General features: G+C 41.4%; 1 protein-coding gene and 1 long non-coding RNA gene across 4 annotated transcripts; both read left to right on the plus strand.

Moving 5' to 3' along the window:
• The first annotated feature begins 25,200 nt into the window (after positions 1–25,200).
• LOC101468154 (vertebrate ancient opsin) lies at positions 25,201–117,740 on the plus strand. Of its 3 annotated transcripts, none has more exons than XR_013094034.1 (8): positions 25,201–26,115; positions 49,392–49,720; positions 95,149–95,382; positions 100,580–100,644; positions 104,568–104,644; positions 104,802–104,884; positions 104,968–105,084; positions 112,883–113,015. XR_013094034.1 is itself a non-coding variant. In XM_004567193.4 (4 exons), exons 1-4 carry the CDS (start codon positions 25,743–25,745, stop codon positions 113,162–113,164), a joined length of 1,218 nt encoding a protein of 405 aa, XP_004567250.1. In that variant the 5' UTR covers positions 25,201–25,742; the 3' UTR covers positions 113,165–117,740. The 3 variants fall into 3 exon arrangements, 1 of the variants encoding a protein (XP_004567250.1); XR_013094033.1 differs by having other exon boundaries at positions 104,802–104,860; XM_004567193.4 differs by lacking the exons at positions 100,580–100,644; positions 104,568–104,644; positions 104,802–104,884; positions 104,968–105,084 and having other exon boundaries at positions 112,883–117,740.
• Positions 117,741–139,829: 22,089 nt separating this feature from the next.
• On the plus strand, positions 139,830–140,527 carry LOC143413632 (uncharacterized). The gene is made up of 2 exons (XR_013094251.1): positions 139,830–140,276; positions 140,356–140,527. It is a non-coding gene; the product is annotated as an uncharacterized LOC143413632 (long non-coding RNA).
• The last annotated feature ends 3,652 nt before the right edge of the window (positions 140,528–144,179 follow it).

A 144,179-nucleotide genomic window follows, 5' to 3' on the forward strand; every position in this document is an offset into this window, starting at 1 on the left:
TCTTCCATCTCATTAGACATGCTGAACATGGCCCCGCCTGACTGACACAAACACACACGTGTTCAGGGACACACACACACACACACAGACACACAGACTTTTGTAAAACCACACACAACACCTCTGGAAAAATACTGACTGTTCAGCCACATTTTTTTTTATTGTAGAACAAGAATATAATTTTCTCATCTAGAGTCAGGTCCATCTTTTTCATTATAGACTTTTTAATCTCATCTCCAGTAATCACCCACCAGCAGCACTCCTGAGGAGGTGAACAATGCTGTCACTATGGAAACCTCTAAGACCTGTAGATGTGCTGCAGAGGTCGTATATACACAAAGCTGAAATTCATTTCAAATCTTCACGGAGCACCAACTTCCACAAAACTAAGGTTCTTTATTTTACTATGAGTAACAGTCTGATCTCTTCAAGTAAACTCTACTGTTATTGTGATTTGCACGTGCTACAAGGTCCAGCAGAGTAGTCTGTTTCACAGTGTGGGCTTTTTAATTTAAATATGGGAATGAAATTCAGTTTGTGTTTTTGCTTTCTGGATTTGTGTGTTTACCTTGTAGGACATATAAAATATAAACTGATGAGCCATAACAACACCAGGTGACAGATTAAGTTAATAACACGATCTTGCTAGAATATAGTGCTCTTTTAGAAAAGCTCAGGTGTTGGTTTGTATGTTAATTTGACAGTTTGACATCTAATGCCACTTCCACCTAAACACTGACCCTCCTCTCATGCAACTGGCACTCCTGATACTGTGTAGTCTCCTGCAGGAAAATGCAACTTGCTAAGCTTCAAAATCTACTCAGGAACAGACTGAGTAGGCTAAAGGGCTCAAGGCACTGACTTGGCCTCTAAACTCCCTAGATCCTAATCCGAATGCTCTACAACACTGTCACAGTTTGCCGAGGCAAACTGCGTGGAATGTGAGGAATGGACCCAGGTGCAGACACAACTCAAACATAACTGATGATGAACTGTTTATTAAAGCAGACAGAACAGTACAAAATAAAAGGGCGAAAACAACGCAAACTAAGCAATAACCTAAACTGGGTAAACTAGAAAGGAAACATGAAAAACTTTGGCAAGTAGAAAAACAAACAAACGCTAAACATGGCAATGATGATGATGAGGAGGAGGAGGAGGCGGCGGCGGCGGCTCTATGAAAACCTGAACGCAGGACATGGCATGGGAACAATGCAGACGATCCGACAAAGATTAAATGAAAAGGCACAGACTAAATACACACAGGAGGCTAATGAGAGAAGTGGGAACACATGGGGGAACAGCTGACACACATGAACATAATGACGTCACAGTGGAAGAGTAAAACTAAACACGATGAACACAGGAACACAAGACCTCTTCAAAATAAGACGCAGACATGACAACCTGAACTTGACAACGTAAGACACAGACATGAAACACATGAAGGGCAAGTGAGACTTAACAGGTGTGGAAGACACAAGGGGAATCTAATGACAAAGAACTATAACAACCTAGGCATGATAAAAATGAACTTAGAAAACCTGAAGGGCTTAAACATAAACCATAAACTAAAACTCAAAACGCTGGGTCAAAAGACCCAGGATCGTGACAAACACACCCAATTCATGGAGGCGCCACCCACCGCCCGCAGGACCTGAAGAATCCACCGCTGATTTCCTAGTGCTGCAGGACATGCCCATAGGCTGGACCCAATTTGGGAGGACACAGAACACATCATTATGCTGACAATTTAAATATTATGGCTGATTAGAGTATGTAGATCCAAATGCCCATTTCAGTCTAACAAATCGCATGGAAAACATTATAATATCTGTCACTTAAAAAGTATCAGTTTTCATGTTATAGTAAATCAGAACCAGAAGCACTTTTTGGGTCAGGACCAAGATCCAGTACATCCCTGCACTAATGCCTGCTCCTCGGGTGGGGACGGCTGGCTTCTGGTTGGTCCCAGTCCTTGTTGTCCTGGCCAGGTGGGGGTGACTGGTCTGCGGCCAGCCCTTCTTTTTCCAACCATTTCCTCACACAGTCTTTCACAGTCTCTGTAAGACTCAGTCTTTCTGGGATACTCTTTTGTTAATATTATTATTTCCCAGTCTTTTGATATCACTGTGTCTTTATGAGCACTTAATTTTCAAAAACAACTTCATATGTTAGTTTTAACATTTGATATGTTGTCATTGTACGGTTTTCAAAGTGTAAATGTAAAAAAAAGAAAAAAATTTAAATGATCTGCAGTCTTTTTGCCAAATGCTTGCTCACAGAGGACAGTCTCATAGTTCGAGATTCCTCTCTATTACTGTATTATCTTTACCTTAAATATATAAAGCATAAAAGCAAATATGTGAAGCAAGATGACTGTTAAAACTCAATTGAACTGAGCACTAATAGAAAAACTATGGCGGCCTTTTTTCAGAAATTACATAACCAGGGTCTGGTTAATAAGATAAAACACTTTTTTTTGTACCTCATTTTATTTGAGTTTTTAGAACCATCTACCGTTTTTAGTAAGACTTAGAAAACACTTTCATCATAATTGGTACGTGTCAAAATGAGATTATGTTTTTAAGAAAAATTGCTACGTTTTGTTAAATGCTTGTAGAGCCAAACAAAAGCAGGTTTGACAGCTTAAAAATAAATGAAGCACTTACATCTTCTGAATGAACACAGTATTTACACAGTCAATATAAAAAAAGACCCCATGGTCACAAAGTTTAGCCAGTTTCTCATCTCTTCAGAGTCTCTGTCCATTAGTCATCAGAGCTGTCAGCACTATATCCAGATACATAATGAACAAGAGGGCTGTTCTGTCACCTCTCCGTCACCTACTCCATCCGCTATCTCTTAATCAGGAGGGAACCTGTGGGGGTGTAATGTGGACATAAGTCTTTTTCTAAATCTGGGATGGAGGTTGACAGGGTAGGTCATCTTTCCCTTCCATCAAAGGAAGTCAACACACAGGAGGGACACGCACACATTTGGATTCACCGGGATCAGTGTCTTCTAGAAGAGCCAATATTTATGTAAATGTATAAATTTAACCATCTGCCACGACACAGATGATTGGATGAGTTAATTAAAGTTGCAGTGGTCTTCAATAAAACCCATTAAATGGCGAACACACTGCGCAGGGTCTCATTGACCAGTAGCAATAAAAAATGTCAACACTACGGAAGTCTCTCTTGTGAGGTTATCGCACTCCTCCTTGGCTGTCTAATTAATTCACTGGAGTGATATCTAACTCTATCAGAGGTTATGTCCCCACCTGTTTATCTAATGGGCTTCTTCTTCCTCATTTTCACGAGCTGTCTGTTATTCTTCACCCTATCCCTTTGTCTCCTTGTCTCCCTGAGGATTTGATTTAGATTTGCCTGCAGACCAGGTGGGAAATGACTTGTGTTGCTGCTCATATGTCTATAGTGACAGATTAGGCACAGGAATCACAAGCACCAAGCCAAGGATAAGAAGAAAGAAGGAAAGGAGACGGAGCAAAAGGTGAAGCAACAGGAAGCTAATGCGTGGAAAGAGGAGTACCAGTGGAATGTGAAAATTGAAAAACTGAAAGAGATGGCAACAAAGGCAAGTTGGGGAGGGGGGGTGACAAAAGGAGATGGCGAGAAAAGGAAAGAGATTCTAATTTATAGCTGTGGAGTCACGGATGAAGTAGCAAGGAGAAGACGAAAAGACAAGAAGAGGGAAAAGAAACAGAGGTGACGGGCAAAATGAGACGGTAACTAAAACAAGAATGTAAAGAATAACGCAAAGAACAAAGAGGCTGCATAGATGACACTGCTTAAGTTTGTTTCTTAAAGAAAACATGTCTGCTCTTTAATGCAACCTTTCTACAGTATCAATGTGTGAGTAACTGCTCGGCTTAAGGACCATAGTGAGCAGTCTACCAACAGTTCTCTGGCAGCATGAACCCTGCCTGAGCTACAAAATGACCTCCAGCAGGCCTCTGGTGTGAATGTGCCAGTGGGCCTCATGTTAGTGGGAACCGTGGAGCCCGATTGATATTTGCCATAAAATAGCAGAATTGGCAGGTTCATCACTGGTACCCTGTGCTTTTCACTGTTAAGAGCGGCTTCAACCCAAACACATGTGACAGACATGAAAGGATGAGGAGAAGCCGTGGACAACTTTACTCTGCCTGGAACAGCATTCAGCATGATCGGTTTGGTGGTATGTAGCATATCCATGGAGGGCTGGACAGACCTCTACAGGCTAGGCAACACCACCCTGACTACCATTGGGTGTCAGGATGAAATCCTTGAACCAATTGTCAGACATGATGCAGCTGCAATGGAGCCGAGATTCCGACGATCTCCTTCTCTTCCTCCACCACTGCTCTCTATCCTCCCTCCTTTCTACCTCGTCCTCTTCCTCCTAACCTCCAGCCTCATCTCCTGAACTGAAGTCAGGGCTCTAAAATACAGAAACTTGTACAAACATGATTATATATTCCCGATATTGTCTCAAATACTGTTGACTACTTGTCAGCAAATTAGACACGCAGGCCTCCGGTCTCCTGATAGCTGACAACAAGGCAACTGCTCACACTCAATACAGATTAAAAAACAGCAAGACATGTTTGTCTCACAGTCGCCACGATAGCTCGGATTATGCACTTGAATTGTGATAGGTAAGAAAACAGTTTTCAGTTGACTACTTTCTATACAAGTGAGATTGTACACACTCTACCTTTACTGTAACACCACAACAACTCATTTTAAAGGCAGTTAACAGCTAACATTAGCATGAGAATATTGTAGCCTGTCAAAAACTTGAGTTTAGTTTGTTTGCTAAGTATTGCTTTATCTACAACCTCTTGGACACGGCTACTATATATGGAAATACTCAGGACGTGACAGACTCATGTGGCCAGTTACAGATGTAAAACCATGACTAAAAAAAATCACTATTAGTTCATGTTATCAATGGTCCATTGCTCTATTCACTCATAATATAACCAAGACTGTTTAAGTTTATTACTTGGCAGCCCTGTTTTCACCTTCACGCTAACTAAAAACAACAAATGTCTAAACCACACATACAGTGGTGTGAAAAAGTGTTTGCCCCCTTCTTAATTTTATATTTTGTTATATTTAGGTTGTTATTTACAAACTGCATCTTGTGTTTACGTGTGTGTCAGTATAACTTTAAGTGAGATACCAGTTTGTAACATCTTGTTGTACATTTTCTATCACATCGTCATTAATCACACAAAGTCTTCATGTTCCAACAGGCCAAAGTTATCATCATCATTTGTCACAGCTGCATATGCAGCAACAGTAGAAAATATTATGCGGTTAATCATAAGTTTTAGGCATGGCAATATACACGTTACAAAGACACAAAATAAAAGTAAAAATATCCCAACTCCGATGAGTAGTCTTTTTAGCACCTGTAACCAGGAGCCAGTGTATAGCCAAGAAAACCAGTCACTTGTATCACTTACATAGTCCTGATTTTGAGCCTGCTGGATCTGTCTCCAAACATTCAGGGCGTCAGTCATATTTGATGAATGTGCGTCTTCTTTATGTAAATGCAGAATGTGTTGTTGAAGAGGACACAAAGTCCCCTTTCTCTGCTAGTATCATAGAGTAGTTCTTCCCTGAGAGTTAGTCCAGGAACATATATATTGTGGGGTATGTTGCCGTGCTGGGTAGATGGGAACAGACATAACAGTCTGTTTGCCGATTCTGCTTTTGTTCTGTCGTGGATATAACGGTACCAGGCATTATTCATCCACGGATGAATGTGGTCTTGCGTCATATCTCTTAGGTGAGAGTTGTCGTGTGTCCATCTTCTCTGGTTCAGCTGTTTCCGGCACCAACTGGGGTCCTGTAAAAGTGAGCGTCGTAGTCAAGGTAACCAAGAGGGTCCACCTTCCCATGGTTGCACACAGGTCCGTCACGCCTCGCACTTGGTTGCCCTAGAGTTGATCAGAGGCTGGAGGTTGAAGTGCGAGCTTACCCTACGGGGGCTCAATCAGCACTCCCCCCTCACCACTGAAACAACCAAGTGTGAGATTTCTCTATTGTGCTGTCTTGAGGGTGCCGGGGTTTCCTCGGACCTCGACCTCTTTGCAGTGGCTCTGATAAATCCAGGAGGATCTCTCCGCTATTTTGCAGGCAGTCGGAGTGGTCAGAAGCACTTGAAATGGCCTCTATCAACCCCCATCACCTCACTTCAGGCCTTTATCCTGCGGTAGGAATACTTATGACTCTTCTACTGTCCATCCTCTGCAGAAAAGCATCTCTGTGGAAAGGGTGCAGGGTTCAGTTATCTTACTGCTGTTGTGATCCCAGCAGCCTTCAGAGTGTCATCGTATGCACAGTATAGTGGCACAGCATTAGGTGTTGTTCATAGGAAACTGCTGTCATCACCACCATGGCTTCTGGTTCCTGGGCTTTCACAGAATCATGATGCCATCCTTAGATTCCCTCTGCGCTGTCGATGGAGCTTGGCACGCTCTCTCCATCCCTCAAGTTTTCATATTCCAACGCTGTGTGGGAAGTCTCCTCTTGATCTCCTGGAAGCTCAGTAGCACAGCTCTCTGTGTGATGTCCGCTGTGCTGAAGATGATCTCTGATCCTCCTGAAGCCTCTCTCCTGGCCTCAGCTCCCATCTTGTGGACGATCCTCTCAGCCACTCCTTCTCGTCATGGCACCTCACGACATCTACAAATTGAAAAAAAAAACAAAAAAACAAAACACTCCTCTCGCCACACGGCTTTTGCCATGTGTTAACTCCCCAATGAGACACGCACAAGAATGTTGCACAGTCTCAAAACATTAATCAGCAGTCACATGTTAAGCTTGTTTAACTCCCAGCTCCACCTGGAGCCTGTAAACAAATCTGTTAAATCAAACTTCACATTTGCAACGAACTATAGATCATGAGAGTGATAAAGTATTCAACATCACAGAGACAAGTATCATTGCAGTTTTATTCTAAACTCATTAAACTCCTATTTTTCCCCATAATTTATTCTAAATTATTTAACATCTCAACATCATTCCACATTGTAATCAGTGAACTTCACTTATAGGCCATCAAAGCCTCATCTGAACATGGATGCACCACTTGCATAGGTTTAATACCTGTAAATAAACGGTTAATCACACAAATTGCTGCAAAAATTATATAAAACAAAATTTAATGTTAATTCCAAAATTTAATGTTAATTCATTGTTTCATATTAATCCTGGATCCCTTCTCTTGACACATGGACACTCCCATGAGTCAACTCATCAGAATCAGATTCCTGTCTTAAAGAAAAAGGTTAGCTAGATCATATCCCAGGCAACATCAGGGCATCTCCTCCCCTGGAGCAGCACCACCCTGGACCTATAATCCTGCAATAAAAATGTTAGTGTGTTTTGCATAACACCTGGCTCTGCCAGGAGCCTGCATACACACCATCATGGCCTGGAAAGCAAAATCTGGAAATGAAATCAAACTTCACACCTATAAACAATTATATCATAAAAGTAATAAAGCATTCAGCACTAGCAAGACAAGTGTCATGTGCAGGTTTTCTCAAATCAGTAAACTACAATTATTACCATAATTTGCCTCAGACATGGATCATCCCATGTACTCAGTCAACAGTAATGTAATCAGTGACTTCTCGTAAGCAAAGTCACTCCACTCATATATTATTTATGGGCTCAAGAGTGGCCAGCAAATGAGCCCATATTAACTATTCCATAACACTGCATCTCTTATTTGTTTGTCTCATGTCACTTGTCCGCTTCTGCTGAATCTTGTACATGCAGTCTCAAAAAACAAACATTAGCAACACACACTGATTATCCTGGTGGGCAGGCGTCGGCCATCCACATTCCAGAGGTGCCATAAAAACACCATAAAGTTAGCCATCCCTAGCTGTAGAAAGAATGTCATTCACATATAAACCCAGAAATCCTATAGTTAAAAAAACCATTAACTAATCCTCTTATAAATCACATGATCAAACACATGAAAAACTGCAATGCTGTAGAAGAGAAAATGCAAATGTTAGCGCTTGCGCAGGCGTATTGCATACTTTGTCACCGTTACCTCTGTAAGCAACACAAGGTAGTGAATAACACCCCTGGTAGATGCACAGACACAGAAAATGGCATTTCAAAGGTTAAACCATTATGCAACCTCGAATGTTGCTGTCATCTTTCTGCTCCTGTAACAAAAAACACATAAATTCATCCACCCTTGTGTCCTGTCTAGGTGGGGGTTAACCTTGAGTCGTGGTCAAGTCCTGTCAGCTTTTACCAGTCAGTCAGTTTGTTTTTTATTTCCATTCATTCATTCATTCATTCATTCATTCATTCATTCATTCATTCTTTGCTGATAGTGGAACCCATCGTCGCATTTAGTTTCCACTCTCAGCAAAATGACGTCATTTAAAAAGAAAAAGAACTTTAGTTTGGATTACATCGCTGAATTCTTTTTAGGCCGGGACTTTCATTTAATATTGTCCCAAATAAGTAGCTTTCTCCTGAGCCCATTTCAATGTGGAGAAAACTCACTTGTAACAGCTTTCTCGACCGGTCGTATAGCACTTTTAATTTCTGACGTGCAGATCTGCTTAAAGAAAAGAAATAGACAAACAAAATCAGTGCCTGTTTAAAAATGAAAAATGAAAAATAACAGAGATTATCAAACCAAACTCTCAGTGCACTGTGAAAGTATCAAAATAAAAAGGGCTTGTTAAGTCATGACACAAACTCCTCATCAACTTCACAACAGGAGAAGAATCATCAGCTAGATTCACTCCAAACCAACCATCAGCTGCACAACACACAACATAACCCTAATGTCTTCTTTAACTTATGAATTTAATCACCAGGTCTGTGCTCTTCACTCATTTAGGCCACAGATCTATTTTATTCAATTTTCCTTTTTTCCCTTCATCATAAAACATGTGACATGCTGTCATGCACTTCACAAAAGAAGTTTGTTCTGACGTATTCAGAGTTGTGTATCTAAATACAGGATTCACTCACACGTCAAAACAGGAAACTCAGTGTTTTAGAGTCTCCACTCAACACACAACAAACTCCAACACATCTCATTCACTCGTGCTAGAATTCAGTCACCTTTCATTAATCTAAGAACGATCAGCTAATTTGCATATCAGCTATTAACCCACTAAGTTGACAGGACGACAGAAAAGCATGTTCAAAATAGTATCACAAAAGACAATTTCCCTCATACAGTAAATTACATGTGCTGCCTCAATCAAGCAGGAAGCTTCTCCCAATTTACCATATCAACAACTAAATTTATTGTCTGATCACTGGTTGGTCAAACCAGGATCTTTTTTCCCACAAAAGTTTAAACTGTTGTCCTGCAACCTAGAGAGTCAATTTTTTGCATTGGATAAATTCAGTATTTAATAACAAGTGTCTGCTAAATTGACACTATTTTAACACTGATGAAAGATAACAAGATAATTTTCATTACATGTGTGTTTGTGTTATTAGGCAGGTCTAATGCATGTCTGTGGAGCTGCATATCCAGCAGAGCATGTTCTTAAAACTGCCTTTCCTACACATTTCTCTACTATTATTTGATCATTTCTTAACTAATGTGCTATGAGTCCACTGGTCTTTGCATCACACTAGGTGACTTGGACAAGATGATAAACAGACTCACACGCTTAAGATGTTGTCTAATCTTCATGAGCTCTCTTGTGTTTGTGTTAGTAGGGTTAATGCATGTTCTTCTTGTGTGTGTGATTTTGTATATGATGTATATGTTTTTTATATTTGCATATATCCAGACTCCTTCTCAATTTTCCAACTTAAGCAGTCAGTTTTCTTTTCCCCAGGTTTGCTAACCCAAATTTTGATTTCCCACATTAAATAACAGCATTCCTCTGTGTTCTCACCTAGTCTTCTCACTCTGTTGTCCTCTCACTCTGTTGTCCTCTCACTCTTTTGTCCTCTCACTCTTTTGTCCTCTCCCACTTCAACAGTCCCGGCAGTTCTCCTTCAGCTTTGTCCCGTGTTCCACTGTCTCTTCTTGCCATTTTACTCCACAGGTGGCAAATGTCAAACTCCAACTGTTCAGTTCTCCTCAAACGTTTTCTTCACATGCACAGTGAAGTTTCAGCTTGTTGTAGACACAGTGCCATTCATCCGATCAGTCAGGATGATGGGTTTGCTTTTCTTCTCTGATGCTGTTTGTCCACATTGCTGCTGTTTGCTGGGACTCTTTGTTCAGGACTTACTGCTGTCTCTTTATCTGCCATGTTATTGCTCTTTGGAGCTGCATTCTTCAGGGAGGAGTGAGCACTTGCTTGTGAGGTTGAGAGACACATACACATTGCGCTGTAAATAAGTCAGCCAGAAACTTGGCCTGCATGTTTCCAATGATGTTAAACTATAACTTTCTTCCGACTGCTGCATGTGGAAAATTGATTCAGGTCTGCTTTTCACCTGAAAGTGACAAACTAAGACATTTTCATTATTATCATCACTGTTTAATCAACACACATCTCTCTCTCTCTCTGTTTTTGTGAACAGTCCTTTCTTAAAAGCAGAAAATAAGATTGTAGTTGTTCTTGGCTGATCAACACAAAACCTTTTTCCTATGATTTTTTTCATCTACAATATAAATTCTCTCTCTTTTTCACTCCTTTTTTTTTTTTTTTTTTTTAAATAGCTGGTGACCTGCAGAATCACCGCTCTCACAATCAGAGGCAATCACTTTTACACAGCACACAAAAACACTGTGACGTCAGACACATTCACACTCACTTTTTCATCTGCGTAAATAAATCACATGGCTGATGATATGTACCATGGTGATCCATAAATATGATCACCAGTTTATTTAACTATTTTTCAACCCAACAAAACAAATAAACAAAAACATGATGCTGATGCTATGAACACTCTACACACAAGTCAAGATGCAGGAAAACTGCTCACGGAAACGCTGCACACTCCAGTTATCACAGTTCTGTTTGTGTGAATTATCTGCTTTCATTATTAATACCAGTTTATAGGTTGTTATCCTTTTTATTATTAGTTTGAATGCATTAAAATTAAGTTGTAATTTAGCTTTTTGTTTATTTTACTTTATTCCTCTTGCATTTATATCTATTCAGTCGGGTCTGTTTCCAACCCTTTTTTAAACTACTTCAAACTACTGTGATCTCTAATTTTCACTGGGTGAGGGATTATTATGTTCTTCCTAGTCTGAACTGCTCTCTTCACCTGAGCTGCTATCCTATTCTGAGTTACTGTCTACTTTGTTTCTTCTACCTCTTGCTCTTCCACGATGCATTCCTCTCTCTTTCTTTTGGATTAGTCCTGCTCCGGCTTGCTGTTTTTCTAGACATTTCTCATCAGGTGTTAATTTTACTTGTTTATCACCCATTTTCAAAGATTTTGCTGGGCCGTCGCTGGCACGCTTGACTTCAGAGTGGTTTACTGATACGGTCTTCGACTTCACCCTAACGGTGAAGCGGTATCAGTTTTATGAGATGAAACTCAACCGTTCTCCTTTGTCACCAGCACGTGAGCCTCAGCAAAGAAAACAAAAATGGAAGTAGTTCAGCAGCGTATTGTGCTGTAAAATCAACTTACTTCCAGACACATACACACACATAGACATTTGCGCGCTAATTTGTCACGAGATAATTTCAGCTACCTCTAAAACTCAAGTCTAATTCAGCTCTTTCCGGCGAACCCAACCTATTTTAATTCCTCTGTCTCAACGTGTTTTCATTTGAATTTGTCACGAAGTAATTTCGGCTACCTCTAAAACCTAAGTCTAATTCAGCTCCTTTCGGCGAACCCAACCTAATTCATCACGTTTCTTTAAACCTTTGCGGCCGTCTTATATACCAAAATAGTGTTTCTCACCCCTGACGTCCCACTGGTGGTTCAGATCATTGGACTGAATCCCACCGCCGTGGACCAGATTATAACACCGGCCCAGACCCGAATTTAACGTCCTGGGGCTCTCTCCTCATCCAAGAGGGCTGTGCACAGGCTTCGGTGCTGGCTCCCCACGGCGTCAGGAATCAGTGCTGGATCTTGGAACAGAGTCACAGATAACAATTCTGATATTTTCTGATCCGGCTCGAAGGACCAAATCAATGTTAGGGAAAATATTCTAAAACACTTCTTCAGTAAAGACTCAGAGAAGAGAAACACACAGAGTTCTTGCTAGCAAGGGCAGCTCCCTACTGAGAGACTCGCACTAAGAAACTGCCCCGGTCTTTATTTATACTTCAGTGTGTGTGTGTGTGTGTGTGTGTGTGTGTGTGTGTGTGTGTGTGTGTGTGTGTGTGTGTGTGTCCTGCTGATCAAAGGGTCATAAAAGGCACATCCTTGGTCAGGAAGAGGGTAGACCTCCCCCACCCTAGATGGTTCACCCTAGATAACCCAGTGAAGAAGTCCAGCGGTTCATCTAGGCAAAAAGGCACTTAGACTAAAACAGACATAGCTATGTTAAAACAAGGTGCAACCTCTCATGCTCCCAGGACGTGGGGGTGCATTCCTGGAGTGCACACCAAGCCTGCAGCCTGTTAGAGATCACACATCCTGTCACTACACAATTAATTATATGCCTCTAAGCATACATGGTTAAATATTTCCTAATACAAATAACTACATGCAGTATTTTATCATATGCAAACTTATATCAGTAAAAGATTATACTGACTACTAAATACAATTTTCCATTGACAGTGTGTTATCTTTATCTAATATTCAAATTTGTGTGACGATCTGAAACATTTAAGTGTTACAAACATAGGAAGGGGGCAAACACTTTTTCACACCAGTATAGTTGTGGTCATATTTCGAAATCATTAGCTGTTTTCTGGCGTTCGCACTGTGGTGCTCTGTGCTTCTTGCTGTGCATTAGTTCATTAAAAACTTCCCCTTTTGTCAGACTTTGTTCCAAGACTGTGTGTGCCTTGTCTTTATCTGCTATTAATCTCAGCACTTAGTTGGTTTCACAACACCCCTGACAAATCACTTCATTTATTCACTGCCAAATAACAGAATACTATCTATAATTTCACACTCCTCAATAACTGTCACGAGCCCCCTCAGGTAAAATGATAAATAATTGCATCACATGTATAAATCACATATTTCTGCTTCCTCAGCTTGTTGCTCGAATGGCTGTTTGTGTCTACAAGTGCCAGCTGAGAAACAGGCCTCGCTGCACATTTTCTTTTTCATTTGCTCCTCTTCTCGTATCGCCAGTGACAAAGAATAATTGCTGTCAAATGAAATGATGATACATCAGGAGGGACATCACTCCCAAGGGAGCATAACTGAAACATGTGACTCTGCGTGCCAGAAAACACACAAAAACACACATCTCTGATGAGGTATCGAGGGTTGTGTAGCAATTTTATCGATTCATGGCTTCCATAACAGCAGCTTTTCATTTAAATGGGAAATGCGATTGTTTCATGCTGTTGGGATGCGCGCAGTGCTGACATAGCAGAGGAATGAAGCTTTCTCAGCTCCTGCTTACCTATGGGGGAAAAAGATCATATTACTGATCATATTTCTCTGGCTGTAACTCATCTGTGTCAGCGCTCTGCTGATTTTAAATTTGGCTAGATTCTCAGAAAATCTAGCATGTTATTGTATCTGCAGAGGCACAAGGATGTCTATATTTATAGAGACCAGTTGGGAACCTCTGGAGACAAATTTGTACTTTAATGTAATGGTATAACTTTATATAGTGTAAGTATAACATTATTACCTCCGCCAAGGAAGTCATGTAGTAGTGTTTGCGTGAGCGTGTATCATTCTGTCTGTAAACAAAATAGATTGAAAAGTTTGAAGGAATCCATTAACAATCCATTAAAATTTGACTTACATCCACCGAGGTCCTCAAGGTCAACTTCATGATTTATTGGTTGAAAATAAGCAAAAAGTCTCATAACAACTGATGTGTATTGTATGGAAAGTACTGTATTGTTTCAAATATCACGTCACATGTATAATGTCACATTTGACCTCTGACCTCTCCTTCAAGTTTAGCAAATTGAAGTGATATTAATGCTATCCAGTCTTTAAGTTATGACGTGTGAACCCTGCATCTGGGTTCAAGCTACTCTGCGTTTATCAAGGCTGTTGTGTTTTTAACATTTTTTAATGCTTTGTATTACCACTATTCATTTTAAAGCTCAGTTTTTAAAACCTTATGATGTAACTACAGCCCAGCCCGTGCAGCGGTATATGAATGACTAACCTCGTATTCTGGATGGATTATCTCAGTTGTTCTCCTGACTGAAGTTTGGTCCGTTTACAGCATCCTGCCATGCAATTGCATTTCTTGCTAACCATTGGAAACCCTCACGTTAACTTTTATTGAGTGGAAAAAGGTTAGCATTCATCCTCCAGCTTCATTGTGCTAACGTGTTTATAAATATCCCATTATGGTTTGCTTCCGAATATCGTGTCACATTTGACCTCTGACCTCCTTTTTGTATTTCATATTTGCCTTTCTCTCAAGTTGATCCCAAAATGAGTCATATCTTTAAACAAAGCATAGTCAAGAGAAAGAGACATCACAGCCACATAAATAAAAAAAATCATAAAAAAAAAGATAATTGTACTCAAAATTATGTCAATAATATAAATATAATTTCCTGTTTTCTTACTGAGCCACATACACTGAGATCTGGGCAGGCAGGCATCCAGAACCTTCTTGCTTTGAGGTGACAGGTAGCAAAAGATTCAAGTCTAAAGGTAAAATTAATATTCAGTCAAATTTCTTTTCAATTTGGAAGACAGACTGTGAAGTGACACATTAGAATCTCAAGGAATGACTCATAAATATGTACACTCATAGTGCACTTGCAGAGGTCACATATCTAGCCTTTGGGAAGGCATTCTTGTAGTCTACATATGCAGAGAGAGAAATGGGCTTTTACTGTACAACAATGGACATACTGACCGAGGAACAACCAGGCTTGGAAAACCTTTTGTCCTTAAGCAATAAAGCAAATGTCAAAGCAATATTCATGCAGGGTTATACAGCATGAACGGTGATAAATCACCTTTCAGACTTTTATGCCCTGGATTTCTGCAGCAATTAGCGAACTTCATAAGCTTAACTGTGAAAAAGTAAAGTGAAATGTTTGTGAAGTCTACATTTCACTTAACCATACATTTATCCATCTGGTTTCTATAAGAGAGCCACAGGGGACAGGTGCCATTACCTGCATGTTTTGAAAGCTTGTGTTTTTCTTCTTTATTTAACTTTGCGAAGTGCACAAATATATTTTTGCACATTATTATATGTTCTCCGACGTTTCCTCTCTTCATCTGTCCATCTTACACACAATTTGAATTATTGTGGTTCACTGCTTTTTTCTCCTCTGCAATCAATTGCAGTTTTCGTCTGATGTTTCTATATGAAATCAAATCTGAACCACTAGATTACATTAACAGGAGCTGTCACTTCATACATCTGTATTATTTCAGTGGCTGGTGTTAAATCAGACGGACTCATAATGTAATGACCTACTAACACATGATGACAGATATAATTTATCACATTCCTCCATCATTATTCAGTTGCCAGGAGAGATATTGGAAAAGTAATGGGTCTTTATCCTGTGTAGGGTTATCGGCTTGTTACATTTTCTAAAGAACACGGGTCACATGATCATTGCTGTTGCTTTTATAGCTCATATTTAAAATTCACATGCTTTCTTATGCAAAATCATTTAAAGCATATTGATAGTTTCCATTTTGCATATAACATTTTTCCCCCATCTGTGACAGGTGACCGTTCGGGGGTGTATCCTTCCTTATGGTACCCAGCTCTGGGTTAAGCTCCAGCCCAACCAAAACCAAACTGGATAGATGAATGGGGTAAGTAATGATTCACCTGATTACAAGAAGGTGCAGATGGTGGTGCCTTTTAATATAGTGACATTAGTGGTCATTACCTTATCATAATAAGCTAATATAGGTTAATGTTTTCTCATTCAATACTATTAACATATTATAAAGGAATAATTAATAATAATAATAATAATAATAATAATAATAATAATAATAATAATAATAATAATAATAATAATAATAATAATGGATTGGATTTATATAGAGCTTTTCAAGGCACCCAAAGCGCTTTACAATGCGCTTTGGGTGCACAATGCGAGAGAGTGAATTCTCTCTCGCATTCACTCACTGGTGGAGGCAGCTACGGTTGTAGCCACAGCTGCCCTGGGGCAGACTGACAGAAGCGAGGCTGCCATATCGCGCCATCGGCCCCTCTGGCCAACACCAGTAGGCGGCAGGGTGAAGTGTCTTGCCCAAGGACACAACGACCAGGACAGAGAGCCCGGAGATCGAACCGGCGACCTTCCGGTTACAGATACGCTTCCCAACCCCCTGAGCCACGGTCGCCCCCATTAAATCTACTATATGTCCCAAACACAATGTTATGTAATCTATTCTTAATATAAACAATAAATTAAATAGAAACAGGTAATTTTACATTCTGCTGCCCTGTTTTTTATATAGAAACTACCATGCAAAGCAGTTAAAAGCAGAGTACCCAGGGGGGGCACCTTTCAGCACCCTGGCCAGTGACTCCGAGAAGGCTGGGTGTCTTGAACTGTCATCCTGCTTCTAAGTGCAAAAGACAGCCTGGAGTCAATCCTCGACGTGAAGATACACGGAAACAGTCCTTTTGTCCACAGACAAAAACCTACAGGCACCAAACACAAGTGCACATTGAAGGCTTAAACCTGAGGGGTTGAACATTAGCTGTTAAGGTATTAAAGACATTATTATACACTCTCTCTCTTTTCATGGGTTCACATGCACTTGGAAATTTAAAATGTATTATTGTCAGTATTCTTCCAGCTTTTTGTCTTCACTGAAATGCTTGCTAGGCTGATTTGAGATCAGGCGATTCACTCTGTCTTTGCTAAATATTTCATTTGTTTAACTTCAGTAACTCCTGTGTTACAGTGTGTTTTGAGCACCTGTCCATCCCTGAGCTTGGTTCTGCTGGAGGCTTCTTCCTGTTGAAAGGGAGTTTTTCTTTCCCACTGTCTCCAAAGTGCTTGCCCATAGGATGTCATAATATTGTTGGGGTTTTCTCTGTTTTATTGTTGTAGGGTCTACCTTATGATATAAAGCCCCTTGAGGCACTATTGTTGTGATTTTGCCCTGTATAATTGACCCACTTTCATTAGAATACATGCATGTTCATGCATTCACTGCCTACACTATACTTTATAATTTGTGATTTCCTTTAAATTATGAGCGTTCCCAAGGCTTTTTGTACCTTTTCCACTCTTTCTGTTACAGATTGTCCAGAAAAAGGCTACAGAAGAGGTCAGCAGATTTAAAAAAAAAAAGTTTTTTGAAGTATAATTTGACCTGTTGATCCCACACTTTGTACTGTGTGGTAATTCCTTTGTATTTTTCCTGTAAAGTCTTGCTATTACATTAGACTAGCATTACAGCTACCTCCTGATGTGTGTTCTTTACTTGGCTGGATGTTGTGAAAGAGTATTTCTTTATCAATGAAGGCCTCATGCTATCGTACACATATGATGTCTTTCTTGGATGTCCTGAGCGTTTTATGTTACCAGTGTATTTTAATAGACGTGGTTTAAATTAGACATTTTGTTTCTTAATGCTGATAATTGATTCAACTAAAAGCTTAATATAAAGTATATATTTCAGACAGTAATGGTTAAAATAATAGCAAAGCATATCCACTACAAGTAATGAAAGGGGATGGTTTCTATTTTTATTTGTTTTTAATTTCATTTGCAGGTTTAAAATTCTGACAGCTGGGCTAAGCCCCTGACTGTGCTGCCGACTGAGAAAGGGAATCACGGTTTGACTCGTTTTCAGCTGATGAGCCACATCATCACCGAGTTGGAGGAAATCCTTCTCTGGAGCAGCAAATAAACCTTAAAAAAAACAAAAATGTCATCACTCTGACTTGTAGCTCCAGCGATTGTTAAGTAAAAGAGTCTTACTTGAATGCAGAAGCACAGAACTGACAAGCGGTCTTCAAACAACAGGTGAGCGATTGTGGTGAACGAAGGGTCCACGCTAAAAACAAGTGCTTTCCAGTTCCATGTTTTGTTCAAAAACAGCAGACTGTTATTATAGTAAGAGCATGTTCCTGGCTTTTATGAATAGTGGGGCCTTTGTTCTTTGGCTATAAATGGCACTGCAATTACCTCACAATACCCTATTCAGGGGCCTTCATGTTATAAGAAGGATTTTGACTAGAACTGTTATTTCTCTATTTAGCATGTTAAATGAGGTGATGCATCTACCACTTTGACAGTGTTCCCGTGAAAACCCCTAATGTTAAAGTGTTGTTACAAAAAGGTGGTTTTGCAGTCTAAGTCTGGTTTTGGAAGTAATCGCCTCCTAAATGAAACTCAAAATGCTGTCCTCACCTAACTGGTGGTTATACAAGTACTTATAGTTCTGGATCTTGAAAACTCGAAAACAGATTTTCTTAGCATTATAAGAGGTTTTGCTATAATTATCGGCGAAACAGGCACTTTTCATGCTTAGTGCTTTTAGCACAGCGCTGTCAGGCTGTACAGGAAAATGCATCATCTTCATCTGGCTCTGCTTGGTCTAAAAAAACAAGGTGTAGCTGACACAGATGTATAAAACGTGAAAAACATGCCTTTAACAATCAGTAGACCAACAGAAAGCGTGATCAGTTTCAGTTTTTCAGTTTTATTTGTCATATGCAAGTTAGCACAGGGTCAACATTGCAATGAAATGTGTTTGACGAGCAGCAGTCACTCAGCAGCATGATACAGTAGGAGAAAATATAATAAAATAAAAATAAAATAATAAAAAAAATAGAAAAATAGTAAGGAGCAAAATATTAGAGAGACATGGTAAAAGAGAAAAGATGACTAAATATATATGTATCTATAAATATAAATATATGTACACTAGTGATGTGCTGTCTCCTGAAACGCATTTGCATAGAAGCATAGTCACTACTGATCCTGGAGTTCTTGTAGCAATTCAGAAAGAGTTAGGCACAATACATATCTTTTAAAATGTCCTTGAAGACCCATATGCTATAGTGTTTGTGTTGATTCATGGTTTATAGTTATAATCTTGTTGTGTGTTTGGTTCATATGCCTCCTTCCTGTCCCTCTGTTGTCTGAGAGAGTGTTTTCTTGGTCCTTATTTCAGTTTTCTTTTATTTTTACAGTTTGTTCTTGCCTTCACCGCCTTTTGGTAGCATTTGCTTGCGTGAGTGTCATCATTCTGTTTGTATACATGATAGCTCGAAAGGTTTTGAATGAATTCTGATAAAAAATTTTGCAGGGATGTGGAGTAGAGTCATGTTTACAATCCATTAAAAAAATTGACAAGTGTGGTGTGTATTGTTAACATATAGAAAATATCATATAAAGACATCTAAATATCGCATTAAATTTTACCTTTTCACCTTTTTGACCCGAAAATGTGTTACATCTTTAAAGAAACTATTGCCAGGAGAAAGAAAATGAGCTGCCTAGTTAGTTAGAAATATGCTACAGTATAATATTATACATAGGGATGGGAAGTGATAAGAATTTTGCGATTTCGATTCCATTATTGACATCCCTTATCGATTTGATTCCTTATCGAGTCACCGCCATCTCCAAGAAGCATATCAAAGACATTACATTCATGCAGGTTAGTTGCATTGCTGTGTGGTCAAATGTTTGTACATGTTGGATGTGTTTCCCCTCTTTGCTGTGATCAGTGTTGCACTTGTTACTTTTCTTAATAGTAAGTAAAGTGAAGTACATGAATTAATTACTCCCAGGAGTATTCTACATTGTACTACTCATTATATTATTTTCACCCTCTCCATAAAATGACACATTGTCTCATAATTACCATTTAACAATATAAACCTACAGTCCCACACACCAACACAAATCCCTATCGTAAAGAGAACACATATATGATCTTTCTCTTAGTATTTAGGCATGAACACAAAGCAAAGCAGAAAACCAGCACAATGACACAAAGAAACTGATCGCCACTGTGATTCTGCTGTAGAAACATGAACAGGTAGGGTTGGACAATTACTCAGCTTTAACATCACTCCTGGTCTTAGCTAGCTTAGTGTTAGCATACTTGCAAACTGCCAAAGTTGTGTTAACAGCATACTGCAGTTGTTTCTGTTCTGAATGCTGTTTGCAGTGTACTATCGTGCAAAAAATACAAGTAATGTACATGTCCTCGCTGCAGACTGTGCCACTGTTTTCCGCCTCTGGCACTCAAACAGAAATCAGCTGATTGTAGTTCACCCGATAAACAGGATGGACAGCCAAGCAGAGGACCAAGTCCAAGGAATTGCAAGGAATACAGGTTCTCGAGTCCCATCCCTGATTATAAATACTAAGCCCATTTTATTTATGTACAGTTATTTATAAATCAGAACCTGTTATTCATTATCTACGCCAACGCAATGTTTGTGTGATCAGAGTAAAGACATGACTTTTTACTGCACTACAAACTTCTTAAAGTATGTTTAAAAGAACAAAGTAAAGAAAATAAATATATACGAAATACAATACTACTAAGTGAGCTGAGTTGGCAAAGGTTTGCAACCTTGGTGTCCTTGAAGTTTAATTGTGAGTTTGGATAAAAGTTCTTTATTTGTTTATCTATTCAGTTTCAGTTGTGTTTAAGCTGTTTGGTTAGACATAAGATCTTCACTCTTAAGGTGAAACTTAAGATTGTTTGGACTTATAATCTGGGGGAAACTATTTTTTCCCCTTAGAGTTATTGTCCCTGAGGCCCCTCTGTATATATTCTGCACTTTCTGTAAGCATAAATATGCACAAGTGTCTTTTAACAGTGACTTTGAGCCACTTTCAAGGTTTCTTTATGCCACATAAGATAAGATAAGATAAGATAGAACTTTATTAATCCCTCGGGTGGGTTCCTCTGGGAAATTCGACTTCCAAAAAAAGCACAGCAACGACCAAAGTTACAGTTACAGAACTGTTATATATATATACACACACACACACACACACACACACACATATATAAATACAGAGACAAATATAAATAAAATATACAAAGGGGATAAATAGAATAAATAGGAATAAAAAATAAAAATACAAGTGAATTGCACATTTCAAGTATTGAGTCTATTGCACTGTTGACTATTTACAAAAAGTATTGCACAAGGTATTGTACAGTGAGGTGAAGAGGCACTACAGCTTAGTTGTTCCCCCCTCCTTTGTCCTCCTGTTTCCCCTCCCTCTCCCCTCCAGAGAGGAGTTAAACAGTCTGATGGCGTGTGGGACAAAGGAGTTTTTAAGTCTGTTAGTTCTTGTCTTGGGGAGAAGCAACCTGTCACTGAACAGACTCTTCTGGTTGTTTATGGCCGTGTGCAGAGGATGCCCAGCATTGTTCTTTGTAAAGAGAGATGACAGCCATCAGGACTGTGTCACTTCAAAATATTTGCACCATCATAATTACTCCAGTACTACATTTTCCTTCTTATGACTGAAATGAATAAATGAGCATCCATTTAATTATGTGAGTGATTACCCTGCCAAATAAAAACAGAATAAAAGTGTTTTTACAGTCTGAACCCATTCTTACCTTACTAATCAGAAGGTTGGCGGTTCAATTCCTGTCTGCTCCAGTTTGCATGCCAAATATCCTTGGACAAGAGTCTAAGCCCAAGTAAGAATGTGTGTGAATGTTAGGTAGAAAGAGCGTAGAAAAAAGTGCTTATGTGACTGGGTGAATGAGGCAAGTTATTTAAAGTGCTTTGAATGCACAGATAGAGCAGAAAAGTGCTAAATAAGAACCAGTCCATTTACCATTTAATTTTGCTGGTGCTTTAAATGCGTTTAAAGGCAGGTTTAATGTCCCCGGTGAGCCAGCCAATAAAGGTATCTTTGCTCCGAAGTCTGATATTTTTTCTCTTTACATCAGAAAGTGAAATAAAACATTCTTATTGATTTCCACAGTGAATTAATGCACTCTGCCATGTGCAGGAATGTGTTTCACAATTAACTGATCATAGTTACCAAACAAAAACTGCAAACAAAGGTATGGGTGCCAGCAGTTCAGCAGTGAAGAGTCAACAATCTCACATGATATCAGTACATGAAATAATCGCTGAGACATGATAGTCATAATCAGTTTGGATTGGGTGTAACAGGCAAATGACTTGAAAAAGGAAATTCAAAATCAAACTGATAACCTTTTTGAAGCTTGGTATGAATATTATCTGAGCCAAACTGATTGAAATTTGGAACAAAAAACCCCTTCCACACCTTCCTTGTTAGGAGAGAAGCAGGCTTTCTTTTTTCACTGACATGTTTCAGAGCCGAGAGCAGGAAAAAATACTCCGGGTATTTGGAAAAGTCTGACGACTGAACTTTCGGCTCATAGAGATTACATGAACATGAGATGATTAATAATATTAATAAAAGTATCCACCACTGCAACCATATGTGTAAGTTCAACAGTGTGCTTTAAAGACACCATGATCATTGTTTGTAGAATTTTAAATGACCTCAGCACATAGTTATGGACAGCTGCAATGACATGCACTTGATTTGACACCTGCCAGTCTGCCACAAAATGCTGAGCCGCATCCTGAGTGCCTCTCACAATCTATTCTCAGACAATCCCCCCACCTCCCACCACCATCATATATTCTCCTCTGCTGTATCACGCCATGACAAGCTGTGTGTCAAGCACTTAAAGCACGGGTCTCAAGTAGGGGCTGTGGAGGGCCTGTGTATTACATTTGTGGACAATAAATTGATATGATCCACAGTATCAAGCCTCTTCTGAGCTTACCCTAAAGCCCGTGGTACATTAAGTTGCAGAGCAGCAGAGGCCATTCTCACAAGGTCAACATCAGAGGTGAGGGTAACAATGATGTAGGAGGAAGGAGGAAGCATGGGGAGGATGAAGGAAGCTGGGAATTTTGTAGATTTGTCATTTAATTAAAACCTCCTGTGTCCGCATGTCCAACCAGCTCAGCCCCTCACAGTTATATAGACAACAAGAAAAGGCAAACTTGGAGGAAGAGAAGCTATGATATATCCAGCAGAGCTGTACAAAGCTTGGCTTGGCTGCTGAACTCATGGCTGTTTTCTAACTCAACTTAAAGCTCAGATATTGGTGTAATTGCAGCTTTGGCCTGCTGAAAAGCACATGAGAGAATATCATCTCAATAAATGGGGTAATAACTCCAGAAATATTACTCATTTTAGTATATACTGTTATATTAAAGTGGAAATGACACAGCCGGCTGCCCAGATGTGTGAGTGCTTTTCATAAATAAATGTAAACCCTAGCAATTGAAAGCATAATGTGGGACAGGGCGAGCAGAACAGGGCGAGATTGTGAATTTGGGTCTGAACATACCACGGAGAAAGTGAACATGTCCTTTTCACCTAATAAAATACTTTCTGTTAATAAATGTAACAATTTACCCCTCTGAAATTGGGCTACAGTGACAGAACTGTGTGTCTCTTTGGGGGAACAGCAAGACAGATTTAATGTGACCAAACAGGTAACAGTCCATAACAAATCAACTAAATGTGATATTATCCATAAAGCACCATTCTGCTAGCACTTTTCCTCTGATTTACACATAAAACAGAATCTCTGAGACAACCTTCTGACCCCATTTGCACTTCATCGTCCTGGACATCTCCTCAGAGCACAGTCGCCAAATTGACCTAGAAACCCACCTAAATACCAACCGCCCAATCCCACTGCGATGACTAAATGAGGGTGGTATCACAGCAGAAACCCAAGTGTCTTGATTCAACTCAATTAGGCCTGCATATGGGGAAGATGTTGTCAGAGTAAATGTCACTGTACAGTTTTCACAGGTAATTACCTCGCTCCACTGTGACAAGGGGCCTATTTGGTGGAAAGTGTTAGAACACACTGGGAAGGTAAGACTAAGTTTCCCCATCTAATTCTGGAACTTTCCATTGCATGCAAAGTCAAGAGATGCAAAAGAGGGATATTTTTATCACACTGCTTTAGCACCAAATTGTTGCCCTCCCACTCGCATGCAGTCGATATTTGTCTGGCTACCAGGATTTGCTTTTAATCATCAGCTAATTGCTGACAATCGTTGAACTGGTGGTTTATTAATTATTTTTTTGTGTGTGTACTGTTTGTCTGTGTCTGCTGACATGACACATAAAGCTGCAACAACCAGAAGAGACTCAAAGTTATGTTATTGCTGATGCAAACTGATCTATTTGTTCACTCAGCTTTTTTTTATCTGCTTACTGTCGCTTCAACATAAAACTCCGTTTAAATCAAAGTGAAAGGCGACATGCTGTTCCTCGCACAAACGAAAAAAACAACAACTGCATTATCTGTCAGACATGCCACGCGCGTGTTTAGAGATAAGAGTTGAGAGGTTAGTTTAGCATGTGGAGGAAAGGTTGCGCTTGTTTGACTCAGAAGTGAGTCAAGGTTCAGCAGTGCACGGTGTGCTATCTGCACACAAATGCTACGACTCCTCTCTGCCTGCAGCGGAATATATGGACGCCAGGAGAGAAGATGCCTGACACTCATGTTTTAGCATTTCACTGCTCCTCGTTATTCCTGGCTGAAAATGCAATTCATGGAGTTTTACAGAGCTGGCAGATTGGAGGCGGGTGAGGCCCAGACATCTGTACATTGTGACTTCACACGCAGAGTTTCAACCTTCCGCTCAAACCCAGTGCTGCACGGTGACCTCGTTATAATCTAAAACAGCCCCAAAGTCGGCTGGAAATCTCCCCATTAACGCCGGAGTGATTATTCACCTGATTCATTTAGGGCGGCTCATTGCTTTTGTGCCTGATTTAGAAAGACTGCACAACATTTCCCACTGCGAGAGATGCTTTCTAAATAAAGACAGTGAAATGCTATAACTGGTGGTGATATATTAAAGAGCCGGGGGCTTCTACCTTTCTACTGCTACGGTATTGACTTCATTTACATGCATGCAGACTTGGACGCACCGTTGATTAGTGGAATTGGTTCAGCACCTCGGACAGCGCCGAGCATCGATACCTGCACTGAGGACGTCAGAGCAGAGGTGGGGCTGGGGTGGTGGTGGGGAAGAGCAGCTCCATAAACTTTATTGAGCGGGACTTTTCGTCGAGTCGCGCTCTGAGCAAGAGCGGGTTGGCGTTTCTCTTCGAGGAGCGCCATTATCGCCCGATTGGTCGATGCTGCTGGATGCCCAACGCCGCTCCTTCCACCCACACACCCTCCCAGTCACCGAACGTCAGCTACCGGAGAGCGGGCCACGGTGATTTAAACACGGACAGAGAGAGAAGGTGTTTGCGTGAGAGACAGGAGCGTCTCCGGAAAGAGTGCGAGTGCACACTGTAGACATCCACACGGTGGAGCAAAGCCTACAAACTTTATTCCTTTTCTTTCTTTCATTTCTTTTTTAAGATATATTCCTGTTTACGAACACTCCCCTCCCCCTGAACAAAGACAAAGTTTTGACATCCCCACCAAAAAAAGAGCAAAAACAACAACTATTTATCACCCCACTTGTCCGCTTGGCTCTACTTGACGTTTCTTTTTAAAGCAACAAGTGTTGTCGGCTACGGTACTTTTTCCACACAGGAGGAAAAAAAGAAATACCGATGATATATTAGCTACCGTGGTCACTCGGTGTGGCACCGCAGTGACACCAGGACTGCCATGATCGTGTCCAACGTGAGCCTGAGCGGCTGCGCGGATTTCAACAGCGCTCTGTGTGCCGGAGCCGGGGAAGGGCACCTGGGGGGCGGATCATACCGGACCGCTCTCACCCCGACTGGGAACCTGGTAGTGGCTGTGTGCCTGGGCTTTATCGGCACTTTCGGACTTATTAACAACCTGCTGGTGCTTGTTCTTTTCTGCCGCTACAAGATGCTGCGGTCGCCCATCAACCTGCTCCTGATGAACATTTCCATCAGCGACCTGCTGGTGTGCGTACTGGGGACTCCGTTCAGCTTCGCGGCCAGCACGCAAGGAAGGTGGCTCATAGGGGAACGGGGCTGCGTGTGGTACGGCTTCGCCAACTCGCTCTGTGGTGAGTACAAATGCGGGATCAGTTAGGTGGTGCTATAGGTTTCTGTACTGTATACAGGCTCTATATTCTTTATTTCACACGAGGTCGTGAGTGTTGCTGCGCGGAATGCGTGGATCCTCTCCAGAGCACTGCGCTTTGTAGACTGGATCGTGGTATGCTTTATTCGTACAGACGAAATGATGATTTTGAAAAAGAAAACGTAAAAATGTCCAACTGTCTCTCGTGCACTGAGTCATGTGTGAAGCCATATCAAACTTTCACAGAAAAGCTTAAAAATCTTCGGACTCCTAATGAATTAAATCTGGAGATAATGAGCAATGCTCGTGTGCCACTCTGGAGACAATAAGAGCCTGTTATTACAGCTGTTTGTTCGTTCTGCATGACTCGTCGCTGCTGGAACAAGGCATTTTGTTTATTGCAAGCTTTCTCTCGTTCGTTTCGTGCATTTTGGGTGGGATCATCCTGCAGTCTCCTACGTCATTAAGGTCTTTCATTAAGGTATCGCTTAAAGTGGAGGTTATCTTATTACGTTTTATTGTTTTAAAAAACAAACAAACAAGCAAATAAAAAACTCATTCTGCACGAGTCAACTGGTTCATGAATCCAATCCGTGATTCGAGTTGCACATCTCCTCTCATAATCCCGATGAAGCTTTCACATAAAGATGCGCAGGTTTGGTCCAGGTGCGGTACTGGTCATTATATCTGTGGATGTGGTCTGGATGGAGCTCCGTGACAGACCGTACCGTACCGGTCCCTTCTGCAGCTGTGTGCATCATTTTGACATTCTCCTTGTCATAAGACAGCTCCACGGTTTCACGAAAGTAATTTAGTCATTTAGAAATCGTTTGTTCGAATTCCATTATGAACTCTGCAGCATGTCACAGTACTGTCAGCTGGTGATTTTTGTGTGCAACCTGCTATTAAATGGCCGCTAAATGCTTATTACCGTTTAGTTGAGAGGCTGTACCTGAGGCGAATCAAACCTCCTCACTGTGCACTGTTCATTTAGCTGCTCCTGCAGGTCTGTAGCGGGCTGTGGCGACGCTGTCTGCCTCCATGGCAGGTACATCTGCAGCATTTGTTGCAGAATAAAACATTTCCAAGGGGGAAAGCTGTGTAATGAGAAAACGGGATGCTGCTATACCTTTGCTCAGCAGTGCTGACATAAATAAATTGGGTATAATGATGCACACAATAGAGAATAATGCTGGTACGCACTTGCTTGATACTGGGCCAGACTGGATTGCGGAATTAAAGTAGAGCGATCAGACCAGGTGTGCTCTATACCAGCAGCAAACAAGGAGTTTCAATTAGCATTAAACACAGACTTACATTAATTGTCCTCTAAGAGTTGTATTAATTAAAACCGTCAGTGCACACATCCGAGTCACTTGGATGAAGTTCTCTTTTTTGCAAGCCTTATTTCTGTATAAAAGATGAAAATGTTCTTCTGTCAGCAGGAGTCCTTGGCCCAGTGCCTGATTTAAAGTGTTTAATGAACAGAGTCACAGACACTGAAAGGCAGGATGTCCCATCTTGAATCTTTATCACTGCTGTATATTATACCAGTTCCCTCTTGCTTTTAAATCAGTTCATATTTTAGTTGCTTGACAGGTAACAAGTTGAAAAAGAAGAATTCCTAAAGTTCACTTTTCAGTTGAATCAAAACACACAAGTCACCTTTGGGAAGACTTAAAAAAACATTAGATGAAAACCTGAAAAACTTTGAGCTTTTCAGTTACAGAGACCACAAATTCTTTGTGCAGCTGCGAACGGACCGAGTGTTCATGCTGGATGTCTGCGGTCAGCGGTGGCAGCCTTTCACTGATGAAGTTTGCAAGGGCTGATAAATCTTTTCTAAAACTTCTCTCACTCACTTCAACACATCTAATCTTCTGATGTTTAAAGGCCTGCTTTAAGCTGAGAAATGGCCACTGGAGCCAAACATTAGGTCCTCTGATACCTGCTGCAACTAAAGATTTCGGGCGTTTGATCTTATCTCGAATAGGATTACAGCTTGTTAGCCACCTATGTGAGAGTCCAGTTGCTGTGAAGCAAAAATCCCTCCGAGATAAAAGTCTGATTTCTACTTGAGAAACATTTGTGTTACATAATTTCCCATCCTTACTTTATGGTCATTCTGTGGCCCTGAGGTCGTCACGCTTCTTTGTGGTCACTTTGTGCATTATGTGAGCACCGAAACCTTCCTATCCAGGCGACAAAGGAAGAGGCTAAACACGGAGCAAACAAGTCCAGCAGGGGTTTTAATCCCCTGCTTTTATCAGCTCTTTCACACCTTGATCTCTGGCTAACATTTACCCGCAGTGCACACTAACTAAATTGCATTTTACTTTCCACAAGAGCCTCGTGAATCTGTCAGCCTTTTAAATTCAAAACAGGCTCTCGACTGGTACACTCACTTCCTCTGGGATAAGTTCCAAAACTTTATTTCTGTCTTATCATGGTGCAAAAAAGGCAAACTTCCAATCATTTTACAGTATCTGAGCGAGCTTTGATCGCATCCACCGTCTCGCTAACTCGAGTGTTAGACCAAGATTAAGCACCATGTGAAAATATGTAACACTGACCTCCACAAAGAGCCAATTTATTAAACATCTGACAAAAAAACTGGGCTTCGACAAACTTAAATATTGTAGGGAGACAGTGTGTGTGTGTGAGGGAGAGAGAGAGAGAGAGAAATATCTCACAGACATCATTAGAGCCTCCACTGGTTATGGATGAGTAATTCCTCAATGGCCTCATAAAACCAGAATGAAAGAGTGAGGGAGGGCCAGAGAAAGGAAAAGTGAAATTGATTGTTTGGGTGAATTATGCCGGGTGCCGCTTTGACAAAGCGACAGTCTCTGTATTCGTCGAATCTCCGCGAAGCTTTTCTGAGTGATCGATGTTCCTTCAAATTAGAGGGCATCACTGTCAGTGACAGAAGACATTGTTAGCGTGGCGTTAGCACGTCGTATTCCTGTTCTCTCTTCACATCGATTTCTTCTTTCTGCTCACAGTCTTAGATGTTTGAATGACTGAACAATTGAAGATGTATTGCATTGACTTTTGTGCCAAGAGCACCCACTGAACACAATTTGTGGAGACGCATGCATGTGCATGTGTGTGTGTCTTTATCTGGACCTCCTCACCCACTGCCATCAGCCTCCTGGCATCCATTTAGCTGCTTCACCTCTTCTACCCGCCTCTTTGCATTTTCTTCTCTGTCTTGCTGAACTTTTAGTGTCTTCCATTATACTGAAGATGAACAGGACAGGATCTTTTTTTTTCTGTCTCTGACAGCTCGTCTATGTCTTCCTGCATGCCTCCTTCTTCAAGCAGGCTCTGCACACAGTCGCTGGATTAACCTTGCACTGCTGGGGGCCACTCACCACATATTGGAGTCAGATTGCTTTCCGCATACACTCACTCGCTGACCTGCGCACAGCAGCATCACCGAAATAGGCGGGCAAACTGATGAGCGTGCACGTGGGGGGAAAGGAAAATGCACGAATATGTGCATCATGTTGGTGCGCACAACTTTTGGCCTGAGTGATGTTAATTTGTCAGGACGCTACGCAGAATTCTCAGTAGGGAGAAAGAAAGCAGAACAATGCTGCCCTGCTGTAAAGGTCATAGCAAGCAAGCCGACTAATGAGGCACGGTAATAAATACTGAATTAAAGGTCTTGCATAAGAGAGACCCAAAAATATGTTTAGGACGTGATGTGTGTCTGGTGTTCAGCATTCATTAGTGTGAATGATCATGTCCGTATGCTCTGACTTCTTATCCAAAGCGGGGAAAATCGAATAAGAGGTACGCACGTTTGATGTCTCTTAGTAGACTCGGTGCGTATCGCGCTGGTTTCGCGGGATCTTCTGAATAAACACAGCTTTACTCAATCCTGTGTTTTTCATTCAAACTGTCTTTTCCTGGATATACGGTATCAAAGGAGTGATGCAGAAGCAGATGGTTTCTAACAGAAAAGCAAGACAGAAGAGGTGAGTGAATGTCACACAGGCAGGAGAACAAAGACTGTTCCTTTATACATATAAATATATATATATTTCAGATGTTATCACATCATAAGATGTTTCATTTTGGAATATTACATTCAGCTGATACATTTGATCCTGCCAGAGCAGTAAAAGATTGATGCAGGGTGATGTTTGATTTCAGATGCTATCAAAGTTATATCCAAAGATGTGTGGGTGTCTTTCATGATGATATTACATGGCCTCTAATAATGGATTTATTCATACAAAGAACCTTGCAAAGCAGAGACAGTGTTGTACTCATCGGGTAGGTGAAAGTTGTAGGGGATCTGCTGCTATAATCTAGTTTTCCCATTAAAAGCAATGAATTAAATCAACTACAACAGTTTCCATGAGCCTGAGACCAGAAGACTTCAGCAACATGATGCCAGTATTCAATTTTGGGTTAATTTTGAGCCGTGGAAGAGATTTGCTAATTAGTTTTTAGTAAATGTGAAGTTTGATTTATTGTGACAGTTCTTAAAAACTGCTTAAGGGATATTGGAGAAATTTATATTCAGCTGTTGTCTGGAAGATATACAATATGCACATGCTCACCAACCTGACCCGAGACTCATGACCACAGCCAATAAAGTATGTTGTTTAAGATGAAATGCTCTTCTCTTCAGCAGTATATTATTTTCCTCATGCTATTAGGGATGCATCAGTACTGTACTCTGGATCAGGTTACAGTTATACTTCAGTCAATGAGCTCGTCAATAGCTTCAATTCTAAAATGTTAAATGTAATGGACACTATTGCTCCCATTAAGGTGAAGGTTATCTCTGGAAGGAAGAAGTCTCCATGGAGAAACTCCACACCGGTGAAAAATGAAAAAAGAGAGCGTAGGAAAGCTGAGCGCAGATGGAGAAAAACAAACCTCCAGGTTCATTATGACATCTATAAAGAGAAACTTCACAATTCTAATTTACAACTGAGGAGTGCAAGGAGGTCCTACTTCTCTGACATCATCACCAAAAACAGTCATAATGCTCGAGTCTTATTTGCTACAGTTGACAGGCTAACAAACCCTCCTGTGTCAGTGGCAGCTGAACTTCATTCAACCATGGCCTGCAATGACTTTGCCAAATTCTTCAAAGACAAAATCCAAAAGATTAGACAAACAATTGGTACATCAACAGCAGATTCAGGATATGTACTGTGTCCACCAAAAAACAGTTTAAACACCATGAAACAGTTTCACCCTATGTGGGATACACCAGGCACAAATACACGCACACGCAGGTATGTACTGCCAACTTCCACATTTATTTGTCACTGTTAGTTTTGACAGCTGAATCAGTCGCACAGCCTGACAGCTCACGAGCCCAGCTGATCTCTCCTGGCCGCTCCTCCCCGTCTCACTATAAACACAGCGGAGGGAGACCATCATCAGTACATAAACACCATCAGCTGTTCTTACCGGCCTCGCGGCGCCGCCCTGTTGAGCCTTCTGCTCCACTCCTCCCCTGCAGCTGCGCCCGGGGCCACGCCTCCGCCACACACCCCCACCGCCCGTTCGAGGCCGGGGAGCCGTCCGGCCGAGCCAACTCCCCCTCCCGCGAGCGAGAGAGGAAATCGGCTTACTTACAACTGGGCTCGTCAGGCACTCTTCTTGGCTGCAGTGGTTATTATTATATTTACATGCTTCCAGCTCCCGTTTTTCCACGACGACAACTCGTACCTTTCCACTCGCCTTTTTCTCCCTCCTCGCGCTCACAGACACATAACGTGTATGGCAGTGCATTCTCCCTGCAACACGGACTATACTGCCCATGATGCTACATTCTTTAGAGCTATGCTTGTAGCATTCTGCCTGTTAGCTTAGCACAACAACGAAAAGGCGCTCTCTCACCCAGGAAACACACAGTCGCAGAGAGAGAGAGCGTCGCCCTGTAACCATGGCAACCGTAACGCTGCCGCCTGGAACGAAAGAACGTAGCTGTCAAACAAAACCCAAACAGTCCTGACCCGCGACAAAATGAAACAGGAAAGTACCGCAGTGTAATCCATTTATTTCAACAAAGTAACTGTATTCTGAATATCACCTTTTTAAACGGTAAATGTTTAAGCCGTGAGACCAGTTTTCCCGTGATTCACTCGCGTACGTCAGTTTGAAGAGGAAAAAGAACTCCACGGGACTCCGATGTGAAAAGATGTAACAAAAAATTTATTCCACAGTTTTTGCATCTTACAGGAGTGGTCAGGTTTAACTTGTCCTCAACAAAATAACCTACTACGGTAGGAAAACCGTGTGGCTCTGTTCTACCCTGCTGCCCCGTATAGCTTATGCCGTGTTAACCCCTTTTCTCTCTCTCTCCCCCCTCCCGCACCGCATGCACTAATTTGCATACATCCGTGATGCCCGGATTTTACTATAAACACGAGTCTTTAAGGCACATGTATTCATGGTACTACGTAACCTAGTTCCACCATAAACATGCATCTATTTCCTAAAATTATTAATTACACAAACAAGCTTAACAACAGCGAAATATAAATACTAAAACATATGAACTATCTTAACTTGGCTCCCACATACCGGCCCCTAATTGCGACCCTATTACACAATTACCAAATTACACTTGTGGAGCCAAGGTACACAAACGTCAGTCTCTGCAGTTGATTACTTCAGTCCGATTCCTGCAGAAGGCAAATCTTCGTAATGGGCCTGTCCAGTACACTCGTCTTGGTTTTGATCCTAACCTGCCGCACCATTCCTGCCTTGTCTGAGATAGCATGGATTACTTTCCCTGTAATCCAAGAGTTGCGCGGGGCTGTATCGTCAACAATAAGCACAATGTCTCCAACCAAAAAGTTGCGAGATGGACGGGTCCACCTTTGCCTCTCTTGAAGTTGTGGTAAATATTCCCTTGCCCATCGTTTCCAGAATATTTCCGACATGTATTGCACTTGCCTCCATCTTCTTCTTGCGTAGAGATCTTGCCTGTCGAACAGTCCGGGAGGAAGAGATGGTTTGTTCCTGAGCAGCAACAGGTGATTGGGAGTGAGTACTTCCAGATCATTTGGATCACTGGACGCTTTGGTTATTGGCCGACTGTTAATAATGGCCTCCGCCTCACACAGAAGTGTATGCAGGCTCTCTTCATCCAGTGTCTGGAGCCTCAAGGTAACATTTAGGATTTTCTTCACTGACTTGATCAATCTCTCCCAGACCCCTCCATGATGGGGTCCTGAGGGAGGGTTGAACATCCACTGAATGCCTTGTTGTTTTAGGTGGTCTTCAATTTTGGACACATTCCATTCAGCAATGGCTCTTTTAAGTTCACGCTCTGCACCAATGAAGTTAGTTCCATTGTCAGAACGAAGGGTCTTTATCTGGCCTCGTCTGGCTATGAAGCGACGGAGAGCATGGATGAAGGAATCTGTGTCCAGCGAGGCTGCCATCTCCAAGTGTATTGCACGAGTGGTTAGGCAGGTGAAAATGACTCCATACCTCTTCACCGTACTTCGACCACGTTTGATCTCGAACGGACCAAAGTAGTCCACTCCGCAGTTAGTAAATGGAGGGTCATCTGGCAGAACTCTGTCTCGGGGTAGGTCGGCCATTTGCTGCTGTCCTGCAACTCCATGCTCACGCCGACAGGCAATACACCTAGCGAGTATTTTTCGTACTGCAGAGTTGGCACCGGGTACCCAAAACTTTGTTCTCAACTTGGAGATAACATGATTGCGACCACTATGAGCCAAGTTCTCATGTATTTCTCTGAGGATAAGCTTCGTGACGTGAAGATCCTTGCTCAGGATTGCTGGCCGCTTAGCCTCCTCGGGTAGTGCTGCTCTGCTGAGTCGCCCTCCGACCCTAAGGATGCCTTGTTCAAGTACTGGACTCAGTTTGAAAAGACTACTAGTCCTCTTCACCCCCTGACCTTTAGAAAGTGCGCTGATCTCCTTAGGAAATGTCTTTCTCTGACAGTAGCGAATGATTGCTTCTTCAGCCTTCGCAAGGTTCTCTACCGTTAGCTTGTTGGTGTCCCCTTGAAACAGGCTGTCCTTGAAACCTTCCATATCCCTCTCGACTTCAGGTTGTGTTTTAACAGCACACAACTCCTTCCTTTTGCGACACAATTGCAGCAGAATGCTCTTGACTTTAAGCATCCATGCCACTGCCCTTTTAAGTTTAAACCAGGATGAGAAGTAGTGCAGGAACTCCAGCACTACATCTTCACATTCCTTGATTGTACTAGCACACACCAGGTTACCCTTTACCTCTGGGTCATCTGTAGTCAGGCCTTCAACTGGGTGCACCTCTTCTGGCCACTCTTCCATGGGTTTGGTGAGAAAGTCCGGCCCCTGTAACCATGTGTGGGACTGCATGAATCTCTCTGCTTGGAGCCCCCTTGATGCAAAGTCGGCAGGATTCAGTGAGGTGTTGATATACCTCCATTGCTCTGGACTGGAGCATTTCAAGATGGCATCCACACGGTTAGCAACAAAGGTACGGAATCTACTTGTTTGATTGCTGATATACTTGAGTACCGTGGTACTATCTGACCAAAATACAGATGGTTGGAGCGGAAGCTGCAATTCAGATGTCAGAACCCTGTCTATGCGTGCTGCCATGGTTGCTGCGGTAAGTTCCATGCGGGGAACTGTAATGGGCTTAAGTGGGGCCACTCTTGCCTTTCCCAACATGAATGCGCAGTGGACTTCGTTACGGCTGTTCCTCTGTAGCAAGTAGCTTACTGTACCGTAGCCCTCTTCACTGGCATCAGCAAAGTGTTGCAGCTGATTGTATACTGACTCTCCAAAGCCCACAGGTTTAAAACATCTTGGAACGCTTATGTTCCCTAGCTGGCGGAGCTGGGTCTTCCACTTGAGCCACTTGTGAGCTAGGTCTGCAGGTATGATGACATCCCAGCCAATCTTTCTCCTGCAAAGCTCTTGCAGAATCTTCTTTGCTTGAAGCGTGACTGGTGACAAGATACCCAGTGGGTCGTAGACAGAACTCACAGTGGACAGAAGGTTCCTCCGAGTAGGTGCCTTGTCTGGCATTACAATCTTGAACCTGAAGCTGTCAGATTGAATACACCATTGGACTCCCAGCGCTCTCTCAATGGGGAGTGTGTCCTGATCCAGATCGAGATCTTTAACCTCCGATGCCCTTTCTTCTTCTGGAATAGCAGACAGAACTGCTCTGCTATTGCTTATCCATTTTGTGAGCCTGAATCCACCCCTCTGACATACAGCTCTAAGAGTGTGGTATAACTGTATGGCTTCCTCTTCTGAGCTCACAGCCTTCAAACAGTCGTCCACATAGAAGTTGTGCAGGACTGTGTCAACCGCTTGGCTGTTGGCTGGATCTCGGTTGTCTTCAGCACATTTGCGCAGAGCAAAGCTGGCGCAGCTTGGTGACGAAGTTGCACCAAAAATGTGAACCACCATCTTGTACTCCACCATATTCTGAGTAATGTCACCAGATGTCCACCACAGGAACCGAAGAAGGTCAGAATCCTCATCAGGCACCTTTACTTGGTGGAACATTGCTTCCACATCTGCCATGATGACCACTTCCTCTTGTCTGAACCGGATAATTACCCCAAGAAGGGTACTGGTAAGATTTGGTCCTTGTAACAGCTGATCATTTAAGGTGGTGCCTTTGTACGATGCTCCACAGTCAAAGACCACTCGAAGCTTGTGTTTCTTGGGATGGTAAACTCCGTGGTGCGGTAGGTACCAAACCTTTCCATCGTCACGATCAAGGTCCTGTTCTGGCACTTTCACTGCGTAACCGTTGGTTATGACGTTACTCATGAAAGCCGAGTACTCTGCGTGGAATGAAGTATTCCTCTCCAACTTCCGCTTTAGGTGTAACGCACGTTGCTCAGCCACTTTGCGGTTGTTGGGCATCTTAATGCGCTTGTTCCGCAATGGCAGAGCGATGCTGTAGTGTCCGTCCACAATAGTAGCTGACTCTGACGCTATCTCCAGAAACTGCAAATCCTCTCTTGACATTTCCTGTTTCTCGTTTCTTTCACGCTCAGGGAAGTCACTTTTAAACTGCTGGTCCCAGAGTTCATCCAGTTTGCTAACTGATATTCGGTTTGCTGCAACCTGAATCAGTCCGCATGGTGCCTTTTGTGAACTGCTTCCTTGGAGGGGTTCGCTGATGGTCCAACCGAGCCTTGTCTTCACAGCATATGGACCGCCATTCTCGCTGGCTATAACTTGCCAAGGTTCAACAGCTTTAGGTGCATTAGCCCCGATTAGCAGTCCAATCTTTGCTTCAATCCTAGGTATAGACACCTGCTGAAGGTAGGTCCACCTGTTCACGTAGTCTTGAGAAGGAGCATTGTCGGCAGAAGCAGGAATGTCACTGTGACTGTACATTTCTGGCAACTCAAAGAAGTCATTGCTGTCTAAGCTGCTTATTTCCAACCCAGACACAATGTGGCTACTGACGACCTTTTCCTCTCCCATTGTTTTCAGCAAAATCTTTGTCTTTCTGCCAGACAAGTTAAGCTCATGCATTAACTCTTCAGTACAAAAGCAGGCAGTACTGCCAGGGTCCAGAAAAGCATAAGTGTGTGTCACCTTTTGTCCTCTTTTAGGTTTCACTTGTACTGGAACTATTGCCAAAATGTGCTCTGTTTTCTCTGCAGCGTGAGCAGGTGCTTCCATTTCAACAAATCCATTCACGATTGACTCTGTTTGGTCTTCTCTTTCTAATGATTCCACTTCAGAAGCTACCCTTTTGCTTGTAGCACTGGGCTTAGTCTTCATGTGTAACACTGTGGGGTGCGGTTGTGCACAAACCTGACAACTTGCCTTTTCTTGGCACGAACCACTCATGTGTCCCTGTTTAAGACAGCTGAAGCATAGTCCTTTAGTTCGCATGAAGTCAATCTTTTCCTTATGAAGTGACTTCTTCATCCTCTTGCACTGTTCCATGGTGTGCTCTTCACCACGACAGAAAAGACAGGGTTTGGAAAATGCACACACCTGCTTCCCGCTGACCTTGTTCCTTTCTATAGAGGGTATGTCCTGTGTAGTGGTGATAGTTGCAGCTGCAGTGAATCCTTTTCTGTTTCCACTTCTCCTTTGCAACCTCTCATCCACTTGCCCTCTAACTTGGACCTTTAATGTGCTGTCCTTTATATCACCGAACAATGGATGCAAAACTTCTTTGACCTGCTTATTGACAAACTCCACCAGATCTGCAAATGTGACTCTGCGTTTTGCCTTGTCTAAGACCCCACAAGCATATGTTCTCCACCTTTCTCTCAGCTTGTACGGAAGCTTGGAAACGATAGCACGCATGTTGGCCGTGTTATCCAACTCCTCCATGTACTCCACATCCATCATTGCATTACGACATCCAGTAAGATAGAGGCCGAAAGCATGCAGAGCCTCTCCATCATCTGACTTGATGGTTGGCCAGTTAAGAGCCTTGTGAATGTATGCCACTGATATCTTGTAGGCATTTCCAAAGTGCTCTTCCAACAGTCTCTTAGCCGTTTGATATCCATGTGTAGGTTCCATATGAAGACAACTCCGTATCAATTCTCGTGGTTGCCCACTTGTGTATTGTTCCATGTAGTACAATCGATCCTTGTCGCTCTCTGTTCTGTCCTCCACACCATGTTCAAAAGCTCGCATGAACAGCCGATACTCTAATGGGTCCCCTTTAAACACAGATATGTTCTGCGGGGGCAACGTAGCTAACTTCTGTTGCTTAGTTAGCGCTTCGACCACATCCTGTAGAGCACTTGGTGTCTGCGATGGCTGGGAGGTAACAGTGTGTGTTTGCTGTGCGTTTTGGAGAATGTTCTTCTTCTGCGCTTGTCTTTCTCGCGTGGGGGATGGGCTATTTGACTGCTGTGAAGTAAATAAATCTCCAACCTTATGCGATGCCACGTAGGAGTTCATTCCATCCCGAGTGGATACGCGACTGGATGCCTTGGATGCACGACTTTCGTATTCCGATAAGATCTTGATCTTTGCCTCATTTGCTGCAAGAGCTGTTTGTATTTCTAGCTCCTCCTTTTCAGCTTGGAGCTTAGCCTCCCTTTCCTCCAGCAAGCGTTTCTGTCTTAAAGACGATGCCTTAATCAATAAGGTAGCTCGCTCCACCTCTGCCTTCATGCGTGTGGACGACACCGATGACGAAGCGCAGGAGCCGCGTTCTGACAATGCCTTATCACTGCGTTTTGAGACAGATGCATTAGATATGCTGTCAGATGGATCCACATCTTCATTGCATTTTTCAGCCTCCACAGCGCGCATGGCCATCTTGTCAATCCAAGCCGAAGCTGTCTCAGCAAAAGCCTTAAAGGAATCAGCCTTAGGTTCAAACCAATTTTCCTGGTCTTTAGTTAAATCCTCCTCCGGCATTTGCTGGAGCACCTCTTTAACATTTGTGTTCAAACCACAAAACTCTCCAAACCGCTCATTAAAATCCTTCATTAACTGTGTTACTTCTGTTAGGCTGGTATCACATTCATTTTCCATCAGCTGGCGCACTTGTTTCACTGTGCCTGTTAATTTGGCTAGCTTGGCTTTCCGTAAATTGATAATACGTTGCAGCCTTTCCTCCATAGCTTTAGGTGTGATTTTCACCGCCCTAGCTTCCAATTCTGCTACTGTGTCTTCTTCTTCGTTGTTCATGCTATTAATTTCCCGAATAGCAACACCAAAATCCTTATTTTATCATCCAAAAATCATGCAGGTTGGCTACCACACAGTTCAGCATCCACCATGACTCAGCAATTTTTCCTCGTGAATTAGCTCCACTTACTCACGTTTGTTGTCGCTGCAGCAGCTCGGGTTTTTTCCTTCTTTAGTCGCGTCAATTACTCCACAACGAGCGGGTTTTCCTACAAAATGTTTAAGCCGTGAGACCAGTTTTCCCGTGATTCACTCGCGTACGTCAGTTTGAAGAGGAAAAAGAACTCCACGGGACTCCGATGTGAAAAGATGTAACAAAAAATTTATTCCACAGTTTTTGCATCTTACAGGAGTGGTCAGGTTTAACTTGTCCTCAACAAAATAACCTACTACGGTAGGAAAACCGTGTGGCTCTGTTCTACCCTGCTGCCCCGTATAGCTTATGCCGTGTTAACCCCTTTTCTCTCTCTCTCCCCCCTCCCGCACCGCATGCACTAATTTGCATACATCCGTGATGCCCGGATTTTACTATAAACACGAGTCTTTAAGGCACATGTATTCATGGTACTACGTAACCTAGTTCCACCATAAACATGCATCTATTTCCTAAAATTATTAATTACACAAACAAGCTTAACAACAGCGAAATATAAATACTAAAACATATGAACTATCTTAACTTGGCTCCCACAGTAACTGTAACGGAATACAGTTACTCATATTTTGTATTCTAAATACGTAACGGCGGTACATGTATTCCGTTACTCCCCAACACTGGCTGCGCAAACCCCGGCACAAAGCGACGATAGTAACCCGCCAACCCCAAGAACCGTCTCACCTCCTTTTTCGTCCTGGGGCGCGGGCAGGATGCGATAGCCGCCGTCTTCTCCACCTGAGGACGCACCTGCCCGCCCCCCAGGTGGTACCCCAGATACTGCACCTCCCTCCGTCCAACCGCGCACTTCCTCGGATTGGCCGTGAGCCCCGCCCCCCTCAGGGACTCCAGGACCGCGGCCACCCGCAGCACATGCTCCGCCCAGGTGTCGCTGTGGATGATCACGTCATCCAGGTAGGCGGCAGCATACGCCGCGTGCGGACGCAGCACCCGGTCCATGAGACGCTGGAAAGTGGCCGGGGCCCCGAACAGGCCGAACGGGAGTGTCACGAACTGGTACAAACCGTACGGAGTGGAGAAGGCCGTTTTCTCCCTGGCCTCGGCAGACAAGGGAATCTGCCAATAGCCCTTGGTTAAGTCCAGCGTCGTGAAAAAGCGGGCCGTGCCTAACCGGTCCAGGAGCTCGTCGACCCGAGGCATGGGGTAGGCATCAAAGCGTGACACTTCGTTCACCCTGCGATAGTCGACACAGAACCGTATAGACCCATCCTTCTTCGCCACCAGAACGATGGGGCTACACCAGGCGCTGTGCGACTCTTCTATTACTCCCATCCTCAGCATTTCCGCTAATTCCCTCTGCACGATTTTTCGCTTATGCTCCGGGAGCCTGTAGGGCCGTGAACGCACCGTCACGCCGGGCTGCGTCACGAAATGGTGCTCGATGAGGGACGTCCGGCCGGGCAGGGGGGGAGAACACGTCCGCAAAACGCTGTTGCAACGCGACAACATCCGCTCTCTGGGCCTGTGTGAGATGGTCATCACAAGGGAGGGAGGTGGGAATGATAGAATTTGGCACCTCAGGCCCCAACTCATCTCTCTCCTTCACCAGGCTCACCAGAGAAGCGGTTTCGACCTCTCGCCACTGTTTGAGGAGATTGAGGTGATAAATCTGCGCGGCTCCTCCCCTGTCCGACCGAGCGACCTCATAGTCCACGTCCCCGACTCGCCGTGTGACCACAAAGGGACCTTGTCACTTGGCGAGCAACTTCGAGCTGGAAGTAGGGAGTAACACAAGCACTTTATCTCCCGGTGAAAATTGCCTGAGCCTAGCCCCTCTGTCATACAGGCGTTGCTGACGCTGCTGAGCCTGGAGCAAATTCTCCCGTGACAACCTCCCCAAAGTGTGGAGTTTTGCTCTCAGGTCCAACACGTACTGAATCTCATTTTTGGCGGGGCTCGGACCGTCCTCCCAGCTTTCTTTAATCAGGTCGAGCACCCCACGTGGCCTCCTGCCGAACAGCAGTTCAAAGGGAGAAAATCCCGTGGAGGCCTGGGGCACCTCCCGCACTGCGAATAACAGAGGGTCTAGCCAGTGATCCCAATTGCGTTCATCCTCGTTAATGAACTTCCGAATCATGGACTTTAAGGTCTTATTCAGCCGCTCCACCAGCCCGTCAGTCTGAGGGTGGTAGACGCTGGTCCAAATAGATTTAATGCCCAGTAATTCGTACAGTTCCCGCAGTGTACGAGACATAAACGACGTGCCCTGGTCAGTCAGTATCTCTTTCGGGATTCCGACTCGGGAGATGACCTGAAACAGTGCCTGCACCACACTCTTAGCCGAGATGGTGCGCAGCGGAACTGCTTCCGGGTACCGCGTTGCGTAATCCACCAGGACTAACACAAAGCGGTAACCGCGTGCACTCCGGTGAAACGGCCCGATGAGGTCCATGCCGATGCGCTCAAACAAACGGGACCTCAATGAGGGGGAGAGGGCGCAGAGGCGCTCTCGGTATGGCCGGCTGGTTAACAAGCTGGCAGTCCGGGCAGGACGCGCACCAGCGGCGCACATCCGCTCGGATGCCTGGCCAATAAAATCGGGCCGTTATTCGCTCCAGAGTTTTCTCGTAGCCCATATGCCCTGCCATGGGGTTATAGTGGGCCGCCTGGAAAAGTGTTTCCCGGCGGCCCTGCGGCACCAACAACTGGGTGTGTGTTTCCTCAGTCTGAGTGTCACGACTCACTCGATATAATCGGTCATTTAATAAGACGAAACGCGGGTAGGTCTGCGCGGCCTCAGGGCGCACCACGTGACCATCAATAGCCATCACTTGGTCAAAGGCTGAGCGTAGGGTGCCGTCACGAGACTGCTCCAGTGGGAAATCACCCATGGGGGACACTTCCGGGGCCGGTGGGACGTCCCGTGAGGGACCCGCCGGCTCCTCCCCCCCGGAGTCGGTGTCGGACGACCCCGCGTCACCGCTGAATGCTGCGCACACGCTACACCCCGCTTCCGGTCGTGATCGCACCCCCGCGTACTGCCCCAGTAGCTGATGAAACCCCGGCCAATTGGTACCCAGAATCAGGGGGTGCGACAGGCGCGGGCTAACCGCCGCCGTTACCCTATGTGTATGGCCCTTGTATTTTAGCAGCAGCGGCACTATGAGGTACCGGTGCACATCACCATGAACACACCTCACCTCCACCCATTCTGCCTCCAATAATGCCCCGGGGCGAACCAAGCCTTGGTGCACGAGGGTCTGTGTGCAGCCCGTGTCCACCAACGCTTGGCGTATACCCCCTCGAGTCCTTACCGGAATACTGTATGTCCCTCCTGGACCGGGGGAGGGTGCTGGGGCGCCAACAACGCGGAACACCTGCCCCACTTCCATAAGCGGACACTCCCTCCTCAGGTGTCCCGGCTGCCCGCACTTCCAACACTCCGGCCCCGGCGTCTGTGCTGCCCTCCGTGGCTCGGGGGCGGCTCCACTCGGCTCGGTTCCCCTGGACGGCACCAATGCCGCGAAAGGGTTAGTGGGGCTCAGCGCCGGCGGCCGCTCTGCCTGCCCTGGTGCCGGCACACGGCGTCTCGGGGCCGGCACTGGGGCCTGTTTGTTCGGCCTCCGTCCGGCGTCCCCGGGCTCCCCTGCTCCAGCGGCAAGGTGGTCCTCCGCCAGCGTCACCGCTACCTCCAAGCTTGCGGGCCGGTGGCACCGGACCCATCTCGCCGTCTCCGCTGGCAATCCCTCCGTGAACTGCTCCAGCACCACCTTGTCCACCAGCTTCGTCTCGCCCTCCGATGCTCCCGGCTGCAGCCAGCGCACCGCCGCGTCGCGCAGCTGCCGGGCCCAGGCGAATGGTCGGTCCGTTGCAGCCAGCCGACAGGCCCGGAACCGCCGGCGATGGTCTTCGGCGGTGAGCCCCAGCCTGTCCACCACCGCCCGGCTCACATCCGGGAAGCTGCTCCTCGACGCCGGAGGCAGACTCAGGGCCGCTGTTTGTGCCTCCCCAGACAGCAGGGGGAGCAGCCGCAGAACCCACTCCTCCCGTGGCCATTGGCAAGCCTCCGCCATGGCACGGAAGGTCTCCAAAAAAACCTGTGGGTCGTCCCCGTCCCCCATCCGGGGCACCGCCACCGACAGTGGCGAGGGCTTCGGCGTGGCAGCGGCCCCGACCAGCCGCTCCAGAACTTGCGTCTGTCGGTCCGTTTGCTCCCACAGCGCGGCCAGGTGGGCACGCTGGTCGGCCGCCTGATCCCGGCTCATCGTCGCCATCTCCGCTAGCATCTGCGCCAAGAATTGCAGGGGCTGGGCGGGTGGCGCGGCCTGTGGGTCGGACATTCCCCCACCAGCACTTTCCTGGGTTTCGGCACCACTTGTGGGATACACCAGGCACAAATACACGCACACGCAGGTATGTACTGCCAACTTCCACATTTATTTGTCACTGTTAGTTTTGACAGCTGAATCAGTCGCACAGCCTGACAGCTCACGAGCCCAGCTGATCTCTCCTGGCCGCTCCTCCCCGTCTCACTATAAACACAGCGGAGGGAGACCATCATCAGTACATAAACACCATCAGCTGTTCTTACCGGCCTCGCGGCGCCGCCCTGTTGAGCCTTCTGCTCCACTCCTCCCCTGCAGCTGCGCCCGGGGCCACGCCTCCGCCACACCCTATTAACAGCAAAGACCTGGAGGACATCTTGGGTCAACTGAACTCCTCCTCTTGCTGTTTAGACGTCCTGCCAACAAGTCTTTTCAAAAAGGTCTCAAAGACTTTGGAGTCAGACCTGTTACAGATCATCAACCTTTCTTTAATGTCAGGTGTGTTTCCAGAACCACTAAAAACTGGTGTAATAAAACCTATACTGAAAAAGGACAATCTTGACAAGACACAAATGAACAACTACAGGCCGATCTCAAATCTCCCATTTTTAAGTAAGATCATTGAAAAAGCAGTTTCTCAACAGCTGAGTTACTTCTTAAAACAGAATAACTGCTATGATGCCTTCCAGTCAGGTTTTAGACAGAACCACAGCACTGAAACCGCTCTGACCAAAGTGTTCAATGACATATGTCTGAATACAGACAGTGGAAAAATGTCAGTCTTAGTTTTACTGGATCTCAGTGCAGCATTTGACACAGTTGACCACAACATATTACTCAAACGACTGGAGAACTGGGCAGGTCTTTCAGGAACTGTACTAAACTGGTTCAAAACATACTTAGAAAAAAGGAAATACTTTGTATCAATAGGTAACTTCACATCTGAGCAGACAAGTATCACATGTGGAGTTCCCCAAGGTTCCATCTTGGGACCCCTTCTGTTTAACATTTACATGCTCCCACTGGCACAGATTATAAAGAACAACAAAATAAACTATCACAGCTATGCAGATGACACACAAATATACATCACAATGTCACCAGGAGACCAAGGCCCTGTACAGGCTCTTGGTAAATGCATTGAGGAAATTAATGACTGGTTGTGCCACAATTTTCTCCAGCTAAACAAAAACAAAACTGAAGTAATAGTCTTTGGAGCCAAAGAAAAATGATTACAGGTCACCAGAGAACTTCAATATACCTAAAAACCACAAACCAGTAGTGGTGATGGATGCAGACCTAAACTTAGAAAAACACATTAAGACAATAACAAAATTATCTTACTATCATCTCAAGAATATTTCAAGGATAAAAGATCTGATGTCTCAACAGGACCTGGAAAAACTAGTCCATGCATTCATCTTTAGTAGGCTTGATTACTGTAACAGCATCTTTACAGGTCTACCTAAAAAATCAGTCAGACAACTGCAGTCATTCAGAACTCTGCTGCTCGAGTCCTCACTAAGACCAAAAAAGTGGACCACATCAGTCCAGCTCTGAGGTCTTTACACTGGCTGCCTGTTCGTCAGAGGATAGACTTTAAAGTTCTGATGCTGGTCTATAAAGCTCTGAATGGTTTAGGACCAAAATACATCAGTGACCTCCTGACCCAGTATGAACCTTCCAGATCCCTCAGGTCATCTGGATCCGGTTTTTTATCTGTTCCCAGAGTCAGAATCAGACACGGAGAAGCTGCATTCAGCTTTTATGCTCCATATATCTGGAACAAACTCCCGGAAAGCCTCAGATCAGCTGAAACACTCAGTTTATTTAAATCCAGGTTGAAGACTCCCCTATTCTCGGCTGCATTTGAATAAAACACCAAATCCACACGTTTAAGCTTAAATTTCAAAATGTACTCTTTCTTTTTCATTTTAAATCATGGTTTTTAATTTGTTTCTGTTTTTTAATGTCCCTGTAAAACACTTTGAATCACCTTGCTGTTGATTGTGCTATATAAAGAAACTTGCCTTGCCTTATACTGCTACATCAGGCTGCCAGCTCAGCTTTTAGTCCTGCCGCAGTCTCAGGTACATTCAAAACTAAAGACATTTCTTAAAGGTGACCCATTCTGCTGATTTACATTTTCATATTATTACTGTCAGACTCTATTGTATTTTAAACTTCACAGTTTAAAATTATTAATCTCATACTGGGTCTTTGTGAAGCACGTCAGCTCATCTAGTTTATTTTTTCGTTTCTCTCCCTTTAAGCCAACTTTTTTCTAATTGGCTATCCTTCACTAATAGAAGGTTTGAACAGCAGATGGGCGGGGCTGCTGTTCCTGAGATGACTGTATTCATCACACCCCCTATCTTTGGCATCATACAGAGAAAAGAACAGAATAAAACCATTTAAAGCAGAGTGCTTAAAGACATCTGAAGCCTGCACATATGCTGCACCAAACTCTAGCGATGGTTATCCAACCATTAACCATCCAAAACTGTAATGCTGTTTCGTTGTGGCTGTTCTTCTGTCATCTGTTCCCTTTATGTGGGGTTGCCACAGTGGATCATCTGCCTCCATCTCATCCTCTCCCTAGCATTTGTCTGTCACACCAACCTTCTGCACGTCCTCCTTCACTACATCTAAGAATCTTCTCTGAGGTCTTTCTCTTTTCCTGCCGCTTGGTAGCTCCATTTTCAACATCCTTTTGCCAATTTATCCACTCCCCCTCCTCTGCACATGTCCAAACCAGCTTAACGTTGCCTTTCTCCACACTGATCAAACTGAGCTCTCCCTGTGATGCACTCATTTCCAATCATGTCCATCATGGTCACTCATAATGAAAATATTAATATGATCGACTCTGCCACCCCCCGTCTTTTGTCAGTGCCACCATTTTCAAATCTCATATCACAGCAGGTCTCACTGCCATCTTGTAAACTTTCCTGACACTCTCGCCCACTCACTCCACCCTGCCTGCGCACTCTTATTCACCCCTCTTGTGCAATGTCTGTTTTCTTGGGTGGTTGATTCCATGTATTTTGCTGCCTTTGCTTGTTGCAGCTTCACTGTTACACCTGCTTCTCTCTCATTCTACTTTCCTCTTTTCTCCAGTGCATATCTCACAACTGAGAATACGCTTTTTTTTTTTTTAGCTGCATGGCCACCAGCTGGCAGAATTAAAAAGAAATTGCAATCTTGCTCAGTGAGAGTTTGTTTATTTGAAATAAACTCCTCTGCCGAAAATATGGAAGCCTTTACAATCACTATAATCACTATAATCACAAAAATTACATCTATTATATTGTTTCTCCTAAGCTGATGACTTGGTAGTCCGTGGTCCACAGCAGCAGAGAAAACACTATAACAGAATTTGATGTGCAAACAACAATAAAATGAACCACATGAGTTCAAAAAACTTTTGTATTATCAGATTCTGCTTAACTGAAGTATCTTCTTTGCACATTTCATGGTCACTAAAACACGAAGTTTCATCTTTTTTTCATTGCCTTAAATAACGAGAGATGTTTATTTTCTTATCAGCAGTGAGAAAATTATTTTTCTCACTGTCTTTAAAAATGTTTTGCACGTGATTATTACAAAAACACTCATCAGATATCACTATGATGTGTAATGCTTAAGATTTGGGAACTTTGCAGAGAATTCAGAAAATGCTTCCCTCTCATGTCACTGAATCATTCCTCACAGGAAAGGTCAAACATCTGAGGATGCCTGAGGAAAGACCGATTTAAACACATAATGGAGTAGAAAAGGAGTTTTTTGAAAGCGTTGCTACTGGATTACAGCAGATTTTACAGATCATACCCAGCTATAAACACGACCGCTTTAGATCTCAGCTGAAAAATGACAGTAGCCCGTCCACCTGCTGTGGGAGGACGGTGTTACCAGGCTTTCATGTCAAAACTCACAGAAAAAAAGGGGGAGAGAGAGTAACAGATTTGGCTTAAATTAAAAAAACAACTGGAATTTTTTTTTTAGGTTTGGTTCTTATGAGCCAGCCCAGATCAAACAGAAACATAAGTGGACTGTTGTAAAACTGTGTTGACTTTAGAATATTGCTGTAACAGAGCTCATAAAAGCCCTGAGCTAACAGTCTGTGCAGGACAAACCACATTGAGTTTAATATCTGGGGGTAAACAGACAAGCACAACACACTGTACCACAGAGACTGTGTAGTCAAGTCAATGTATTTGGATAAACAAGACAAAAATACTCAAGTTTTCAACTACAGAACTAAACTTTGTTTCTATTCTGCTGACTTAGTTTTCTCTACCTAACCTCATGCACAGTTTATTTTTTAAAATACAGTAAAATAACAATAATAATTAAAAGTGGTCATTAAGCATGGCCCAGTGAACAGGATGACAAGACTAAAATTATGTTGTGTATTGAACAGTTACATACATATATATGAAAATGGTTTCTGAGATTTCTGTCTTGTGCTGCACTGAGACGCCGTGGGTAGTGCCGCTGTTTATAATGTGCAGTGTGGGTTTGCTGCAGGCTCCAGACTATAAATATAAGATGATTTCTTTTGCTATAGTTTTCTACGCTATGATAAACTTTAAAGCTCACTTTAGCTGCACTTGTGATGCCAGGACGTCTTTGGGAGGCTTTATATCACAGTGACTGTGCATGTTTTTCTCACTAGAGAAGAAAAACATTTGGACAGGCGGTACATTTCAGTCTGTATTTTATGATCCCATTAAAGGTGAAATATTATATTCAAGCTTACAACAGGAGCACACTGAACAAGCAGTCTGTAGTCTTGCTGTATGTCTGTGCATGTGTCACACTTACGTTTCAGATCATGAAATATAATTTAATATTTGACAAATAGAAGATGAGTACGTACACTCGGAATACAGGAAATACCCTGCAGGAACGAGCAGGAAACAAACAAGCAGACTACACAGTACAACAAACAGAAGCAAACTGAAGATTTAAATACACAAGAGCTAATGAAGGAAAAGGAAAGAAGTCACTGCCGTCTATCAGTCTGGAAAGGGTTACAAAGCCATTTCTAAAATTTGGGACTCCATTGGACCACGGTCCACAAATGGAGAAAACTCAGAAAAGTACTGAACCTTCTGAACTTTCCCAGCCTACCAAAAGTACTCCAAGAGTGCATCGACGACTCATCCATGAGGCCACAAAAGAATCCAGAACAACATCTAAACTTCTGTAGGGCTCACTTCACTCAGTTAAGGCCAGAGTTCATGATTCAACAAAAAGAAAGAGACTGGGCAAAAATGGCATCCATGGAGAGTTTAAAGGAGAAAACCACTGTTGACCAAAAAGGACACAAAGGCTCGTCTCACATTTGCACAAACGTCTTGATGATCCCCAAAACTTTCTGGAAAATATTCTGTGGACTGGGGAGAAAAAAGTTGAACTTTCACCATCTGGTGTAAAACTAGCACAGCATTTCATTAAAAAAAAAAAACACCATCTGAAAAGTCAAGCATGGTGATGCTAGTGTGATGGTCTGGGGCTGCTTCTGGGTGACTTGCTCTAAATGATGGGACCATGAATTCTGCTCACTGCAAAGAAATTCCGGATGGAGAATATCCAGCCATCGGTTCATTTCCTGAAGCTCAAGAGCAGTTGGTTTATACAGCAGAGTAATGATCCGAAACACAGCAGCAAGTCCACCTTTGAATGTCTCAAAAAAAGAAAAAGAGAAAACAAAGAACAAAAGCAAAATGAAGGTTGTGAAGTGGCCTTGTCAAAATCCCAACTCAAGTCAGATTCAGATGCTTATGGATGACCTTAAACACGCTGTTAAAAAAAGTCTCCAGTGTGGCTGAACCGAAGAACAGTGGATCAAAATTCTTCCACAGCGATGTGGAAGACTCACTCCCAGTTATCACAAACTCTTGATTGCAGTTCTTGCTGCCGTGGGTGGCACAACCATTTACTAGATTACGTTTCACACAGGGTCGGGTAGGATTGGAAACTTTTTCCCTTACTAAACGAAATCCTAATTTAAAAACTGCATTATATATTTACTCTGGTTATCTTTCTTTAATTAACATCAAACTAACTAAAAAGACTTTAATGATCTGAATAGTAAGGGGGAAATACCATATGTGTCTGTACCACATGTGCATATAATGCCTACCTTTGTATTTCTGTGCTCTAGGCATTGTGTCCCTCATCTCTCTGGCTGTCCTCTCCTATGAGCGCTACAGCACTATGATGGCTCCCACTGAGGCGGACTCCTCCAACTACCGTAAAATCTCCCTTGGCATCATCATGTCCTGGGCGTACTCACTTATCTGGACCCTGCCGCCGCTCTTCGGCTGGAGCCACTACGGCCCAGAGGGACCTGGGACCACCTGCTCTGTTGATTGGACAGCCAAGACAGCAAATAACATCTCTTACATCATCTGTCTGTTTATATTCTGCCTCATCGTGCCCTTCCTGGTGATTGTGTTCTGCTACGGAAAGCTACTGTCCGCCATCAGACAGGTGAGTCAATATGGGGATGGAGGAGACTTTCAGTCACCTTGCAGGACTTGCAGAGGAGAGCCTGTCCTTTCTGTGTGGGAAAATCCCCTCAGATCAGCTGCAATACTCAGACAGCCTCGCTGGCACCTGCAAACATATCATGTTCTGAATCACATATGATTGGCTGACTTAAATAAGCAAGCTGTTGAACAGCTGGACCTAATAAAGTGGCTGGTGGGTGTATATCAGCTGAACATTTAGGCGAATGTTTTTCTAACATATGTCAGTGTTGTGCTTGCAGCTTATAGAGTGGTAACATTACTCATATGTGACTCAGCAGATGCTCTCAGTGTAAAGAGTGAAATTAAATCCTGTCTACACCTCAAGACACTCAATATTCTAGTAAATCAAACAGGCAATGTGAAAAAGCACAAAGCAAAAACAGAGATTCAAAGTCTTCCCAGCTTTACTTAGAACAGCAAAATCACAGGTCACTGATTCAGAATCATTTCCAGAGCTGCATATATGCACATCAGAACTACTTTAACAGTGAATGAAAAAGAAAGAAAAAATCTTTGAAAACCATACAGAACAGTGATTCAACCATTTCTGTTTTCTGGCAGTTAAAGCAATAGTTTTCAGTTTGAATAACTTTCCTCCAGTGATGTGAACCAGTGAACCAAAACCTAAAGCTGGTTTATATACTCATTTCTATAGCAGAGCTAATTATGGTTTGGAACCTCAAACTGGTGAAACGTTACACTGAAATGACCATCGGTAAGTGCGTGTCTGTCTTTGGGCCACAGGACAGCTGCACACACACCAAACGTACACACACACATCTTTTAGTTTCCGCCGTTATCTGAATCAGCCTAAAAGCACAGAGACTTTTAAAGTAATGGTCTCTACACGGGGTTTGTGTATCACATTATTTTGCTTGTCTTTCCAGCTAGTTTGAATTAGCATCCTGAGTAATGTTTTCAGTTGCTGGTAGCAATAAAGAGCCTAATTTACATAACGTGAATTTACATAAGTGCTTAACAACTGAAAATAAAGTGTACAATGCTGCGGTAGCCCGAGCATAACAGATTAGTTATTACTATAAAATGACTTTAGGTGAACAATGTCTTTGAATGATAGCACGATCCGCTTGTTCCTGTTTGTTTTTGCTTCGTTTTGTCTGTGCTGAAGAAAGTCTCTGGGCCTCAGTCTTCGTTATTCTATGGAGACAAGTTGAAATGTTGTCTGACATGCGACAGGTAATCCTGCTCTTTCTACGACTACATACACTCATACTTGTATTGATTAGTGTCCCTGACACTGACAGTTTCTTAATGAAATCACAAGTGGTGATTGTGGACTAAGTGTTTTTCAGGAAGAAACATGTCCTTCCATGCAACAGGCCACTTCTTCACACTGCCCTCCCTTCTATAGATAGTCAATATCACTTTGCTGTGAATTACACTGGACATGTCTTTGGTCACCACATTTACACAGTGACACATCGCGAAAAGATGCTTGTAGTGGACCTGCTGGTGTCACACTGACACACACTTGTTAAGTGAATAGACTGTATATAAAAGATGGCCTTGGCTTAACTGCTCTGCATTGGGTTACCTGGTAGCCATTAGAAATGGTAATAATAATCATCATCATCATCATCATCATCATCTTACTCTAATAGTTATAGTGTATATACACGTGTCTATTCCTATTATTCATTCTGCATTAAACCAAACAAATGATTAATAAATAGATGTATTTATTTTATATATTAATTATTTTCTTTGGTGTTTATTAATGTACAGTCATATAATGATGCTCGAAAGAATATTATAAATTAACATAAATGTCTTTCTTTTAATACATAAGTGAAGAACCACAGGTCTGACAAAAACCGCCCATAGGGTGTTTTTTTTGCAAGGAACACCACCACTACTACTAATAATAATAAAAAGAATGATAATACGTGTGAATGTGAGTGTGAATGGTTGCCTGTCTCTATGTGTTAGCCCTGCAACAGACTGGTGACCTGTCCAGGGTGTACTCTGCCTCTTGCCCCCCTCCTCCCTCGCGACCCTGACAAGGATAAGCAGAAGAGAAGAGAGGGGAAGAGAGAAGAGAATGGATGGATGAAGATAACAATGACAATGAAACTGTGACGCCCACAAGTGTATGGTCACAATTGTAATTTTGTTGTGAATTGTTTTTGATGTAAAAGACCTGATTTTATGGTGGTATTGCACTTTTCATTTAGCGTTATGGACAATGTAATTGCGTGGCATTGCCACAAGGGGGAGATAGTGGTGAGTGCGATAGGCTGTTGCAACGCGTCTCGGCCTCAGACGAGGAAGAGCCTGCAGACCGAACGCAACTGATGTCTCCTGTCTCTGCTTTTCTGTTAAAAAAACAGGTCAGTAGTTCAAGTTTGCTCACCACAATGTACATATAAAGGCAAGAAACCTTTTTCTGTCTTAGTTTAAAGACCGCAAATGTTGTGAGAGAGTGTGTTTTCACTGATTGAGAGAAAGCTAACTATACCGCCATTTGTAATGGCAGCCGCCATTTCACTCGTAGTCTAAATAGGCAGCTGGTCTTATTACCTGTTTTATTTTGTGACAAATGGAGCTCTTAGACACTTCGTTTATCCTGACATTATTGGAAGTTACAGTTGATTAGGACCTACCCAGTTCTTATGTGTCAAATGTAAATAGTCTGATGTATACTGTTTGTGGATGATTGTGAACTGTTTGTGAGCAAGGGAAGAATATTTTTGTTTATTGGTTACAAATGTAATATATTGTTTGAATCTGTTAAAGTATAAGAAAAGTATAAAGGTGACATAAGCGGGTTAATTGCAGTGTTAGTGGTGCTGCACAGAAATGTTTTGATGCTGAAATGCAGTAAAATTGGTTACAGATTTATTGTAAATAAGGACGTTCATATACAATGATTATTTTGTAAGTTTATTCTTGTGAGAGTGCAAGGTAACCAAAAGGGTTTGAGCAATGGACCTAATTGAATGTTTGTGTTGTTAAAAGCGAAATGTGTGTGTCTAAATGAAAAGAAAAGGACGTTGTTAAACTCTGTTAATAAATCAGACGAGGAAGAGCCTGCAGACCGAACGCAACTGATGTCTCCTGTCTCTGCTTTTCTGTTAAAAAAACAGTTTAAAAACAGACCCCATCGAAGGCCTGTAACATAATTTTGGTGGCCCGTACGGGGATCAGCATGCTACGTGGGTGACTGCTGATCCTTTAATCAACGAACCAGAGACAGCCATCACAGGGCAGGCGTGTTGGAACAGCAGACGTGCAACTGAGGCAGCAGCGGGACCTGTGTCGAGGAGGGGAACCCCTGCTGGAGAGGTGACGGGCTGCGTGTTTGAGCTGACTGCACTGTGAGGAGTTGCTAGCCAAAAGACACAGAATGGAGGACAGTGAAAGAAAAGAACTGGCTTGGCAGATCAGAAAGAGTCTTTATGCACTGACAGCAGAGGAACTCTTCCAGATTGCTACAAACATCACACCAGTACCTGATGTGGACCCCGCAAGTGTAAGACGTGGTGATGAGGAAAGTTGTTTTGATTATGTTTGTGCTTATCTACGCTGTAAGACATTGCTTGACTTAGAGGATCAGGGGTTTTCACACCTACTGCTGTTGAAAGATGCTATTATTCATCTCATTGATAGTCATGCCGCTGAAGTATCTCACCCTGTAGTCTCAGAGGAAAATGTTGTTACTCTCACAACACTTAAGCACCCGGAACAGAGTGATGTACTTACCTCAGCTATATTGCCTCTTGAGTCTGTTAATCCACAAATAACAGAGTATGAAATGCTAAAGGCTAACTACGAGGCACTTGGTAAAAAGTTAGCAGATTTACAAGTGACATCTGCAACACAAGACACACCCACCCCCACTATTACACAGTCACTCCAGCCTCGAGCTGAGAGCGTGACAAACAGCCGTTCCACCACAGACATGCGACAATCTAAGCCTGATCACATGGTTTCCCTAAGAGACCTGCCATTTTTGCAACGCAGAGAGTTTAAAGTACATGGTGGTCAGGTTGGGGACATTGCATCTGACATTAGCTACCATGGACTGTGTAAGCAGATTGAGGAGGGGCTCAAGGTGAAGCACACAGAGGGAGAGATCATTCAAGGTGTGCTCCGTATTATCAAGCCTGGACAGTTTAAGGACATGTTGATCAGTAAAGATGACTTGACCCTCATTGAACTCAAAAGCTTACTACGTTCACACCTGAGTGAGAAGAGTGGGAGTGAGTTATTTCAGGAATTGTTGAGCACTAAGCAACATGACCATGAAACTCCACAACAGTTCCTCTACAGGATGATTGGACTGAAGCAGAAAGTCATGTTTGCATCCAGGCAGGATAACATGGACGTTGCGTATGAGACACGTACGATCCAAAATGTATTTCTACGCACCATTCATCAAGGTCTTCTACCAAAATATAGTGACATTCGTAATGAACTCAAGCCACTACTATCAGACTACAGTGTGTCAGATGAAGCCTTGATAAGGCAAGTGAACAAAGTGTCAAGCGAAGAGAGTGAGCGACAGCGAAGACTGGGATATTCCACTCGACAAAAGGTAACACATGCTCATACTGCTCAACTTGAACCTGCCAAAGACACTGAAATGACTGACTGTAAATCTAAGAGTAAGAATAAAGTCATAGAAGAGCTGGCTGCGAAGGTGGAAACCCTGACCAAAGTGGTTGAGTCTCTCACAGCCAGTCAGGCTCGTGAACCCACTTGTCAGTGTGCACACCCAAAGCAGAAGCCCAGACAAACTGCAAAACAGTATGGCTGTCCCAAGTGTATTGAAAGTGGGGCTACTTCATGCACTCATTGTTTTATCTGTGGGGAGACAGGTCACAGGGCAGTGGGATGTCTCAAACGAAGCCAACCCAGAAGCTCTAGTTGGCCTCCTGCTGATACACACACGCCCAGAACCAGTGGACAGCCAGACCCAAAATCACGAGGTATGTGCTCAGAAGAGTTTGCTCATGTCAGAAGTAGTTGGGCGACCCTTCCAACAAAAAATGCAGACACAGGGGCAAGTGAGAGAGTGGCACAGCTTGTTGGAAAAAAATGTAAAATCAAGTGTTACATTCATAGCTTTGCAGTGGACTGTTTATTGGACACAGGTGCACAAGTGAGTCTCATTGATCGCCAGTGGGCAAAAACCTACCTCTCTGACCACAAACTCCGGCCACTGACAGAACTTATTGGAGATAAGGCTCTTAGTGTGCTTGGTGTTAATGGCCAGCCATTACCCTACGACGGCTGGGTGGGCGTGATGGTGAGTCTCCCAGAGAATAGTGACCCAAACTTGACTGTACAAGTCCCCTTTTTAGTAAGCAGTGTGCCCATGGACTGCCCCCTGATTGGTTTCAATGTAATTGAACAGCTGATACTGGGGCCAAATGCTAGTACAAACCTCATACCCACCATTGTGAGCCTCCTGCGCAGCGCGATGAACCTCCAGGATGACACAGCGATGGCACTGGTCAACTTCATCCAGACCAAGCTTACCAGTGATAACGTGGTCAGCCAGAGTGTCCTAAAAGTGGGCCTGTATGATGTAGTAATCCCGGCTGGTCAAGTTAAGTATGTTAAGTGTAAAGTCTCCTCTACAGTTGACATGTCCAACCCCCTCGTGCTCTTTGAACCAACTGAGAGCAACCCACAACTGCAACAGCTTGATATTGGCAACAGCCTCCTCACAGTTTGTGATGCCAGAGTCCCATATGTCAAAGTACCTATTGGCAACCACACTAAGCATGATGTGACCCTCACCGGCAGAGCAGCCCTTGGAACTATTGAACCAATAGCAGGAGTCGTACAAACTGACTTACCAAACCTCAATGAGCCCAAAGTGACTCAAGATGTCGACTCTGATGTATCTCAAATACCCCAGCAGTGCGGTGAAGATCAAGCAACACAGGAATGGGATCCACCTGTTGATGTTAGCCACCTGACTGAAGACCAACAATCTGTGGCCAAGAAAATGTTAAGGGAAGAGTCAGGGGCTTTTGCACGTGATGAGAATGACATGGGGTGCATTCCCAGCTTGGAAATGACAATAACACTCAAAGACACAACCCCAATTCAGAAATCGTACACCTCAATTCCAAAACCCCTCTATAAGGAGGTTAAAGAGTATATTGAGGACCTCTTGGCAAGAGGATGGATTGTAAAGTCTAGATCCCCTTACTCTGCGCCAATAGTTTGTGTGCGGAAAAAGGATGGCTCCCTAAGGCTCTGTATCGACTACCGTCTCCTGAACCAGCGCACAGTACCTGATCGCCACCCATTACCAAGAATCCAGGACCTCATTGACACCTTGGGAGGGTACAACTGGTTCTCCATTTTGGACCAGGGAAAAGCCTATCACCAGGGCTTTATAGCAGAAGGATCCCGCCATCTGACTGCATTCATCACCCCCTGGGGCCTTTATGAATGGGTGCGAATTCCCTTCGGTCTTACCAACGCACCTGCTGCATTCCAACGCAGTATGGAAGAAATGCTGGCTCCCCTTCGGGATGAGTGCTGCATTCCATACTTGGATGACATCTTGTGCTACGCCAAGACTTTTGAGGAACATGTGGAAGGGCTGAGGAAAGTCTTGAGAGCCCTGCAGAACTACGGAGTCAAACTCCGGCCGACAAAATGTGACCTATTTAAAAGAGAAGTGAGGTATGTTGGGCGCTTAGTGTCAGCTGAAGGAGTACGCATTGACCCAAAAGATCTCGAGGCAGTGTACGCCCTGAAAAAGGAGACACCTGCCACAGTGGGAGATGTGAGGAGGATTGCTGGGTTCCTGAGTTACTATCGCTCATATATCCAGGATTTCTCGAGAATAGCAAAACCCATCTATGAGCTTTTGCAACCCAAGAAAACCAAAGAGGAGCATCTTCTGGGGAAGGTTACAGGACAGAAGGGGAAAGGCGCACAGTTACCATCCAAAACACCAGTTGAGTGGGCAGAGAAGCACCAGGGTGCCCTGTGTAAGTTGATTGATATGTTGGTAAACCCCCCTGTACTTGCCTACCCGGATTTTGAGCTTCCCTTCGTCCTTCATACAGACGCATCTGATAAAGGACTTGGGGCCGTTCTCTACCAACATCAGAGTGGGAAGCTAAGAGTGATTGGATACGGCTCCCGAACACTGACACCGGCTGAAAAGAATTACAGACTCCACTCGGGCAAGCTTGAGTTTCTCGCCCTCAAGTGGGCTGTCTGCGAGAAGTTCAGGGATTACTTGTTCTATGCCCCGTATTTTACCATCTACACAGACAACAATCCCTTAACTTATGTCATGAGTACCGCCAAGTTGAATGCGGTTGGGTTCAGATGGGTGGGAGAGCTATCAGATTTCAGGTTTGATATAAGGTACAGACCTGGCAAAGTAAATGTTGACGCAGACACCCTGTCGAGGAGTCCCCTTGACATTGACAGATACGTCACTGAATGTACAAAAGAGCTCTCCAAAGAAGCTGTTGCCGCTACTTGGGAGGGATGTGGAGCAGGCAAGCATGGAGATGTCGCATGGATCGCTGCTCTGGTTTTAGCGCAAGGTGACCAGCTTGAACCAGTAATCCAAGAAATGGTCACGCCCATCAATTTGGATGAACTACAAAGGGCTCAAAGAGCAGATCCTGCGATAGGTGAGATCATGAAAATGAAAGACTCAGATCAAAAGCTGACAGATGACATGAGACGGAATGTGAGAGGTCCGGCAAGGAAAATGATGCATGAGTGGACAAAGCTGAGCTTAGAAGACGGAGTTCTGTATCGTAAGACTGCAGAAAAGCGCCAACTAGTCTTACCAGCTAGCTTCAAATCCCTGGTCCTAAAACATCTGCATGATGACATGGGGCATGTCGGGGTAGAAAGAGTTCTCAGCCTGGCGAGGCAACGGTTCTACTGGCCATACATGAGGCGAGACATCGAAGCCTATGTCACCCGGCAGTGTCCGTGCATCAAACAGAAGAAACCGGTGACACATGTCCGAGCTCCCATGTCCAGCATTACCACAAGCTCACCAATGGAATTGGTTTCAGTTGATTACCTCCACTTAGAGCCAAGCAGGGGCGGATATCAGTATATCCTAGTTGTGGTAGACCACTTTACTAGGTATGCCCAGGCCTATCCAACCCGCAACAAGAGTGGCAAAACTGCAGCTGAAAGGATTTTCAGTGATTATATCCCCAGGTTTGGCTACCCTTTAAGGCTGCACCATGATCAGGGGCGGGAGTTCGAGAACGAGCTTTTCCGGACTCTACAACAGTTGAGCAATGTGGGGCACTCTCGAACAACTCCGTACCACCCTCAGGGCAACCCAGCTGAACGCTTTAATCGTACCATCTTGCAGATGCTGAGGACCCTGAGTGAAGAAAAAAAAGAAAGATGGAGAGAATATCTCCCACAGATGGTTCATGCGTACAATTGCACTCGCCATGAAGCAACGGGTTACTCGCCATTCTTTCTGCTTTTTGGTCGACATCCACGAATGCCAGTAGACCTCCTGTTCAAGTTGGTTACTGATGGAGAGCCACAAACTGCAAGAGGTTATGCTGAGAAATGGAAAGAACGAATGACTGAGGCTTACAGGATTGCATCTGGAAACAGCCAAAAGTCAAGTGATCGTGGAAAGAAACACTATGACCGGCATTTGAAAGGAGTGGTACTCCAACCTGGAGACAGAGTACTAGTGCGGAACCTGACTGAGAGGGGTGGTCCTGGCAAGTTAAGGTCCTACTGGGAGAACACCATTTATGTGGTGAAGGAACGGATCAATGACAGCCCAGTGTACAGAGTGACCTCAGAGGCAAAGGGGAAGAAAGTGCGTGTTCTGCATCGCAATCTATTGCATCTTGTCAATGAGCTTCCTGTGGACTTGCCTGCTGTAGATAAGGGGGACGGGCCATCCGCCGTCAAGAAAAAGAAACCAAAACCAGCTCAAGGAGAGACAGAGTTTCAACCCCACTCTGACGCAAGCTCCGATGAGGATGAGAGTTCCATGTATTATGAGTTGAGGTATGATTTGAGAAGTGGGAACAAAGAGGATGCACTACATACCTGTAACCATACTGTTGGACCCCCAAGAGGAACAGCTGAGTTCAGCAGAGTGGTCAACTGTGGAGCACCTCAGCCAACAGAAGCAACAGATGAATTGAGGGAACAAGGAATGGAACAAGATGGTGGACACCAAAGCACTGAACTTGACAACGACATGGGAGAGGAGGAACATGAGAGGGTACAGGAATCAGGAGTCACTGAAGTGCCTTTCACAGTCGACGAAGGAGAAGTTGGACTGCCGCTTTCAGAAAGGGCACAGTATACACCTAACGTGGCCCCGCCGACTAATGAATCAGTTCTAAGAAGGTCTACTAGAGAACGACGGCCTGTTACACATTTCACATATGACACCCTTGGCCAGCCCTCTCTCCGGGTGCATCCATCAGTCAGTTGTGCTGAAGTGCACGAGTCACCAAACACAACACACTACACCATGCCACCATATCCCCTGTTACCTTACTTTCCCCTAGTGCCATATCGCATTCCAACATCTCACTGTGCACACCCAGGCACCTTCCCTGTATATTATAACTGCCCAATCTATACATGTTAGTACACAAGGAATGTGGGAAGGGGATGTGATTTGAGTTGTTTGAGTAATGAGTATAATGAGTTTTAAAGGGTAAGAGGTTAAATGTCAGGAGCCATTTTCTTTTTGTTGGGGAGTGTGTGACGCCCACAAGTGTATGGTCACAATTGTAATTTTGTTGTGAATTGTTTTTGATGTAAAAGACCTGATTTTATGGTGGTATTGCACTTTTCATTTAGCGTTATGGACAATGTAATTGCGTGGCATTGCCACAAGGGGGAGATAGTGGTGAGTGCGATAGGCTGTTGCAACGCGTCTCGGCCTCAGACGAGGAAGAGCCTGCAGACCGAACGCAACTGATGTCTCCTGTCTCTGCTTTTCTGTTAAAAAAACAGGTCAGTAGTTCAAGTTTGCTCACCACAATGTACATATAAAGGCAAGAAACCTTTTTCTGTCTTAGTTTAAAGACCGCAAATGTTGTGAGAGAGTGTGTTTTCACTGATTGAGAGAAAGCTAACTATACCGCCATTTGTAATGGCAGCCGCCATTTCACTCGTAGTCTAAATAGGCAGCTGGTCTTATTACCTGTTTTATTTTGTGACAAATGGAGCTCTTAGACACTTCGTTTATCCTGACATTATTGGAAGTTACAGTTGATTAGGACCTACCCAGTTCTTATGTGTCAAATGTAAATAGTCTGATGTATACTGTTTGTGGATGATTGTGAACTGTTTGTGAGCAAGGGAAGAATATTTTTGTTTATTGGTTACAAATGTAATATATTGTTTGAATCTGTTAAAGTATAAGAAAAGTATAAAGGTGACATAAGCGGGTTAATTGCAGTGTTAGTGGTGCTGCACAGAAATGTTTTGATGCTGAAATGCAGTAAAATTGGTTACAGATTTATTGTAAATAAGGACGTTCATATACAATGATTATTTTGTAAGTTTATTCTTGTGAGAGTGCAAGGTAACCAAAAGGGTTTGAGCAATGGACCTAATTGAATGTTTGTGTTGTTAAAAGCGAAATGTGTGTGTCTAAATGAAAAGAAAAGGACGTTGTTAAACTCTGTTAATAAATCAGACGAGGAAGAGCCTGCAGACCGAACGCAACTGATGTCTCCTGTCTCTGCTTTTCTGTTAAAAAAACAGTTTAAAAACAGACCCCATCGAAGGCCTGTAACAAAACCAAGAATGGCCACCAGGGGGCAACTCTTGCCCTTAGCACCATTGCACTAAGTTCATTGTAAAGTTTCTGTTTCCTTATTCTTTCTTATCATTTTCGGTTATAACACCAAGAATGAAATATGAAAATGCTTCACAAAATGAGTTTGTTCATCAGTTGGTGACATCACAGTGGCTATTTCCATCACATATTTTTTCAATATCCACTGATCAATGCCAGTCGGTTAAATCACTAAATGAAAGGAAATTTTACAAAATGAAACAAATCAGAATGAAAGCTGAACAAAACAAAGATCAAAACATAATACGCATGTAACTAAAATATGATCTCTGGCACCACCTTCTTGTGACACCAACCTCTTAACGTGGACTTTGCTCCTCTTTGAATCATTTTGCTATCATTGGTGCATCAAGGCTCACATTCCAAAGTCCATCCCACGCATAATTTGAAGAAGCCCGCAGCACCCTGGGATGGCAACATACTGAATTAGCCTACAAGCCCTGCTCTGTTGGGCAAGTTTCAACACAACAAGGAAATCTAAAATACTGTATGAAAATTTGGTCCTGATCACAGTAATGAATATTTAACAGCAGTTCCCTGCTGTGGGCGTGAGAAGGACAACAGATGATCCAAACTTTCTGTGTTTTCTGGGATTTGCTCCTTTTTCTCCCCTCGGCTGAGAACTGTGATGTGAGCCAACCGACGTTTGCTTTTCCACATTCTGTTCCACGCTGACTGAATCAAACAGTATGTGCAGAGACAGTGTGGAAGGCAGCGCTTCCTCCTCTCACTCCAGGAAAGCCAAACAAGTGTGTCTGCACGCGTGCACGCACGCACGCACACACACACACACACACACACACACACACACACACACACACACACACACACACACAGAAACAGAGAGAGCAAGACAGAACAGCAAGAACAGGTCCCTGAGCAATTTTGTGTGTGTGTGTGTGTGTGTGTGTGTGTGTGTGTGTGTGTGTGTGTGTGTGTGTGTGTGTGTATCCTGATAAATTCCAGTGTGAGACAGAGACACACTGGTCACCTAAGATGCATAACAATGAATCTAATGGCAACAACGTGGTAGTTTTCCTCTATTTTTATGACTTTGCAGAATAAAAAAAGCGTGCTTCTTTCCTTTTCAAGTGCACACAGTTCTTTGTATGAATGAAGAAGAGAAAGTAACAATATAAAGGTCCCTTTCTCAGTTTGTCTTTATCCCATTTCTCCTACTTTTCTTTCTTGCTCATATATCCATGTGCCAGCTGGAGCTTCTTTGTTTCTTTTCGTCACCCTCGTCTTTGGTGATCACATGTGCTTTCTTTATCTTTGCTTGTTTTAATGGCTGCTCTGAGTTCTTCTCCCACTGACGGTGCAATGTAAAACAAAGCTTCTCCCGTCACGGTCACTTGGGACAACTGTGACAGATAAAAGCAGCTAAGCCACTTGTTCAGCAAAAGCTAAAAGACCTGAACCTCCTCAATCTGATAATGTGGAGCTGGAGCAGTCAACGTGGAAAACATTGATTCAGCTTTGGGTTTAGTCCAGGTTGGTGTAAATCACCGGCTGTAGACAGGGAGATTTTTCCAGCTTATGACTGAAAGACTAATTTTATGTATTGCAATATAGATCACACAGATCGGTCTTTGAGGCTGCCGGTTTTAATAGTGTTTACTTTTATAAACCAAACTGTAAATGGGCTCAAATATGTAAAGACGGATCTGAGATTTCCCATTAAGAATGAGAATTTCTGTTTTTTACAAGGTTTAGAATTTATGTTCATAGCATCCACACTGAGGGGCAGACACTCAGAAGAAAGGAGCATTTTAGTGGGCTGATTGGCTTGCAGAAGGCAGGGAAGAAAACGATTGGACCAGAGTGATGATAACAGAATTTCGCTTGACAGCGTGGAAACGAGGAAGTGATGTAAAGAGCCTGCAGCAGCCCGAGCAACCAGGAATGCAGGGGTTGGATCAGTGAAGGCTAATACAAGATGTCCTAATCAAATTTACTCATAAGATTCACTATGAAAGAAATAAGGATTGTTTGAATTGTGAACCAGGCAAAGCTTCTCTAGTTGGAAATGAACACAACAGGCCCCAGTAAAAAGGAAACTAAACTTCAAGGTTTCCATCAAATCCTCTCAAAATTTTAAGAAAAAAAAATGAAAACGGGCAGGCAGCCAAATGGGTGCAGCCTGTCTCTACTTGTTTGATCATAGCTGGCAGTGTTGCCATCTTTTTTTATTTCTCCTGCTCTCTTCTTATAATGTGAAACGGCGGTCTTTATCACTGCAGGAAACAGATGCTGTCTGTCCTTTCTCGGGTACTTGAGTGATAGAACATTGATTTTTAAATTTTAGCTTCAATTCTATGAGGTTCTGCCTGGAATATGATTCTAAGTAGTTTATATGATTTTCTACTTAATGTGAATTTCTGTGTATTTAAATGGTAACATATTTGCAACAAATGGCTGATTTATCACAGTTAATTTTGTATTATCGCAAAGAGATTGCATGTAATTGGCTGACTGATCACATTCAGTCACAACCTGTTTTACTGCTGTTTCATCTGCATCGAGACACACTGAGGTAACTTTGAACACAGCAGCTGACTAAGTGGTCACAGACCTGCTCCCTGACTACAATGTTTCAAAGGCACCAAGACTGAAAGTTCATTGTCCATGGTTACAAGGATTATGGCATAACTGATTATATTAGATTAACCGATTATAATCTTGTAATCACTTGCCCTTGTATCCTCTTAAGTAAAGGGCTGCATATCACAGAGTTGTAACCAAGCAATGCTTCCCTTTTTTATTGTGTTACCAAACGGTCCACCCTTGGCTCCCATCAGCCATTATATTTCCCAGTCCAAAGACTTTCTGACTTTTTGCCTTCCACGACAGGTAAACAACGCCAGAAAGCAAGAACAGCAGTTTCAACAGAGACACGTGAATGAACTTTATCTATGACAAATAGTTAGGTTTTTAATAGAACACACACACACACACACACACACACACACACACACACACACACACACACACACACACACACACACACTAAGTGGTCTTTGGTTAGATAACCAGTTGTCTTCTCCCTTGTGTGAACATCTTTACCTTTGGTCTGAATTCATTATGTGTCCCTGTGGAAAAATACGTCTTAAGCTTTTTCTGGGCTGTATGGCACTGAGGTCACTTTGGAGATAGGCAAGGAAATGAAGATTTCAAGAGGAAGTGCAGGAGGAAGAGATGACGGAATAACAAGCAGTGCTGGTGGTGATTATGGTGGGGCGGCTCTCAGACTTTGACTACTGGGGTCCTAATTTTGTACTGGCCTACATCATGTAGTGACCTTGTGCGGATCGTGTGTTAATTCAATGGCCACGAGGAGAGTTTTTTCCCCGTACCTTAACCCAATTGGTAATTTTGTGACCTACTATTTCACAAAAACAGCCAGGCAGTGCACTACAGGGGAACGTCTGTGCAAATTAGCTGGTGAAGCTTCAATTGAGAAATTACACTCCACATCACACACAGCACTGGTATTGAGGGATCATGTGTATGTTGCACTAGTATAATGCATAAAAAGCTACAATGCAAACAGCATTTTTCATATTGTAAATAATAAAGTTGATCAACAGAGGGAAATGTTTTTATGTAGAATTCATATTTTGGCTCCCAACTTATCAAATGTCGGGTTTCTTTATTACTGTACATTAAATATATTTGGATATATTAGTCAGACAAAACTAGCTGCACCCTATTATTGTGAAGAGAATGGCAAAAGAGAAGCAGAGGGTTTCAGACAAGCTATATTGTCTTGTAATCACACTAGGCACAGTTATCTTACGAGGCCATGATTTGTCCCCACTCTCCTGCAGACCTGTGCTCTGCTGGGCTTAACCTTCTGGACCTGATTGGGCTTCACTTTATCTCCTTTGCTCCTCATAGTTTCACTCCATCACTTATCTCTCTGTCTTTTCTTTCTACCAAACCTAAAGGAGGATCTCAACTCCTTTTGGTCACTCTCTCACATAACACAGTTTTTTGGGGAAAAAAATAATACAGTGAAAGTCCTGTGAAAACCTATGTACACCCTGTGGTTAAACAGCTTTTTGAACCATATTTAGCAGCAATAACTTGCTTTCCATATGACTCTCTTAACAACATTGCTTCAGTCTATTGACATTTAATAACAGCTCTCTTAGGGTCCCATGTTTTCTTGTTCAGTCATTCTTTTGTAAATTTGCTGCTGCGCTTGGGATCATTGTCCTGTTGCATGACCCGGTTTGGACCAACCTTTATCTGCCAGGCAGACACCCTCACATTTGACTCTGTTGTAGTTTGGTATACAGAGGAATCCTTTGTTAACTCAATGACTGCAAGCTGCTCTGTGGCTGCAAAACAAGCCCAAATCATTAACCCTGCACCACCATGCCTGACACTTAGTATTAGGTGTTTGTGCTTTTATTTGTAGTTTGTCTGAGGATTGCATTTTCTGACCTTGGGGTGAATTTGCTTGGACTTCCACTCCTGGGAAGATTGTGGCATCGTATTAAAACACCTGAATGCTCCAGACCAGCAAACTGCTAAAACCTTTGCTATTTTATGCAGTCACATTTGCTGATGATCAGTTAATTAAGTGCATTTGATTAACAGCACTTAATTACCCTTAAACCTTAAATCCCGTGGAAGCAGTAGTAAGGGTGTACTTAGTTTCTCACAGACACAGACGACACAGATTCACGTTATTGGGACCCTTTTGTAAGTGGTGAATGCCAGTCTGTCACATTTCCTAGAGACTTATTAGTCATTTAGTCACACTGTTGAGATCATGTTGGAGTTCTGTGCTTGGTCAGCAAACACACCATATGTATACTTTAATCAGTGTTGGGACTAACGCGTTATTAAGTAACGTGTTACAGTAACTACGTTATTATTGTGGTAATGAGCACGGTAACTAGTTATTATGCCAAAATCAGGAACGCATTACTCATTACTGGGATTTAGATAGGCTCGTTATTCGTTACTTCGTGTGGTGGCCATCGCGGAGCTTCCACAGATTCAATAACATTAGCAAGTGGTGGAAGCCAGCAGGTGGATGAAGGAAAAGGGAGGCAAGAGGAGAGACCCGAAGCGGCCGCCGGTCCGAGAGTGTCAGGTGAACTGAACTTCAGGTAAGAAGTTATGACCTGCAGTCCATCTGGGTCAGACATAAACCAAGTTTAGGTGGAGTTTATTTTCGCTATGCTGACTTTTTCGTACTGCGTGCTAGCTAGCATGACGGAGTTTCTATACAGCTGGGTGGTGCTATGTTACTGATGTTGAACTTTATTTTGTTCATAAGGTTAAGAGTTGCCAACCCTCCCGTAAAAAACGGAATCGTCTCGTATTCAGAGAAAATATTACGGGTTTCCTATTGAGCTGAAAAGGAACATTTTGTCCCGGACTTCAGCTACAATGAAAAAGACACAAAGCTGGAGTTATTCTGTGTTTACGCCGCACAGCTGCCTCTTCTCCTCTCATTCTCTCCCCCCTCCCTCTCCTGTTTCTACTTCAATCATGAAACTGATCAGTGATCAGCTGATCGGCTTTTCTCTCTTGTTTGTTTATCGCCCACTTTGCGCCAGAAAGAGGAAACCAGCGGATGTCGCGGTAAACAACAGCAGCACGTTTAAGCTTGATCAGCTGTTGTTAGAATTTATTTAATATTAATTTCAAGTATCAGCTGATGTTTGCTGGAGCCACAGCTGTAAACCTGCTGGTCATGATATGGTTTGGTTATCTGGTGAGAGGGAAACATGAAGATGAAACCAGGAGATGTCCTTACTGAATCATCAGAGCTGAACAGGTGATAGAGAAACAGGTTTACCTTTTAGGTGACATGAATGAGTTGAAGGGAAGTTATGAACTGTTTCTGAGAGACAAATAACACCAGGATCCTTTTCTAAGTAGCTGACAGCTGGTAACTGTGCAGGGGCGGGTCTAGCAAAGTGTTGCCAGGGGTCCATGTAGGGCATTAAAAGGGAAAGGGGGGCACAAGGAAATACTTTCTTATTCTCATTTAAAATGTCTCACTCAAAAAATAATTATCTGAGTCTTACAACAAACAATTGATAGATTGATGCATATATACCATCAGAACAGTGTACATCACTGTCACAACAGTGTTTATTTTCATTCAAAGGCTTTATGATTTTTCCTATAATGGCGAGCCGGTCTCTAGTCAAAATGCCCGGGACGATTTTTTTGTCCCAGTCCAGCCCTGTATGCAGCTCATCTGCAGTCTGGTGTTACCTACATCTTCCTATTCAGAAAGAAGAATTTCCGAGTTCTGAGTACAATCGAAAGCACCACGACTGCAGTTTTTGTGTTGGATGTAAAAAGCAGGCTAGAATCATGGCAGCAGTCAATGACGGTCCAGGCGTGGGATTTCTCTCGTGGAAATATGCACATTATCTTTTCCTTTCTATTGGTAGGTGGCACAGTGCACTTGCGGCAAGTAAGCAAGCTAGAAGACTGGCAATCTTGCTGGGTATCCAGTTACGGAAGCAACACATTAACAAGAGAATTCTGAGTAAAACCAAAGTTACTTTCCCTAGTAACTAGGTACTCTGAAAGTAACGAGTAACTTGAAGTAACTGAGTTACTTTTGATAGAAGTAACTAGTAATGTAACTAAGTTACTAATTTAAAGTAACTTACCCAACACTGACTTTAATATACCAACACCACTAATGACTACTTTTTCTGTGTAAAGCAGGAAGATATAGGATCTTATATGCATGTTGCTGTATGTTGTGAAAAGCTTAACTTGAGAATCTAATTCCACAGTATTTGACAAGAAAGACTCAACAGTGAACAGCTGAGTGTTGTGTTATTTGCAAACACAACCTCCCCATTTTAGTGCCATTGAAGGTAACTCTCCCCAGGGTAACAGCATCAAAAAGTCAAAGGAAAACAGAAATCTGTTGGAATGAACAGACAAAATACAATTCATAACAAAACTTCAGGGACAGTTTAATGCCTGCTCCTCGTCTCTTCTCACGTTTCATAAAGAACATGCCGCTCATGTCCAAGTGTGCTTTGGGCACAAAACCCGTATCCGTGTTTACTTCTTTGGTTCATATTAGGACTCCTGATGTTTTTCACACTAAAAAATCACCATGTGTATAAACACAATACACTCAAACATCAGAAGGAGGAGACACAGCTGTGAAAATATTTCTTGGCAACACTCAGAAGGAAATTTGCTTCTGCTTGATATGAACTTTGTTTGGCAGAATACTTGACACTAGAATGCACAATTAAAACATACAATACTCCTGGATGTCCGATTGGATTAAACTTATGCTGTTTATGTGTGTGCTACAAGTGCCTTGTCTCAGTCTCGCTGGTCCCTTGTTTTTATTGCATGCTTTACCGGCAACCCCTCTGCTCTCTACGCATCCAACTTTAACCCAGTGTCTGCTCTGTTGGCATGTCTGGACTCTTATCTTAGTTGTGCGCTCTTCTTTCTTATTCTTATTTTCCACACATTCACACTCTGTGCATCTCAGCAACTTACATTTCCAATCTTTGCGCACACACATATCATATATAAGAGTGGCTCATTTCATCTTTTTGCAGTACCTACTTCAGTCTCTATTTTCTTGCTAGCTCTTTCACATTGTTTCTCCGTCTCCATGTGCCCTGCTCCTATATTCTTTCCCTTATTCTGTGCCATTATCATCCGTCTTCTTCACCTTGGTTGTCTCACTTGCCATTATTGTTTCCATTCAGTTCACACCACCTCGCCATAAAGCACCCCAAAAAGTGTTGTTTGTGTAACAATGGGCCAGATGTTAACGCCTGAAAGCAAAACTTGTAAAACAGAAGGTGGGAAGCCCGTGTTCTGAATGATGTGCATATGCCTGATGTTTTATTTTGCTTTGTTGTGTTCCCAGCTGATGCAAATACTGCATAAAATTTAATTTATTGACAAAAAAGTTACATGAATGCAAACAAACAAGAATAAATAGATGCTGTAAAGTTTGTCCTGTCAACAATTAAAAATACGCAGAACGTCATTGCATATGGGGCGATGATTTGGATCCATTCTATTGCAACTTTTAATTAAGCCACTAAGCGCTGTTACAAAGTGAAAACTACGATTAATTAAATGAAAGTGTAATGAACAGGACTCAGAGCATAAAGAGACTCACGAAGAAAGAACTTTTCCTACTACGGCTGAATGTTATCTCCAGTAATTCCTATAACTGTGAGATCTTCAGATTTTTATTTTTAACTTGTTAATTTGCTATTATGCTATTTAATGGTGTCATTAAACAAATAACACAAATGGATAGCTGGCTTTTCCATCTGATGGTGCAGCAGTTCTGAGGGGCATTTAGAGAGGAACAGCCACGCTCATAGGTGAGAAGACTGTCATTCAAAGCATCATTCACAAACACATTTATTGTTGCCAGACCAAGATGCTGTATAATATTTCAGATCTGAGATATTGACTCTCAAATTCTAGCGATGATCCAGGTAAATGTAATAAACTTTTCAGTCTCTCAGAATTTAAGGTTTGGTTTGATTTTTCTTTTCTTAACAAATCAAATACACTAAATGTCTTCTGGGAAACACTCTTACAGGAGGTTGGTTCTGTCTTTGCAGCTCTTGATGATGACAGTGGTCACTTTCTTTATAATGTATTTGTAATTTTTTTTAAAGGCTGTGTAAAGACTTCCTCTCCTTACACCCTTCCACAGTTTTAGTCTCAGTATAGCTGAGCACAACGGTTCAGTGATGATGCTGTGAATTAGGACCTTTATGGATTTGGCTTGTGATACATCTGCAAATAGGATCTGGGGAATTGGGAAGCTAAGTCAGTGCTATCTTGTTTGGGACTTTCCTGGGTGCTTTTTGCAGTTTGATGGAGTTTATTTTATTCCTGGAGGAGCCCATCATGGAAAATCATCACCAGTAGTACTGGACTTGGTCTCAAACAATGTTTAGGTGATCAATAGCATTTACCTACCCATTATTTGGTTTACATGTGTCGGCTAATTGGTGTCAGTTCTTGACCATTAAAGACATTTAAGACATAGAAACTTGATAACCCAGTGCTGAAAATCTTAGGCTCAGAGAACTCTGGCTTCACTCATTACTGGAGGTGGAGCCAACAGTGGAAACAGGAACAGGACAGTGGTTCTAAACCGTCGGGGGATTATTGAGGGTCTTAGTCCTTCCATCCCAATGAACCCTTTGCAACAAAGGTGCCATTCTGTGTCGCTGTCCCAGCCTATACTCTACCTCTGTTAGCCCCTCGGACAATTCAATTTCAAAATGTGGTGCAGTGGGCGGAGTTAGTGTCAGAGCTGTGGGCAAGGTTACAACTTAAATTGCATCAGTAATAAACCATAAGTCTTTATTTCATATCCCATGTCGACCTCCCTCATTACTTTTTAATGACGCCCTGTGAAATCTACATAATGAAAGAATATTAATAAGTGGCAATATTTAAGAATACTGTAATCATAATGCCATTCCCAGTGTCCTTAAGGCTTTTATTTAATTTAGCAATATAATTGTTTTAAACGTTAATTCATCCTTTGTTTAAGAAACTAATGTGAGATGTAGATTTAACTTGGATTCTAATATTATGTAAATTCTGTTAGTGTAAACTGTGCCATGATCTGAGTGAGCATCTGCTGTTTTTGTGCGTTTTTCCATGCTGGCTCTGGTACTCTGGTATCCACCTATGTGGGCTCATTTTCACACCGGCATCGTCCACCTGTGATCCATCAGTGGCAATCAGCAGACAAATTGGCCACACGGTGAAAGTTTCAACATGGAAAAAGCTACTTTATTGACCCACAAATCTCCAATGTCCACATTATTTGAACTGAAAGGATTTCCTGTGTGTATTACTGACCCAATAACTCAAACCAGTTGCACCACATGGGGAGAAAATTATTCAATTATTCATTCTTACTGCATTAATTATTGACACTTGCGCCATGGCCCTCTGTTAGGAGACAAGGTTCGGATGACTGTCACTAAAATACCAAATAGTGTAAACTTGCATCCTGATAATTCCCATTACGTTTGTCTCCAAACCAAACTGGGACAGGAAAATCTGTAAATATCAGCCCCAATTCTCCTTGTGCTGAAAGCTTTCAAGTTGGCATCCCAAAGAGGAAATCAGAACACAGGCAACAAAGTAAAACTGAAACACTGTAGATCTCAAGGCTCTTCCGTCATCGAATTAACTACAGTGCTTTACTTTCTAGACTCCCAGTCTTTACTGGTAAATGTAATTGGATGGTTCTGTGGGAAATATAATTAATGTTTATTGGCAACATGTGGAGGCATGGGTTGTTGCCCTATTATTCCTGAAAATGATTTAATTTGATTAGATCAAAACTTAATACTTAGTATATATTGTGGAGCTTCCAAGGCAAACCAAAGTGAACCACACTGTTGGTCTTTCTGAAATCACAGTCAGCTTTTTGTTTTGTCAGAACAGAAAGTCACACCCTGATGTGTCTTTGGCAGACTGACAGTCACATGCAGACAACTCTGTAATTCCTCAATGAGTGAATATTAAAAAACAAAATAAAACAAGCAGAGAAGCAAAAAGCGGAAAAAAATCAACAAATAAAAAACAACAACATTTCTTTTTGTGTATTTTTGTAGAACAAAAAAAGTGAGTGATGTACAATCTAAAAAACTATGAGGTTTACACAACAGCCGCCCTAAATTAAAACCATTAGTAATTACCAAAACGTGTTTTTTTTTAAATTGTTAATCAGTCAGTTTTAAAAAGCTATCTAACTAAAATTATAGCTTGGATGGAAAAATATTATTGTTGTTATTATATTCATAAATTTTCAAATTTACAGTTTTACATATTTTTACTTTTTTGGGTGGAAATGCCAGATTACAGTTATTTACTAATATTTTGAAACAGAAAAAATACAAATAATAAAAGGTTAAAATTAATTAAGTATGAAATTTGCTTGTTTAATTTCTGACTTGATTAATTTCTGACTTTGAGCATGACTGTGCCGGCTCCAATTCAGTAGTTTGCCTTATAAATAGCAATGCAATTTTTATATTTACAAAGTTTTGACAGACTTCTAACATATTTGTGTTTCCTTGTTTTTGTGACAGGTGGTCTAATAAAGTTGTTAATCGCTGTACCTGTATGGCGTTTCACTCTCTGCCTGTCTTGACCTAGGAAGCTGTGTCCTAATTGAACTATTTGAATGTCAGGCAGCCTCTTCTGTGGTATTTCCAGCCTCTGCAGCCATCTGTCTGTACGATGTATCGTCATTTCATTTTTGGCTAAAACACACACCTGCACTCACACTTATTAACTCAACAATGCAGCCGAACTCAAATGGGCTCTTGGGAATTATAGCGGTGCTTTTTTGAAATATTTTTCGAGCTGCATGTTCATTGACGATGCCTGCCTGCTATTGTCACAGTGTGTGCTTGCCTGGCTCTGCTGTCTCTTCCTAAGGACAGACCTCTTGAGAATTCTGCATTGAAAATGGAACAGCGGCCAGACGTGTTATTGCTTTGATTGGGTCCTTCCTGACCTACATCTGTGTACTCTCTTATTCCCTGGCCTTCCTTCATAAGGTTGGTAAGCTTAAGGGAATGCTGAATTCTGTCATAGATTGATATTCCTAACTTGGCAATTATTCGTTTTTTTGTTGTTGTTTTTTTTTGAAAATCAAGGTCTGTAATTGGATGCTCTATAATTCTCCTTCTGCTTTTCCAGCTTTTTGTAGATGTCCTCTTCTTCTATACAACACTTCAGTCTCCATTTGTAATGTGTTTCTTTTTTCTTTTAATGCCCTAACGTTCTTCACTGGCAATAGAACAATTAAGTTTTAGTGAACCGAGTTGCCTTTTAGGCTTATTGTGGGATTATATAATGTTTACCTGCATCATTACTGGCTTTTATGTGTTTTCTGATTGGCTCCCTGCAGTCCGTCTTCTTTTTGCCTCAAATTAAATTTAAAATCTTGAAACACAATCTGCTTAAAGAAGCACTTCTTAGGACTGTCAGCATATCAGTTTTTCTATACATGGTTAAAAGAATTCACTTTAATGATTTTACTGGCTGAACTGATATAACTAAATAGAAAATGATATTGTAAATGGTGCCACATTTGTAAGGAAAATTATTTTGTGAGGAGTCACTGTGGAGGCTCTCTACAAATAACGCTGTAACTTGATTTTACTGTTACCATGTTAGAAGTTGCCTTACGGCTCAGGCCGTGTCCAGATCAGTTAAACATAGCAGGCTTGGAGCAGACGCCAACTAACCGCTGTAGCAGTGTCCATGCTCACATACCCGAGTACCAGCAGCTCAAAACAAGAGTCAGTAGCTGAACAAGCTGTATGGCACAGGCAGAGAAGATCTGACAAGGTTTTCATGGGAGCAACCCACACACTCAACTCTCCTACTCAACCCACAAACGCATTTTCCTTACAAATGTGAACCATCTAAGTGGAAATAAAGAGGCTTTCCAAAAGCATAAAATGTAATACCAAGAAGCATTGTTACAACAAAGACATAATGCACCAAACTCAAATTACCCGCTATAATACAAAGACTAACTATACTGTGTATTTTTTCTCCTTTCGGAAAACGAATTTCACTCAAAACATGAGTGAAGGGAGGTGGAGAACTTCAAAGAAAGAAAAAGTGAACCAGATTATGTACGTAGAAAGGTTTGGACTGTTAGACAAGTCTATTTAGGAACCTGAGCCTTCAGGAACACAACAATGTGAGCTCACACTGATGTGTTTTAAAGAGAAACGTAGAAGCTTTGACATGCAGAGTGAGATGAAACTTCCAAATTATTATCTTTATATTCAACCATCGAGTAACTGAAAACTTCATGCACACTTAAACTGATCCTAAGCTGCAACCATATAAAGAGAATAAGTGCATTTCTTTAGTGATTTTTCCTGACCTGCTACCCAGCTGGTACTGTGCTTCAGCATTTGGCTACATCTTTTTAAAAATTTGTTCCTCCTCTCTACCAACTTTCTATTGACAGGTACAATTGGACAGGTTGTTATGTGTGCATTGATGTTTGTCTTTGGGGTGCACACCTGCATGTTATGGACCCGATAGATGCTGTGGTGAGAGCATACAGTCTTTAAGTGAGTGTGACAGAGTTGCACCTGATGCATTTATTATGAGCCCTTCGTCAGCTCATTACGCATTTTATATTATAAATGACTCAACTTATGAAAGGCTGTCCACATTTTTTGCACTCATTGCAAGTTTGACCACATGACTGCCTCTGACCCATGATACATGTGGCAGAAGAAGGATTGCTGCAATATGTGGGGTCAGGTTTGCAATAAACAGGGCATCAAACATACTAATGGAGCCTAAAAACACAGAAAACCTTTCTAGCCCTAAGCTCTGTAGTGTTGCACTGTCTAATTGCTTTTCCCTCCACTATAACAAATTGAATATTCATGTAGCTCATTAATTTTCTGCTTTCAGTTTTATGTCCCCCTGATGTATTAAACTGGAGCCTTACTGGGGCAATCTATAATTTTCATACTAAATGTGTTTAAAATCATACAGAGAGAAATCTTTCTGGCAAGGTGTTGGTGTGTGAGTGCACGTGTGTGCACGTGCTAGTTTTAGGCAGTTTCAGGACACACTGAGAGATGAGCTGTTAGCTCCCTGCTGGTAACTGATGAAACACAAGGACATAACACAGCCATTCTCTTTGACTATGACTGTATTTGTGTACACGTTAGTGAGCATGTCTGAGGGAGTAACACATAAAATTGCTTTCCATGGAGAACACTATTTGTTTAAAGGCTTTTTCCTGTCTTTTTAAAACTTAGGTCTGAGCCTTTTTTAAAGGGCCTGTGGCAAATGACCTGGAAAAAAAAGAAAGAAGAAATCGTAAGTTTATACAGCATCATATTTGGCCTAGTTCCAAACTGCAGTGATTAAGTATGTAGTCAAAGCCTTTAGCATAGCAGACTGCTTCAGGTTTGACGGGATACTATTGTAGTTTTTAACTAATGCCTTATATACTCATTCAGATAGTCAAACTACTCCCTAGACCACAATTAAAATTTCCAGTTGGAATAACAAAACTGTTTCTTTTTATATATCTCGTGAAACAAACCAAATCTGCCGATTTTCTGTGTAACACATAATAGAAAAACTGTTCATTTGCTGTGAAAAACTTAACTTTAGAACTACTGTGATGGTGATGGCCACAAACTATGTAAAAACAATTAAGGTTTTTTGTCAAATTACTTACAATTTTCCTGCTGGAGGAACCCCAGATCATCTGGCTTCATCCTATGATGCTAATTCTAATCTTTAATTAAAGACGCTGTGCAATTGAACTATATAAATTGTGATGATAATATTCATTTTATGGACTACAGGTCAAGACATCTGCTTTAATTTTGGATTTTGTCTGTAGTACAAAGCAAAATTGCAGTAAATCCCCATCAGCATCCCTTATTGGTTCAAAAACTCATTGAAAGAGTCCAAAAAAAATTGGATAAGTAACCTTTTACTGTTTGAATATTATTGCCTTGATGCAGAAAACACATTATGTTTATTGCATAAATAAAGGGTGCGACGGCTGAAGTGAACTGGACTTCTTTAAAGATGTCTCTTTGAAACTTCAAACTTCCTGTTATGGCAAGGTGCTGATGTGCATCTATAATATGTGACACTGGGAAAATGTGTCTGGATATAGATGTAACAAACTATTTCAGGCCCACACTAGTGAAGCCAGCCATGTCTATCACATGGTAGATTGTTGCCTTTCATTGTTATTCATTCATTTCATGCCACGATTTGGTTTAGCCATTGCCAACAGCGATTGTTTGCCATCCTTCCAAATGTGGTTGCAAAGTTCTGAGTGAAGCAGTTTTAAACCTGTCTTTTTGTCAGTTACCGCTACACTTGGGAGTCAATTTGATTGAGCCAGCAAGCTATCGACACACAGACAGACCCATCAAATGAGTTGGAATAAAACACTCGGTCTTTCACAATGCCTGTCACAAATAAAAGCCTTCAAGCGTCCAATTTAGTTCATTGAAGTGACAATTTCCCTGTAGACTTCCACCTTAAATCCAGTTCATTTTTTTCCTTTCTTCAATTTACAATGAGTTCTAAGCTAAAGATTTCAGGAGCTGGATTTAAGGCATTTTTAATGTCAAAATTGTAATTTGTGTTTGGCATGGAAGGCATGTGCATGAACTGCTATAAATGTGTCTTTGAAACCTTCCTCACTCCCAGCAGATATGAATCATTTCGTTTTCTGTAGCTAGTGAGCTCTATAAAGACTTTTGACATCAAGGAAGCATCAGTCACTCAATTCCCCCCCCACCTCCTCAATTTAAAGTCCATTTAGAGCTGCAGGAAACAGGACATGAGGCAGGATCTCCAGAAATTACCAAAAGCAATCTAACAGTGAGAAAAGCCCTTTAGGTATACAATTCAACAACTCAATTCTACATCTCTGGTACAGTGCTCCGCTCTCCTTATGGTTCTCAGAGTGTTATTACTCTGAATGAAAATGAATGGCCTCCACTTCAGCATACGCACGCATGCAGCTCCCATCCATTTACCACATCTGAATTTCTGCAGCAGCCAGACAGAACGTCATCTTCAATGCGATTCTGATTTCTACGCTTAAAAAGTTGTTTGTCCGACAAAGCGGCTGGCGATGCTCGTTCCCCTACGCTCGACAGATTTACTCGACTCCCCCCGATTCAATTCAAGCTACAATCAGTCTTTTTTGCACGACCGTACAGACACCTCGATGTGACGGCTGAGGGGGGTGCGGGTGGAGGGATGAGAAAAGGCAGCAGCGAGTGTTTGTAAAGTGACTCAGTGGAGCGTTAGGGATTCTTGCTGAGAGAGACCCTTTGATGGGGCGACAGGCGGGCGCAGTGTTTGGCAGACCAGGAGACTGGTGGTGTACAGGACTAATACAGCAGACACAAATCCTGCGATCAATCATGTTTAGCAGCCAACAACTGTGTTGGCAGAACACCCGGGCAGACTCAGGAGCTGAAATGCTGAGGCAAAACAAGCCATTTGAAAGTGCTGCGCCTATGTCTTTTCCCCTCCTGGGTTTTGTCTACGTGTGTATATCTGTGTTTGTGTGTGCGTACAGTTTGGTATCTGCGACCAGGTGTGTGTTTAAATATAAAACTATATTTCAGATAGATCTGCTTTATATTTTTGTTTTCAAATGCTGGAACATCTTTGTGAAGTTCTTGAGGTTATATTTGCAGAGTACATACACGGATGATTCTGAGTGTATATTTTTGTACGTTATGTATGTACATCTGAGTGAGTGTAGAAGCCACACACACACACATGCACAGAAAAAAAAGAAATTGTCAGCATAAGACTGGAGTTATGCACAGCTGATTGGCTGCAAGAACCATTTCCCCTCTCTCGCCAACATCAAGCATTTGCTTTAAGAAGAGAAATGTCTCATACGATCACTGATGTGTTTTCATGTGACTCTCAGCATTAATTGCACGTCTTGTTTCAGTCACTGCTCTTTCCCTCCCCCCCCTCTGGCACATTGGGGATATGATGGAAGGGCGAAAAAGTGTGATTAGATTGGTGAGGATGTATCTTTCTGAAGTGTTCATGTTCTGGTGCCAGAATTTTGACTTTGCTTTGATATCCTGGTGCAGTTTTAACTGTCAGAATCCCGCCAACGGGGGCTGAACACAAGTCATACGAGGGAATTTTCCTAACAAGTACCGACAAGATTTAACTGTTTAATGTGTAGATTTTCAATATAACGATGGTGTCTGAACCCGGTGAGCCACTTTTATTACATTTGCAATCCCAGTTGGCCCTGATCATCCAGAAGTTGAGAGTTTTGGTAGTTACACGTGATACGCTTGCGTTTAATAAATGATACGATTGAAAGCTACGAGGAATCGCTGTGTTTGTGAGGGTGAGGTGAGCTGTGGCATTAGGGGTTCAAATTGCAACTCATTAAATGAACAGAAGAGGAACCCCTGCAACAAGCACGCATGTCTCCACATAACTGCACTGACACTCAAAAGTCGCGACATCAGTTTTTGACTTGCACCATTTCTTTTTTTTTTTTTTTTAGAGTGGCTATTTTACAGACTTGAGAGTGTGAAAAAATGGTTTCTTTGAAAGACAGTAGGAGATGTGGTTGTAAAGCACTTCAGAAAATTGCTTCTAATCTTTCCTTCCTGGCTGAGGAGGTGTAGCTTCGCAAAGCTGTTCCAGCTCAACTCTCTCCTGAGTTTTCTTCCAGGTGTTGACAGTGCGTTCTGGGGTGCATTCAGGCATGTTAGACACTAATTATTTTGAGCAATCTGGCTTAGGTCTCAGTTTCCCAGAGGGTCTCTGAGGGTGTGCGCACTCAGAGAAGGGTCAGGGAGGGTTATTTGCGCCTGCGTGACAGCCACGTCTCTAAAGGTTGAGCACATGTTTGCGTAATCAGCGACTCAAACATGGTGCGGCCACAAATTTTTCTCTGGCTTGGTAGATCTGGCAAAGCTCTACCAACATTACCTGCTGTTTATAATTGCACAATGCCAGCCCATAATGAGGACAGAAAGACGAGGGCAGCGGAGGGAAGCCTCATCAACGGCAGCACTTTAGTCTCTGCTAATTTGGCTTTAAAATTGGACTCACAGGAGGAGAACTCAGCTATAAATCTACCTGCATGCAGCTACGCCTTCTATCTCTTCATTTCAACCCCTCTGAGAAATTCACTGCTTTCTCATTTCTACCTTCTGAACCCATCCACCCCCGGCCACAACCACCATACATTTACCTCTCAAACAACCTCTCTCCAAGTTATCTCGCTCTATCCTCTTCGCCTCTTCTTCCTCTGCCTGTTTTCACCCCGATGTCTTGCTCACACTGCTTGCTTTCCATTGCTGCACCGCTTCCAATCTCCCAAGCTAATAGCTAGTGTCTGCTGCTGATTCTGCTGTGCTGGCGGGTGTGAAGGAAAGCAGCAGCAGCTGGGGAAGGCACAGGTGGTATAGTGGCTGTCTAGGGCCTCCCATGGCTTCAGAAGCCAGTCTGCCAACCACCTCCATCCGTGTGATCAAGTTAGCCAGCCAGAAGACTCCAAATTAACTGATTATGTGGATTAATTAAGAACATTTAGGGTATGCAAGTACTGTTGCATGTGTAGGGCGACAGAGGAGTTGGAAGCATCTGGTATAAGCGTGGGGAAATTCTCGGTCACCAGAAGTCATTATGAACAAGATTTTATTCTCTACTGGTAACTCTGTTAGTTAGGACACAATTGTAAATAGCAGTGAATGGAGAGAAAGAGAGAGACGAGGAATATCTGAACACAAGAAGTTGTGAGAAACAAAATTAAAGCGGAGAGCTGATAAGAAGCGTTAAATGCAATGACTCTTCTGTTCTTGTGTTGATTTATTTCTGCCTTCCTTGAGCACTGCGCCAAGATGATTATCAGATTCTCTCCTCCGTCCACCTGCAGACCAGTTTTATGTTTGTTTGGGACGTGCTGGAGGTGACTTACCCTAACGCCAGGGGCACACCGTCTCACCTGACATCAGTCTTAACCTATACATGACCACCAAACTCCCAGTGTTTTAGCAATAAACCAGCGCAGCTGGTTAATTAAGAAAGCAACTGTGATCTCAGAGTCATCTTGGCTCATTTGTCTATTTGATTACAGTGCTGTAAAAAAAGCAGCTAATCCCATCAGTATAAGGCACAGAAATACACAAATGGCTGCCGTGCTTGAAGTTGCACCCTCCTTATTACATGCAAGCCCATAATTTTCAGAGTTTTTCATGCATGCTTTGAAATAACCTGCTGTTTGTTTTCCTTTTGCCACATGCCTCCAAATCGGGATTATCTGATGCTGAAACCTGAAAAATTCATTTCTAAACCATGACAGGATATCGTGACAGAAATACAGATTTGGAAGTTAATTTGGCACAATGCGGGACTTTGTTGTCAAACTTCTGAATGCAGCTTTTTTGCTTTATTTTACTCTGAAGAAAATGTGCGCAATATAGCAGAGCTGACAGTCAGAAAACAAAGTGGGAGTTCTGAACGCTTCAGATGTGTGCACAGCACAGAAATAAGCTCCAGTGTTTAAATGTTTGAAGTGTAAAATAAGATGTGTGAGGTGGAATCAGTGACAGCAGCTGATATATAATCAGTGAAAGGAGTTTAACTAATGGCTAAACCAATCAAGTGTCAAAGATGAGTGTAAAGTCTGACTCGGAAACAGAGTCATGAAAGAACGACATTGTGCAGACTTTTTATTTTATCTATAGAAGGCAATATTTGAGTTTTAGATAAGATGTGTTTCTTTTAAATTAAAATATTTAATCTAGTGACCTAACCTTTCCTCGTGTCAAGTTCAAGTGCTAATTTGTGGCCCAGTCTGCACAGCAACGGAAATATCCTATTGAGTCAACATGTCCTGGAAAATAAACGAATTTACCTTGATTGAAAAAAAAAACATACAATTATTTGGGAATAAAAATAAATGTGTGCTACTTGGGCACTGCTGAATGAAGCAAGAACAGAGGATAAATTTCCGCTTGTAAAGCATCCAAAGCTTTTAATATCTCCACATCAAGTTGTGCGTGCAGTGTATAAACTATAAGCAAACAACAGGTTGTGAAATATTCTCCTTGAAAACTAGCACTAAAAAATGGATAGGATGGAGTGTACCGAGCTTTTCCCCTCCAGACTCTTCCATCACCACTGACAGTACTATAATGACTCCTGTCTGAGCCCTGCAGGAGTCCTGACTTGCTTCTAGACAAGGAACTGTCATACAAAGCCCACATAGCAGCGGCAACTGGAGCATGGGGATGTCTCTCCCCAAAATCCATCAAATCTCCTCCATCTCTCCTCATCCCAGCTCTGCCCAGCTCTTTACTGAAACTTTAATCATCCTCCACCTTGACCACTGCAACACCTACTGGAGCCACGCTGCTGAAATATTGGTTTGAAATGAAAATCATCCCCAAGTTTTCCAAGCTCTGTATGTTCTACTACTTTCACCTTGAAATAGTAGAATATTAGACTAGTAGATGTTCATCCCCTCCAGCTTTATCAGGACAGCTTGATTTCAGAGTTGTCCCAAATATTTGATACCTTTGACGACATCCACCTCAAGGCTTAATCTGCCTCTGATATTATTTTTAAAGTGACACAGAAACTCTGGTCTATCGCTTATAATGCTCCAAATTTTAAATTGGCTGATTTTAATTGCACTGTAAAAAGTACTAGGTCTAGGCGATGGCTGCGATTCTCCAATCATAGATACATACACATATGTGACACCTTTTTCCTGTGTATGGATCTCAGCTGAGAGGAGGGAGACGAAGACGGAAAAAGAAGGTCGATGTCCTGAAGTGAGAACATGTCTTCTGCCCTTCAGCAATGTTTTAAGTGCTCTTCTTGTCAGTGTTTCAGCAGAACTCTGCTGATAACGAATGATACAACATCTTCCACACGAGTGTTTGTATGTTAAAAGGGAGTTTTTCCTTCCCACTGATGCAAAAGTGCTTGCTCATAGGGCGTCATATGATTGTTGGATTTTTCTCTGTATGTATTATTGTGGGGTCTACCGTACAATATGAAGTGCTTTTGGAGACTTTTGTTGTGATTTGGTGCTGTATAAATAAAACTGAAGTGAACTGAATTGAAAGTTGTGATAGCACACCTTTTTTAAAGAAGTAAACAACAACTTACCAAACACATTAAAGCTATGTTAATATAAACGTTCCTGAATAACAATGAAAAAAAATATTATTGAAAAAAATCAAGGTTGGCATGATGGCATCGTGGGTAACACTGTAACCTCACTGGGTTCAAAACCATCAGCTGACTGAGGCCTTTCAGTCATTTTGCATATTCTCCCTGTACCTGTGTAGACTCTCTCTCTGGGTACTCTGAATTTCTTTCTATCTGCTTTTCTGCCTCTCTGTGTTAGCCTTGTGATAGACTAGCAGCCTGTCAGGTTATACCTCACCACGGGGTACCTTGTACTGTATGGCAGCTGGGATAGGATTCAACCACCCCCTTACTCCGAATTGGAGTTCGGAGTAAGGGGGTGGTTGAGTTTAATTGGAGTTTAATTGTAGTCGTGAGTGATATAAAAGCCCCCCCACCCCCCAAAAAAACCCACAAGAGTCTAGGTCATACCAGCATCTGTGGCCAGGAACTGAAAAACTATGGAGAGCAGCTGTGTGATATCTTAAAGTATATTTTTGCACAATCCCTTAAGCTGCAGAGGGTCCCCGAGCTCTGGAAACATTCCATTATTGTCCCGAATGTCAAAAGTAATCTACTAAGTTGTTAAACAAGTTCAGGCCCTTAGCTTTGACATCCATCCATCAATTCATCCATTCATCTCATCCACTTATCCAGCTGGGGTTGCTGGAGCCTATCCCAGCTGGCATTTTTGGGTGAGAGCTGGGTATAGGCTCAATACATACCATCGCACAGAGACAGACAACCATTCACACCCACATGCATGCCTACAGCAGACCTATCAGAATCAGAATACTTTATTGATCCCTAGGGGAAATTATTTTTCGTTACAACGCTCCATTATAAACAAACATGAACAAAGACAGACAATACACTAACTAAGAATAGCATAATATATACATGCATATATATACATAAAAGTCACTTCTTAATAAATAGCTGAAAACCTAGAATCACATGCTAACATGACATTCACGTCTTTGGACTGGAAGACTAACTGGAACGCTGAGAAAACCCACACAAGCACAAGGAGAACATGGCAAGTCCACACAAATAATTCGCTGCTCCACACAAATAAACATCTTGCTAACCACTGCACCAACTCCAGCTTTGATTTCTTTGGCTATAAAACCATCCCTTTAATGCTTTTGCTGGAACAGCTAGAACTGTTACAGTTTGCATCTTGAGGGCCACAAACCTTATTCCAGATTCTTACTTATTGATTTTTCTTCAGCGCTCAATACCACCCCAGTCATTGCTGCTCACAGAGAGCCTCAATTATTGCTTTGAACTTGGTTTTGATCTTACCTTAATTGGGTGGATAACTGACTTTTTAACCACTTTTTAACCAGCAGGTTAGAGAGTGTGCGACTTAATGGTGTTCTCTACTTACCCACTGGTTGCCCTCAAGGTTGCTGTGTCTCCCCTGGTTATTACATCAGCACAAATCAGTGTTGCAGCAACCACCATGACAGAGCCATTAGAGAGTTTGCAGAAGATTTGATTTGGTTGTTGTGTCAGAAACAAAAGATCTGATCAATCATTTCAGAAAGTTGCCACCAAATTACTTTTAATGGGGTTTAAAACATTTTTTTTACCTCTTATATTTTAGATCTACAATTTTTTGTTTTGAGTTTTGAATCCTGTATTGATGATACCTCTGAATTGTCACATTTCTTTCTGTGGAAGATTCATCTTCGACTCCCTCTCGCAGAAGTTTTAATCATTTGGTTAGGAAACTTAAATATGTGTCATACCTGGACATTAAAAAGGCCTGTAAGATCTCAGTGAGGACTCAGGCAAACACTTGATCATTTCTTATTTGAGCTAACCCTAAGCTACACTACAGGGAGCTCGAGCTTTTGACCTCAGGTCACCCATTTAAGGTGCTCGTAAGGAGGACTAAAATTTTCTGTCTTTCTGATCTTGAGTTACACTCTTAAAAGCAGTTCACAAGGTTATTATCGTTAACGAAAACTAACGAAATAACGAAAACTAGAAGTGAAAAAACATTTTCGTTAACAGAAATAAAAAAAAAAAAAAAAAAGGAAAACTAAATAAAACTGTAATGAGTGTTCACAAAACTAACTAAAATTAACTGAATTTATAGCAAAAATGTGTTTAGTTTTCGTAGATGTGTGTGTGTCATACAATAGTCAAGGGTGAAAATGAAGTTTAGTTTCCAGATTTTTTTCTTGCTGTCTCATTATGCCAGCAGGTGGTCAGTACGTTAGTCGAGTCGTCTGTGTTGCTGATCTGTCCACGCGCAGAATCATGTCAGGAAAAGTCGGGAGAAAGCACCAGAGTCCAATTTGGGATTACTTTGAATATGACTCTGTTTTGGATAAAGCAAGTGTCTTGTAGTGGAAAGAGACAAATTATGAGGGACATTTCTAAAGGGAAAAAAATCCCACAAACCTTAAAGTGCACTTGAAAAGCTCACACAAGAAGGCTAACCTAGCTTACCTTGAGAAGGGAGCACACTCAACCCTCATCCCCAGAAAACAGAAGCTAACCCCAGGCAAGGCAGCGTGATGCATCCCGAGACAACAGGACTGGGATATCTACATAACTGTGTGAGTCAATTGCCTTCAAAAAGTTTATCAATTCACTTGAACCAAAATTACGAACACCCGGTGCTGCAAGAGTTAATAGTCTCATTGGGACCAAGATATACATTTTGTAGTTTCCTGGAATCAATGGTTGTTCATCTGCCTTTATTTATTTATTTAAAGAACCCATAGGTGGGAATGTGAGTTGTCTGTCTCTGCGTGTTAGCCCTGCGACAGACAGGCGACCTGTCCAGGGTGCAGGGTATGGTAGCTGGAATAGCAACATACCCAAGGATAAGCAGAAGAGCATGACTGATATGATGAAACTGGGATTTTGCTACACTTAATTATTGCAAACACAATTAAAACTATAACTGAAACTAATCAAAACTAAACTGAAACAAAGGATTTTGAAAAACAAAAAACTAAACTAAACTAGCAAACAATTGGTAAAAACTAATTAAAACTGATATAAAATTGAAAATCTTAAGTCAAAACTAAATAAAAATAAAAACTAATGAAAATTGCAAAACTATTAAAACCCTGGCAGTTCACATCCTGGCTACCTGGTTAACTTTCACTATGCTGACACATTGGCATATTTGTACTTGGTATTGATTTCCATTTTCCTTCATTAGCTTGGTGATTTATTGTTGTTGTCTCTTTGGACTGAATGTCGTTATGACGATCACTGCCGCTAAACAATAGAAATATGCCTGAACCTTACAAAGGCTAATGATTCGTGCTGCTGTGACACAACCTGGTCATCACTCCTCTTGCTTTGGAATGATCGCTACACTGAGCAGAAGAAAGAAGGTTATTTTTCTATGAAAGTACATCGTGTTCAGTATGTGTTCACTTGTTTTTGTGTTTTTGCCCAGTGGTTTATAATCACATGAGAAGGAACAGGTTCTACCATTCACTCATTTGAAGATCTTTTTGTGAACATGATGTGTGAATGGCTAAATGGCAGTAAAGCATTAACTGTCATATATCACAAGTAACAATGTATTCAGCGTGTCTTCCTCACTTCGCACACCGTCTTCATCTTTTTGCATGTGGCACATTGATATTAGAATAGATCTCTTTGCCTACTGATGTCAGTGTGACCCAAAAGAGCGAATATCTTCCGCCACAGAAAAACAGAACATAGCTGAGACTGAAAACAGGTTCTAATGTCAACTAGGGCTGCCACAAACGATTATTTTGATAGTCGACTAGTCACCGATTATTTTTGCGATTAGTCGACTAATCAGATCATGCATCCATTGGACGTAAAACGTACAGCTTATTGCACCAGCATGCATCTGCTCTTATAGAACTATCATTGGCTTACAGCTTTAAGTGTTTAAGGTATGTGCTAACTAAAAATAAAGACAAGATGATAGTTTGTTAAATTTTAATGAAATTTTCAGATTGTTTCGGTGAAGTTTTCCTTGCTATCTAAAATATAACGGGACACCGGAGTATATTCTCCAGCATCTAACACTTCTGATAATCAGTTGTCTGCTTGACGTTTATTCAGCTGTGTAAAAACTATAACTTTTATCTCAGCCAAACCGATTTACTCAGGAACAAATAAAATACTAAAAAAAAAAAGCCAACAATAACATTTTGAAGTTATCTAAGTGACTTATATATGTTTAACCTGAGTAGCGAAAGACAGCGGTGGGTTTGAAAACGATTTTCCGAGAGTTCACGGGTTCTAGTGAGCCTTGCCCCCGGCTAGCTATCGAGCTAGTGGGTCACAGACGTCTCCGAAAACGTCAGAGCGCTTTTGAAAATATGTGGTGTCTTGATAAACTGAGCAGATATTTGAGGTTTACACGGTTACATTCTCGCCTGAAAATATGTTAAAAGTTTATTTTGTGATCCAGAAAGAATAATAAGAGCAATATTAAAACTAACTAGCTGCCGCCATTGTTGGAAACTGAGCAGGGCTGCGCTATGAATTCTGAGACACAGCTTCTTCTTCTTCAGGGTTTAACCGTCATGTCATCCTTTAACGGCAGCTGGCATCCTTGTACATGCAGTGCTGCCATCTTCTGTTTCAATCCGTTATTACACTCTTAAATACTACTACTTATTCCTGCGTCTTTTGTGATCTTACAAAGCTTCAAAGGACGCGTCGACTATTAAATCAGTCGTCGACGATTTTGATAGTCGATGTAATCGTGACTAGTCGACTAATCGTGGCAGCCCTAATGTCTACTTAGTTACTTAATTGACAAAATCTGTTCAGCAGAATGCACACATATGAATACATATGTAGAGGCAGGTAGGTATAATAAAGTTAACTCCACAAAACAGGTATTCTCTATTGTGCATACTGCCATATTTACGTATATGTATTCTAATATAAGTAACCGCAAATAGTAAACTCAAGTAGTAAGCAATGGAAGATAAAAAAAATAGCTTCTTTTTCTTTCTTTTTTTTTTTAAAAATTGCATGAAAGCACAGTAACATCTTGGTTAAAAGTAAAGCTTTTGTGTATAATGCCACTGTTAGGAATGGGATTTGTGTTTGTTTGTAAATGTTATCCAAACATGGTACAATACAAACACTTTTTCCTAACATACTACATATCGCGCTGCTTTTTCATTGTCGGCAGCTTAACTGGCAGTGCACTGTTGTTTTCTTATTCTTAACAGTCTGTCTGAATCCATCTTCTAGGTGTGAATTTCTGAGTTTGTTGACTTTGGCCTTTTTATATTCAGTAGTTTGCATGCACACAACAGCTTCTTCTGCTGCTGAGCCCAGCTACAGCGATGCCAACACTTCTAATAATTTAGCATGTTTGTCTTCTCTGATCAAAAACCTTTCGCTCTCTGAGAATTCAACAGAAAGAATTCAACAAGGACATCCCTGATTTTTGGCACACAATACACTGGGCTTCAAAGCCTCAGTGCTAATCATAACACAGATTTACTTTAGAAGATATTCGGTCATACAGCATCAATAGAGAGCACATGCAAGAAGTGAATCAAAATTTGGCAGATGAGTGAAAAGCTCTGATTAGAATGAAATGACTGTGTAAACAGCATTGTTGACTAAACAAAGGGCTTCAGATTGGGATGACTACACAAAAGGCCACATCTTATTTTTTGCATATAGTGTTAATATTTCTGTATTATCATATTATCATTTATATTGATGAGCTTAAGAAAGTTCCTCAACTGACCCAACAAATTACCATGTGTAGCTTACCAACATAGCCAGTATGAGTGTCGTCTAATCTGATCTAATCTTAGAAAAATTATCTCGAGTCTTTTCTTTTCTTTTCTTTTTAAATTTTGCTGTAAATTTGCTGCTGTGCTTGGGATCATTGTCCTGTTGTATGACCCAATTTCCTAAGAGAGAAGAGTTCAATTTCCTAAGGCAGACAGACCTTCGTAATTTGTCTACACACATAGTTTGAGATGTTCGAAATTTGTTCACAAAGTATGAACAAATTCAAACATGACAATATGGATGAATCACTCGTTTGTGCAGTGAATGTTCATATGCACAGTTTATGTGCAGCTTTGTAAAGAAGAGGTCTATTGTTCCAGAAGTCTTTGTTCAGACACAATTTCCCTTCTGAACTTTTTAAGCACATCTCTGTTGCTTGTGGGGCTCGCACACAAGAATTTCACTCGCATGTGCTGTGCCAGTGTGCCTGCACATGTGATGTGACAATAAAAAGTGATTTGATTTGATTTGATTTGAAGACAGAAAAGACTTCCTCCTCGTAACCTTTCCAAACAAGCCATACTTCATACTTAAACACTCTTTATCTAATTGTACTGTCATGAAATTTACCATTTAACATCCAAACTGAGGCCTGTAGATTCTGAAACGTAGCTCTTGCAGTTTCACAGTTCTGATCTCCTTGGAAGACGGGCAGCTGTCCTGAATATTGCCCACTTGTGAATAATCTTTCCCACTGCAGAGTTTCTTCAAATTGTTTGGAAATGGCCTTTCCTCTTCTCAGAGATCATTGTTGATGTATTTTCTTCTTGGCATTGTGTCAACACACACCTGAATCCCCCAGACCAGTAAACTGACAAAACCTCTGCTTTCACGGAGGTGCTCACACTTGCTGATGATCAGTTCATCAAGAGCATTTGATTTTCAGCACCTGGCTGCTACCTACCCTCTTAATTCTTATAGAAACATTTCAGACATTGCGTCGACATTTTGTTCGTTTTTGTTAAATAAATACAAATATCACGTGTTGATCACTTGGAGTTATATCTGTCTAATTTTAAATCCTGCTGAGGATCAGATCAGCATTGTTTATTATATCCTGATATGTGAAACCTGAGTATAATAATTCACGAGTGTTTTTTGATCTGTAACCTCTGTGTGAGGTCTGATTAACTGATTAACTACTGCTCTCATTGGTTATAGGTATTGGTCAATCACATCTGATTCACTGTTCACACTGAATGCAAATAACAGTACTCGTTGACTCTATAGATGCTTTAAATAGTATCCACTCAAATGTTACACTTTGGCTTCATAATTGTATCCTGAGATGTCCTGTGTTTGTTGTATTTGAGTTTTAAGTTGATAAGTTAAAAAAAAAAAGGCATAAGGGAAATCATTTGTGCTAAAGTTTTTTTTTTCTTTTTACAAAAATTATTTACAGATGATGAAAGCAAAAAGTTGTTTCATGTGCCCTGCTGTTCCTTTTAGTTAGAAATCTAGCATTAAAATCACAGCTCACTGGCCAGATGATTTATGTGAATAAGCGACAGCCGCCAGGGACGCAAAAGGAGACAGCGCTCCTTCTGCCGTCACAGGCGAAAATTAGCCATGGGATATTTAATTAAGTTGACAAAGGCTGTAAAGATATTCTATCTGGACAAGAATATCTCTCGTTTCTTTCCCACCTGTCTAACTATATGCTGTTAAATATCAATACCATACTGGACCGTTGCCATTAATCTACAGCTCTATTTCCAACTGTCATGATGCTGAGCGAAAAGGAGAGAAGCAAATGTTCTTGTTTCACTGACTGCCTTCTTATATCAACATCATGTTGTCCTTTGTCCGAATCATCTATTATTTTTGAGGCTCGTTATAAAGCTTGTACTTATCAACAATTTGACAAAAGGCTGTAACATTTGGGCCGTCACATGGACTCAAAATATAAATATTAATTCCACTGCTTTGGGGATCGCTGTTTAGCATATGAAACAGTTCTCTGTTGGGGCAGTCAATTTGTCAGTCAGCTTCTTTCAAAAGCCACTCAGCCTTTGATTGCAATCATTCAACACTTACTCTTCATTTCCTCAATTTGCCTGTGATCTCTGGCATTTCATTTATTTAATCAGAGCCAAGACTGAAGCTATAGGGCTTTGGAGCGTGATGTCACGGGGGTGGGCGTGGAAAGGATTTTGGCCCGATCCGCCATTTTGGGGGTCTAAGTAAGGAGCGAAAGCATAGCCATGGTTCGTACTTGCTGTGCGGTCGGCTGCAATGTTCGATCTTACGACCGGCACGGGAATAAGTTTGGATTGTCTTTTTATGCTTTCCCAACCTGGAAGCAACATGAAGGAGCTCATGTATCGGATATTACCAAACGAAGGCGTCTAGCCTGGATAGCAGCCGTGAGACGAGCTGATATCAAGTTCTGTTACGTCTCCAGATATCAGTTGGTGTGCTCAAGACATTTTCATTCCGGTAAGTTCTAAATATGTTCACATCACACTTTATAGCTGAATAATATCATCGTTGGTGGTCTCAGAAGTTATAGAAATTGCGATCAAACATAGAATGGAGTGACTTGATTGGTTGATGTAAAGACAATAAATGAAATGAGACAGGAAGGACACAAATTGGCGTTAATAATTTACCCGATTATCAATGTGTTAACTTGCATGTACTTTACAATTATGGGCATATAATATGATAACGATATTTTAGCAGTTAAATGATAAATGTGTAACATTAATTATGGTGGGGGGTGGAAAATGGCTATTTCACTCGGTGCACTCCAGCTGACTTACTTTGACGACGTACTCAGAGTTTGGCGGCTTGAAAATAGCCAAATCTTGCACCCAGCCATTTGTAAATTGGATGTGCGCCTCCAGTGACTTGTAATTACGAAACTGGTTCGCTGTGTAAGCGCTTACTCCACAAACAAGATACGTGAAGATATCGGGGTAGGACAGTGGCGGTAAGTCGTCTGGGTCTTTACTCCACTGCCGTATTTCAAATGGGTCCAGATTTGCGATGCACTCTATTTTTTTTCAAGTACCGCTGCTTCGCCTCTGGACGCAATCGGTCTCTATACCGTCCGTTTTCTTTTGAGCTGCTTTTAAGCATGTTTCTTGTCGTCGTCGTTCCAACACAGTGTTTGTTTTGATTCATAGACCCCGAAAATGGAGCTGCGCTCCCACAATGCATTGCGGCGTGACGTCAACTCCAAAGCCCTATTAGCCACCTATTCTGCAGCGCTGACAAAGTGGGAACAGAGTGAAACTACAAGTAAAGCTGAAAAAATGTCCAGGGACCTTAAAAATACACAAGACAAGACAGTAAAAATGCAAAAATGTGTGTGTTCAAGTAAGCAATGTGGCAAAATATGACCTATAACCTTTCCAAATCAAAACTACACAAGCAACAGTTTGACTCTAATGTAAGCACAGCGGCATAAAACAGGTGTGAACGGGTGTGCCTAATAAAATGAACAAGTTTATCATATAACAAGCAGGTTTAAGGCATAAATAAATTATAAATATAAAGTAAATAGAGAGTACTTTGTTTGCAAAGGAAGACTTCAGAACAAAACCATGATAGCTTCTTGTGGCTTAAGTATAATGGGCGTTATTACACTCAAAAAGCAACACAAATACAGACAATGTTATTAAATGATATCAACTGCAAGGCATCAGCTCCAAATCCCAACCAGTCTGTGAGCGTATACAGGCTTCAGGCGTACATGTCTGGGTGTGCTTGTATGCAAGAACAAAGGGAGAGAGAAATGAGCAGCCACAGACCGTCAGAAGTGGGAATGAAACAGTGCAGGTGTAAGTGGACGGGGTTTTAGAGCTAAGTGGAAAAGTTTGGATTCCTGTGAGACTGTTTTTTTATCTCCTTTCAACAAGAGTCAAAATACCAAAGCAGCGATCCATGACTTGTTAGTAAAAGGAAAGATAGACAAGCATACCAAATCTGATGTGAAACCACTTCACAGCGAGAAGAAAAGAAAACACTCAAAAGTTTGATTTAGACGCTAATCAAAATTGCATTGAAGATACAATATTGAAAATCTAATAGCACAAAGTACTAATGCTCTTTTTCTCTATATGCCATGTCTTTGTTAGTTTTCACTTGATCAGGCTTTGAAAATACTATACTAAGCACTGATAAAAGTAATTAAAAGTACAGGTGTGGCAGTTTGGCAGTTTTGTAAGTAACAAAATAATTAGAAATACCCCAAATTAAAAGCTAATGTTCAACTCTATTTTTAATATATAGCGTCCTGTTTGTTTAAAAGAAAATCAGCCACACAGTGTTTTCCATCATCTTGCAGACCACAACTGTTCAAATCGGCTAGCGACTGGTGCCATATTGAACAGCAGCATTGACGTCTGTCTGCTGCAATAAAAATGCAAAACTTGTTTTCCCTTCTTTTCTTTCTTTTTTTTCTTTTTGGCCTGTCCCGTTTGGCTCTTTTGCCATCAGAATTGTTGTCTAAAGGCAAAGAAAGATGCCCAACGGATTTACTTTACCAAATTGACCATCCCAGCCTTGCCATAATGGTCCATTTGATTCACCTTTTATTGTTTATTTTATTTTCACTTACTGAATATGGGACAGACTTGACTGGGGGAAAGAAGGGGAGAAAGAAAGAGGGAAAGAGAAACAGCTGAGAAGAGGGACGGGGGAGAAGGGCAAAAACCAAAAACCAACAGAATGAGCAGAAAAAGAAAAAAAAAGAAGAAAAAAAGAAAAAAAAAAGCATATATCAATCACCTGGGTCACCTGCTGAGAAAGAAAAAAGAAAACAAGCAGAAGAGAACAAGAGTAATAGAATAAACAACATCACAATGATATATGGGAATATGACAGTAAATACTAAATGTTAAACATTATTGTGCAGCACATAAGATCAACAGAACAGTGTGCTTTGAGGTAGGAGCCAAAAAAAGGGTGCAGTTTGTGGGTGTGATCACCCATGTGTACACCTGTGAGCATGGACGCGCTTGTTTTTTGTTTTTTAAAAGGTTCCTTCATGTAATGATCTGCTAGAGGGTGTGGGGGGGCCACAGCCCCGTCCTCCAGGGCATGAAGCAGGTATGGAGGAGATCAAAACTCCAGACATCCAGAGGCCCCCAGAACACAAGAGACCAAGGAAGACGAACAGAGGGGCAGCCGCGCTACTGTCCCAGAAAGAGCTGAGGAGAGTCCCAGATGAGGGCTCACTCAGCAGCCGCGGAGCAGAAACCAGGGGGAGTTGCAGTGACGCGCCCGTGAGCTCCGCCGGCAGCCAGCCGTGCCTGAGTGACCGAGCCCCAGGCCGAGAGGCCGGGGGCACCCCACCTCCGAAGTGGCCGGAGCAAGCCCCAGGCTCCAGGCCCCGATAAGCGGCCGCCAAGGAGTGAGCCGGTGTGTACCTGGACGCCCATCCCCGGACACAAAGAACCACCAACGCACCGATGTCTGAGGGAGTCCGCCACTGGCAGGGGAAGTGGTGGTAGGGGGAGATAGGCCTCCATACCTTGGAGGGCCTAAGATGTCCTCAGAGAGGTGGCGCCTGACACCCAACCTGACATATAGACACAGACATACAGGCACACACATATACAAACATCCATTCCCACCCTCATGCTCTCATATACACTTACTCCACACTCAACCAACGTGGAGACAGACATAAAGAGACGCTGTACACACGATCACACTCCCCAAGCGTACTCTAAGCCCCGGGTCTAGGTACCCTTGCCCCTGGAGGGGGGGAACTGCCCCCAGACCCAGGTGGTGTTACCCTTTTCCCTGCGGTGGGGGGAGGCAGACCGCCCCGACTCCGCAGCAGCAGGGAGGCCCCACACTCCAGACCGCAGTCGGACGGCCAACTCCTCCTCCTAGCCCCCCCGCTCCAGCAGGTCGCAGAGAATGGGGGTGGGAGAAGACTCCAAACCTCCCTCCACCCGCTCATTGTAGTGTTGATGCATGTGTGTTCTAAGGTGCATTTAAAACCCAGGAGGGCATGGAGCTACCTGCCAGAGAGCAGCAGGTAAGCGCATGGTCCCTCCTGCTGGCCCTCAATGTCTACGTGTATTTAACATTGAGAGGTGGGCAACGACGCCAGGGGTGGGGTGTACACCCTGATGGTACTTTGGATTCCGTGTATCGTGCCCACCCCCAAGATCCTATATGTATGTGTAATGAGAGTGTGAGTAATGGGAATGTCTAAGTTGTGGGATAAAATTGAGGCAGAGGCAGCCAGAAGGGGGGGGGGGGGGGTGGCCTCCTCTGCACCCTGGTGACATACCCCTACTCCAAGGTCCTGCATGTGTGGGTGGTTGTGGTGGAGCGGGAAGAGGGAGGCAGCTGGAGATGGGGAGGGAAGGAAGGGAGGGGCAAGTGACCCCTCCCTGGGGCCAGCTCGTTTGTTTTCCAGCTTGTTTTCCCTTCTTAAAACTATCGACCCATTGTTTCACGAATTACAAAGCCTTTCTTTCAGGGAAATTGTGTTTTCGATGAAGACGGTCCAAACAGGCTTGTGTGAACACAGTTCCCCTTTGCACATTTGCAGCCGTCTCGTGGGGGTAAAGGTAACGAGACTGTCAGTCACTGGCTTGGCTTGATTAGATGTATAAGCACACCTGTCTGGTGAAAGCATACTGTACTTCTATACTGATGTGTATATATGAATACAAATGGCATATGAGCGGCGGCCCAGGGAGTCCACGAGACTGTGAGTTGACAGCCTGCCTGAATAATGCTAATCATGCTTCGCCATATTGTTTAAACCCTCACAGCATACATAAACATGTTCAGGCCGTACACCAAGAATAAAACACTGAGAATCAGCAGCAATGAAATTCATAGTAAAATAATATAGCTGCAAATCTGGAGTGAGGGTTAAAGGATATTAGAGTGATCAGATGTCACAATGGCGACGATGACTGATCACTGGGGTCAGGAAGTTTTGAATGTTTACATCATCTTTTTCTTTTCACTAGTGTGTGTATGTGTGTAAAAACAAAAAAACAAAAAAAAAATCCCAACACTGCTGGAGTCTTTCTTAAAAGAGGCTCCCTGCCAGAGTGCGTCTCCGCCGCCATGAAACTGAGTGACAGCAGCAGACATGTGGCCATCGGGTAGCAAAACAAATCTCGACAGTTTGGGTTTGGGGAGCGCGAAGATGCTTGTCAAGTGCGTGCATGTCCGTGCGGGAGGATGCATTATACTTGCTAGATTCAACCCGATACTTTGATATTTTAACAAACAAAAAACTTCAGTTTATTCAAACTTGATTCTTCTTTGTATTTCATTTATTTATTTTTATAATTTTCAGTTAATGTCTCACCAATGAACTTTCTGAAATCTGAGAAATATGCAAGATTTCTATCAAAGACTTTCATCAGGTCATAAAGATGTAGTCGTAAATGTAGTCAACACTTTCATTTATCTTTGCACAGAAATTACTAATTAACTCAAAGTTATCTGTCAGTTTTAGTAGTGTTTACATATTACAATTTGACATTTTTGGGACATGTGCTGATTGACCTTTTGCAGAAACTCAGACTATCCCCAGGATACAAACCAAGGCAGTCCAAAGAAAAAACAGAATATGCCTCCCAGAACTTCTTATGCTCACTTATAAGAATGATGCACTTGGTTTATTATTAAGCAGACAACTGTGCAGCTCCCAGCAAAGGGACTCTCTGCTACATAAGTTCAGTTAAACTTATCTCAGGGACTGCTGGCTATAATTATATTAACAAAGAGGCCTAAGAATAGTACTGACCTTCTAATTTAACTCTACGTAAAGACACTGGTAAGTTAATTTTCCCAAAATGTCAATCAATTGCTTTAACTTGCTGAGTGTAATGTTATTACAGATGGGAATGTAGGCTTATGTTACAAAAATGAAACCCAGAAGTAGATGTATTGACTATACAGTGAGCATTTTATCCCCCAGAATCCTCCTCTTCCAACAGCAAAAGGAGGGAAAATGTCCGACCACAATGTCTCATCACAGGAAATCGCCGGCTTATTAAGGTCTTTCTTTTCCACGTCTTTTCTCCCATTGTCTCCAGGTAAGCGGGATCAATGCGTCGATGAGCAGGAAACGTGAGCAGCGCGTGCTATTCATGGTGGTGATTATGGTGATGTGCTACCTAATATGCTGGCTGCCTTATGGCATCATGGCCCTACTGGCCACCTTCGGCCCACCGGGCCTGGTCACACCGGAGGCGAGCATCATCCCCTCAGTCCTTGCCAAAACGAGCACGGTCATCAACCCAGTCATCTACGTCTTCATGAATAAACAGGTAAGAGGAGGGAGGGCTGAGGCTGGGGTCAGTACCTTTTTCTATTTCGCTGTCAAAAAGTGGCAGCCGGAGGTCTTCCTGCCCACTGAGGCGAATGATTATTTCAAGGTGGATTAAAATAATAGAAATTACTCCTTGTTTTCTATTCCTGTCAGGTGAGTCAGTGGCTTCTTGACACTGAATAAACTAAATTATGTACTTGTGTGTGCATGGTGAATAAGAAGGTCTTTGAATCTACCTTTTTTTCTAACATATTTGACGAACTCTGCCAACTCGGCTTGTTCGTCTAAATAAATAACGTCTAAATAAATAATAGACATTGTGATGAGCTAATGAAAACCGAGTGCTTACATGTCTGTTTGTCACGTCAGAGGGGGGTATTTGCAGTGTCGTGCAAGTACCCGTTTTATCAGGTGTTCGTCATTAAAATTGTAAAAGATCTCATTTAATCTTGGCCCACGCTCACGTGAGGCAATATGATGAGACCCTTTGGGTGTTAACTGGGAGCAATTATTTGGAGCTTGCTGTCTTGGTCTTATTTGCTTTTATACTTTAATTACTGTTAAGTTGCCCGTGAGAAGAATTAATAAAGCTCACCTCAGGAGCCTACAGTGTGTCATATGACCCTCATAGCTCATTTCCTTTTACTGTGTTTTTTATTTGTGCTGCGCTAAAGTTCCAATCGGCTGTAACCTCTTCTATCCCGGCTTACTTTTTGCAAAGCAAGAAGTACATAATGCATGGAGACTACCCAACAAAATAACATTTTTAAACAGTCAGTACCTGAGCTGGTCTGCTTCAGTGTGATTGTTCTGGTGTGATTTTGTCAACTTTTTGATGCAATATGAAAAATTTTGTTTTGACCAAAACAATAAATAAACTGTCAGCGATCAGTGGTGTGTGAAATTATAGAAAATCACTTAGTTCTAATGGCATCACTCCAAAGAACAAAAGAAAATTGGGAAATATATTCTAACCTAAATGTGTTTGTTTTTATTTTATTTTGTTTTATTTAGGATCCGATTACTGAGAGTATAAAAACTGTTGAGAAGCATTCAGGACCGTTACAGTTGTGGTCACATACAGTACATTTGCCAAATTTAAGTGGAAGCAGGAGAGCAAAACTCATAACTATTCATCTGTCAGGAACTGACAGGAATACAGAAACTTTGCCGGCGTCAGCGTGGGCTCTGCTCGTACTTTTTGACTGGAGGGCCAAAGACATAGGGGGAAAGGATGAAAGACAGAAGACACTGAGGACTGAGAAGAGAACCAAAGATCAGAAATGTTTGTTTTCCGTGTGTCAGTGGCCCAACATTCAGAGAATCTCTTCTGATTATAAACTAGCTGTACATATTCAATGATTAAATACTATGGCACACAAAGAAGTTTACATCCAAATAAATAATCAAAGTAAACCTTAAAGTAGTTTCACATTTGTCATGCAGCTGTTGTTGTTTTGTGTTATTTAATTAAACCCACAGACCAACAGTACACGCTTATGTTATTGTTGAGTGATGCAGTACTACTTTTTTATCGAGCAGTGTCATCCCGGGCATGACCGAGCTCAGAGCCCAGTGCAATAGTTGAACTGGATCTTAGATTCTTCTTCCTTAAGTGAAACTTTTTGACCAGTAGGAACCAATACTGACACAGTTTACCCCGACGAATGTGACTGGTGGGGATGTTTTTGTCAGCTGATCATTTCTGGGTGCTTGGCTTGGCCTTGTTTGCTGGTGTGTTCTATTGTTTGTGCTAAAATCACACTCAAGTTCTAAATGTTTAATTCATTGGTTGTATAAATGGTTGAGGCATAGAGCTATAGAGACATTCCAAAGCATCGCGATGGCTCACTTGTTCATAGTGTTGGTTAATCTAAATAACAATTTAGTTTTACCTCATTTTAATAAATTGGACACTGACAGATTGATTTGTGTTGCTCTTGGTAGATTACATGAGTCAATACTGAAATTAGCTGATTCTGACAGAGCTGTTTTAATGTGTACATTAATGGCAGGGTTAGTTCCATAAATAGTTGGACTATTTATGAAAACTTTTTGTAGTTTTGCCTCTGCATACCAGTACAGGGGGTTTTAAATCAAATAATTAATTACTAGCTATATTTTTAAAAGACTAACATTTTTGTAGTTTTAGAGTTAAACCTGGCAGTCTTCTTACCAAAGAACATTTGGATTGTTTGACAATCCACTGTGGTGGTGTACAGAGGCAAACTTCAACAAACTACCAGCTATGGAACAATACTTTCCACAATCACTGGTGCATTTTTGCATTTGTGGTCTCTCCCTAATTTCCCCCGTTAGGTGAGCGGTCATGTCAAAGTAACATCCACACGAATAGATACGCCAGAATGCCTCGTATTTTTATTCACCTCACATTAGTTATATTTTTACTGTGCTCCCAAAGTTAACTCTAAATTTCAAGTTTACTTTATTCTCCACCTTCCTTATCAGGGTTCTCTCTCAACTCAAGCTCTCTGTGCAAACAATACATTTAAACTCAAGATTTAAGATGTTTTGTTCGTTTCTGAAACATAGTTCATCATCGTGAGCATAAATAGGAGAAGATAAGCGAGACTGTCTCACTGAAGCAGACTGATAAAACTTATTTTTCTTTCTAATCTTTATCATCTCATTCTGGTCTATTAAGTAAAGCTCAATGAAAAGCATTATGCTATGTAAGGCTTTAGCCCTCTCAGGATATCTATGTGCAGTAGATCCTGAGATGTACTATACAAAGAATTATATGCAGTGCAGTATATTGGAGAGCCTTTCAAAGTGCAATACTTTTTCTCAGGCTTAAACTTTCCTTACTGGAAAATTACTGTGTTACTGCCAAGACTTATTTTACTGTGGAGTTGGAAATCTACTGAAAAAGCATACAAACTCAATATGCTGCTGTCATCTGGAGATACTGCATGCTTCTCCTTACATGTTACATCAGATGCTGAGGCCACCGCCACAGCTAACTGACCTTACAGGGACATTTTAGCCGACACGTCATCAACTTCAACTTCCCCTGGGAGGGAGCCAGTGGGAGAGAATGAAACCAAATGTCCTGTATGTCATTTTCAGTCTTCAATTCCTCCCAGCCCATTACTATGGAAACTGTGAGTTGAGGCGAGTTGAAGACTAAAAATGCTGTACAGATACAAGGATCAGCTGGTTTGTCCCGTCAACGATCAGCTCTGCTCACAGCCGAGACCCCCGGGGTGGTTTAAAAAACAGGGATTATGGGTAAGTTTAATCATCTGTTTATTTTTTAATCACTACTTGAAAATAAACTTGTGAATACTCGTGAATACACTGCTTTATATATAGACCAATCCAAAAATATCTGTATATTGTCACAATTGTCACGTTTTCAAAACTAAAACCTGAGTATGATTTTATTTGACTGACATAAAAATAAAAACTAGGCATTTTTAAAAAGTGAACTAATGACACCAGACTGTGTACTTGGAAAAATATACTAAAACAAAATAAAGATATACAGGAACTGTCACTTGTGTAGCATCTTGTACATGTTACAGCGCTTTAATGCAAAGAGAAAATACATACATTTTCAATGTTAAACATGAAAAACTGAAAAGATGGTGACTGAAACAACTAATAGATCATTGCAGTCTTTGAAGTCCTTACCTCATCTCTTAATCCAACAATAAGTTGTGTAAAGACCTAACCTTGTCATTGTAGACAGGGATTGCATGCATCCATCCACCCATTCGCTTCCGCTTATCCTTTTCAGGGTCACGGGGGGCGCTGGAGCCTATCCCAGCTGTCTGAGGGCGAGAGGCAGGGTACACCCTGGCCAGGTCGGCAGTCTGTCGCAGGGCTAATCATAGACACAAACAACCATTCGCACTCACAATCACTCACTATGGGAAATTTAGAGTTTCCAATTAACCTAACCCCACTAACAGCATGTCTTTGGACTGTGGGAGGAAGCCAGAGTACCCAGAGAGAACCCACACAAACACAGGGAGAACATGCATGTATGTTAGGGTAAATTATATGTGTAATGGTGTTATTGCCTCAGTCCAGCCCCATAAGTACCAAGTCACACTTCTTGATGTTAATTTTAAAACAATCAAGAAAGACAACAAGGACCAACTAGGCTCAAAATTCAAAACAACTGTAGAGGTTTGTTTCCTGGTTATGAATATTTTGCTGATCTCCTGGGAAGAATTCATTCAGTGACGCTCTACATCACAAAAAATTGAATTTGCAGGAAATCTAAAATGTTCCTACCTTTTCACCTCAGAGTGAGGATATGACTGATTTACAATATAAACCAAGATCAGCCTCTGCTGAATTGGTGATGTGCCAAAAATGTTTTCCCAAATATCATTCTATTCACAAGTTCTTATGTGAATGAATCATTGTTTTTCCAGCTCCAACCCTCTGATTTTTTAATACAATCTATGGTTTGCATTGTAATTCATAGCACTGGGGAGTTTCCTGGATTAAGTCAAGCAAATGTCAAATGAAGCAGAAGGTATCTGCTGATGGCTATCGAAGAAGCTTCCTGACATTCACTCACCTCATACAAGTCCCTTAAACTACAAGACTGTCTTCTGTAATGTAGAAGAATGACTGACTGCAGTTTAACTCTTCTGAAACTGTGGAGAGAGCACTGCAAATGTTTTGATGTATGTCATACAGAGAATTCAGTTAAAATCTATCTATTTGGGTCTATCCATTTTCCATCTAATCCTCCAATAAGAATGTCATTCAATACAAATGCCACATATTTTTGGAATGTGCTGGACCTTTACAAACACAGACAATAAAGATCTGTCCTTTAGGAAAAAACTACTCTCATGTACAGTCACAGCAAAACTGAATAACATTAAACCCAAGACAAAGTCTGATGTTTTTAAGAGAAAGTTGAGCTCCTCTTTCCATATAATATCCGCTCAGTTCACAGGGTTCATCATCATCCACACCTGCTCTAACCAGTCTGAGATGACTCTTCATAAATTCTCTGCAGCCCTTTCTCTCTGAAATATTCTGTCAGTGCATCTTGTTCCTTCAATCTCCCTGTCATGCTTTATCTAGTTATCTGTCATTATCTTCACCTTTCTCCTGACCTCAACCTTGATGCCTCTGTGCCCTAATTTACTTCATACTTTAGCATTTGTTTGTTGTCTCCATCTTTCTCTCTCCCGTCCTTCTAGCCCTCATCAGTGTGGTGTTTGGACAGCTGAGGGAAGTGGGGAGTGTGCATCAACATTACAGAGAGGTGCTGATCATCTTGTTTCTTTACATCTCCTTGCTAGCTTTCACTCTCCGATGACCTAAAGGTTACTGAAATACTGACAATAGGGACAAACATGTTGCTTATAGACGCAGTGCGTGAAAGATCTTTTTGGTTATGTCCTGGGGCATTTTGCTCTTCTTCTCCTCAGCATCTGTTCATGCCCAGCAAGGTTTTGAGACATAGTGTGCGTGAGAAGTTCAATGACGAGTCAAATGATTACAGGCTCTCATGAGATGAGGTCACAGTGTGGTAAAAAAGTTTGAGATATGTTTTTAAGTCGAAGAATAAAAAGTCTTAAAAGACAACACTTCGCAACTTTGCCAACCTGTAAGGGGCTTTAAATCAGGAGATTGTTGATTAAACTGAAGCAGGTGGAGTACACAAACTACTTATTTAATGTTGTATTTAAGGAAGAGCGAGGGCCTACGGTGCCCGCTAGAGATGTACAAACTCCAAAACAGAACGGAAGTGCTCCAGGACGCTAGGGGCAGTGTTGAGCTCAATTTGCAAAATAAACGGCAAGTTTGTTGCAAACATGGAGTTGGATACCGGCGGAAAACACCTGCAAGGATAGAACAACCACGCTTTATAAGAAAGGTAATGTGCAAACTGTTGTTTGTTTGATTTTTTTAAAATTGCTATGAATGCTTAGTTTATGGTGGAGTCAAATCCTACGTTAGCTAACAGTCAGTGTGGTTGGCTTAGAGAGAAGCCCAACACTGCCCCTAGCATCCTGGGGCCTGTGCTTCGTACCTCGCTAAGTGAGTTAGCTGGATTAGATTGTTGACGATTTCGCGTGATCCTGGATCAGTCGGTTCCCCGAAGCCCATCCGGGACTTGCTGTCATAGCAACAGAGCCGTAAGCGTAAACCTGCTGGGGAGCAGGTTTACTTTATGTAAACAGGATTAGATCGTGGCCACGCAGGTATGTCCGCGTCATTCATACGAAAGCAACAGCGATATTCCACCACTGTTTCACCATAAATAAATAACATCAATGTAACTAAAGATAATGCAGCACTTGATCCTTTTATTGATTTCACACAGATACACACAGGTCATTCCCTAAAAAAGGGAAATGTACTATTAACATTCTATTACATGTATGTGATTATTACAGATGTAATTCATATTTCAGAGTAGTAATTGTAAATTACTTCGTGTAATCAAGATGAGAGACCACGGCTATAAAAGCGAAGGTGGATTTGGGAAGTCTGTCGCAGTCATATCCTGTCCGTTTACGCGAGCAACCCATTGCGGAAGGTGCAAGATTGATAAGGAGAGTCCTCAGAATTCAGCGTATATTGCGGGACAGACAGGATCCTTTAGCTCAGCGCGACAGTGTGCTCATAGAGAGATATCGATTTTCCCGTGAGGGTATTATTCACTTAACCAACTTGTTGACGAGGGGGTGCAGGACCACCACCTGTCTTTTTTTTTGCTCTGCCCTTTTCTTGGTTGCTGTTATGAACAAACAAACAGAGTATTCCAGGGTCTCTTTCCAAGAGACGACAAGCAATATAAGTGATAAATATTACCATTCTGTAGAATATTCTTATATTTCACTTTTACTTGTTCCCATGTTCTAGTGGGTCCTGTTGTGGCTCTAATGTGAAAGGGGATATAATATAACATATTATAATATAATATAATGTAATATAATATTGGATAATATGGTGTGATATGATAAATCTACCCTACCGCCTACTGGTGTTGGCCAGAGGGGCCGATGGCGCAATATGGCAGCCTGGCTTCTGTCAGTCTGCCTCAGGGCAGCTGTGGCTACAACCGTAGCTTGCCTCCACCAGTGTGTGAATGTGAGAGTGAATGAATAGTGGCATTGTAAAGCGCTTTGGGTGCCTTGAAAAGCGCTATATCAATCCACTCCATTATTATTGTTATTATTGGATTACTTACGAGTTTAATTTGTCAGCAACTTTCTGCCAGCCCTCTCTCCTTGCTTTTGCAGCCTTTGCAGTGTTCCCTTGCGTTTTAATTAAACTCTGAAACTCCTGAAATCCCTCACTCAAGAGTTCTTGCTCTGCTGCCGAAAAATACCGAGCGCGCTCCTTCGCCATTTTCGCCAACCAATCAGCGGGTTGCCGATCACTGTTTCTGCTATCGATGCGTATCCCCTTTTACGGCACCCAGTGATCGCACATTACTTCATCCAGCTGTACTAATCGTCAACAGCAGGTGTGTTCGGGGAACCGGATTAGCGAGCTCACGGTTAGCGCGATGATTTGATCTTGGATGTTTCATTTGATCTTGGATGTAGTAAGCGACGTACGAAGCACAGGGCCCTGGAGCACTTCCGTTATGTTTTGGAGTTTGTACATATTTTGGAGTTTGTACGTGCTTTGTCTCTAGGGGCCACCATAAGGGCCCCAGTGCAGACTCGTAACTTAAAACAACCTTTCACTAGAGGTAAATCATAACACATCAAAGAATGCAATTATAGTAAGGCTCGCAGGGATATAAGGGATACCAGAACTATTAAATGAAAGAGTCGCGTCATCTCCATTCACTTCATTAGACCATTTTTTACAGGAATGGTGGAGCCTCACAATAGTTGTCAAAGTTAGCAAAATGTACTAGATGTGCCATAGAGATATAGAAGAACACACATTCCAACTGCCCACTAAGCGCTTGCTGGAACTATTTGAAGGCTACATTAGTGATGTGGGAGGACAGGGACAGGTGCTGCTAGGGCAAGACAGACGTCTCTCACGAGTCCTAAAAATAATAAAATAGGAAACTAGTAACAGGGGTCAGAATATTAATAAAATATAACAATAAAAATCACAAACACATGGAAACACAAAACACTATAAACCAAATTTAGGAATAGAATCTGGTCTCCAAACCAAAAGAAACCCACAAAATGTCAAAACTGTGATTTTAAGTAAAACAGCCGTCTACGTGCTGCAGTTAGAGATGTTTCTCCAAACTAAAGTAGACATTTGGTTGGAAATAGTGGTGAAAATCATTGAGTAACACACAGTATAATGCTATCATGATAGTTCCACAAAGTAACAATATTAAAAAATACTGTCAGACTAGATATTCACATGTAGTGGTAGCCTATTAATATAACAGTGCCTCATCCAACGTAGGCTTCAGTCACACTAGAGTATAAATAGGATGGCAATTTCCATCTGGTGAAGAAAAGCCATTAGTTGGTGAGTCATTCAGTTTTTTGCTGTCTGGGGTAGATTGCAAGTAGTCACGGCAACCAACGAGCATGCAGCACCCTCAGCCCGCGTGACCACTTTTGTCACAATGCGATTGGTGGAAAGCAACTTGTCTCTGTCCAATCTCAATCTCAGTCAGATTGGTGAAGGTTTACAGACGGAGTACATTCACCATCTAGTTTATAAATACAGACAGACTGTCAACATGTTCTAATCAGAGTCAGTCTGTGCTGATTGGTGCAAACGATCTGCTCCATCAAATACTGAACCACACAAACCTGAGCTGCAAATGTCTGACAGTATATAATGTTTTGTTTTCTTCTGCACATCACACATGTCAGCTGCTACAAAATGAAGCTTTCAGGGTTGCATGAAATAATAGTTTTTAATACAGCAACTCTGGATAAATCCACTCCTTCATTCTTTGCTCAGTTGTAAGAACCACACACACTCCTCAGTAAATCTTAAGAGAAAAGTTCACCCTTGTATCATAAACATATTGATTCTTCTTCAGCATCCTTCAGAATCTTTATCTAAACTGCCATGCTCTTGTCAGAGAGAAACACAGCATTAAACCTGCACTTTCACTGTGTTATTTTGTTAGTGCGTTACTGGCATTCTCATTTTTGAGCTGCAAATTTGCAATGCTCTTAAAAGAATGCAGGTTATTAATGAAATTAACTACTTTCTATTTGCTATTAAATCATTCAGCTGTGGACCAGTCTATGGCTGAGGGTATCATGCTTGATGTGTGAATTCTGCACACAGGTGGCGAGTCCAGCTCTAAGGTACGGATTTGCAGATTTGAGATTAATCACAGTTAATTGTGATGTTATTGCAAACTGGTGGCATGTAAGTGCCGACTTTCGGTAGCACAGCAGTCTTCCCCAACTCTTTTCTCTAGTGTGACTGCAGCATAACTTTACACAGCACCTCTGTTGACAGGCCGGCACTCAGCAGCTGAATACATCGACATGAGTGAATGTTAACATCACTGAAGAGAGGTCAGCTCCAGTTTCAACATTGAGGTTTTTAACAGTTATCATGCACGTTAACATGGCCACCATTTAACTAAAACTAGAGCAATAGAAATTATTGTGACATATTTCAGAGTGACTCTTCTCCCAACGCTGCCCCACTACAACCAGTCTCGGGGTTCCAACACCTGCTGAATCTCACTTTAACCCGTGACTGTGAGTGGAGACAGTCACTCATCTACATCTACAATGTAAGCAACAGGAAACAGATATTTCTTTTACATTTACTTTGTTTTCCTCTGCTTGTATTCTGCAAAACAGATGTTCAAGTTGTGTCCATTCATTCAGAATTAGAATTTAATTTGAAATAAAGTTTCTATTCTCTTATATTAATATTATTCTATTATCCACACAAAATAGCTACTTTTTAATTTTATATGAGTGGTTTTATATATACCACACACACACCTACATATATACAGTCTAGTTTGGACACACCACTGCACATTTAATGGTTTTTCTTTATTTTTACTACTTTCTACATTGTAGATACAAACTGAAGGCATCAAATAGATGAAGCAAGATATGTGGAATTATGTAGCAAAGAAAAAAATGATAAAAAACTCTAAATATGTCTTATATTTTAGATTCCTCAAAGTAGCCACCCTTTGCTTTGTTGACAAACCCTTGGCCTTCTATCAATGGGCTTCATGACGTGGTCACCTGAGATGGTTTTCACTTCACAGATGTGCCTTATCAGGGTTCATTTGTGGAATTTCTTGCCTTCTTAATGGGGTTGAGACCATCAGTTGTGTTGTGCAGAAGTCAGTTTGGTACACAGCTGACAGCACTATTTGACAACTGTTAGAATTCATATTATGGCAAGAACCGACCAGCTAAGTCCAGAGAAACGACAGTACATCATTACTTTAAGAACTGAAGGTCAGTCAGTCAATAGTAATGTGCAGTTGCAAAACCCATCAAGCACTACGACGAAACTGGCTCACAGTCACCTGACCTAAACCCAATCAAGATGGTTTGGGATGAGCTGGCAAAAGGGCCAACAAGTGCTCAGCATCTCTGGGAACTCCTTCAAGACTGTTGGAAAACCGTCTCAAGTGACAACCTCATGAAGGTCATCGAGAGAATGCCAAGAGTGTGCAACGCAGTAATCAAAACAAAGGGTGGCCATTTTGAAGAATCTAAAATATAAAACATATTTGGATTTATTTCACACTTTTTTGTTTACGACATATGTGTTCATTCATAATTTTGATGCCCTCAGTGAGAATCTACAATGTAAAAATAGTCATGAAAGTAAAGGAAAACGATTAAATGAGAAGGTGTGTCCAAGCTTTGATTGGCAGTTGTGTCTGTGTATGATTGAGTTACACTATTGTGGCAGTTCATCTTAGCCGCCCTTGAGTAAGCTTTCGCTCATTCTTTCACCGTTTCCCCTGTGTCTGAATTTCTTCTTCTTTTCTGTAAAATAGTTGTAAACATTGATTCACTGTCCTCTCATTTGAAAAAGCAAATATATAAGGAGACATAAAGTAATCAGATTAGTGAGGGGAATCTTTTTAGAGCATCCATATAAGAATGACTGTCTCACAAGAGAGTCACATGATATTGATATATTATCCACCCTTATTTGAAAGTACCAACAACCAAAGGGCAGAATATTTAAAATCAATTTCAAAACAAATAAATAAACAGACTGTGGTACCTGCGCTAATTGTACTGGAGAAGTGCAGAATTCCAGAATTCCCATTGTGGTTTATTTTTTCTTCATTTTAAGCAGCAATAGAGGTTTAGTGGAATAAGCCATTGCGTTTTGGCTCCACAAATAACACTTAACAGAAGCCATTTTTTGGTCTCTAATGATCAGTGGTTAAAAAATGGTCAAGATACAATCTGTGATATTCTGTACACATGCTTTCAATTACACAAACACATGTCTGGGTCACATAACATGCTACTGTCGTGAATCTAATTCAATCAATAAATGACTTTTGAACTAATTATCTGTGTACACTCGACCTTTTTGTCTCTTTCCAAATGCCACATGTGCGATTTCACTGCTGTGATGCCTTAAATCTAAGCACATGCTGCGAAAAAGTTTCACTGTATTTTGCACCCATGAGAAAATGTAGTAGACTATAAGTATACATGAAACTCAGAAAGTATACTAAGTATACTACGTTTACTCAAGAGTGGCATCTTCAGAGTCCACATTAACACGAACTCAGGAGGAGGACTAAATTGGAGTTTAATGCCAGCCGTTGTGTTGAGAATATGTTACAGACATGGATAGAAATACATAGAATTGAAAATAAACCTGTATACCTTGAATCCATTGTTACATTTTTAACTTGCTGCTGAGGCCTTTAATTATTCAGAATCTTTCTATCCATCTATGTGCAAGAAATACCCAGGTTTATGCTGGATAACACTTTATTTTTCTTTCTTTCTTTTTTTGTTAAGAGATTGATATAAAACAGCTAAATCTGCATGAAATCTCAATCTCGAGACTTCCAGTTCTGTTTCTTGGATTTAAAAATGTATCCAGAGGTCCACTGACTATTTATTATATCCTGACAGAAGGTGTATACATTTCAATGCTTTCCCTCTGTACCTTGGAGACAGCCTGTCCTTTCTTTTCACAAACTGTGATGTATTCTGACTCTTGGTGCTTGTGAGAATACAGTATTTGTGGAAGTGTAGACCAGTAATGGTTCAGAAAGATAATGTTATCAGTTAAAAGAGTTCTGTTTACTTTAAGGCAGTTTGCTGTTTGTTAGTTTAAAGCTAGTTTTACAGAATTCGGTCCAAAGGTACTTAACCTAACTTTATCTTTATTCATTTTTGTATTCATCTTGCAGATAATACAATTTACTGCATGATGTTACTGTTGATGAAGAGGCCATGATCAACTATAAGATTAAAATGCTTTTATCCATTTAAGTTATAGCTGATTTATTTCCTGCTTATTTGATTGGATCCACCAAGTGATGTTTAGAGACCAGCTGATTTAATAAAAGCTTTATGTCTTTATTTTGATTACAGAGAAATGCAGTTATGATTGCTTTTATATTGTAAAGCTCTTCTGCAACTTCAATCATGCATCCAGCTTTTTGCACAGTGCGTGTCTTTCATTGCCCATTAAGCTAATATGCTGAGAAGCACTGGAATGTACTGGTGATAATTCCGAAGCGTGAGCTCAGGTGAAGCCCTGCAATCATCCCATTTACCTGTGAAGAGCAGTGACACTATAGTGCAGAACCTAACAGTGCAAAATCCATGATTATGTTAAACAGTACTTTTGTTATTATTTCCCACTCTGAGTAGTTACTGGGAAATGAATGAAGAACTGAGAGGTTCTTTCAAATGTCCTAATCAAGGACTATCTGTTAATTAATTAGACTGAACAACACTCCGCAAAAATATTTCACTGTTTCAATGTTTTATGTATCTGTGGAATCTTAGGATTATCACATTTTTCAATAACTTATAAGTTTTTACATCCCATGTTACAACCTTTAAAGTGACTTTACTATATAAGTGATTTAGAGTTCAAAATAAACCTTATTTATCTCATATTAGGCCTTGGTGCAGTCCTACAATTCATCCACAGTCTGAATCAAGCTGTTTTAGTTCTTCTTTAAGGTCTTCCCCTCTCTAAATTAAGCCTTTAAGTCTTCTGACTGGCTCCTCCTGGCATTATGCAGAAGAAAGAATAGAAGTACATGTCTAAAACGTCCACCATATAAAACATCTGATGAGCATGTTAATTCCAGTTTTCAATAGTGCAAGTCTGGATCTCTCACACTCATATAGAAAGGTAACACTCCATTACCTCTCAAACTAAAGATATAAATCCACTGTCTCCTACTGTCTTCTACTCTAGGGCAGTGTATGGCAGCGAATATATGATATACATCATCAAATATGGATTTAGGATATTAGGTTTGTGGAATAAGAACAACGATGCTTATAGCCTTCACAAACAAGATGCTGAACATCTAAACTGCCTTTCCGGTGAAGTTGCAGTAATGGAGCTGGTAATAACAGAGTACTGCAGGAGCTGCAAAATTAAGAGGCAAAGGTGCTGAGATCTTTGCCTCCCACCACTTCAGAGACATTTTCATTTTGTCACAGCTCACATCAAACACATCTCTGTCACAAAATAGAAGAAACTTCTGATTAAAGCAGGCCCAAAAAAGTGATAAATGTATGTTATTAGGGTCCACCAGGTGGACACAACCCTGTCGTCACCATGTCAGAGTTTGTTGGGAGTTTTTGCAGCATTTCCCCAATGATTGTTTTGTTTCTTTACTAGCCTTGCACCTACATGATGAGTACATAATTGTACCCCTTCCTAATGCTAAAGACCAGCCATCATTTCTCCAGCAGTGGGACTGTAATTTTCCTGGTACAAGGAGGGCTCGGGTGTGTTCTGCTATGCCTGAAGTCCTTGTTTTTCTGTAGCAGCACACAGTAGGGGATCACCTCTGTTTGTAGATCTGCAGGGCAGGTCTCAGCCTAGAGTCAGCCTTTTTCTGGAACTAAAGTGCAGTAGCTTACCAATAGCCCAGTGAACGCAGCATGAACCCTAGCTTTGTTTTCTGCTTCATTAATTTAACACCATTCATGTTCAGAGTTACAGAGTCAGCGTCCTCTTCCCTTACAGCCTATTTTGTTATACAGAGACCGAGCGACACCACAGGTCCTCAATTTCTCGTCTCCAGAGGGTTGTTATGTTTATCCAAAGCTGACTCTGCAGCATTAAGAACAATGGAGATAATGATTGTGGATGCCAGTGCTGCTCCAAAACCAATGGGACATTATTCCTACATCGAATAAGGTTAATGCAAAAAGTCAGTTATTCAGAGCAGCATGATATAATTTTATTTTCCCTAAAACAAAAACAAAAAAATCAAATTCATTCTATTTGCTACACATTCACATTTTCCTCATTACATCAAACAGCCAACGCTTCCAGAAATGCAAGACAATGCCACAGTTTTTAAGGTAAACCCCAAAGGCTGGTGAACGGAGGCTAGACCACAAACACAAATGTAAGTGGTAAAAGCAGAATAAACTTAACAATGTGATTATTTGTGTGTGTGTGTGTGTGTGTGTGTGTGTGTGTGTGTGTGTGTGTGTGTGTGTGTGTGTGTGTGTGTGTGTGTGTGTGTGTGTGTGTGTGTGTGTGTGTGTGTGAGAGAATCTGAAAAAGAGGGCATTGGCTTCAGGAAGAAATCCATGGTTTTGAAAGGCCACTTGAATGAAGCCTTGTGCTGAAGGTTTTCTTTTTCTTCTTGTTTTGTCTTTTAGCACCTTTTGCTTCCCCTGCTGTACAAACTTTTAATGAAATGATTAAACTTTTTGGATTTGGCATTTAGCAGATTTGGCTTCAGCATTGAGTGCACTTTCTGTTTTAACTGGCACAACTTTCATGTTGTTAAAAGTGCTAAATGATTTGTGGCACTGCACAAAACACATTGAGAACCTAATTGGGAACATTTGGAATAACCACGTATGAGAATACATATACAAAATAAGCCCATTTTCTCACCCCTTTTTTGTGTGTGTGAACAGTAAGCACTGAACTCACATTTAAATTTAAACATTTCTTTTAAAATACAACACACCCCTTTTATTTCTTCATAATTTGCTTCCAATCAACCAGACTGGAAGCCAGAAGCTCAAGTAATAGTTCTCCTGGCTTTCTAGAGAAGTAATTTACTAAGTTTTAATCTATGAAAAATGCTAAAGATGATAGAGTTTCACAGGAATAAAATAGTATTTTTGCACTAACAAGGTAATTCTCAAAGCCAGAATACAATAAATCTAATATAGTGTTATATATTAGAGGAGTTGAACAAGTGGGGTGAAAGAAGAAATGGTAGCCCTAAAAAAAGAAGGTGGAAGGGTAGCTGTCAAGCCATTCCTAAGTAAGGATGAGGTATGCCAAATGACACAATAACTTGTGTGAGAATCAGTGGCAACAGGACTTATGGAGTGATGAATCCAAATTTGAAATTGTTAATGTAAATAAACAGCCATAAGTAGAGGTCAGGAGAGAGATCCAGCAGTGACAGTCTACAGCCATCTGTAAAACACGGTGGAGGCTTTGTTGGGGATCTTGTCAAATTTGACAGAATTAAAATACCACCAGACTGTAATCCATCATGCAAAGCCATCTGGAGAGCATCTGATTGGCAATAAAGTAATTTTTCACAGCACAGCAGAGGTAACACAGTAGAACCTGGATACACCCTCCACTTGCCATCCTTTGCAAGGGCGTAATCCCGCCCCCCCCCACCCCCCGACAGCAGGAGGTGTATAATTTTTCCACCAACACGAAAGCGGTGTTTTTTGTTTTTTCATTTCTTGCTCATAAGCAGAGAGTGCTTGCTAGCGCTGTCCTTAGACAGCAAACGTGATGAAACTATTCAGGAAAAAAACGCCGCGTATATATTGTTTATCATGACTCTGGCTTTACGTGCCCTATCAGCACAATTTAAAAACTGGTATATATCACCTTGTTTCTTTGTCATCTCGACGTGGTCATGTGATTGCCTTACCACGACTACTTTATTCTTTCTCAGTCAAACAGCAGCAGTCATGCGTTTGTTTTGCCCCCTTAGCTCCAGGTGTTGTGCCAAAAAGTGATCGTCAGGCAGAAAGTGATTGCTGTCTGCAAGACCGCGCGCAGCTGCTTATAGCTGTAGCGCCCAGATTACTTACATAGACAGCTACTTCCATGCAACTGAAGGTGCGGTAAGCTGAAGACAGCTTCAACCGTCTGTTTGCTGAAAAATAGTAACGCGACCACATTTTCTTGTTAGTAACTGTAACGACGTTGTAACGATAGAAATAGTAATTAGCTAGATTACTAATTACCATTATTCCCATCACTGGTTATTACCAGTAAAATAGTTGCATGTTTCATCATCTGGGAATTTACCCAGATTTATTTACTTATTTAGACAGAGATCTTGACACCCCCCCTGTCATGGTTGGCTGTGTGGCAGGTGGGCAAGCAGGAGTGGTGGATCCAAAATGCAGGACTCAGACACAGAAGTTCAACTTAAAGTGCAGCTTTATTGCTGTAAAACCTCTTACTAACTAAACTCACCAAAAGACAAACAAAAACGCTGGTGGACTAAAACACTGAAGCAGAAATACTGAACTGAAACTAGAACTGGAAACAAAACACTGGTAACACGGAGGCAAAACACACACAGCTTGTTGAGGGTACGACGCAACACTGACTCAGAGAAACACAGGGACTAAATACACTGGGAAGTAACGAGGAGAATGAGACACAGAAGGAGAGCACAGCTGGGGGAAATTAGAACTGACGAGACAAGCAAAGCAGGACACATTCACATAAGACACGGACCTACAAAGTAAAACAGGAAGGATCACACAGAGACGCGAACTTGACACAGTGGAGACAGCAACTAAGAAACACAGAGATATAAACCATAAGGCAGAGGACTCTAAGAACCGAGAGACACAGAGGGGAACCCAAACATGCAGACACAGACTTACACAGAACAGAGGGGACAGAGAAACATGAAGACAAGGGATCGAAACTAGAAACCATAGAAACTCACACCAAGTACAATAATACAAAAATCACAAAGAACTAAAACGCTGGGTCAGGAGACCCAGGACCCTGATACCCCCAATGTTCAACACAAAGTTACGCCGATGATCCTTTGCACAAATAACCTACATCAGTTGAAAATACAGTGATGGCTCACACTCATAATTAAGAGAGAGAAGAGTGAGACTAAGAAAATAAAGATTATGAGTCACTATAAACTTCCCTTTTGAAGAAGCAGCAACTTTGCTAAAAATGCATCAAGCTGGTATTGTCCTTAAAGCAATATTAGAAAAAGGTATAAAATGCAGCCTAGAAACATTAGAACTAAGTGTTTAGTTCATAAAGTTTTGTCCTCTGTGGTCTCTTGCATATAACTGTGTAGTTTAAAAGAAGCTTGACCATATGTTTGTGCTGTATGCTTGCCTCAGTTTTACAGGTGCTTCCAAGCCCTGCTGCAGTGTGAAGCTCCTCGAAGAGGCTCCAGCTTAAAGAGTTCCTCCAAGGTCCCCACCAAGGCCATGAGGGGAATAGCAGGAACTGGTCCCCGCCGTACTAACGAATTCCTATTTATGGTAGCCTCATTGGGTCAACCAGCTGCTACAGTCCCCCGACTGGGGCTCTCATGTGAACCTACTATCGATATCACAAAAGCCCCTTCTTCAGACAATAAACCTGTTGTAGTCTCACTAGTGGCTCACCGTGAATGCTGACAATTGGTTATATAATCATAAAACCCTAAGGTCCCCATCCAGGAGATCAGTGAAAAAGAAAGAGGTGGTTTTACTGAGACTTGGAAAGCGGCGGTCTGCCAGTCCAGGTGGATTCAACGTGACTCCAGCATTAACTCTGGCCTGCCTAGTACAGATGATAGATCAGTAAGAAAGGGCTGTCTCTGAAAAATGTGAGCAACTATCAGAGATGACAGTAAATCTACAGAAGCTGGGAGTTTGTATATTTTACTGAGAAAAGAAACACTCATGATCCTTTCTTAGAAAGCACATTTAAAGGATGCTCTTATCAGAGCTCTGGAGTCAGACTGTAATAAAAGAGGAATTATAAGGATAATTTTGTGCAATATCTCATTCTCTTAAAATGTCATAACAATAGCGTGTTCAGGAGTGCTGGGGAAGGGCTATGATTGGTCTGTACTGATTGTTACTGACAGCAGTTACAAAGTGAAGTGAAATTGAAGAACACCAGCCACTTATGACTGCAAGCTTTTTGAAGTCCTTCAGAATGAGAAAACTTTAATAATCTGTGCAAGGGGAATGCTTTTGCAGCACTTGCACAAATAAAAGAAAGTTGTAAAATTACACAGAAACACAAGAAAGTGTAATGCAATAAAAGTACCTGAGAAACGACAGAGGTGCAAACTTAAATGGAAGTGGTGATAACTTTACCACCATAGAGTGGCAAATTCTATAGAAAACTATAGAGTTAAGTCTTCAAACCAGCAATAGTAGCGGCCATAACAGTTACAAGAAAAAAATCAAACGAGTGCAATAAGTCAAGATGTTAAATTGGGTAAAGAGAAGGAGTAGCATTCACAATTAAATGTCTTAATAAAAAGTTAATTGTACATTTAACATTGCTAGTATGCCGGGGGTGTTTGGATTTTTTTCAGGGAGATAGACTTTGGAAAGAAATACTGTAACTGCAAGTTGGAAATCACTGTACAGTAATGGCTGTGAATGTGCAGTCTAATGTAAAGGAGTTTGATGAAATGCAGCATCTAGCAATGTTAAATATTTAGCACTTGTATACCTCGAATTTTATATTCATGCTGTGTTTTGTTAGAGTTTTAAATGTGTATTCAGAGGAAAGAGGTAACATCCTAAAATGTTAGTAGAAGATTCAGATAACTACGAGTTTAGTTTATTGTTCATAAGCATGCTGTCTGCAAAGTTTGGGCACAAATCAGCTTAGCTCATAATCTTCACAGTAGCTGATATATTTATTTTCTCAAGAGTCATTCTGCAGAGTTTTGCAGTTCAATAATCAGTATCACATCTGACAATGTGCTCCAAAGTGTCTCCAAAGCACTCCATTGCAAGCAACTCATATAAGTTAAATGGAAAGAATTTGCTTTATCATATCATGTTTTCCATGTATTTGTCAGCATCTTGGTTTTTGGGGGGTTTTTTGCTAAGAAATTAAAAATCTCTCCCTTCTTGAAATGCAAAGATTACAGTAGAGTTTCTGAATGCATCAAAGCTGTGTTGTCAGTAAATGTTTAAACTGTATATGATGTGGAGCCACTTTTGCTACTGCATACAGCATACACCTGTTGGCTACAACAAGGACAGCAATGGCAGGTGAGGTGAAAAACATTGATTATATTATTACCAATCTGTCAGTGTGTAGGAATTATTGGGCAGCAAAAATCAACATTTTTTTAAGTCCAACCTGGAAATAACTTACAAACAAGAGAAAATGGTAAGTGTGCCCATTTTTCTTGGTCAGCTTCTGATGGTTGGACAACTGGACTACTAGCATTTCCAAAATAGTGATTGTTGTGAATTTTTCCCAAAAGCGAGCTAAAGAAGGAAAACAAGTAAACCAGCAACAGGGTCATGAGCACCCAAGACTCACTGATGCACGATGATTCCTTGAAGGAGGGTTGAAGGCTGAAGAACACATTTTCTTTTCTATTATGTTGACAGCTGAGTGTATGTGCATTATTTACAAGAGGAAGAGATGGCAGCAGGATGCACTACTGGAAGTAGTTAGGCAGACCAAGGTAGTGTAATACTATGGGAAATGTTCTGCTGGGAAAGCTTTCCCATATGGAAAAGAAATGGAAAAAACTTATAAAAGACTTGCATAAGATGTGGTCTACATCATATAATGAATCCTATAAAACTTATATGATTTACTCATGAAAGTGGTCACTTTCTCATTACTTTCATATATTGTTTTAGTAAATATTGAACCCTGATTCTTTTATTCTTCTACTGGACAGAGAGAACACAGACTATCCAAACCATACAAGTTTCATTCATATAATTTTTCAAGGGATCTTATATGTGTTTTCACTCTTTTATGCTTTTCATACAAGTTTCACACAAGACAGATACAAACTTTATAAGATTAATATAAATCTTTTTCATATGGGTTGGTTTTGGAGTTCATGTGACACATTAAGAGGTATCACATAAATATTGTTGCTCACCATGTATGTTTCATGGCAGGGTATTCTGAAATGACAATGGGCTCTTTCAGCAAACTATGCTGCAATATCAACTGCAATGTTCGGGAAAGTTGACTAATATAAGAAAAATTTGATGGTTTTGATGTGGTCATTAAATTCCCTTGATTTGTGATTTGGGATGTGCCAGTTTAAAGTAAAACAAAAAACCAAAACAACTGTTAATGTCTTCATGCCTGACAACCCAGGAGGTCTCGTGGCGTTCATTCATCGACTGCTCAGAGCTGTTTTAGCAAGAGGGGAGCACAAAATTACACACTGTTGTGGCTGAATGGTATAAGTTTGCATTGGCAATTTTTGTAAATCACTTTTACCACAAAAGCTGTTTTGAGCAAAAACAAAACAAAACAATTTTGGAGGTGCATTGTTCAATATTTTTTTACATCTAAATATACCTGCAGTGTGATTTTGGTTTTTTGTTGGGTTTTTTTAGAAAAATCTTTCTAAAGCAGAACGGTCAAAGATTTTAGATGTTTGACTTCGATGTGTTATGGGAAATGCAGATGGACTCAGACAGCAGAACACACGGAGGCACAGAGCTGCAATGAAGCAAATTTATTTACAGTGAAGGGCGAATTTTCATGGACAGTGTATTTACAACAGAATGTGAATGGGAACGTGGAGCCAGGACGTGCAGGTGAAGAAACATACACTGGTAGCGCACTCGATTTGGTACTGTTTGCCAAAACCTCCAGAAGGAAACGAACCAGACGAGGCGACCCGAAGAAACAGAGAGGCGAAATCCTGGGGAGGAAACAAAACCCTGTACTGTCACCAGCAAAAATAATCCACAGGCTCCAACAGTAACGCAGGTGTCACTGCCCCTTTACACACTGAGGAACGTTTCTGTTAAAGTTTCAAAACTGACTCACCCATAGTTTTCCTGACAGTAAAAATGGGTCTGAGCTCTTATAGGTTAAAGAAGACGGACATCAGTAATGTCTCATGTATGTATATGTTAAGCAATGATTTGTCATTAGCTGTTCAGGGGATGTTATGGGTGCATATAGAGCTATTTAGTGTACTTTGAGGGCTGGCGTCATTTTTTGTTACTAGATCAAAACCCATATTCAAATGAAAATGTTGACTGTGAGCTCTCAGTCTAAAAAGCATATTGCCTGCATAACCCTGAGCCTAGAGGAGCTACATTCATTTTGTGGTGAAGCTCTTAGAGCACCACCAATGTATAGACATTTAAAAAGAAAAAAGCTAACATGAGATGTTAATTATAGCTGATAAAACCTTCGGCTGCTTTAAAAAGTGTTTAAACAGTGATTCAAGAGATTTCAACACTTTTGGAACATCTCTATTCCAAGGGTTTTTCAGTGTTTAAACTATAAAATGACGAGCATAGAAAGATCGATTTTTTACAATAAATTATTATTATCTATTCTTTCCAAGCTGCAAATGTTGATCAGTGTGTAGAAAGTATTTTCCAATGCATCTTGTGTTCATAGTGCATGAACACAAGTGGTTACACTACAGCCCAAGTTTGATTCTTCTCTTCTTTTCTCTTCCTGGCTCTCAGTATCAAAAGCACAAAGACCAAAAAAGTAAATCTTAAAAATGCATGCTGTTATTAATACTGAATTTCAGACTATGTGTGTCAGATAGCAGAAGATGTTTTTTCATTACTTGAGGTCCTGGGAACTACTTCCAAGGACCTTTAATATCTCAAATCTGGGTAGAGTCAGGAGACAATCTGTCTCTGACATTATGATGATGGACTTCATTAAACCTGAGTCTCGGGGCATAATGTCTGATTATTTAACTGAATAGTCTCAAGGCTAGACTGAAGATGGGGTGAGTAGTATCCTTTGTTCTTTGATCTTATTTCAACAGTGATTATAACTGAGTAATATTGCATTGTTCCAGAAGCTGTGAGTAATAATGTAAAACAAATATGTGCCTATGAGTCAAGGAGTCTCATCAAATTTTCCTGACTGTAAGTCAGATTTGACAAAATAACTGTCTAAGATGATGTTTTAGGAGGTTTTGTTACTTACAAGTGATTAAAATGATTGTATTTCACATTGTAAAGTTAAAATATATTTCTGAATTCACTAATAAATTGAGTAAGACAAAAATAAAGAACTTATTAAAAACTGAGCACTCACTGAGAAATAATGTCCTCTTTTTATCCCACGTACCCCATAATTCACAGCATGATGAATATGCCTACAGTGGAACCCCGACTTACGAAATTAATTTGTTCCCGAGAGTCTTCGTAAAACGAAAATTTTCGTAAGACGAAGCACCCATCGCGCGTTTTGACTGAGGCGATGCTGAACGACAGGTTATAGGCTAATTGCTATCTAGAACAACAACCAAGGGGTTGTCACATGATTCGGAAGGCATTGTGGGCATTGTAGGCTCAGCCAATCAGAGCCAGCGGATTTCATTACTCGGGCATTTTGCCGTAACACGGGCAAAATATTGCTGTTCAGTGCCTTCCTAACTTGAATTTTTCGTGAAACTGGGTATTCGTAAGTCGGGGTTCTACTGTATTTTAGGGTAAGTCTTGAAATATGAGATGATGGGTGTTATTTGAACAGTTATATGATTGTTAAAATGCCAAAGGGTGAAAATGACTCTGTTGTGGTCACTACCACAAATCAGTAACATTCTAATGCAAAATATTGCCATTTTACTTCCAGCAGGTTATCATATTAGTACCGATATTATTATACAATTACTAATTGGTTTTGCCTCATGGGCATGCTTGTTACCACATTACCACTCCAAGCCTTTGACCTGTAATTATCCAGTTAAACAAACTGTTCATAAAAGACAGTCACTTGGATATTACTTTGGTAATTAGGTGGTAATACCTTCCTATTTCCACAATATTATCTTCTTGTTACCACCCCATAATTACCACATTATTACTGAACTGTGGTGGTATCCATTCACCCACCTAAATCCATGCATTCAATCTTTCTCTTTATTACTTTTTTAGTACCTCTCCACGCATCTCAGCCAAGTGTTTTGCCAAGGGCTCCTTAAGTTATAGTGCAAAGAGAAAACAGGATTGGAAAAAAGTTTTGCACTGCTCAAACACAGATTTGTCCCTTAATGTAATAAAACCATATGGCTTTATCTTCAAAAATAAAGTATGTCTTATTTGCCTATTAAAGGAAGCATGAATGAGATAGTAATAGGATGCTGGTTGATTTTGATGCATTCACTTAATAGGGTTCCCATCTGGTATAGACAAAGGCGTAGATTTGGCATGGACGGAAGGGACATGTCCCCACTAATATCCAGCGATTAATGAATTGTCCCCACCAATAATTTGATCTCTTCAAGTAAAGAAAAACAAACCCGATAGAGAGAAAAAAACGATCTTTCAACGTCTCATTCACCCAGTGGTGCAGAAAGAGATAAATTACGTTCTCTACTGGAGTCCTACCTCATGTGACAAATATGGCCAATGTTATTGGCTGTGCCTTTCAGGGAGTTCTGTTTAGTTTTAGCAGCGGCAAGCCTGCGCTGGAGGATGGCAGCACAAAGGAAGAACCTGGATATAAGAAAGTATTTTTCAAAGAAACCTGCAAGTCACTTAAAGCCAAGTAAACCCATGAAATGTGTCCGTCACAATAACGTTACAGGCTATGCTAGGCTTTGGCCCACATCAGTCTAAAATTGTATGTAACCATGAATAACGTGTTTTGGAAACTAACTGCACAACAGGCAGCACTATTAGTTCTCTCAGTCTCAGAGCAGCATTTCTAATCTTGATTCAAACTGTCAGAGAAAACGGAGCCTCGAGTAAGCCAGGATATTAGTTTACAGAGGCTGTTAAAATTATATGTCTAACGTTAAAATGTTGGGCACACAATAATTTCATCCTAATGGCACTGACATATTCATAGGGTTAATTTTTGAGACAAAATATCATGAGGTAGTCATGATTTTGCAAATGTTCCACCTTGTAGTGCAGTTTGCACAAATTGTTTTAAAAATGCACTCACCCTACAAACATTACTGATGAGTCAAGATCTGCACAAAGTGACAGAAACACTGAAGCAGCTCCACATTTTATTCTTATTGTCATGTATGTCCTATTTGTCAGGTGACAGAAGAACCAACACAAAGCTCAGAGAGCAACGGTGATACAAGATCACAGGTGAAATTGGATGATGACTTGGTGGTTCAATGACTGTATTTGAAGCACATGTGTGACTGCATGTATTTGGAATGTCTCACTGTTATTCATCAGGTGACAGAGGCAGCTCTGCCATGTTGTAGCTCAGACAGAGGTGAAGAGGCGAGGTCACAGGTGACTGACTCATGATTTGGTGCTATTGATTAACTAGTATTTATTGTCATGACAACTGTTTGGCTGCTGATGTAATTTTACAAAGAATCTGAATTGACATGTCTCACTTTTTATATGGAATATGGCTGAAGAAAACTAAAGTCTAAAATACTTGGTCATTTGTTTAATAGTAATTTAACATTATATAATTCACATATAAAACTATGAATTGTAATTTTAAATGGTTTAAAAGCATGTAGAATAGCATATGTAGACAAGTATATTTCTCCTTTTCTTTAATCAAGAAGCAAAGACAAAAAGGAAAAAAAATAAGAAGCAGGGCAGGGTTCGGTGGTTGAATCATCCGTCCCCACCAATGTCAAAACCAAATCTACGCCCTTGGGTATAGAGCATAAACATGTCAACATGTATTAATCTGTAAGTTAAAATGTTTTATTGTGTTTTTATTCAAGCAACTGAGAGTAAAAATGGGTAACCCCTTATTTCCAGTCCACCCTGTGCCAGTAGCAGCTCTAACAGCAGATACTCAGTTCGTCCTTTTAGTCTGTTATTATTCTCTTTCTCACTTGCAGTGGACTTTGTGACTCTGTTGCTAACAACACTATTGCAGTCTGATTAAAAACAGAGCATGTCATTATTCAGAAGCCTAATGTTTTCCTGAGAAAACTCCAATGTTCAATTTAGCTTTGAGTATAAGAAAGACCCAGTTAGGGCTACAGTTACCAGGAGGAAATACAGCTGTGAAGTTCAAATTAAGCATCAGAATGAGGGAGGAAGGTGATTTAAGTAACTTTGAACATGGCATGGAGAAGACCACATCAGGTGCCTTGGGATTTTTTTCTATTTTCTATGTCTTTGTCTATTTCCTGTCAGCTAAAAACAGGACACTGGCTAACTAACAGATGATTGGAAAAATGCTGGCTGGTCCAATGCCTTCAGTTTCTGCTGCAACAGATTCAGTCAGAATTTGGCATCCAAAACGTTAAAGTATGGATCCATTCTGCCTTGTACAATCAGTTCAGGTTGCACCAAAGGACTCTGTCGACTGCACATTCATGATGCATTTTATCTTTGTTCTTGCTAAATAAATTATTAGAGGGGACATGAAATGCTACACACATAAAGGCTAATATACACCATGGAGCCCCGCTCTGATGTCCTGATGTCATGTAGTTGGTCGGTTGATTGCAGCTAATAGACTTACATTAGTTTATGTTAGCTAACTAATGACAGAATCGATAACTCAGAGGAAAATAACTACAATAAAACTAAAAATCAGTTGAAAGGGATCACATTTATTCTGCCCCTGGATGCAACAATGAGTTTTATGTTAAGAAACCGAGGCTATACTGTCCACTTTTACTATCTGTCTCTTTAGCAGTAAGTAGCTGATCGCTGTTTAGCTAGCTGCACTCAAACGGGATAATCCTGCTGTTAGCCGTAATGTTTGGGTCTGTAAAGCACTTTATAAATAAGAACAGTGTGGACGAGTCGACACTCCAGCTTTTCCAGTTGTTCCTGATGTTTGCAAGATGCTATCAGCACTTTTTTATGAAATAAAATATTCTCTCTTTTCCCCCAAAAATCCTTCACTTACATTTGGCCTTCACTTTTCCTCACTTCTAATATGAAGTAATCCAGTCAGTGAGATGATGTTAGGGAAAAACAAAAGGTCTCAAAAAAGTGTGGTACCTCTTTCTTGGAGCCGCTACTTTCTTTTGTTTTTCCTTCGCACACATGACCTATTTTCCCTGCAGATGGGATTCCCGATGGTGCTTCGGTAAGAAACTTAGTTATGTTTGTGGTGTGATGTGCACATAGTGGCCTGTTATATTGTAAACTGTCTGCATGTACTTGGGAGAAGCTGATACTAATGGTTCCTGAAACACATGGAGTGTTTATCTTTGAGTCCTGCCAAACTAGCCAGACTAAGGCAGTTGTAGTATCTGGCAGGCTGCCCGGTAACCGGTGGGCCCAGCCAGCTCTCTGATGATAAAACACACTGTAAATGAGCGCAGACAGCTCAGGCGGTTCTATGGATAATTGATTAATAAAGTCCACTGTCACATGAAACCACCCACCATGACGTTTCTCGCAGGCTCCCCAAATTATATGTTTGACCACCCACAGGACAGGCTTAGAGCTCAACCCAATAACATTTAGACAGTATCAAAGAATATCCTTGCAGATTGTTGCTGTGGCTGTGAGGGTTTTGTTATGTTTTACCTGCTTGTAAATTATTATTTAAATAATTTATTCATTTTACAGCTTGATTGCCATTTAGCTTTAGATATTGTCACCTTGATTTTCTTTTATTTGATTTGTTAATACGTTTCATTGCATCTGCCAAGTTACACACATATTGTTACAGAGATGATTTCATATTTAATTTTTTTCCCCATTTAGCTTTGTTATTTACATGTAACTGTATCTTGCGACATACTGCAGCATTTGGTCTATAACAAGCTGCTACAAACAAATTGCCCTTGAGATTAATGAAATAATTTGTACTGCATTGTATTCCATTGTTCTGTACTGTATTGTTTCCTTGCTGCAGTGGCCCCAATAGGAAAGAGTTAGCTCTCTTGCAAAAAATGTAATGCAGTATGTGTTGCATATACAGTGGCTGCCTCCTTCAAATTGCTTGTGCTACTGAGTGCATCATCCTTGGAATAGCAACTTTGTATAATGCAAGGTTATACTCAGTACATGCTGCATTTGGAGACTATACAGGTCGAGTGTTCAACAAGCCAGTGACTGAGGCTCGAAGATGATAGGAAAACAACAGGTTTCTATAAATAATCATATAAGCACCACTTCTTCCCAACTTTTCCTCTTTCTGAGAATCTCACTGAACCAGCCTTGGTCTTTCTAAAAGGTTCCCAATTAATTTCTGTCACAACCCCCACGACAGTTCCTTATTGGTTTGCTGTTCTTCTCCTGTTGATCCATGACCTCTGGATGCAAAGATTTATTGCATCTGGTGGTTCTGTATACTTAGTGAATGTAGGTAGGTTTTGTTCCCTGGCGCCTGTTCTTTTAGTTACAGGGTTTGTAGTATAGAAACCTTTGCAGTGATGTCACAAAGACAATCTTTGGAATCTCATTTTGCTGCACTTTTAACTGAAGATGCAAATTATTTAAAAATCAGCTAAATTACAAGCACGTTTTAAAATCTGGTGGTCTGCTCAACTCTGAATGCACCACTCTGCTTGGTGAGAATTTTCGACCCGACTTTGTCAAGGTTAATTAGTGTATTCAGCTTTAAAACTCGTTTGACAGTTTGGTCAAAATGAGATTCATTAATACAATAAAATATTTACCGATGGGGAATTTCTCTGCCAAGGTGGCTCGCAATGGAAGCCCGTCTGGCAATAGAGTGCAAAAGGAAACAGTGGTAGGCGCTGGATTGATACACTTCATGGCAGATCACTGACTGTTTGGGGGATCTTGGGAGCATCAGATACACTGATTATTATTAAATGTTGGCATCACTGCAATGGCGGGCATGACAAACATGCCTATACATATTTTAAGCACCTAACAAAAAACCGAGGATGCCAGTGATTATTTTTTATAATTATTCATATAGTTAATACCCTGTTGCTAGCCACAGATCTTGTTCGCCCACTTTGTAAAGTGCTCTCAAGGCAAAGCTTAGTAAAAGTCTGTTGCTCTCTTATTCATCACTGAGACATTTTCCACTACATCTCCTGCAAACTTGAGAGATCATTTTTCTTTCATGTCCTTTTATAGCTGGTGGGTGTAACCTGAAGCAGTTCTTGGTTCTTGCTGCTATTGATAAGGGCCTATTCACTTTCCCATGATGGCTCAAACTGTCACTTCTTGCCAAAAGCTTTATTCAGAGAACATTTAAGCTTTTTGGAGCCTCCCATTCAGTTGTGCTTCAAGGTCATGAGCAAACATCCTCTTTTCGCTTTGTTGAGTTCTGCTTTATTAAAGACTCAATAAGTTATAGTGGGTAATTTATGAAAAGAGACCACTGCTTTATGAGACTAAGTCAAAAAAACACAGCCTACATTTATTTGATGCCTTAATTTCATGTATGTTTTGGGGGTTTTCAGAATAAAATTCACGTTTTGGGTGCACTGTGTTGACTCTTCTGCCCGGAGAAAGTAATTAACTGAAGGGTGAAATACAAACCGTCTGCTGAACAATGGGCACTCAACCAAGAAAAATCTGAACTCACAACATTAGATATTAAATCTCTGATCCCCTGTGGTGGTATAAGAACCACAGAAAATTATGTAGATGGCTAGTCATGCCTTTTACTGCAATATTAGATGATTTTCCACTTCAAACATGCAAAATGACATTTCAGTCCCTCATCCTGCTTAAAGTCCAAATCTTTAAGACTTTTAATACAATCAAAAATAATATTAGTTATTAAAAATAATAATAGCAATAACTGATGGGAAACATTACTGTTTCAGCATAAAAGCATGACATAGAGCCCACTGCATGCCTCCCATCGTGCACATAGCTTTCAACAAGTCATGTGACATTAAAGAGCTGCTGTATGCTGCTAGTTTGACACACTTAAGCCCAATCATAAGGTTTTAATTGGAGCCTTGGGAGTCAGTAAGGAGGCCAAGTGGACAGTATCAGGTCATCTTTTCTGTGAAGTCAATGAGGACCATCTACAAATAGATCCACTCTGAGGTCTCTGATGTGAAAGAAATACTCAGTGTATAAAGAAACATATGCACATTGTTGTTTTGTTTGCTGTAATATAAACAGATGGGGAGGTGGACTTGACTAATGAATGTGCTTGTCTGAATTCAAAATCTTTGATTAAAGGGATCATTTGCTTCATATCACATTTTTGTGCATATCGAGCTTAGAATAGAATAGAATTCAACTTTATTGTCATTGCACATGCACAGGTACAGGGCAACGAAATGCAGTTTGCATCCATCCAGAAGTGCTTTAGTGATATAGATATATTACAATATCGAGCTTGCCATTGTTTTCATTTCCTCTCACACAACGGTAAACTTGTCTAGAGAAACAATTGCTCAGGCACTTGAAAGCAGTGAAAAATGTGTGTGCGCGGCCTTTCTATGCATGTCACAGTGATTTATGTTAGGGTTGCACTGTCTTTGTAATCATCCATCCAAGTGGAGACCACGCATGCGATTGAATTTAATTACTCAGTGACTAATACCAATTAACTGAGGAAAAGTGTCAACAATGTAAGGTTATTACACATAACCCTGCTGAAAATTTGCATACTGTGTTATAGAAATCCACAAGAACATGAGGGGAGAAAAATCCCAGAAATTGCAGATGGATAGCCACAAATCTTAGTGTGAAGACAGAAAAAACTAGAGCAGCACAAAAATGTATTTCTCACAAAGTAAGAAGATGAGGGTTTTTTTTCCCCTTGACCACAGATTTTTAGATATGACTTTTAGAATTTTATGAGTACACATCTAAAAATCAGACTCGACCAGCTTTCATTAAAAAGCAAGCATTTTTGTGTTCTTTTGCTTTTATTATACAAACAATAAAATGTTAGACTCAAGCAACCACGTGCAATCAAATCTCCCAAAAAGTTGTCATTTTAAAAAATGTAAGTAAAAATAAATTATTTAGCTTTTTCATGATTTGTCAAACATTAGTCACCCTCGATCAGCTACAAACAATCTTTATGAAGCCATGCTGTTAGAAAGTAATCATACTTTTCTTAAAAGTACTGCAGTATGTTTTTTAATTACCCACTAGAGCAGAGGTGTCAAACTCAAATACACAGTGGGCCAAAATTAAAAACTGGAACAAAGTTGCGGGCTAACATTAATATTTATTGAAAAAAAAAATCTTCCTCTAGATATAAGAAGGAATCTTTTCTTATGGACTCAAATAAGTTTTGCTGAAAAACTGAATATGGAACAAGCAAAGCTTAATACTAAACAATATATATATTAGCTGTATAATACCAGTAGGCCAGCTCTAACAGTAATTTGTTATGGCTTCGCAGGCCAAATTTGGCCCGTGGGCCAGAGTTTGACACCTATGCACTAGAGGAAGTAATTTGTTACACTAGTCATTACATTACCTTCTCATTACTCTATAAAATGACCTGAAACACCTTACATAAATACCAGTTAACAATATAAACCTATAGTCTACGCTTTATCATTGCTCTTTTGCTCTTTTGTGCAATAAAAAGTTATTTCCATACCTTGGCTTCTGAAAATTTGTAGAAACTCCACCATCTCCCACCTCCTGCACACTAACTGAAATCAGCTGACTGGCACAAGAAGAAAGCATGTGTGTGTGTGTTTTTTTGTTTGTTTGTTTGTTTGGGGTTTTTTTTTACCATCAACATAATTGTAATGTAATTACTGAATTTAGTACATTAAATAGATGCATTACTGCACTACTGAAAAATGTAATGTGACTACAGTAACGCCTAACACCTGTTATGTAATACATACAAAGGGCATTGTGGCATTGTCTTGCTGAAACAACAAGGCCTTCTGCAAAACAGATGTAATGCACATCAGCTGCATGCTGTTGTAAAGCTTGTACTTAAACTGCAATTTGATAGTACGCTTAACCTTCCTGCCTTCTTGAGACCTTTTTGTGCCACTGCTATGTGTTAAATGGCTGCCATTTCCACTGTGTTCAGTGGAATATAACCAAACTTGCCACAGGATAGTTTTTACCTGTCAATGTTAATATTCCAGTGTGAATTCCTTAAATCAGCCTAAAATGGCTGAGCAGCAGAAATCCCCACACCCATCACCCTGGGGACCATTTTCTGCCTATTGACTTCCATTATAAACGCTATTTTTCAACCCCAAATTATCATCATATGATTTTATTTTTTCTTCTTTTCTTGGATGTCAATGAAGACTCAGGGCCTTAGAGTTTTAATTTTTAAATTGCAAAAAAAATGCAAAAAAAATAATGGCAGGTCAAAATGTATGTTGGTGCCAATCTTTGGTCCATCTAAAGGCCTACTTATAATGACAATCACATATTACTTCAACTGGTTTTTTGTGGAAATATTTAGTTTCGTTTTTTGGTTTTTGGGGCTTATAACACAGGGCGCTCATGTAATAACACTGGGATTTGAAGGGTTAAAACAACGAAAATATAATTAAAACTTTACATGAATATTTCAGGGAGAAGTAGTTTTACAAGGTTGGCTAATTTAAAGTGGAATAAAATATGGATATATGGTCTTTTTATGGCGTGGCTGAGAATGGTCCCTAGGGTGATGGGTGTGAGTTTTTTAAAGGATGGCAGGAGGTCCCTCTCCTCTTTGCCAAAAGGATGCAGTGATTTCTAAAGTGCTGCTTATGTGCCAGTATCACAGTCTGGCTGAGGCAGATTATATGGAGTGAAGAAGGTGGACCCAAGGGCGGACACGCAAAATAACAAGACTTTATATTAACTGAAAACGAGCCGTTTATTGAAGGCTGATAGCAATAACAAACAAAAGCAAATACAAAACTAAATCATAACCTAAACTGGGTGAGCTAAACATAACAAAAGCCTGGCACATGGACAAAGACATAGACCTGGCATGAACGCATAATCTTGGAGACGAGGTGGGATAACAGACGCTCGGGCAAGGAATGAATGAACACACACAGACTAAGAGCACACAGGAGGTGATCAGGGGAAATGGAAACACATGGGGAAACAGCTGACACAAAGGAACATAATGACGTCACAGTGGAAGAGTAAAACTAAACACATGAACACATGACCTCTTCAAAATAAAAGGAAACATAATGAGACAGACATGGCAACATGAACTTGACAACAAATGACATGCAGACATGAAACACATAAAGGAGAGGGGAGACTTAGCACAGGGGTTGAAAACACAAGGGGAAACTAATAAACAAAGAACTACAATGACAACCTAGGCATGACAGAAATGAACTTAGAAAACCTAAAGGACTTAAACATAAAAACAAACTAAAACTCAAAACGCTTGGTCGAAATTGCCCAGGATCATGACAGCCAGAAGATTAACCAGTCAATATATGTTAGTCCTTGTCCCGTGGTACGACAAATCCTGCCAGAACCTCTGAACATTTCATTTATATTATGCACTGTTGGTCGTTAAGCTCCAACATTTTTTGTATTTTTAAGTAGCATTAATCAGCTTCTCCACACTGGTACTGGTACTGGTACTAAAACAATAGTAGCACAATAGGACCAATACTTACTTAATGTCCTGTAAATTCAGTATGTGACCCAAAAATAGCAGTGATTTAGAATTGTGATTCAAATTTGCACATTTTGATGAGTCATCTCACAATCCACCCCTCACAACTCATCAGGAAACTGACAGACCTGGGCATCAGTTCCCTCATCTGCAAATGGTTACTGGACTTCCTGACCAACCGCCCCCAACATGTCCGGCTGGATAACCGCTGCTCATCTACAATCACAATGAACACCGGTGTACCACAAGGCTGTGTGATGAGCCTTTCCTCTACTCCCTCTTCACCCACGACTGCAGACCTGCTGATGGTTCCAACACCATCATTAAGTTTGCAGATGACACCACGGTGATTGGCCTCATCAGTGACAACGATGAGGCCGCCTACAGGGAGGAGGTGGATCGTCTGGCTGAGTGGTGCGACACAAACAACCTGCTGCTTAACACCGAGAAGACCAAGGAGCTCATCGTGGACTACAGGAGGAATGCTGACCCACATCCACCCATCCACATTAAAGTGACGGCTCTGGAGCGTGTGAGCAGCTTCAAGTTCCTGGGAGTCCACATCTCCGAGGATCTCACCTGGACGACCAACTGCTCCAAGCTGGTCAAGAAGGCTCACCAGCGCCTCTTCTTCTTGAGGACTCTGAGGAAGAACCACCTGTCCTCAGACATCCTGGTGAACTTCTATCGTTGCACCATCGAGAGCATCCTGACCAACTGTATAACAGTCTGGTACAGGAACTGCTCTGCCTCGGACTGGAAGGCGTTGCAGAGGGTCGTGAAAACTGCCCAGCGCATCGCCGGAGCACCACTTCCTGCCATAAAAGACATCTACAGGAAGCGGTGTCTGAAAAGGGCTGGGAAAATCATCAAAGACCCCAGTCACCCATCACATGGACTCTTCACCCTCCTGCCCTCTGGGAGGCGCTACAGGAGCCTCCGGACTAAGACCACCAGGTACCGGAACAGCTTCTTCCCCACAGCTGTCAGACTCCTGAACTCTGCCTCCTGACATCTGACCCACGTTAACACATTGTTACAGGAAAAATGATTCTATGTTTCTTTACCTTCTTTTAAATGTACAAAGATGCCTTTTGTCTGCCCTTTGCCTATGGTTAGATTAGTTTACAATTATCTTTTTAGACTTTCTCAGCAAAGACATACTGTTTTGGGACATATTGTTTTAGATTGTTTTATCTCTCACAGCCTTCTCCCAGCTCTCTGCTGACGAGACTAGCGCCACATATGGAGTTGTTTATTTTATTTGTTTTGTATTTTCTTATCCTGTTCTCACTGTCTTTCCTATAAAAATTACCAAGCCACTGTGCATGGTGTGAGTTGTTCTTAGCAGCTCACCCGTGTACACGTTTGATAAAGAAAGTAACTTTGTCTCATTGTGTCTTTATTTCTCCTGGGTCTTTTACAGAGTTTTCCCCCAACATTTCTTGGTCCTTCGGAGCCGGAGCGCCTCCATCGTGTCCCATCTCCGTGACCAGTCCACGTTGTTCGTCTGTCGACAGCCCACACACTAGGTGTGTGGTCAAAGACCAAGGGCGTTAAATTCGAGTCTTGGCCAACGTCTTAGAAAGCGACCCACGGTGGTGGGACCCGATCGAGGTGGACCAGACCCGGCGACACCGACCAGGTAGATACAGACACACTGACACAATCTTGCGTAAAAGCGTATTTTAAATTCAGGGAATTTAAAATAGCGAAAGTAGCTCGTCGCGACTGGAAGCTCCCCACCTCTGTGGGTTTAAAGTAGCTCGTCGGCTGGTAGCTTGGAGCTCGTCGACTGGAAGCTCCCCACTTCTGTGGGTTAGGTTTGGAGCTCTGGGTAGCTCCCCCAGCTGGGTCTAGACAGGGTCTAGGGAATAAGTAGCTCGTCTACAGAAAGACTGGCAGCTCCCCTTATGATAAGGGTTCCGATCGCGCGAATAAGTGTGAATGTGAATGTGTGTGTGTGTATTGTTTTAATCAACGGAGCAAGCTGAATTTTCACGGTCCAATAAGAGACTGAGCTGCTCCTACTGTGTTTTTCTTTTACTGCTATTCACTGACGTGCTGGTGAGTTGAGAGAACGGTCGAGTTCCGTCTCGTAAAGTTCACACCGCTTTTGGAAATAGTCCGAAAGTAGAAGGGCGTGTGAGCAACCACTCTCGTCTCTAATACCAGCGAAGGTGATAGCAGCTGTATTGTGTATATATTACTTAAACAAAAATAAGTAAATACATAAATAAGATGGGTAATCAAGCAAGTGAAATTAAAACTCACTCCTGCTGACGAGCAGTGGTGAGAAAAGAAAAGTCCAGACGCCGGACAAAAACAGTGTCTGTAAACTGAGAGATTTAAGAAAACAAAATATAAACAGTCGGGAGAACAGAATCCAACTGCCAGTTTAGTAAAACCAGAAGACGAGACACTGTGCAGTGTCCACAATCCTTTTAGTAAACCATCACTCATTCCTGCAGCCGCATCTGCAGCAACACCCATATCAGGAAGAACATAATAATCCCTTATTAGGTGAAAACTAGAGATCAAAGTAGTTTGAAGTAGTTTAAAAGGGTTGAAAACAGACCCCACTGAGTAGATATAAATATAAAAAGTACGAAATAAAGATGAACAAAGGGAAAATTACAGCAGAAATTATCTTTAGAGTATTTGAAATTAATAATAGCAAGGATAACAACCTGTAAAGTGATATTAACAATGAAACACAGTTGGCATGATGACCATGCCCAGCATGTATAAAATGAATATAAAGCAAATAATTCACACGAAAATATTTTAATAAGGTATATTAAGGCTGTGTCATTGTTCAGCCAAGGACAGTGTGTGAAAAGGTAACTGTCTCCACCCTGGGAAAAGGATGATTCTGCAGGTCATCTGAAGCCCTTGATGGATACAAAATAAAATATAAATAATATATTATAATAGAACTGCCTGGTCCGCCATGCAACAGAGAGAACAAATGTGACCGCAGATTGGATGAATTCTAAATTATCTGTTTGCTGAATAAGATGATCCTAACTATCAAATTGGCTCAGGAGTAGTATAGTGGTACACACTGATAAAATATTATAATATGCTATTGCTGTTATATAAGACAAAGAGGATAATATTAACAATGACATAATATTAATATGAAGAGGCACCTTAATCGGTTATGATGTGAGGTGAATAATTGTTAAGCAGTAGTCTGCATCAAGCTTAAGGTTTGCTGAAACTCAGTGTAATGACATGTGAGATGAAGACAATACGGAGAATAACTAAACTAATGAAGTGCATAGAGGCACTTGACCAGCTTGAAACCTATCATCCTAGAATGACACATTGCTGAGATATAGAGCACACCTATAATAACAACCAATAAGCAAAACCCTGTAGACAACAGCTAAAACTACAGGATTGAGAAGCTGAATTAAATATGTAGACACTGCTAAGCTGATGAGCATGTTCCACATTTTCTTTTCTTTTTATTTATTTGTTTCTTTTAGAGCAGAAGCTGCTGTAACACACCCAAAGAAAGACTCTAGGTCTGACCAACCGTTTCAGTCATGGGCAAAAAGATGTCAGTCAATAAAATTCTAAAAGATAATTTATTGACGAAAAATATATCAAGAGATAAAAGATAAAACAGTCCAGTGTCCCACTTAAGAATTGTATAAAAACACACAGTCCCAAGGCCAGAGCCAGCTATGCCACACAGCCAAGTTGCACTCCACATGTTGCCTTTAACAGGGTTAGAAGTTGTCCTTGGAGACCCACCACCCTGCAAGCATATAGTCAGTGGTCACTCAAGCCTCTGCAACTCTGCTGCCTTTAGGCTGTGGCATATAATAGGCCCTGGACTGCACAGAGAGACAAAACGACACACTTAATATAAAATTCATAGGGCAAAACCAATCCATCCCAAACATATCTGATTTCATCACATTACATACCTGCACAGAGAGACAAAACAACACAGCAGTGTTTGTAGTGTGGGCTATAAGTAGACCAGTGTGTCAGTGCAATCAAGTACACCTGCCTCTAATTAGTCCAACCCCATTCCAGCCATTGGCTCACCAAAAATGTGACACACACAAAACCACTCCCAACCCAGTGCAACTTCACACAATAATATGGAGCTGAATTAACACAGGCACATTAGTCTACCATGTTACAAGCTGCATGCTATTACAAGCCAACATATGCAGACTTCTGCCTTGTTCGGGTGGCAGCATTTTTATTTTTCTTTTGTGTCCTGACACGTTTATGTTTTTGTTTTTCTTTGATTATTTTGTTGGTTTTGGAAACGAATTTAAACGAACTTGTGACCATACTTGAGAATCACAGTGACACATAGTGATTAGGCATATGATTGAAAAATGCCTAGGTTTAGAGCTGTGAGCTATGAGCTGTGAGCAATGCAAAGTTAAATATATATATTTGTATAAATGGGAAACAACCCTAACTTGAAAGTTTGAAATGTGTGAGATCCATGCATTGTTTGAAGAACTAGAAATTATCTAAAACTGCCTTAAGTGAAAATGTAGAGTTGCATCTATTCTCCCAAACAAAAAAACAAAAAACAAAAAAAGGGAGAAGCATTCTGTAACTTAAAAATAAGGCTGACTGTTGACAACAGACTAAAACACTAATTCGCAGGTGGCTATCAGGAACAGAGAGGCGAGCAAAGTCACAAACACCAAGGCCGCAGACAGCCACGCAGAAACAGCAGATAACATACAGACAACGCCTGCTAGAACCGTGGAGAGGAAGGTCACTTCACACGAGATTGTTGCGCATGTGAAATACACAAAGATAAACAAATAACCATTTATATAGACAGCCAGTATGTTTTCTCTGCTGTGCATCATTTTGCAAAAAATCTGGAAAACCAGAGGAATGATTACACCAACCGGCAAACCAGCATGCCAACCTCTTACAACGCCTACTGACTCTTTCATTACTACAGGCAACAATTTTGCTGACAGAGCAGCAAAATAGGCGGCACAACAGGCAAACATGACATTGATGGCAGTAAACACACATCAGATTCCACTGGATGTGTTGAAAAATGAACAAAAAGCAGCAAGCACAGCAGAGCAGGCAAAATGGCTAAAACACGGTGCAGTTCTGACAAACGACTTAATGATGTGTTATGGCAAGCTAGTGTTGCCAAAATTCCTCCACAAAATGGCGGCATTAGTGACTCATGGCTGTATGCATTTGTCAACGGGGGGACTGACCAGTATTGTCAACTCTCATTTCTACACTGTAAATTCTACACAATACTCTCATTTCTACACTGTAAATTCTACACTGTAAATTTTGAAACCTCAGCAAAACAATTTGTCAGAACATGCATGACGTGTCAAAAATGTAATGCTCAGGGAAACCTGAGACCACACAATCCATATGGACTTTATTGAGCTAAATGAATGCCAAGGGTAAAGATACACCCTAGTGGTTATAGATGTATTCTCAAAGTGGCCAGAAATCTACCCAGTGAAAAAGGCAGATACAATTTCAGTAGCAAAATGTATGTCTAAGTTGTAGGAAAATAAAGAGATGATTGTAAATGACGAAGAATGTAATGATGTCTATCAAGTGTCTTGCAGATCACAGCCCGGTGACTGGGTTCTGATCAAAGTGCTCCAAAGGAAAAACTGGAGCTTGCAAAATAGCGGAACGACCATCTTGCATCCATCAGAGCCAGTAAGTGAAGCCATCTAAACACAGCTGACGGCAGGCTCGCCCACTTGTTGTGATCTCGCCCGGTGGAGGGGTCAGCTTTCCTGGCCGGGGGGTCTACTCGCGACAGGAGGGTGTGTCCCGTCGTCATGAGGTGGTGGCTCTTAACAACTGCAGTGGCCCTGACCATGGCCGGGCTCCTCATCTTTGCTTCCGTGAGGGACAACAAGTCACGTTATATGGAGAAAAGGCAGACACTGTATGACAAAGGAAAGTACACCAAGTTTCCCCATGGCTATGCCACTAATTTCTGGTGGCAGTTTATGAACACTACAGCTTACTTGAATAATAAAACTGACTGCTATGCAAATACATATACACTTTCTGCCCACCAAGGAACGAGAGGAAGTGTATGGACTGTTCACTCAACGAAACCTGTGCCAGTAACGCGACACTGATGAGCCTCAACTGTCGCTCCAACTACAGCTACCGGATGATACTACAAACAAAGACTCATTACCAGACAGGATGTGCACGGACGGCACCAAGCAGTAAAGGAACCAGAGTTTCGCATCTGAGGAGGAGTGAAATTCTTACAGAGCTTGATCCCCGGCATTGGAGTTGCCGAGGTGCGGGATCATGTGGAAATCAACCGATATGCTCTGCTACGACACATCAACTTGACTAAGACCCTGGGAACCGTCTTAGCAGGAGAACAGCAGGCCATCAGAACGATGGTGCTGCAGAACAGACTGACTCTAGACCTGCTAACAGCATCACAAGGAGGAGTTTGCAAGCTGATCGGGGAAACATGTTGCACTTTTATCCCTGATGGATACGAAACTGGAGGAGACATTTATGAAGCTTTGCAGAATTTGTCCATTCTGCAAAAATATGTCACTGACCACACATCTGGAGCAGCTACACCGCCATGTCTAAGAGTAATGATTTCAAAGATGATAACAACTACAATGACTGTTTATGTTGCCGTGCCTCAAGAAGAACAGCATCCCGTTGCAATTCTGTTAGAGGAGAACTTGTAATAACTGCTAATGAATGACGTGGTGATTAAAAATGACTTGTCAAGTGATCACGCACTGATTAAAACATTAGTAGGTTATGCAGGTTTTCATCCCTTTATTTTTTGAAGTTTTCAGTTTTAAACATAAAGTTTTTCATTTTAAATATAAAGGTTTCATCCTTTTATTTTTGAAGTTCTCATCCTTTTATTTTTTTTTAAAGTTTTCATTTTAAATATGAAGTTTTCATCATTTCACATATAAAGTTTTCAATTTAAGGTTTGCATCATTTTAAATATAAGGTTTTCATCCTTGTATTTTTTGAAGTTTTCATTTTACATATTAGGTTTTCATCATTTTTAAATACAAAGTTTTCATTTTAGTTTTCATCCTTTTATTTTTTGTAGTTTTAGTTTTATTATTTTTTCTTGTTTATTCCACTTGTTATTTCATTTACTATGATTTTCATTTACTATGTTTTTCTTTTTATTATTTTCTTTTGTTTTATTCTTTAGACCAAATGACTTCCATTTCTGCTATGCTGACATTTTGAAAATTAAAAAATTGCTAAAGATGCTTAATAAATAACCTTCACAGACAATTGTTGTATACATTTAAAATAAGTTAAAACAGGAGGGAATGTTACAGGAAAAATGATTCTATGTTTCTTTACCTTCTTTTAAATGTACAAAGATGCCTTTTGTCTGCCCTTTGCCTATGGTTAGATTAGTTTACAATTATCTTTTTAGACTTTCTCAGCAAAGACATACTGTTTTGGGACATATTGTTTTAGATTGTTTTATCTCTCACAGCCTTCTCCCAGCTCTCTGCTGACGAGACTAGCGCCACATATGGAGTTGTTTATTTTATTTGTTTTGTATTTTCTTATCCTGTTCTCACTGTCTTTCCTATAAAAATTACCAAGCCACTGTGCATGGTGTGAGTTGTTCTTAGCAGCTCACCCGTGTACACGTTTGATAAAGAAAGTAACTTTGTCTCATTGTGTCTTTATTTCTCCTGGGTCTTTTACAGAGTTTTCCCCCAACACACATGGACTGAACACACACACACACACAATGGACAACTGTACCCTCAAACACACAATAATAACATGGACTGAACCACCACTCACAACCACCAGCACTTTATATAGCCTCTGTAGAAATCATCCACATATCTCACTTATCTTAACTGCACTACTGTATAGCTCTGTAAATAATCATTCTGCACACGATAATTTTTAACCCTACAACTGTTTACAACTTGCATAGTTCCCATTTCTGTATAACTGTATATCTCAGATTTCTGTAAAGTTATTTATTTCATATTCTGTATAGTTTTTCATATTTATATCCTGTTCATATCCTGTACATAGCTTGTACTCACTACAGCCTGTACATACTTATAGTTATAGAATATTCACAACATACTTCATACCGTGTACATTATAACATAATAGACCCATTTCTGTAATATACTCACATATCTATATTATTGCTAATATATATTGTAATATATCTATATCACTAAAGCACTTCTGGATGGATGCAAACTGCATTTCGTTGCCCTGTACCTGTGCATGTGCAATGACAATAAAGTTGAATTCTATTCTAATTCTATAAATTAGGTGTCACTGCTCTCCACTACATGAGCTGCCTTTATAAGTTACAGTGGGGCAAAAAAGTATTTAGTCAGCCACCGATTGTGCAAGTTCCCCCACTTAAAATGATGACAGAGGTCAGTAATTTGCACCAGAGGTACACTTCAACTGTGAGAGACAGAATGTGAAAAAAAAATATCCATGAATCCACATGGTAGGATTTGTAAAGAATTTATACGTAAATTAGGGTGGAAAATAAGTATTTGGTCATCTCAAACAAGGAAAATCTCTGGCTCTCACAGACCTGTAACGTCTTCTGTAAGAAGCTTTTCTGTCCCCCACTCGTTACCTGTATGAATGGCACCTGTTTGAACTCATCATCTGTATAAAAGACACTTGTCCACAGCCCCAAACAGTCAGACTCCAAACTCCGCCATGGCCAAGACCAAAGAGCTTTCGAAGGACACCAGGAAAAGTATTGTAGACCTGCACCAGACTGGGAAGAGTGAATCTACAATAGGCAAGCAGCTTGGTGTGAAAAAATCAACTGTGGGAGCAATCATCAGAAAATGGAAGACATACAAGACCACTGATAACCTCCCTCGATCTGGGGCTCCACGCAAGATCTCATCCCGTGGGGTCAAAATGATCATGAGAACGGTGAGCAAAGATCCCAGAACCACACGGGGGGACCTGGTGAATGACCTGCAGAGAGCTGGGACCAAAGTAACAAAGGTCACCATCAGTAACACACTACAACGGCAGGGAATCAAATCCCGCAGTGCCAGACGTGTTCCGCTGCTGAAGCCAGTGCATGTCCAGGCCCGTCTGAAGTTTGCCAGAGAGCACATGGATGATACAGCAGAGGATTGGGAGAATGTCATGTGGTCAGATGAAACCAAAGTAGAACTTTTTGGTATAAACTCAACTCGTCGTGTTTGGAGGAAGAAGAATACTGAGTTGCATCCCAAGAACACCATACCTACTGTGAAGCATGGGGGTGGAAACATCATGCTATGGGGCTGTTTTTCTGCCAAGGGGACAGGACGACTGATCCGTGTTAAGGACAGAATGAATGGGGCCATGTATCGTGAGATTTTGAGCCAAAACCTCCTTCCATCAGTGAGAACTTTGAAGATGAAACGAGGCTGGGTCTTCCAACATGACAATGATCCAAAACACACCGCCCGGGCAACAAAGGAGTGGCTCCGTAAGAAGCATTTGAAAGTCCTGGAGTGGCCTAGCCAGTCTCCAGACCTCAACCCCATAGAAAATCTGTGGCAGGAGTTGAAAGTCCGTGTTGCTCGGCGACAGCCCCAAAACATCACTGCTCTCGAGAAGATCTGCATGGAGGACTGGGCCAAAATACCAGCTACTGTGTGTGCAAACCTGGTAAAGACCTATAGTAAACGTTTGACCTCTGTTATTGCCAACAAAGGTTATGTTAAAAAGTATTGAGTTGTATTTTTGTTATTGACCAAATACTTATTTTCCACCCTGATTTACGAATAAATTCTTTACAAATCCTACCATGTGGATTCATGGATTTTTTTTTCACATTCTGTCTCTCACAGTTGAAGTGTACCTCTGGTGCAAATTACTGACCTCTGTCATCATTTTAGGTGGGGGAACTTGCACAATCGGTGGCTGACTAAATACTTTTTTGCCCCACTGTATATGTATCAGGATCAGTACTGGTATCAGCAATACTGGCTCTGTATTTACTTGGTATTCAATCATTATCATAGAGCACTACTACTAAGTTTTCCTCTTTGCATTAAGTGAGCTACTAAAATAAAGGGTTGCTCTGTCTTTCTTAATTGGCTTGTGTGGCCACACCTTAACCCTATATGCTCGCTCAAGCTCAAATAGTAATGATGTGTTTTTTTAAAACATGTTACTGGGATTGCAAACTCTCCTCTCTCCACATGTCCAGTGTACATACTGGACATAAGCTTTAAGTCAGCTATACAGAAATAAAGGAAACAGGATGAAAGCTAGAACACAACCTTAAAAACCTCAGATCAGCTTGTGCAAAGTATATACAGGCAGGATGAGCAGAGTGCCTTCGGTGTCAGCTGGTGAGATCAGAAGCATTGAACGCACTGCTTCTGAAGTCTGATAGAGGTATGAAGACCTCGATGTCTTCAGTGTCATAATATCAACCTGTGAGGAAATCTGAGTCTAGCCGTACCCTGTTTAAACTGTGAGTTCTTGCCGGAAGGTAAGATTGTGAAGGAGAACACTCGCACTTCAAGCAAGGCCATCAATTAAAATTGCTTTTATTTTTTGTTATATATATTAATTTTCTTTCTCTAACACTTGCAGGGCCTTTCCACCTGCCTATCACACACGACAGTCAATCAAATAGCAATCATGAATAAAAACAACTAGATCTTGGATACCTTACAAAAAACATCATGCTTTGCATATTAACAACCATAAACCGATAGTAGACTCAGAAATGTAACCACATTTATAAAAGTCGTATCTTTCTTAGACTGTAGATGCAAAGCAGGAGACAAAAAGGAGAGACAATTTCTCAAGATGTACAATTGGATCAATGAGCTCAACACACGCTAGGACAGTTCACACTGCAGTAAATAGTCAGTGATATAGGTGTTTACAGTTCATAACAAAACTGTGGTAAATAATTTAAGTCATACTTAAATTCTATTGAGCAGGTCTATAACTCTGATGCTGTACACACCACCTTGATTGATGTTATCTGCTTACATTTACATGACTTCTCCTTCCCAATGACTTTGTGAAAGATGGCAAGCATGTCTGACAGACAAAAATATTCATTTACCAGTTTGAGTGTGACATAAGATCTAATACTGCGTGAATACAAAAGCACCAAACACAAGCATACAAATAGCTAATATAGTATGTATTTTGTTTGGATGACACTGATGACGATGCCGATGCCACGAGGAGATTGCCTCCAGCAGCCACTCAGTGTCTGCAATCCAAATTGTTCTCAGAGTGCACTCCTCCACAATAAAATCAGTGAAGCTGGTCTGAGTGCAAACTCCCCTGCCTCTCTGCGTGAGAAACTACTGACACACACAGTCACATTCTACGAATCAATACATGTTGCCTCTGCACAAGGCGGAACAAGTGTCAAAGTAAGAAGCACTGCAGACCAATTGGGAGAATGTATGTGGGACTAACTGCATGGCTTCACACATTCTGTAAACTTTACAGAAGATCAGATGGAACCATTAACAGGATCTCCCAGCAATAAACAGATGGGCAACTGCAGGTACCGTATTTAATATTTTCAGTTAGGCTATTTATATAATCTAGATCTGTTCTACACTGGCAATTACTTTTGATGGAAAATGCAGCTCAAGATAGTGTCATGGTCTACGGTGGGTGGCTGGAGTTTCCATTAGGCTCCTGAACTGACCTGGGATCCGCCCCTGGGCAGGGCCAACTCCAGCTCCTGCACACCTGGAGCCTATTGCAGGCTATCAAGCCAGAGGGATTTAAACCACACATCGATGTTCACTCACTGCCAGTTCGTCATCAACCCATGTTGGTAACAGGTCTTGTGTTTCAAATTCTCGCTGTGATTTATCTTACTAACAAAGACTCTTTTGTACTACAGTTGCTGTACCCACCCTGACTCACTCCACCTCCGGACTCGGGATACCTAGTGATCATTTTGGAAATCCCTCTGTGCCTCACCTGCCTGCCCTCCTGCCATCACACTCCATCTGGAGCCCCGGATCTCAGGTCAGCCTTTCCACGCCACTCAGCCTCCCCTGGATCTTCATCATCCCCCTCTCAAACACTCCAGGTCCCTAACTGCAAGTAAGAATTGCTGCTCTTATACTGGCCACTTCTGAGCTGCCTTCACTACCTGCCTAACTCCTATATCCTCTCCCCTCAGTGTGACTGTTCCCCACTCAGCTCCGTTCCACTTCTCAGGCCTCGTTCCCTCGCCCTAGCCACGTTCCCCTGGGCACGCCACACCAAGGCTCCACGTCTCGTCATTTTCTGTCTTTGCCACGTTTCCTTTTTTTTCCCCCCTTGCACTTAACCGTAATAAACTGTTAAATCATCTACTGTCTCCGCTCTGGGTTTCTGCACCTGAGTCCTATTCAGTACCGGCCATCCGTCGCCGTGACAGATAGTTAATTTATGTAATCTTCTAATCATTCAGCTATAATAACTGTGGTTAGTGGTTGCATCAGGTCTCCTGCAAAGTCAGAATGTGGGTAGCCATGCCGTTAGTCCCACATATATTCTGTTGATTGGTCTCCGGTGTTTCTTACCTTGACTCAATGTGCAATGATTTGTAGAATCTTACTGTGTGATAATAGTTTCTTGCACAAAGAGGCATTAAAACAGGTATGATTCTGTCATGGACATCGCTGCATGGGCTTATTTTAAATGAACCGAGGTCAAGTGAAAAAGTGTTCTGTGGTCAGATCGCATACTGCAGCTGTTACTACAGCATGGCTTCAGAGTAGAACAGTAGAACTGGCGTACCTGCAGTGCAGACCTTTTCACCAATGGAAAACATTTGTCCCATCATAAAATGAAAAACAAAGATCCAGGACTGTTGAACTGAATCCTGTAACAGACAAGAATGGAACAACATTCCTATGCCAAAGCACGGCTTGAAGTAAAAATGAGTGACAAAGGACGAGTGAATCAGACTGCAGAGTAAACTTGCTGTATACTATACAAGCTGTAATCAGTACTGCTCAAACTGTTATTAGTTTTTCATTAAAATCTCATTACACTGATGAAAAATTTTGTAGATCGCAGTTAAACGATTAATGAAATCATTCATCATTATTCAAGGTTTTTTAATGACTCTTCAATGCAGGTGCACAGAGAACATCACAGCATTTGCTGTTCCAATCACATATTCAGGTTTACCATGTGAAAGAGCTAATGGATCGGTGAATAATCACTTTTCCACAAAAAGCTGAGAACTGTGTGATTAGGGAACCAGTAAATTAAGCTAGTTGGAGGATTGAGGACCACCCTTTAAATTATAGTTTGAAAATGTCCAAAAAAGCAGAACTTGCTTCCGAGACTGAAAGAAAATTGCCACACTGAGCTAAATGTTACCAGCAAAACAGCCACAATGTACAGCACCACAATACAAGGCAAGTATTGTTTTGCCTTGATATAATGCAGAGGAAAAATGTACTTAGTCACTGGGACATGTACACAAGATAAAAAACAGTTATTTGTTATTAAAGAACAATTGAAATGCTAGATTCACAGCAAACTCTACTGGGACAATATTTAGGTTTTAGGTGATAGTGTGTAAATAAAAAATAAAAAATGAAACTTGATTCTGGACCTTAAAGTTGCAGTGCACACAGTAAACGTAGTTATTTTTTATTTTTTAAAAATCAAACTTTTCAAACCACAAAATCAATACTCCCTACTGAAGTGTAGTGAAGAAATAATAGAAATAATAATAGAAATTATAGTGTCCCAGTTCACTGCTCCAAAAATCCCCCTGGTTTGCCAATGGCAGCATTCTTAAGAGCTTCTCTTTTTTAAGCCATGTCCCTCAACCTTGTTTACTTACAGTTCATCAAGTATCCATCTATTCCTCAGTGCATACTTCAGTCCATTTTTATCACCCCACTCTTTCTGCCAATTTCCATCAATTTCTCATTAGCTGCCACAACTTTACTCCGGTATCCCCAGTCAGCAGTAAACTGGGCCACCCCAAATTAGTGAATTCTCCGGGAAAGGTACATTGGAATACAAGAAGCTCAAATGCTCTGGAAGTATTGGGAGGGTAATCTCTGAACATAGAGAGGTGAATTTCCTAGGGGAAACAAATATTTCATTAATCACTAGCTTGTGTGACAGCTAGACTTAATTGAAAAGGCAGGCATATTGAGCCAATCTCTTCTTTTCTTGTGTAAACCTTGAAATGTCATTTATATATATATATATTTTATATTTTTCCTCATCTCAGTCTCACTTCTCCACATTTTTTGTCACATCCCACGCACACTTTGTTCTTGCTGTCCTTCCACGCAGCAGGTATGATAGAGCCAAATAATGAAAAACATCTAACCATATGCCTATAATGCACACATGAAAGAGGAAACTCACAAATTACATTTTGCATGTCATTTTTCTTGTGTGTAATTGTGTGTGTGTGTGTGTGTGTGTGTGTGTGTGTGTGTACCATGTTTACATATTTTTGTGAGAACCAAAAATTGGAATGTTACTATACTTGTGGGGACCCACAGCCCTGATGGGGACAAAATGCCCGGTTAGAAGGCATTTTTGAGACTCAAAATGTAGTTTTAGTGTCAGTGTTATGGTTGTGTTTAGGCTAAGGGTTAGAGTTAGGCATTCATTTTTGATGGTTAGGGTAAGCGGCTAGGGAAAGCATTATGTCAGTTACATGTCCCACTAAGACACACATGGCTGTGTGTGTGTGCGTGCCATATTTTGTTAAAATAAATACAGGAGTGAAGAGTATCCAACCTCCAGCGGCTTAATGGGCAGCACATTCATATGCAATGTCAGCAGTAATAGTGAAAGTGAAGAATAAAAATAGAGGAAGAAAAATACATAGTCAACAATACAAAGTCAGACTGTAAAAATACTAATAATGCTAGAGCTGAGAACATGTCTACAATCTTCAAAGCTTCTCTGTGTCATGAACCGAAGTTCAGCGCACAAGCTGGACCCAGAAGCAGAGCCAACACACACAGGAGCACGAGAAAATAAACTTTATTTTAACTGAAGGTGTCCCGGGAGGGTAGAAGGAAAACACGCGTGAAACTCGAGAAACCAAGGGACCGGAAGATGAGTCGCGCAGGACCGCCGAAAACGGGACTGCAACAGAAAAAGGACAAGAATTATTGGGGCGCGGGGAAATAGCAGCATACGTGGGGGAAGAGTATGAGTCTTACGGTGACAGCGGGGCCGTGGGAGCCGGAGGGAGGGGTGAGGGTCCGCGGGGGAGCTCCAGGAAAGTCGAGATGGCGAGTAGGGGAGACCGGGGATAGTTGTAACGTGGGTCAGTTGTAACACTTCCAATTTCTCCAATCAGGGCTAAGTTTCAAATGATGTGACTCATCCTGTGCATGCCCAATTCAGTTCTGCTATCACATGTGAAAAATCAGCACATTTTGTCAAATACAGACAATTTAGCACGAAAAAAAAGTAATTTGTATGCCAAAAAGTAAGTTTTTCTACTTTATTTCAATTTCTAATAGCATTATCTGCTTTGCAGTTAAACTCATCAAACTTAAATTATGTTATTTGTATGTCTATGGGGATATATTCTGTGTAGGTCTTTAGAGCTAGTGTTTTAGCCGTTGGCTGTAATGTTAGCTAGTTCATGGCTATAGGAGTCTGGGTCAGTTGTAACAATAATGCAGATGTTACAACTTGCCACACTATTACTTTAACTTATATTAAACAAGTTGGGGCAACGACATCAGCAGAGAGAGGTTCACTGGTCGCATTTGTATATGCGGTTAATGCCATTGGCAACACAATTCCTCCACTGTTTGTGTTCCCACACATACATTATGCAGACCACTGTGTCAGAGATGGACCAGTAGGAAGTATTGGTAGTGGAAATAAATCAACATCTGGATTCATCCACACACCCCTACTTCTTAACTAAAATAGGTGTACAAATTTCCAGCAGAGGACAATATTGGCCCATTACACTAATAACAGATCCCACAGTGTTATCACAGTTTGTTGTGC

This window comes from Maylandia zebra, linkage group LG18, assembly GCF_041146795.1.
Source record: "Maylandia zebra isolate NMK-2024a linkage group LG18, Mzebra_GT3a, whole genome shotgun sequence".
Taxonomy (NCBI): domain Eukaryota; kingdom Metazoa; phylum Chordata; class Actinopteri; order Cichliformes; family Cichlidae; genus Maylandia; species Maylandia zebra.

What these genes read in the sequence shown, in the direction of transcription:
- LOC101468154 (XM_004567193.4), top strand. Translation starts at nt 25,743, where the DNA reads ATGATCGTGTCCAACGTGAGCCTGAGCGGCTGCGCGGATTTCAACAGC. An exon ending in CTTCGCCAACTCGCTCTGTG is followed by an intron (nt 26,116 to 49,391) that starts GTGAGTACAAAT and finishes TCTGTGCTCTAG; the next exon opens with GCATTGTGTCCCTCATCTCT. An exon ending in ACGTCTTCATGAATAAACAG is followed by an intron (nt 95,383 to 112,882) that starts GTAAGAGGAGGG and finishes TGCTTGCCTCAG; the next exon opens with TTTTACAGGTGCTTCCAAGC.